We start from the raw sequence: 144179 nt of genomic DNA, 5'->3' as shown, positions 1-144179 counted from the left end.
TCCCTGAGGTGGGGTAAACCGTCCTCTGAATGGCCTTTTGGTAAGTCTGGAAGACCATATCCAAGGGGAGCCCCAAAGTCAGTTTCATCCTCACAACCATGTTTCCAATTCCTGGAATTGGCTGCATGTGACTCACAAGAGCTGAGGAGGTTTGTGGAAATTGGGAGTGTCATAGCTTGAACCCTTTGTAGTTAAAGTTTTGCTGTTGTGAGAGTTTTAACAGGAGCAATGTGAAAGACTCCAGGTCCCCAGGTAGATAGAAATAATCCTGTTCTACCTGTGTGTATGTGACAAGTCTCTAATAGTTCAGAGAGCAAGTATCTGGTCTTAGAAAGACTGATCCAAGCTTGGATGTTTCTGGTGACAAGGCAAGGTCCTGAGTTTCAAGTTCACCTTTTATGGTTGAGGAGACAATAAGGTGGTCAGAAGGGAAATCATGGAGGAGACCTTGGCTTCATCCATTGTGCAGGCTTGTATATGTGGTTCTATGTAGATTGTGTTTCAAAGGTGGAGCTTGTTTACAACTATGAACATTCTCCGATGTGCTTTTTGGACCTTCATTCCCAGAGCGAGAGCAGTGCCGAGGCTCTAGAAATGCCATGGATATTCTGAGCTGTCAGTGGCATTTCCCAGGTACTGTTGCCTTGTGCCGCTCCTTGAAATGTCCAAAGGGATTATCATCTGTCTTGTGGCGGGTCCTAGCATTGTGAAAGGAAGCTGCTGCACCTGGCTCAGAGGATTTCGGATGTGGTGGGAGGAGTAGTAGTACTACGACTATAAATTGTATCACAGCATATCTATTCCATCTTGAGAGTGGGGTTGGGGGGTTATGAAGGGGGGCTTTTATTGTACTTTTATACATTGTACCCTTGAAACTAATTCAATTTTTTAAAATTAATTAATTTATTTTGGGCTGCATTGGGTCTTTGTTGTTGCTAGCGGGCATTCTCTAGTTGCAGTGAGCCGGGGCTCCTCTTGGCTGTGGTGCACGGGCTTCTCATTGCAGTGGCTTGTCTTGTTGCGGAGCATGGGCTCTAGGCACGCAGGCTTCCGTAGTCGTGGCACGTGGGCTCGGTTGATGTGGCACACGGGCTCTAGAGCGCAGGCTCAGTAGTTGTGGCGCGCGGGCTTAGTTACTCCGTGGCACGTGGGATCTTCCCAGACCAGGGCTCGAACCCATGTCCCCTGCATTCGCAGGCATATTCTTAACTACTGCTCCACCAGGGAAGCCCAATAATTCAGTTTTTTATAAAGAGAAGATTCCTAATATTATTCCAAAATTTTAAAAATATATAGTTGGATAACACTATGAAAAATTAACTGATATATTCTTTTATTATTTCTCTTTGCTCCCTGGATCTTTTTCCCCATCTAGTCAGCTAGGCACTCTGAGTTCACTGCATTAGGAAGGTAAAGACTCAGCAGAAATGAGGGAGAAAAAAAGAAAATTCTCAGCTTTGGAATGTTCACAACGGAGGCCACAGTAAAACAGGTGAGAATTCTGTGAACAAAAAATAAATGTCGTCTCAAATGCAAAAAAGTATTCTCTGCACTGGGAGGCAGGAGAGGGAGGGAGGGAAGGACTGAAGGAGAGAGATCAGTGTGGCCAGGGACATGGAGACTGTGCTTGAGGACGATATGCCCAGGAAGAGAATCAGAATCTGGAGAAGATTCAGCCTGCACGTGATCATTGCCTCCAGCCAGCACCCTCATCTCAGACGTTGGGAAATTCAGAGAGAGAGTGGGAGTACGTCAGGAGGGCCACGCGCAGAGTCTGTGTGGCAGGGGTTGTGGCCGTTCCCTATTTGTGAGGAGTCCCCAGCAATTTGCAGGCCTCTTCTGGAAAATGCTGGCGGACGTCTCTAGTGCTTATGTGAAAGCTTGTTCACAAACCTTGAAAGATACAGATGTAGCTGACAGATAGATGCATAGATAGAAAAATGTCATTAAATCAAAGCTCCAGGAAAGGTTTGGAAAATGCCCTTTATTGCATAGGACGCTTCTATTGTCATATGATGTTAGACTGAGTGCCGGTCCCTTCATCCTCCTTCAGACCACGGCATTCTGTCTGCTACTCTCCCGAGGGTCCTTTCTTCTCCCTGGAAGGGATAAAGCAAATGAGGTAGAACAGGAAGAGACAAGAAGCACTCCAAGCTCTGCTGGTCAGGGTTACCCTCCAGCATTGCCTTAATGCTCAGAGCCACACACACCACAGTGAGCTTGGCTCCAGATCAACTACCACGCCACGAAGGTTCTGGAACATTTCCATATCTCGGGGGACCTCATTTCCACGTGACTCTCTTTCCTATTCCCCTTTGTCACAGAAGGCTAGGTCCAGTGGTCAGGGTGAGATCTCGGCTCAGGCCCAAGGCTCTCAGACCTCAAAGTTCTGGTCCTGCAAGGGCCCCTGTCCTCTCTTGAGACCACTCCTGGCTCTCTCTGCTGAGAAGGAGCTGCTGGCAGTACGTCCTCTAAGAGTTGAGGTCCATCGTGCAGACCCTGAGAAAACTCCTAGGAAAAGGCTCCACCTTCTTGTTTACGTCAACAGAGGTCAATGCCTTTGTTAGTGCTGGGTGTGTCCCATTTGATGCAACTGCAGAGCCATTAGGTCAACCAGCACATGTGTGCGGCCCCTTCCCTTAGACTCCTCTGGGCCCTCGTGACATAGGCTCAGAAGACTGCCAGCCTCAAGCCTTACCTCTTCCAAGGGACGGCCACACCGTCTTCCAGGATCTTCTGTCCCATGAATCTCAGTTGCTGTTTGGAACTCAAAGGAGAGAAAAGACCCTGCCTGCGGGGTCTCTTTGGGCTGGGGCCTTCCCCCGTGGGCTGCTCTCCCTCATTCTCCTTTTCTTCTTGCTTCTCTTCATCCTCCTCCTCCTCCTCCTCCTCGTCCTCCTCCTCAGGGGTGTTCTCGGATTCCACATTGCCCATCCACTGGGCCATGTTGAGATGAAAGACACGGCAGCTGAAGCCTTCCAGGACGCCGAACTTCACGTGCTGCTGGAGGATGTCCAAGGTGGGGAGGACCCGGCAGCAGGCCATGCACCTGAAGCCGGTCTCCATGGTCAGCATCCAGTCCGCTGTCTTGGCGCTGGGTCTCTCCTCGACGGCAGGTGGCCCTGATGGGCTGCCTGGCTCTGCTCTTTCCTCATACTCTTTCTCCTCCCCAGTGGGCTCACTGTCAGACAGGAGGCTTTCGGTGGACACATCAGAAGAGGGGTCAGTGGCTACTGCACACACATCCTCAGGAAGGGTCACTTCTTCTATCCTCAGCTGCTTTTCAGGCAACCCCAAGGGTTTCTTTGTCTTCCAGGAGACAGCGACACCCTTGTTCATTTGTACCTGCATGTAGTATATTTTCATGCCCCTTTCCTCTTTGTCTGGGTGCAGATAGTTCTTACAGGGTGAAGAGGGTGAGGAGGAGACACAGTGTGATGGGGAAGCGGTCTCTCCTTCTTCCTGATCCTGGGCTAGGGGTGGTCTAGGCTGGGCAGTGTCTCGATGAAATCTCCGGATTCCTGAAAAAGGAAATGAAAATCATAATAACATGCATGGGCCATGCCGGAAGCTGAGGGAGCAGGTGTGGTAGACGAGAGAGGGACATTGGCACGACATAGCTATGTCGTGAGCTTGGTGTCTGTTGGCCGTAGGACGGAGTGGTGTATCTGGTGTCATCTGTGGGCTTTTCATGTGCGTGGGGGGGATACTGGAGCGGTGTCTGTATACAGGGGTGTGGAGTATGGTGGTGAGGGCTGTAGTATGTGAGGGATGCGGCTGGATGCGTGTACGACGAGGAGTGTGAGTTTGGGAATATCGGTGGTGCATTCCTTGTGGAATGGGGCTGTGGTGCAGGAGAGTACTGTGGAGCACGTGCTTGGGGTTGATGTGCACTGAGAAGGGCTGTGCCTGGAGGGCGCGTGTATGTGTGAGCTGTGTGCACCTGAGCTGGATGGTCCTGCTCTCAGGCTGGAGGTGTATGATGCAGAACTCTGTCCTTCTCTGGAAGCAAAGGCAAAGACAAAGCCTACATTTTCCTCTGAAGATGCTTAATCTGGTCCCTCTTCCCTCCACCTCAAGCCCAGACCTTTCCGGCCCCTGCTCCTTGACTTCCCCACCATGGTAGTAGCAGTATTCACACACACACCCCCAGACTCAGCTGGCATCCACGCCCTCGGAACAGCTCAGCCATCCTGCCCAGGCTCCTCCACAGAGCCCTCATCACCTCTGATGACCCTGGATTTCCTCTCAGCCTCCCTGGGATCTGTGTGCCTCCTGCCTCACAGCCAAGCACCCCCTCACCTGAGGAGCCCCGCGCCCTTACCAGCGTAGCTGAGCTTGCGCAGAGTAGAAGTACAGAAGAAGTATTTAGAGGCAGAGGAGACCTCCCCTGCCCCTGGGCTGCAGCCTTGGGCCACCACAGTGGATCCAAGCCGAGGGGGATCCTCTTGTGACTTCGAGAGTCCTGAGGGAGGAATGAAAGGCTCAGGGTGGGTTCATCAGTCCTCTGTCCACAAATATTTACTGAGTGTGTGACACGTGTCAGGTGCAGTGAATACACACAGTTGAGAGTGTGGTTCCCAGTGGATCCTCCAGGATTTAATTCCAATCATTACTTATTCTCTCACTGTCTAGTTGGTAATGTAGGCCTCGGTGGTGACTGTGAGTGTGTGGGAAGAGTGAGTGATGTGTATCAGTTAAGTCTGTGGTAAGTGTGGGGTTGGCATGGGGAGCACAGTGCAGACGTGTCTATCTGTGTCTGTGGCCTTTGTGTGCATGGTTTCTGTTCACAAGTCAGGAATTCTGGGACATGTAACTTTTCCTCATTACATGGTGTGGCTTGTATTTATGGTGCGTGTTCATTCATTCATTCACCAAGATTCAGTAAGCAGCTACTCCTGTGTATCCGGCACTCTTCCATTGTTGTAGTCTTTGGTAACGCTGCACATTCTAGTAGGGGAAGACACACACTAAACAAAACTACAATAAATATATAATACATCAGCTGGTGGTAAGTATATAAGGGTTGCCAGACTTAGCGAACAAGAATACAAGGCACCCAGTTAAATTTCAGTTTCAGATAAACCCAGAATAATTTTTTAGTGTAAGTATTCCCATGCAGTATTTGGCCTGACTTAGTTTTAGTGTAAGTAGGGCCCATACAATATGTGGGACATACGGATACTGAAAACTTACTTGTTGTTTATCTGGAATTCAAATTGAACTGGATAGCCCATATTTTCTCTGGCAATCCTGACATGGGTTACTGAGACTGTGGTTTCCTGTGGTTTGTACAAAGCGGGTCTGGCATTACTCAAGAATGTGTTATAAGTGTGGTGTGTATGACACGTGACTGGTTCTTACAGAGGTATTTAGAGATGGCTGAAGTTAGCTGTGTTTGTGCAAGAGTTGAGGAGATACATGTATATATAGTGTGTGTGTGTGTGTGTCCTATATATATAGTGTGTGTGTCTATATACATATCTCATCTCCAGCGTTTGGTGTTGGAGGAGAGGATTGTGATACAGGTGGGTTGTATGAGAACGTAGTATAGGAGGGATGCGTGTATATACCTCCATGTGCTGTGTGTGGTTTAGTAAGGAAGTTATATGTGGGGTGTGTGATATTTTTGCTGTATCAGAGTGTACATGGGTGTATGAGTTACTGTCTCATAAAACACCCCTAACAAGAATTCTGTATACACTCTTACGTACACCGAGTGTCAGCCAGGTCCAGGCAGGGTGACAAGAACTTTACCACGCAGACTTTATATCTGGTAAGCACTCTAACCCCATTCATCTCGCTCTTCTCTGCACTACCACACACACACACACACACACACACACACACACACACACACACTCACACACCCACACACACACAGGAACATAGAGCAAAATATTCTGAATGGTCAGGGGCAGTCATTGCCTTCCCCAGCCTGTCCCAGCCACTGCCTGGAAATCTGCCTGCTGTCTAGAGCTCCATTCCCAGGGCCCATCCTACAGTCTCCAGGGCCCTGGGCCTGGTAGGAGCTACTGGGCTCTAATCTGGGGCAGAGGCCTCTAGCTGGAGCTCTGGGGTGATCACCCCTCTCCCAGGGCAGACTACTCGCCTACATTTAATGCACGCAGGCACCACGTGGCCCGTGGCTCTCAGAGCTCCCGGCAGGACCATGAGGACATTTCTCACCCCCGCTCATGCGGTCTCAGTCTCTGGAAAACCCTTCCCTTCCCTTGATCTCCTTTGGGAAATTCTTCCTGTTGAAGGAATAAATCCTCCTTGCTTTCAATATGACACCATCCCTAGACAAACAATCTTCTTTCAAAGTGCATTCCACTTGTCAAGATATTTTTCAGCAGGGCCTTCAACTCATGGGGCTTCTCTTTCCACTTTGGTAAAAGAGGCCAAGCAACTCATGGGTCTCTCTCAGCATCCTTGCATCCTTCACATCCCTCACCTCATGACCCCAGGGAAAGATCCAAGAGAATAAGAGAGAAATCGGGGACTGAGAAAAGCTGCACCTCTAGGTCTGTGCAAGCAGGATGCAGCCTGTTATGAGTCCGACAAAGCTCCAGGCCCGGCTGCCCCAGGAGAGAGTCCTCAGACCAGCGGAGCTGACCTCCCATCTCCCAGGGGGCATCTGGCCATTCTGTGCCATCTCACACCACAGGGACCCTCCAGATAGATACGGCAGCATCAGTGAGACAAGGTCTCTCGCTCCATGCTTCACAAGTGACACGTTCTCAGTCCCCCGCTTCCTAGAGAAGGTTCAGTTTGGCAGAAACCCATGTGCCCCAGACAAGTTGCCCCCCACATACCTCCTCCGTTCTCGGCAGTTTCCTGGGACTCTTCATTTTCCAGATGTTTCCTCTTTTGTCGCCGTTCCATCGTACCAACTAGAAGTCTCCCTTAGAAGATGCCTCAAGAGATGTCCAACTCCTCCTCTTCCCTACAGGTTGGCCCTTCTTGGCTCTTGGGCAATCCGTTGAAATGATTCTATACAAATAAAAATGGTCAAGTCTCCTAAATGGCTGAAAAACTTGTACCACTTAGTGAACCAGCAGTACTGCCTAGTGCTCACCAGGGCTGTTATGTTTGCAAGGTTGCCAGGCACACAGTGGAATTCTGTGACCTCAGTGATGACATCAGAGCATTCGGTGGACCTAGGTTGAGCACAGTGTCTGCAGTAGCACAGGCCCCATTTTCAAGAACAATTCCTTTTTCCCAGCCGAAGCTTTCCCGTGAAAGGGAAAGGTTCATACCATATCTATTATAAATTGTATCATACCATGTCTATTATAAAATTCACATTTTGATTGGAGATCTTTTAAAGTCTTTTCTAGAGAGATTTAATATGAATATTTTAAATGGTCTCCAGTTTCCCTGTGGATTATTGACATTTTAAACTCTGCACTTCAATTTTCCCTCAATACGTGTAATTTTGTCACGGCTCTTTCTGTACTTAAAGATGAGGAACTATATAATTGATTTCTTCATTTTTTCCCCATCTCTTTCCAAGGTACTGCATTTGATTGTGTCTTGCGACTGAGTGAAAAATGCTAGTCCTTGAGTCAGGACTTTGGGCCCTTTAGCAAGTAACTCAACCAATCTGGGCTTCAGCTTCTGTATGTGCGATCAAGAGGCTTGGACTAGCTGACTTTTCAAATGCTGTGTTTCTTTGATTCACTCTCACTTACTGATCTGCTCCTTAAGAAGAGGGTCTGTTCTCATAAAGTAACAACAGTCTTTTCCTAACCTTGGGTTGGGCGGAGTTTATCTGTTCGTACTCAGTTTGTTAGTTATATTGCCTTCTACGTATGCTTAGCTCTAAATAATTTATATGGCTCTTGTGACAATTTTTAGATCTTCTTTTTTTCTTATTTTTCTTTTACAGATTCTAATTTGTTATCGCCAGTGTAGAGGAGCCTGATTGACTTTTAAAATTTATTGATCTTGTATGTGTGTGCCTTGTTGAACCGTCTTATTAGTTCCTGCTAGTTTATCTGTGGGTTCTTTTGGGTCTCCTAGATAAATGAGCATATTAAATGTAAATAATGTGTTCTTTGGATAAAGTTTATTTTCTTGCATCTCTCTATATAGAAGCAATATGTTGAATTGATTTAAATATTTAAATACTTACATACCTGTTATCACAATCTAACATTCTTTATCTTATTTTCTTGCAATCAATATTATGTTTTCAAGATTTATCCACATGAATCCATATAGATCTAGGTCTTTGATTTTTGACTGTTTGATATTATTTGATCACATGCATATAGCATCATTTATTTTCCATTCAAGCATTATTGGACAATTGGATTGTTTCCCTCCCTTCTCTAGAACAAACAACATTTCCTAGAATATCCCTGAAGTTGTCTGATAGTCGAGAAGGGTCAGGCTGCCCGAAGGATTGCTACTTGCTTTTAGCCACCTTCCAACAGGCCGTCTCCAGCCAGCAATTTGAAGCACAGCTGAAATGAGAACTGCCCCAAATGTGAAGATCTTAGGAGCTTCCTAGAAGGTGGGAGGTTAATGATAGGCATCCTGCTGGGATCCCAGGGGAGTCTGAGCTGGCCTGAAGCTCATCTTCCTCCTCCACCTCTCAAGAGAAATGTGGAGGAAAGAAGACTTCAAAAACTGTGAGCAGGCAGAGGGAGAGATATTGGGGGCCGAAGCTGTAACTGAGGTCTTGGAGTGGGCTGTGAGCACGCAGAGCCTCTAGAGAGCCAGGCTCAGCCTTCTGAGAACTTCTCCCCTAAGGCTGCTCATAATTCACGTGATACCAGCCATATAGAGCCGACTTGGCCCACACTGTCACAGAAAGCCTTATCAGAATCTCTTCTTCTTCATACACTCTTGTGTCTGTTACTTGGTTATTGCCTTTGGTACTCCACTGATGTGAACCACAGTCGCCAGGGGATGGAGGACACTAGTGACCCATCTTGCTCTGTGGCCTCCGTCCACAGCTTGAGGGTAAGGGAAGAGGCCAAATGAAGGTCAAGAAGGAAAGATGGAGTTTGAAGAGAAGACCTGAGTTAAGGGTGTCTTCTCAAGTCTTGATGACTGAAATGTAGCTCCAGTACCTGAAGTCCTGCTTGTTCTCAAGGCTGACCACGGGGCTGGGTGCACTCAGTGAAGGAACCGTATACACTTAGTATTTCCTTGCTTGCTCACACTTGCCCTCCTCTGATACACCCTCTGCAAGACTGATCTTCCCCTGAAACAACTTTCTACCTGCCACTGTCATCTCATGAACATTTGCTTCCCCTTCCTAGTGTCCCCCTAGAATGCCATTGCAGCCAATTCATAATTTGATAATCATGCTGCTTAGCATATTCTCAGCAACTTCTGATAAATTTTATTCACTTTATTCCATAGTCTTCACCCATCAATAATCTTCCTTAACTTCCTAGCTGCAGGTTAACCCATTCGGATTCATTTCTTTTTCTTTCTCTTCTTTGGCAAATCCTTTCTATCTTTTAAGGTCTTTTTCTTGTCTCTCTACCATCCTGCCTTCCTGAACTTCTTTTTTTTCCATTTAAGTAACCTTTCAATCTCCTTCCCCAGTTTCCTCATAAACATTGAGAGTTTATTCCTCACACGTTAGACAGTGGTTTATGAATGGCCAGGCATAACGGACTCAGAATGAGTTGGCACCCCCGAGGTACCTGTCTTGCTGGGGAGCCACAGGTGAAGGGCTGTCTGCTGGACACATGTTTGCATGGAGTCAGGCTGAGTGGCCTCAGGGTGTTTGCCCTGCACTTGTGTGTGTTTCTCCCTAGTTGGTTTCCTTGTCCAGCCTCCTGTGACCTCCCTCCATCCAGCCCAGGGAATCCTTCTCATCACAGGGGTAGGATGTTTGTCTCATTTTCCATCACATCCTTTCCCCAAAGGTTGGTTGTGAGTTGTTCCCATTCCAAAGACCTTTCCTCTTTGAAGAGAAAAGAGAACATCTTTTCTCTCCTTTCCTCTCACTTCACTTCTGCTCTATTATCTCCTCCGTCCAGAATGGCCCACTGACTCACATGGGTGAAGATCCGAAGATGGCAAGAACTGCCAGCAATTCTGAGATAATAATACGGATGGATCAGGAAAACTTGAAAACATTTATCCCGCCACATTAAAAAAAATTGCACTTCCAGTGTATTCAGAGTCTCAGTGTAGAAACACAAATGATAGAGAAATTGAATGACACTCAAGTTTTTCTTTCCTCCTTTCCTGATTTATTCTAATCCTCCATGCTAACATGATGAACTATTTGTTAGGTAAAGTTTCAGACATTTTCTACCCATGCACCCTTTTCTTCTTTTCACATAAGAGTGTGAACTAGGTCACTTTCAACATGCTGTGATTCTGTGATTCACTGTCTCCCACCGAGTCATCCACTGATAAAGTCATCTGTTTCACGGAGAACTATTTCCAATAGCTAATAGCCAATGTCTGTGGAGTGCTTACTCTGTGTCGGTTTCTTGTAACTACTTTACAGATCATTTGTACAACGTACCCATGGACCAGGTACAATTATGACCCCCAAGTGACAGATAAGTGCAGATAAGTACAAATACATACAGAGGCCAAGTGACTTGCCCAAGACACTGGAGCAAATCAAAATCCATGCCTCTGTAATCATTTTGCTCTATTGCCTCTCTCTGGGAGGCTTGATGATTTGGCAACTAAAACCTTAAATAGCATGTTCCATTTTTATACCTGTGACACAAGCGTGGGGCTGTGATATGGGGTAACTAACCTGACTACTTTTGAAAACCCTTATGCACCTGGATGAAAGTAAGCCAGGGACTGCAAGCTATAGATTTAAGGTTTCCTACCAACTTTTAAAAATAGCTTCTTGAATGCAATTTACGTAGTGTCAAGTCTAGGATGTAGTCCAAATAGTAACAGAAAAATGGAGATATGTAGAAAAATACTTAAAGTTGACAAGTATTGGGAGTGTAGTATTTTGGGGGCCAGTGTGTAGACCACAGGAAAACTTGCTGTTTCCATCCCAAAGGGAAGAGCCCTACGTTGCAACTGCCAAGGTCCCTGGGGCAGCAAGTGTGCTCACTGCTTAGTAAAGAAGCATCCTCAGTTTGATAGAATCATATGGGAGCCTTACATTTGGTTAGCAGTTCTACATTCTTGATGTAATAATATTTTCAGGGTGTGGGAGGGTATCAAGCTCTGAAAATACCCTTGGAGAGATTTGCTTATTAAGTTTGGCTTTTTCAATCTCCCTACTACTTCTTGACTAAACACCAGGCGGTTTCCTTCACTTTTCAGAACCATGTTGTTTTTTCCCTTGTCTAATGAACTTTGAAATACTTTTGGATGAGCTATTAAGTTTGGGAGAAAATAAACATCTCTTTAAAATAAGGAAGATAATAACAATGACAAGTAGACAAAGCTCTAAAACAGAGAATATCCTCCATTCTAGCCAATGACTGGGAGTGGAAGGTGCGTGCTCGCTGTCCAGGACGTAGAAATAAAAGCTGAGGAGGCGCTGAGGCGTCTCCTGGATCTCTATGAGCCTCCATCATTTCTGAAGGGTAGGGTTGACAGATAAAATAGAGGCTGTTTAGTTAAATATGAATGTCAGAAAAACAACAAGTATATTTTTAAGATAAGTATGCCCCAAATAGTTCATAGGATCTACTTATACTAAAAATAATGACTTATTATTCATGTGAAGTTCAAGTTTAACTGGGTATCCTGTACTTTTATTTACTAAATCTGACAGCCCTACTGATGATCCACAATGGAGGCAGTTGAGGAGCGGTACATGCTGGCTCTCGGACAGTCAGAAATGGCTTCAGCAGATCCAGGTAGAGTATGAAATTCTTTTTGGATGTAGCTCAGAAGCCATGGCCAGCCCTTGACTGCAAGTACTGCCTCGGGTTTCCCTGAGGTGGGGTAAACCGTCCTCTGAATGGCCTTTTGGTAAGTCTGGAAGACCATATCCAAGGGGAGCCCCAAAGTCAGTTTCATCCTCACAACCATGTTTCCAATTCCTGGAATTGGCTGCATGTGACTCACAAGAGCTGAGGAGGTTTGTGGAAATTGGGAGTGTCATAGCTTGAACCCTTTGTAGGTAAAGTTTTGCTGTTGTGAGAGTTTTAACAGGAGCAATGTGAAAGACTCCAGGTCCCCAGGTAGATAGAAATAATCCTGTTCTACCTGTGTGTATGTGACAAGTCTCTAATAGTTCAGAGAGCAAGTATCTGGTCTTAGAAAGACTGATCCAAGCTTGGATGTTTCTGGTGACAAGGCAAGGTCCTGAGTTTCAAGTTCACCTTTTATGGTTGAGGAGACAATAAGGTGGTCAGAAGGGAAATCATGGAGGAGACCTTGGCTTCATCCATTGTGCAGGCTTGTATATGTGGTTCTATGTAGATTGTGTTGCAAAGGTGGAGCTTGTTTACAACTATGAACATTCTCCGATGTGCTTTTTGGACCTTCATTCCCAGAGCGAGAGCAGTGCCGAGGCTCTAGAAATGCCATGGATATTCTGAGCTGTCAGTGGCATTTCCCAGGTACTGTTGCCTTGTGCCGCTCCTTGAAATGTCCAAAGGGATTATCATCTGTCTTGTGGCGGGTCCTAGCATTGTGAAAGGAAGCTGCTGCACCTGGCTCAGAGGATTTCGGATGTGGTGGGAGGAGTAGTAGTACTACGACTATAAATTGTATCACAGCATATCTATTCCATCTTGAGAGTGGGGTTGGGGGGTTATGAAGGGGGGCTTTTATTGTACTTTTATACATTGTACCCTTGAAACTAATTCAATTTTTTAAAATTAATTAATTTATTTTGGGCTGCATTGGGTCTTTGTTGTTGCTAGCGGGCATTCTCTAGTTGCAGTGAGCCGGGGCTCCTCTTGGCTGTGGTGCACGGGCTTCTCATTGCAGTGGCTTGTCTTGTTGCGGAGCATGGGCTCTAGGCACGCAGGCTTCCGTAGTCGTGGCACGTGGGCTCGGTTGATGTGGCACACGGGCTCTAGAGCGCAGGCTCAGTAGTTGTGGCGCGCGGGCTTAGTTACTCCGTGGCACGTGGGATCTTCCCAGACCAGGGCTCGAACCCATGTCCCCTGCATTCGCAGGCATATTCTTAACTACTGCTCCACCAGGGAAGCCCAATAATTCAGTTTTTTATAAAGAGAAGATTCCTAATATTATTCCAAAATTTTAAAAATATATAGTTGGATAACACTATGAAAAATTAACTGATATATTCTTTTATTATTTCTCTTTGCTCCCTGGATCTTTTTCCCCATCTAGTCAGCTAGGCACTCTGAGTTCACTGCATTAGGAAGGTAAAGACTCAGCAGAAATGAGGGAGAAAAAAAGAAAATTCTCAGCTTTGGAATGTTCACAACGGAGGCCACAGTAAAACAGGTGAGAATTCTGTGAACAAAAAATAAATGTCGTCTCAAATGCAAAAAAGTATTCTCTGCACTGGGAGGCAGGAGAGGGAGGGAGGGAAGGACTGAAGGAGAGAGATCAGTGTGGCCAGGGACATGGAGACTGTGCTTGAGGACGATATGCCCAGGAAGAGAATCAGAATCTGGAGAAGATTCAGCCTGCACGTGATCATTGCCTCCAGCCAGCACCCTCATCTCAGACGTTGGGAAATTCAGAGAGAGAGTGGGAGTACGTCAGGAGGGCCACGCGCAGAGTCTGTGTGGCAGGGGTTGTGGCCGTTCCCTATTTGTGAGGAGTCCCCAGCAATTTGCAGGCCTCTTCTGGAAAATGCTGGCGGACGTCTCTAGTGCTTATGTGAAAGCTTGTTCACAAACCTTGAAAGATACAGATGTAGCTGACAGATAGATGCATAGATAGAAAAATGTCATTAAATCAAAGCTACAGGAAAGGTTTGGAAAATGCCCTTTATTGCATAGGACGCTTCTATTGTCATATGATGTTAGACTGAGTGCCGGTCCCTTCATCCTCCTTCAGACCACGGCATTCTGTCTGCTACTCTCCCGAGGGTCCTTTCTTCTCCCTGGAAGGGATAAAGCAAATGAGGTAGAACAGGAAGAGACAAGAAGCACTCCAAGCTCTGCTGGTCAGGGTTACCCTCCAGCATTGCCTTAATGCTCAGAGCCACACACACCACAGTGAGCTTGGCTCCAGATCAACTACCACGCCACGAAGGTTCTGGAACATTTCCATATCTCGGGGGACCTCATTTCCACGTGACTCTCTTTCCTATTCCCCTTTGTCACAGAAGGCTAGGTCCAGTGGTCAGGGTGAGATCTCGGCTCAGGCCCAAGGCTCTCAGACCTCAAAGTTCTGGTCCTGCAAGGGCCCCTGTCCTCTCTTGAGACCACTCCTGGCTCTCTCTGCTGAGAAGGAGCTGCTGGCAGTACGTCCTCTAAGAGTTGAGGTCCATCGTGCAGACCCTGAGAAAACTCCTAGGAAAAGGCTCCACCTTCTTGTTTACGTCAACAGAGGTCAATGCCTTTGTTAGTGCTGGGTGTGTCCCATTTGATGCAACTGCAGAGCCATTAGGTCAACCAGCACATGTGTGCGGCCCCTTCCCTTAGACTCCTCTGGGCCCTCGTGACATAGGCTCAGAAGACTGCCAGCCTCAAGCCTTACCTCTTCCAAGGGACGGCCACACCGTCTTCCAGGATCTTCTGTCCCATGAATCTCAGTTGCTGTTTGGAACTCAAAGGAGAGAAAAGACCCTGCCTGCGGGGTCTCTTTGGGCTGGGGCCTTCCCCCGTGGGCTGCTCTCCCTCATTCTCCTTTTCTTCTTGCTTCTCTTCATCCTCCTCCTCCTCCTCCTCCTCGTCCTCCTCCTCAGGGGTGTTCTCGGATTCCACATTGCCCATCCACTGGGCCATGTTGAGATGAAAGACACGGCAGCTGAAGCCTTCCAGGACGCCGAACTTCACGTGCTGCTGGAGGATGTCCAAGGTGGGGAGGACCCGGCAGCAGGCCATGCACCTGAAGCCGGTCTCCATGGTCAGCATCCAGTCCGCTGTCTTGGCGCTGGGTCTCTCCTCGACGGCAGGTGGCCCTGATGGGCTGCCTGGCTCTGCTCTTTCCTCATACTCTTTCTCCTCCCCAGTGGGCTCACTGTCAGACAGGAGGCTTTCGGTGGACACATCAGAAGAGGGGTCAGTGGCTACTGCACACACATCCTCAGGAAGGGTCACTTCTTCTATCCTCAGCTGCTTTTCAGGCAACCCCAAGGGTTTCTTTGTCTTCCAGGAGACAGCGACACCCTTGTTCATTTGTACCTGCATGTAGTATATTTTCATGCCCCTTTCCTCTTTGTCTGGGTGCAGATAGTTCTTACAGGGTGAAGAGGGTGAGGAGGAGACACAGTGTGATGGGGAAGCGGTCTCTCCTTCTTCCTGATCCTGGGCTAGGGGTGGTCTAGGCTGGGCAGTGTCTCGATGAAATCTCCGGATTCCTGAAAAAGGAAATGAAAATCATAATAACATGCATGGGCCATGCCGGAAGCTGAGGGAGCAGGTGTGGTAGACGAGAGAGGGACATTGGCACGACATAGCTATGTCGTGAGCTTGGTGTCTGTTGGCCGTAGGACGGAGTGGTGTATCTGGTGTCATCTGTGGGCTTTTCATGTGCGTGGGGGGGATACTGGAGCGGTGTCTGTATACAGGGGTGTGGAGTATGGTGGTGAGGGCTGTAGTATGTGAGGGATGCGGCTGGATGCGTGTACGACGAGGAGTGTGAGTTTGGGAATATCGGTGGTGCATTCCTTGTGGAATGGGGCTGTGGTGCAGGAGAGTACTGTGGAGCACGTGCTTGGGGTTGATGTGCACTGAGAAGGGCTGTGCCTGGAGGGCGCGTGTATGTGTGAGCTGTGTGCACCTGAGCTGGATGGTCCTGCTCTCAGGCTGGAGGTGTATGATGCAGAACTCTGTCCTTCTCTGGAAGCAAAGGCAAAGACAAAGCCTACATTTTCCTCTGAAGATGCTTAATCTGGTCCCTCTTCCCTCCACCTCAAGCCCAGACCTTTCCGGCCCCTGCTCCTTGACTTCCCCACCATGGTAGTAGCAGTATTCACACACACACCCCCAGACTCAGCTGGCATCCACGCCCTCGGAACAGCTCAGCCATCCTGCCCAGGCTCCTCCACAGAGCCCTCATCACCTCTGATGACCCTGGATTTCCTCTCAGCCTCCCTGGGATCTGTGTGCCTCCTGCCTCACAGCCAAGCACCCCCTCACCTGAGGAGCCCCGCGCCCTTACCAGCGTAGCTGAGCTTGCGCAGAGTAGAAGTACAGAAGAAGTATTTAGAGGCAGAGGAGACCTCCCCTGCCCCTGGGCTGCAGCCTTGGGCCACCACAGTGGATCCAAGCCGAGGGGGATCCTCTTGTGACTTCGAGAGTCCTGAGGGAGGAATGAAAGGCTCAGGGTGGGTTCATCAGTCCTCTGTCCACAAATATTTACTGAGTGTGTGACACGTGTCAGGTGCAGTGAATACACACAGTTGAGAGTGTGGTTCCCAGTGGATCCTCCAGGATTTAATTCCAATCATTACTTATTCTCTCACTGTCTAGTTGGTAATGTAGGCCTCGGTGGTGACTGTGAGTGTGTGGGAAGAGTGAGTGATGTGTATCAGTTAAGTCTGTGGTAAGTGTGGGGTTGGCATGGGGAGCACAGTGCAGACGTGTCTATCTGTGTCTGTGGCCTTTGTGTGCATGGTTTCTGTTCACAAGTCAGGAATTCTGGGACATGTAACTTTTCCTCATTACATGGTGTGGCTTGTATTTATGGTGCGTGTTCATTCATTCATTCACCAAGATTCAGTAAGCAGCTACTCCTGTGTATCCGGCACTCTTCCATTGTTGTAGTCTTTGGTAACGCTGCACATTCTAGTAGGGGAAGACACACACTAAACAAAACTACAATAAATATATAATACATCAGCTGGTGGTAAGTATATAAGGGTTGCCAGACTTAGCGAACAAGAATACAAGGCACCCAGTTAAATTTCAGTTTCAGATAAACCCAGAATAATTTTTTAGTGTAAGTATTCCCATGCAGTATTTGGCCTGACTTAGTTTTAGTGTAAGTAGGGCCCATACAATATGTGGGACATACGGATACTGAAAACTTACTTGTTGTTTATCTGGAATTCAAATTGAACTGGATAGCCCATATTTTCTCTGGCAATCCTGACATGGGTTACTGAGACTGTGGTTTCCTGTGGTTTGTACAAAGCGGGTCTGGCATTACTCAAGAATGTGTTATAAGTGTGGTGTGTATGACACGTGACTGGTTCTTACAGAGGTATTTAGAGATGGCTGAAGTTAGCTGTGTTTGTGCAAGAGTTGAGGAGATACATGTATATATAGTGTGTGTGTGTGTGTGTCCTATATATATAGTGTGTGTGTCTATATACATATCTCATCTCCAGCGTTTGGTGTTGGAGGAGAGGATTGTGATACAGGTGGGTTGTATGAGAACGTAGTATAGGAGGGATGCGTGTATATACCTCCATGTGCTGTGTGTGGTTTAGTAAGGAAGTTATATGTGGGGTGTGTGATATTTTTGCTGTATCAGAGTGTACATGGGTGTATGAGTTACTGTCTCATAAAACACCCCTAACAAGAATTCTGTATACACTCTTACGTACACCGAGTGTCAGCCAGGTCCAGGCAGGGTGACAAGAACTTTACCACGCAGACTTTATATCTGGTAAGCACTCTAACCCCATTCATCTCGCTCTTCTCTGCACTACCACACACACACACACACACACACACACACACACACACACACTCACACACCCACACACACACAGGAACATAGAGCAAAATATTCTGAATGGTCAGGGGCAGTCATTGCCTTCCCCAGCCTGTCCCAGCCACTGCCTGGAAATCTGCCTGCTGTCTAGAGCTCCATTCCCAGGGCCCATCCTACAGTCTCCAGGGCCCTGGGCCTGGTAGGAGCTACTGGGCTCTAATCTGGGGCAGAGGCCTCTAGCTGGAGCTCTGGGGTGATCACCCCTCTCCCAGGGCAGACTACTCGCCTACATTTAATGAACGCAGGCACCACGTGGCCCGTGGCTCTCAGAGCTACCCGCAGGACCATGAGGACATTTCTCACCCCCGCTCATGCGGTCTCAGTCTCTGGAAAACCCTTCCCTTCCCTTGATCTCCTTTGGGAAATTCTTCCTGTTGAAGGAATAAATCCTCCTTGCTTTCAATATGACACCATCCCTAGACAAACAATCTTCTTTCAAAGTGCATTCCACTTGTCAAGATATTTTTCAGCAGGGCCTTCAACTCATGGGGCTTCTCTTTCCACTTTGGTAAAAGAGGCCAAGCAACTCATGGGTCTCTCTCAGCATCCTTGCATCCTTCACATCCCTCACCTCATGACCCCAGGGAAAGATCCAAGAGAATAAGAGAGAAATCGGGGACTGAGAAAAGCTGCACCTCTAGGTCTGTGCAAGCAGGATGCAGCCTGTTATGAGTCCGACAAAGCTCCAGGCCCGGCTGCCCCAGGAGAGAGTCCTCAGACCAGCGGAGCTGACCTCCCATCTCCCAGGGGGCATCTGGCCATTCTGTGCCATCTCACACCACAGGGACCCTCCAGATAGATACGGCAGCATCAGTGAGACAAGGTCTCTCGCTCCATGCTTCACAAGTGACACGTTCTCAGTCCCCCGCTTCCTAGAGAAGGTTCAGTTTGGCAGAAACCCATGTGCCCCAGACAAGTTGCCCCCCACATACCTCCTCCGTTCTCGGCAGTTTCCTGGGACTCTTCATTTTCCAGATGTTTCCTCTTTTGTCGCCGTTCCATCGTACCAACTAGAAGTCTCCCTTAGAAGATGCCTCAAGAGATGTCCAACTCCTCCTCTTCCCTACAGGTTGGCCCTTCTTGGCTCTTGGGCAATCCGTTGAAATGATTCTATACAAATAAAAATGGTCAAGTCTCCTAAATGGCTGAAAAACTTGTACCACTTAGTGAACCAGCAGTACTGCCTAGTGCTCACCAGGGCTGTTATGTTTGCAAGGTTGCCAGGCACACAGTGGAATTCTGTGACCTCAGTGATGACATCAGAGCATTCGGTGGACCTAGGTTGAGCACAGTGTCTGCAGTAGCACAGGCCCCATTTTCAAGAACAATTCCTTTTTCCCAGCCGAAGCTTTCCCGTGAAAGGGAAAGGTTCATACCATATCTATTATAAATTGTATCATACCATGTCTATTATAAAATTCACATTTTGATTGGAGATCTTTTAAAGTCTTTTCTAGAGAGATTTAATATGAATATTTTAAATGGTCTCCAGTTTCCCTGTGGATTATTGACATTTTAAACTCTGCACTTCAATTTTCCCTCAATACGTGTAATTTTGTCACGGCTCTTTCTGTACTTAAAGATGAGGAACTATATAATTGATTTCTTCATTTTTTCCCCATCTCTTTCCAAGGTACTGCATTTGATTGTGTCTTGCGACTGAGTGAAAAATGCTAGTCCTTGAGTCAGGACTTTGGGCCCTTTAGCAAGTAACTCAACCTATCTGGGCTTCAGCTTCTGTATGTGCGATCAAGAGGCTTGGACTAGCTGACTTTTCAAATGCTGTGTTTCTTTGATTCACTCTCACTTACTGATCTGCTCCTTAAGAAGAGGGTCTGTTCTCATAAAGTAACAACAGTCTTTTCCTAACCTTGGGTTGGGCGGAGTTTATCTGTTCGTACTCAGTTTGTTAGTTATATTGCCTTCTACGTATGCTTAGCTCTAAATAATTTATATGGCTCTTGTGACAATTTTTAGATCTTCTTTTTTTCTTATTTTTCTTTTACAGATTCTAATTTGTTATCGCCAGTGTAGAGGAGCCTGATTGACTTTTAAAATTTATTGATCTTGTATGTGTGTGCCTTGTTGAACCGTCTTATTAGTTCCTGCTAGTTTATCTGTGGGTTCTTTTGGGTCTCCTAGATAAATGAGCATATTAAATGTAAATAATGTGTTCTTTGGATAAAGTTTATTTTCTTGCATCTCTCTATATAGAAGCAATATGTTGAATTGATTTAAATATTTAAATACTTACATACCTGTTATCACAATCTAACATTCTTTATCTTATTTTCTTTCAATCAATATTATGTTTTCAAGATTTATCCACGTGAATCCATATAGATCTAGGTCTTTGATTTTTGACTGTTTGATATTATTTGATCACATGCATATAGCATCATTTATTTTCCATTCAAGCATTATTGGACAATTGGATTGTTTCCCTCCCTTCTCTAGAACAAACAACATTTCCTAGAATATCCCTGAAGATGTCTGATAGTCGAGAAGGGTCAGGCTGCCCGAAGGATTGCTACTTGCTTTTAGCCACCTTCCAACAGGCCGTCTCCAGCCAGCAATTTGAAGCACAGCTGAAATGAGAACTGCCCCAAATGTGAAGATCTTAGGAGCTTCCTAGAAGGTGGGAGGTTAATGATAGGCATCCTGCTGGGATCCCAGGGGAGTCTGAGCTGGCCTGAAGCTCATCTTCCTCCTCCACCTCTCAAGAGAAATGTGGAGGAAAGAAGACTTCAAAAACTGTGAGCAGGCAGAGGGAGAGATATTGGGGGCCGAAGCTGTAACTGAGGTCTTGGAGTGGGCTGTGAGCACGCAGAGCCTCTAGAGAGCCAGGCTCAGCCTTCTGAGAACTTCTCCCCTAAGGCTGCTCATAATTCACGTGATACCAGCCATATAGAGCCGACTTGGCCCACACTGTCACAGAAAGCCTTATCAGAATCTCTTCTTCTTCATACACTCTTGTGTCTGTTACTTGGTTATTGCCTTTGGTACTCCACTGATGTGAACCACAGTCGCCAGGGGATGGAGGACACTAGTGACCCATCTTGCTCTGTGGCCTCCGTCCACAGCTTGAGGGTAAGGGAAGAGGCCAAATGAAGGTCAAGAAGGAAAGATGGAGTTTGAAGAGAAGACCTGAGTTAAGGGTGTCTTCTCAAGTCTTGATGACTGAAATGTAGCTCCAGTACCTGAAGTCCTGCTTGTTCTCAAGGCTGACCACGGGGCTGGGTGCACTCAGTGAAGGAACCATATACACTTAGTATTTCCTTGCTTGCTCACACTTGCCCTACTCTGATACACCCTCTGCAAGACTGATCTTCCCCTGAAACAACTTTCCACCTGCTACTGTCATCTCAGGAACATTTGCTTCCCCTTCCTAGTGCTCCCCTAGAATGCCATTGCAGCCAATTCATAATTTGATAATCATGCTTCTTACCATATTCTCAGCAATTTTGGATAAATTTTTTTCGCTTTATTCCATAGTCTTCACCCATCAATAATCTTCCTTAACTTCCTAGCTGCAGGTTAACCCATTCGGAATCATTTCTTTTTCTTTCTCTTCTTTGGCAAATCCTTTCTATCTTTTAAGGTCTTTTTCTTGTCTCTCTACCATCCTGCCTTCCTGAACTTCTTTTCTTTCGTTTAAGTAACTTTTCAATCTCCTTCCCCAATTTCCTCATACACATTGAGAGTTTATTCCTCACACGTTAGACAGCGGTTTATGAATGGCCAGGCATAATGGACTCAGAATGAGTTGGCACCCCCGAGGTACCTGTCTTGCTGGGGAGCCACAGGTGAAGGGCTGTCTGCTGGACATATGTTTGCATGGAGTCAGGCTGAGTGGCCTCAGGGTGTTTACTCTGCCCTTGTGTGTGTTTCTCGCTAGTTGGTTTCCTCGCCAGCCACCTGTGACCTCCCTCCATCCAGCCCAGGGAATCCTTCTCATCACAGGGGTAGGATGTTTGTCTCATTTTCCATCACATCCTTTCCCCAAAGTTTGGTTGTGAGTTGTTCCCATTCCAAAGACCTTTCCTCTTTGAAGAGAAAAGAGAAAATCTTTTCTCTCCTTTCCTCTCACTTCACTTCTGCTCTATTATCTCCTCCGTCCAGAATGGCCCACTGACTCACATGGGTGTAGATCCGAAGATGGCAAGAACTGCCAGCAATTCTGAGATAATAATACGGATGGATCAGGAAAACTTGAAAACCTTTATCCCGCCACATTAAAAAAATTTGCACTTCCAGTGTATTCAGAGTCTCAGTGTAGAAACACAAATGATAGAGAAATTGAATGACACTCAAGTTTTTCTTTCCTCCTTTCCTGATTTATTCTAATCCTCCATGCTAACATGATGAACTATTTGTTAGGTAAAGTTTCAGACATTTTCTACCCATGCACCCTTTTCTTCTTTTCACATAAGAGTGTGAACTAGGTCACTTTCAACATGCTGTGATTCTGTGATTCACTGTCTCCCACCGTGTCATCCACTGATAAAGTCATCTGTTTCACGGAGAACTATTTCCAATAGCTAATAGCCAATGTCTGTGGAGTGCTTACTCTGTGTCGGTTTCTTGTAACTACTTTACAGATCATTTGTACAACGTACCCATGGACCAGGTACAATTATGACCCCCAAGTGACAGATAAGTGCAGATAAGTACAAATACATACAGAGGCCAAGTGACTTGCCCAAGACACTGGAGCAAATCAAAATCCATGCCTCTGTAATCATTTTGCTCTATTGCCTCTGTCTGGGAGGCTTGATGATTTGGCAACTAAAACCTTAAATAGCATGTTCCATTTTTATACCTGTGACACAAGCGTGGGGCTGTGATATGGGGTAACTAACCTGACTACTTTTGAAAACCCTTATGCACCTGGATGAAAGTAAGCCAGGGACTGCAAGCTATAGATTTAAGGTTTCCTACCAACTTTTAAAAATAGCTTCTTGAATGCAATTTACGTAGTGTCAAGTCTAGGATGTAGTCCAAATAGTAACAGAAAAATGGAGATATGTAGAAAAATACTTAAAGTTGACAAGTATTGGGAGTGTAGTATTTTGGGGGCCAGTGTGTAGACCACAGGAAAACTTGCTGTTTCCATCCCAAAGGGAAGAGCCCTACGTTGCAACTGCCAAGGTCCCTGGGGCAGCAAGTGTGCTCACTGCTTAGTAAAGAAGCATCCTCAGTTTGATAGAATCATATGGGAGCCTTACATTTGGTTAGCAGTTCTACATTCTTGATGTAATAATATTTTCAGGGTGTGGGAGGGTATCAAGCTCTGAAAATACCCTTGGAGAGATTTGCTTATTAAGTTTGGCTTTTTCAATCTCCCTACTACTTCTTGACTAAACACCAGGCGGTTTCCTTCACTTTTCAGAACCATGTTGTTTTTTCCCTTGTCTAATGAACTTTGAAATACTTTTGGATGAGCTATTAAGTTTGGGAGAAAATAAACATCTCTTTAAAATAAGGAAGATAATAACAATGACAAGTAGAAAAAGCTCTAAAACAGAGAATATCCTCCATTCTAGCCAATGACTGGGAGTGGAAGGTGCGTGCTCGCTGTCCAGGACGTAGAAATAAAAGCTGAGGAGGCGCTGAGGCATCTCCTGGATCTCTATGAGCCTCCATCATTTCTGAAGGGTAGGGTTGACAGATAAAATAGAGGCTGTTTAGTTAAATATGAATGTCAGAAAAACAACAAGTATATTTTTAAGATAAGTATGCCCCAAATAGTTCATAGGATCTACTTATACTAAAAATAATGACTTATTATTCATGTGAAGTTCAAGTTTAACTGGGTATCCTGTACTTTTATTTACTAAATCTGACAGCCCTACTGATGATCCACAATGGAGGCAGTTGAGGAGCGGTACATGCTGGCTCTCGGACAGTCAGAAATGGCTTCAGCAGATCCAGGTACAGTATGAAATTCTTTTTGGATGTAGCTCAGAAGCCATGGCCAGCCCTTGACTGCAAGTACTGCCTCGGGTTTCCCTGAGGTGGGGTAAACCTTCCTCTTAATGGCCTTTTGGTAAGTCTGGAAGACCATATCCAAGGGGAGCCCCAAAGTCAGTTTCATCCTCACAACCATGTTTCCAATTCCTGGAATTGGCTGCATGTGACTCACAAGAGCTGAGGAGGTTTGTGGAAATTGGGAGTGTCATAGCTTGAACCCTTTGTAGGTAAAGTTTTGCTGTTGTGAGAGTTTTAACAGGAGCAATGTGAAAGACTCCAGGTCCCCAGGTAGATAGAAATAATCCTGTTCTACCTGTGTGTATGTGACAAGTCTCTAATAGTTCAGAGAGCAAGTATCTGGTCTTAGAAAGACTGATCCAAGCTTGGATGTTTCTGGTGACAAGGCAAGGTCCTGAGTTTCAAGTTCACCTTTTATGGTTGAGGAGACAATAAGGTGGTCAGAAGGGAAATCATGGAGGAGACCTTGGCTTCATCCATTGTGCAGGCTTGTATATGTGGTTCTATGTAGATTGTGTTTCAAAGGTGGAGCTTGTTTACAACTATGAACATTCTCCGATGTGCTTTTTGGACCTTCATTCCCAGAGCGAGAGCAGTGCCGAGGCTCTAGAAATGCCATGGATATTCTGAGCTGTCAGTGGCATTTCCCAGGTACTGTTGCCTTGTGCCGCTCCTTGAAATGTCCAAAGGGATTATCATCTGTCTTGTGGCGGGTCCTAGCATTGTGAAAGGAAGCTGCTGCACCTGGCTCAGAGGATTTCGGATGTGGTGGGAGGAGTAGTAGTACTACGACTATAAATTGTATCACAGCATATCTATTCCATCTTGAGAGTGGGGTTGGGGGGTTATGAAGGGGGGCTTTTATTGTACTTTTATACATTGTACCCTTGAAACTAATTCAATTTTTTAAAATTAATTCACTTATTTTGGGCTGCATTGGGTCTTTGTTGTTGCTAGCGGGCATTCTCTAGTTGCAGTGAGCCGGGGCTCCTCTTGGCTGTGGTGCACGGGCTTCTCATTGCAGTGGCTTGTCTTGTTGCGGAGCATGGGCTCTAGGCACGCAGGCTTCCGTAGTCGTGGCACGTGGGCTCGGTTGATGTGGCACACGGGCTCTAGAGCGCAGGCTCAGTAGTTGTGGCGCGCGGGCTTAGTTACTCCGTGGCACGTGGGATCTTCCCAGACCAGGGCTCGAACCCATGTCCCCTGCATTCGCAGGCATATTCTTAACTACTGCTCCACCAGGGAAGCCCAATAATTCAGTTTTTTATAAAGAGAAGATTCCTAATATTATTCCAAAATTTTAAAAATATATAGTTGGATAACACTATGAAAAATTAACTGATATATTCTTTTATTATTTCTCTTTGCTCCCTGGATCTTTTTCCCCATCTAGTCAGCTAGGCACTCTGAGTTCACTGCATTAGGAAGGTAAAGACTCAGCAGAAATGAGGGAGAAAAAAAGAAAATTCTCAGCTTTGGAATGTTCACAACGGAGGCCACAGTAAAACAGGTGAGAATTCTGTGAACAAAAAATAAATGTCGTCTCAAATGCAAAAAAGTATTCTCTGCACTGGGAGGCAGGAGAGGGAGGGAGGGAAGGACTGAAGGAGAGAGATCAGTGTGGCCAGGGACATGGAAACTGTGCTTGAGGACGATATGCCCAGGAAGAGAATCAGAATCTGGAGAAGATTCAGCCTGCACGTGATCATTGCCTCCAGCCAGCACCCTCATCTCAGACGTTGGGAAATTCAGAGAGAGAGTGGGAGTACGTCAGGAGGGCCACGCGCAGAGTCTGTGTGGCAGGGGTTGTGGCCGTTCCCTATTTGTGAGGAGTCCCCAGCAATTTGCAGGCCTCTTCTGGAAAATGCTGGCGGACGTCTCTAGTGCTTATGTGAAAGCTTGTTCACAAACCTTGAAAGATACAGATGTAGCTGACAGATAGATGCATAGATAGAAAAATGTCATTAAATCAAAGCTACAGGAAAGGTTTGGAAAATGCCCTTTATTGCATAGGACGCTTCTATTGTCATATGATGTTAGACTGAGTGCCGGTCCCTTCATCCTCCTTCAGACCACGGCATTCTGTCTGCTACTCTCCCGAGGGTCCTTTCTTCTCCCTGGAAGGGATAAAGCAAATGAGGTAGAACAGGAAGAGACAAGAAGCACTCCAAGCTCTGCTGGTCAGGGTTACCCTCCAGCATTGCCTTAATGCTCAGAGCCACACACACCACAGTGAGCTTGGCTCCAGATCAACTACCACGCAACGAAGGTTCTGGAACATTTCCATATCTCGGGGGACCTCATTTCCACGTGACTCTCTTTCCTATTCCCCTTTGTCACAGAAGGCTAGGTCCAGTGGTCAGGGTGAGATCTCGGCTCAGGCCCAAGGCTCTCAGACCTCAAAGTTCTGGTCCTGCAAGGGCCCCTGTCCTCTCTTGAGACCACTCCTGGCTCTCTCTGCCGAGAAGGAGCTGCTGGCAGTACGTCCTCTAAGAGTTGAGGTCCATCGTGCAGACCCTGAGAAAACTCCTAGGAAAAGGCTCCACCTTCTTGTTTACGTCAACAGAGGTCAATGCCTTTGTTAGTGCTGGGTGTGTCCCATTTGATGCAACTGCAGAGCCATTAGGTCAACCAGCACATGTGTGCGGCCCCTTCCCTTAGACTCCTCTGGGCCCTCGTGACATAGGCTCAGAAGACTGCCAGCCTCAAGCCTTACCTCTTCCAAGGGACGGCCACACCGTCTTCCAGGATCTTCTGTACCATGAATCTCAGTTGCTGTTTGGAACTCAAAGGAGAGAAAAGACCCTGCCTGCGGGGTCTCTTTGGGCTGGGGCCTTCCCCCGTGGGCTGCTCTCCCTCATTCTCCTTTTCTTCTTGCTTCTCTTCATCCTCCTCCTCCTCCTCCTCCTCGTCCTCCTCCTCAGGGGTGTTCTCGGATTCCACATTGCCCATCCACTGGGCCATGTTGAGATGAAAGACACGGCAGCTGAAGCCCTCCAGGACGCCGAACTTCACGTGCTGCTGGAGGATGTCCAAGGTGGGGAGGACCCGGCAGCAGGCCATGCACCTGAAGCCGGTCTCCATGGTCAGCATCCAGTCCGCTGTCTTGGCGCTGGGTCTCTCCTCGACGGCAGGTGGCCCTGATGGGCTGCCTGGCTCTGCTCTTTCCTCATACTCTTTCTCCTCCCCAGTGGGCTCACTGTCAGACAGGAGGCTTTCGGTGGACACATCAGAAGAGGGGTCAGTGGCTACTGCACACACATCCTCAGGAAGGGTCACTTCTTCTATCGTCAGCTAATTTTCAGGCAACTCCAAGGGTTTCTTTGTCTTCCAGGAGACAGCGACACCCTTGTTCATTTGTACCTGCATGTAGTATATTTTCATGCCACTTTCCTCTTTGTCTGGGTGCAGATAGTTCTTACAGGGTGAAGAGGGTGAGGAGGAGACACAGTGTGATGGGGAAGCGGTCTCTCCTTCTTCCTGATCCTGGGCTAGGGGTGGTCTAGGCTGGGCAGTGTCTCGATGAAATCTCCGGATTCCTGAAAAAGGAAATGAAAATCATAATAACATGCATGGGCCATGCCGGAAGCTGAGGGAGCAGGTGTGGTAGACGAGAGAGGGACATTGGCACGACATAGCTATGTCGTGAGCTTGGTGTCTGTTGGCCGTAGGACGGAGTGGTGTATCTGGTGTCATCTGTGGGCTTTTCATGTGCGTGGGGGGGATACTGGAGCGGTGTCTGTATACAGGGGTGTGGAGTATGGTGGTGAGGGCTGTAGTATGTGAGGGATGCGGCTGGATGCGTGTACGACGAGGAGTGTGAGTTTGGGAATATCGGTGGTGCATTCCTTGTGGAATGGGGCTGTGGTGCAGGAGAGTACTGTGGAGCACGTGCTTGGGGTTGATGTGCACTGAGAAGGGCTGTGCCTGGAGGGCGCGTGTATGTGTGAGCTGTGTGCACCTGAGCTGGATGGTCCTGCTCTCAGGCTGGAGGTGTATGATGCAGAACTCTGTCCTTCTCTGGAAGCAAAGGCAAAGACAAAGCCTACATTTTCCTCTGAAGATGCTTAATCTGGTCCCTCTTCCCTCCACCTCAAGCCCAGACCTTTCCGGCCCCTGCTCCTTGACTTCCCCACCATGGTAGTAGCAGTATTCACACACACACACCCAGACTCAGCTGGCATCCACGCCCTCGGAACAGCTCAGCCATCCTGCCCAGGCTCCTCCACAGAGCCCTCATCACCTCTGATGACCCTGGGTTTCCTCTCAGCCTCCCTGGGATCTTTGTGCCTCCTGCCTCACAGCCAAGCACCCCCTCACCTGAGGAGCCCCGCGCCCTTACCAGCGTAGCTGAGCTTGCGCAGAGTAGAAGTACAGAAGAAGTATTTAGAGGCAGAGGAGACCTCCCCTGCCCCTGGGCTGCAGCCTTGGGCCACCACAGTGGATCCAAGCCGAGGGGGATCCTCTTGTGACTTCGAGAGTCCTGAGGGAGGAATGAAAGGCTCAGGGTGGGTTCATCAGTCCTCTGTCCACAAATATTTACTGAGTGTGTGACACGTGTCAGGTGCAGTGAATACACACAGTTGAGAGTGTGGTTCCCAGTGGATCCTCCAGGATTTAATTCCAATCATTACTTATTCTCTCACTGTCTAGTTGGTAATGTAGGCCTCGGTGGTGACTGTGAGTGTGTGGGAAGAGTGAGTGATGTGTATCAGTTAAGTCTGTGGTAAGTGTGGGGTTGGCATGGGGAGCACAGTGCAGACGTGTCTATCTGTGTCTGTGGCCTTTGTGTGCATGGTTTCTGTTCACAAGTCAGGAATTCTGGGACATGTAACTTTTCCTCATTACATGGTGTGGCTTGTATTTATGGTGCGTGTTCATTCATTCATTCACCAAGATTCAGTAAGCAGCTACTCCTGTGTATCCGGCACTCTTCCATTGTTGTAGTCTTTGGTAACGCTGCACATTCTACTAGGGGAAGACACACACTAAACAAAACTACAATAAATATATAATACATCAGCTGGTGGTAAGTATATAAGGGTTGCCAGACTTAGCGAACAAGAATACAAGGCACCCAGTTAAATTTCAGTTTCAGATAAACCCAGAATAATTTTTTAGTGTAAGTATTCCCATGCAGTATTTGGCCTGACTTAGTTTTAGTGTAAGTAGGGCCCATACAATATGTGGGACATACGGATACTGAAAACTTACTTGTTGTTTATCTGGAATTCAAATTGAACTGGATAGCCCATATTTTCTCTGGCAATCCTGACATGGGTTACTGAGACTGTGGTTTACTGTGGTTTGTACAAAGCGGGTCTGGCATTACTCAAGAATGTGTTATAAGTGTGGTGTGTATGACACGTGGCTGGTTCTTATAGAGGTATTTAGAGATGGCTGAAGTTAGCTGTGTTTGTGCAAGAGTTGAGGAGATACATGTATATATAGTGTGTGTGTGTGTGTGTCCTATATATATAGTGTGTGTGTGTATATACATATCTCATCTCCAGCGTTTGGTGTTGGAGGAGAGGATTGTGATACAGGTGGGTTGTATGAGAACGTAGTATAGGAGGGATGCGTGTATATACCTCTCTGTGCTGTGTGTGGTTTAGTAAGGAAGTTATATGTGGGGTGTGTGATATTTTTGCTGTATCAGAGTGTACATGGGTGTATGAGTTACTGTCTCATAAAACACCCCTAACAAGAATTCTGTATACACTCTTACGTACACCGAGTGTCAGCCAGGTCCAGGCAGGGTGACAAGAACTTTACCACGCAGACTTTATATCTGGTAAGCACTCTAACCCCATTCATCTCGCTCTTCTCTGCACTACCACACACACACACACACACACACACACACACACTCACACACCCACACACACACAGGAACATAGAGCAAAATATTCTGAATGGTCAGGGGCAGTCATTGCCTTCCCCAGCCTGTCCCAGCCACTGCCTGGAAATCTGCCTGCTGTCTAGAGCTCCATTCCCAGGGCCCATCCTACAGTCTCCAGGGCCCTGGGCCTGGTAGGAGCTACTGGGCTCTAATCTGGGGCAGAGGCCTCTAGCTGGAGCTCTGGGGTGATCACCCCTCTCCCAGGGCAGACTACTCGCCTACATTTAATGCACGCAGGCACCACGTGGCCCGTGGCTCTCAGAGCTCCCCGCAGGACCCTGAGGACATTTCTCACCCCCGCTCACGCGGTCTCAGTCTCTGGAAAACCCTTCCCTTCCCTTGATGTCCTTTGGGAAATTCTTCCTGTTGAAGGAATAAATCCTCCTTGCTTTCAATATGACACCATCCCTAGACAAACAATCTTCTTTCAAAGTGCATTCCACTTGTCAAGATATTTTTCAGCAGGGCCTTCAACTCATGGGGCTTCTCTTTCCACTTTGGTAAAAGAGGCCAAGCAACTCATGGGTCTCTCTCAGCATCCTTGCATCCTTCACATCCCCCACCTCATGACCCCAGGGAAAGATCCAAGAGAATAAGAGAGAAATCGGGGACTGAGAAAAGCTGCACCTCTAGGTCTGTGCAAGCAGGATGCAGCCTGCTATGAGTCCGACAAAGCTCCAGGCCCGGCTGCCCCAGGAGAGAGTCCTCAGACCAGCGGAGCTGACCTCCCATCTCCCAGGGGGCATCTGGCCATTCTGTGCCATCTCACACCACAGGGACCCTCCAGATAGATACGGCAGCATCAGTGAGACAAGGTCTCTCGCTCCATGCTTCACAAGTGACACGTTCTCAGTCCCCCGCTTCCTAGAGAAGGTTCAGTTTGGCAGAAACCCATGTGCCCCAGACAAGTTGCCCCCCACATACCTCCTCCGTTCTCGGCAGTTTCCTGGGACTCTTCATTTTCCAGATGTTTCCTCTTTTGTCGCCATTCCATCGTACCAACTAGAAGTCTCCCTTAGAAGATGCCTCAAGAGATGTCCAACTCCTCCTCTTCCCTACAGGTTGGCCCTTCTTGGCTCTTGGGCAATCCGTTGAAATGATTCTATACAAATAAAAATGGTCAAGTCTCCTAAATGGCTGAAAAACTTGTACCACTTAGTGAACCAGCAGTACTGCCTAGTGCTCACCAGGGCTGTTATGTTTGCAAGGTTGCCAGGCACACAGTGGAATTCTGTGACCTCAGTGATGACATCAGAGCATTCGGTGGACCTAGGTTGAGCACAGTGTCTGCAGTAGCACAGGCCCCATTTTCAAGAACAATTCCTTTTTCCCAGCCGAAGCTTTCCCGTGAAAGGGAAAGGTTCATACCATATCTATTATAAATTGTATCATACCATGTCTATTATAAAATTCACATTTTGATTGGAGATCTTTTAAAGTCTTTTCTAGAGAGATTTAATATGAATATTTTAAATGGTCTCCAGTTTCCCTGTGGATTATTGACATTTTAAACTCTGCACTTCAATTTTCCCTCAATACGTGTAATTTTGTCACGGCTCTTTCTGTACTTAAAGATGAGGAACTATATAATTGATTTCTTCATTTTTTCCCCATCTCTTTCCAAGGTACTGCATTTGATTGTGTCTTGCGACTGAGTGAAAAATGCTAGTCCTTGAGTCAGGACTTTGGGCCCTTTAGCAAGTAACTCAACCTATCTGGGCTTCAGCTTCTGTATGTGCGATCAAGAGGCTTGGACTAGCTGACTTTTCAAATGCTGTGTTTCTTTGATTCACTCTCACTTACTGATCTGCTCCTTAAGAAGAGGGTCTGTTCTCATAAAGTAACAACAGTCTTTTCCTAACCTTGGGTTGGGCGGAGTTTATCTGTTCGTACTCAGTTTGTTAGTTATATTGCCTTCTACGTATGCTTAGCTCTAAATAATTTATATGGCTCTTGTGACAATTTTTAGATCTTCTTTTTTTCTTATTTTTCTTTTACAGATTCTAATTTGTTATCGCCAGTGTAGAGGAGCCTGATTGACTTTTAAAATTTATTGATCTTGTATGTGTGTGCCTTGTTGAACCGTCTTATTAGTTCCTGCTAGTTTATCTGTGGGTTATTTTGGGTCTCCTAGATAAATGAGCATATTAAATGTAAATAATGTGTTCTTTGGATAAAGTTTATTTTCTTGCATCTCTCTATATAGAAGCAATATGTTGAATTGATTTAAATATTTAAATACTTACATACCTGTTATCACAATCTAACATTCTTTATCTTATTTTCTTGCAATCAATATTATGTTTTCAAGATTTATCCACGTGAATCCATATAGATCTAGGTCTTTGATTTTTGACTGTTTGATATTATTTGATCACATGCATATAGCATCATTTATTTTCCATTCAAGCATTATTGGACAATTGGATTGTTTCCCTCCCTTCTCTAGAACAAACAACATTTCCTAGAATATCCCTGAAGATGTCTGATAGTCGAGAAGGGTCAGGCTGCCCGAAGGATTGCTACTTGCTTTTAGCCACCTTCCAACAGGCCGTCTCCAGCCAGCAATTTGAAGCACAGCTGAAATGAGAACTGCCCCAAATGTGAAGATCTTAGGAGCTTCCTAGAAGGTGGGAGGTTAATGATAGGCATCCTGCTGGGATCCCAGGGGAGTCTGAGCTGGCCTGAAGCTCATCTTCCTCCTCCACCTCTCAAGAGAAATGTGGAGGAAAGAAGACTTCAAAAACTGTGAGCAGGCAGAGGGAGAGATATTGGGGGCCGAAGCTGTAACTGAGGTCTTGGAGTGGGCTGTGAGCACGCAGAGCCTCTAGAGAGCCAGGCTCAGCCTTCTGAGAACTTCTCCCCTAAGGCTGCTCATAATTCACGTGATACCAGCCATATAGAGCCGACTTGGCCCACACTGTCACAGAAAGCCTTATCAGAATCTCTTCTTCTTCATACACTCTTGTGTCTGTTACTTGGTTATTGCCTTTGGTACTCCACTGATGTGAACCACAGTCGCCAGGGGATGGAGGACACTAGTGACCCATCTTGCTCTGTGGCCTCCGTCCACAGCTTGAGGGTAAGGGAAGAGGCCAAATGAAGGTCAAGAAGGAAAGATGGAGTTTGAAGAGAAGACCTGAGTTAAGGGTGTCTTCTCAAGTCTTGATGACTGAAATGTAGCTCCAGTACCTGAAGTCCTGCTTGTTCTCAAGGCTGACCACGGGGCTGGGTGCACTCAGTGAAGGAACCGTATACACTTAGTATTTCCTTGCTTGCTCACACTTGCCCTCCTCTGATACACCCTCTACAAGACTGATCTTCCCCTGAAACAACTTTCTACCTGCCACTGTCATCTCATGAACATTTGCTTCCCCTTCCTAGTGTCCCCCTAGAATGCCATTGCAGCCAATTCATAATTTGATAATCATGCTGCTTAGCATATTCTCAGCAACTTCTGATAAATTTTATTCACTTTATTCCATAGTCTTCACCCATCAATAATCTTCCTTAACTTCCTAGCTGCAGGTTAACCCATTCGGATTCATTTCTTTTTCTTTCTCTTCTTTGGCAATTCCTTTCTATCTTTTAAGGTCTTTTTCTTGTCTCTCTACCATCCTGCCTTCCTGAACTTCTTTTTTTTCCATTTAAGTAACCTTTCAATCTCCTTCCCCAGTTTCCTCATAAACATTGAGAGTTTATTCCTCACACGTTAGACAGTGGTTTATGAATGGCCAGGCATAACGGACTCAGAATGAGTTGGCACCCCCGAGGTACCTGTCTTGCTGGGGAGCCACAGGTGAAGGGCTGTCTGCTGGACACATGTTTGCATGGAGTCAGGCTGAGTGGCCTCAGGGTGTTTGCCCTGCACTTGTGTGTGTTTCTCCCTAGTTGGTTTCCTTGTCCAGCCTCCTGTGACCTCCCTCCATCCAGCCCAGGGAATCCTTCTCATCACAGGGGTAGGATGTTTGTCTCATTTTCCATCACATCCTTTCCCCAAAGGTTGGTTGTGAGTTGTTCCCATTCCAAAGACCTTTCCTCTTTGAAGAGAAAAGAGAACATCTTTTCTCTCCTTTCCTCTCACTTCACTTCTGCTCTATTATCTCCTCCGTCCAGAATGGCCCACTGACTCACATGGGTGAAGATCCGAAGATGGCAAGAACTGCCAGCAATTCTGAGATAATAATACGGATGGATCAGGAAAACTTGAAAACCTTTATCCCGCCACATTAAAAAAAATTGCACTTCCAGTGTATTCAGAGTCTCAGTGTAGAAACACAAATGATAGAGAAATTGAATGACACTCAAGTTTTTCTTTCCTCCTTTCCTGATTTATTCTAATCCTCCATGCTAACATGATGAACTATTTGTTAGGTAAAGTTTCAGACATTTTCTACCCATGCACACTTTTCTTCTTTTCACATAAGAGTGTGAACTAGGTCACTTTCAACATGCTGTGATTCTGTGATTCACTGTCTCCCACCGAGTCATCCACTGATAAAGTCATCTGTTTCACGGAGAACTATTTCCAATAGCTAATAGCCAATGTCTGTGGAGTGCTTACTCTGTGTCGGTTTCTTGTAACTACTTTACAGATCATTTGTACAACGTACCCATGGACCAGGTACAATTATGACCCCCAAGTGACAGATAAGTGCAGATAAGTACAAATACATACAGAGGCCAAGTGACTTGCCCAAGACACTGGAGCAAATCAAAATCCATGCCTCTGTAATCATTTTGCTCTATTGCCTCTGTCTGGGAGGCTTGATGATTTGGCAACTAAAACCTTAAATAGCATGTTCCATTTTTATACCTGTGACACAAGCGTGGGGCTGTGATATGGGGTAACTAACCTGACTACTTTTGAAAACCCTTATGCACCTGGATGAAAGTAAGCCAGGGACTGCAAGCTATAGATTTAAGGTTTCCTACCAACTTTTAAAAATAGCTTCTTGAATGCAATTTACGTAGTGTCAAGTCTAGGATGTAGTCCAAATAGTAACAGAAAAATGGAGATATGTAGAAAAATACTTAAAGTTGACAAGTATTGGGAGTGTAGTATTTTGGGGGCCAGTGTGTAGACCACAGGAAAACTTGCTGTTTCCATCCCAAAGGGAAGAGCCCTACGTTGCAACTGCCAAGGTCCCTGGGGCAGCAAGTGTGCTCACTGCTTAGTAAAGAAGCATCCTCAGTTTGATAGAATCATATGGGAGCCTTACATTTGGTTAGCAGTTCTACATTCTTGATGTAATAATATTTTCAGGGTGTGGGAGGGTATCAAGCTCTGAAAATACCCTTGGAGAGATTTGCTTATTAAGTTTGGCTTTTTCAATCTCCCTACTACTTCTTGACTAAACACCAGGCGGTTTCCTTCACTTTTCAGAACCATGTTGTTTTTTCCCTTGTCTAATGAACTTTGAAATACTTTTGGATGAGCTATTAAGTTTGGGAGAAAATAAACATCTCTTTAAAATAAGGAAGATAATAACAATGACAAGTAGAAAAAGCTCTAAAACAGAGAATATCCTCCATTCTAGCCAATGACTGGGAGTGGAAGGTGCGTGCTCGCTGTCCAGGACGTAGAAATAAAAGCTGAGGAGGCACTGAGGCATCTCCTGGATCTCTATGAGCCTCCATCATTTCTGAAGGGTAGGGTTGACAGATAAAATAGAGGCTGTTTAGTTAAATATGAATGTCAGAAAAACAACAAGTATATTTTTAAGATAAGTATGCCCCAAATAGTTCATAGGATCTACTTATACTAAAAATAATGACTTATTATTCATGTGAAGTTCAAGTTTAACTGGGTATCCTGTACTTTTATTGACTAAATCTGACAGCCCTACTGATGATCCACAATGGAGGCAGTTGAGGAGCGGTACATGCTGGCTCTCGGACAGTCAGAAATGGCTTCAGCAGATCCAGGTACAGTATGAAATTCTTTTTGGATGTAGCTCAGAAGCCATGGCCAGCCCTTGACTGCAAGTACTGCCTCGGGTTTCCCTGAGGTGGGGTAAACCGTCCTCTGAATGGCCTTTTGGTAAGTCTGGAAGACCATATCCAAGGGGAGCCCCAAAGTCAGTTTCATCCTCACAACCATGTTTCCAATTCCTGGAATTGGCTGCATGTGACTCACAATAGCTGAGGAGGTTTGTGGAAATTGGGAGTGTCATAGCTTGAACCCTTTGTAGGTAAAGTTTTGCTGTTGTGAGAGTTTTAACAGGAGCAATGTGAAAGACTCCAGGTCCCCAGGTAGATAGAAATAATCCTGTTCTACCTGTGTGTATGTGACAAGTCTCTAATAGTTCAGAGAGCAAGTATCTGGTCTTAGAAAGACTGATCCAAGCTTGGATGTTTCTGGTGACAAGGCAAGGTCCTGAGTTTCAAGTTCACCTTTTATGGTTGAGGAGACAATAAGGTGGTCAGAAGGGAAATCATGGAGGAGACCTTGGCTTCATCCATTGTGCAGGCTTGTATATGTGGTTCTATGTAGATTGTGTTGCAAAGGTGGAGCTTGTTTACAACTATGAACATTCTCCGATGTGCTTTTTGGACCTTCATTCCCAGAGCGAGAGCAGTGCCGAGGCTCTAGAAATGCCATGGATATTCTGAGCTGTCAGTGGCATTTCCCAGGTACTGTTGCCTTGTGCCGCTCCTTGAAATGTCCAAAGGGATTATCATCTGTCTTGTGGCGGGTCCTAGCATTGTGAAAGGAAGCTGCTGCACCTGGCTCAGAGGATTTCGGATGTGGTGGGAGGAGTAGTAGTACTACGACTATAAATTGTATCACAGCATATCTATTCCATCTTGAGAGTGGGGTTGGGGGGTTATGAAGGGGGGCTTTTATTGTACTTTTATACATTGTACCCTTGAAACTAATTCAATTTTTTAAAATTAATTAATTTATTTTGGGCTGCATTGGGTCTTTGTTGTTGCTAGCGGGCATTCTCTAGTTGCAGTGAGCCGGGGCTCCTCTTGGCTGTGGTGCACGGGCTTCTCATTGCAGTGGCTTGTCTTGTTGCGGAGCATGGGCTCTAGGCACGCAGGCTTCCGTAGTCGTGGCACGTGGGCTCGGTTGATGTGGCACACGGGCTCTAGAGCGCAGGCTCAGTAGTTGTGGCGCGCGGGCTTAGTTACTCCGTGGCACGTGGGATCTTCCCAGACCAGGGCTCGAACCCATGTCCCCTGCATTCGCAGGCATATTCTTAACTACTGCTCCACCAGGGAAGCCCAATAATTCAGTTTTTTATAAAGAGAAGATTCCTAATATTATTCCAAAATTTTAAAAATATATAGTTGGATAACACTATGAAAAATTAACTGATATATTCTTTTATTATTTCTCTTTGCTCCCTGGATCTTTTTCCCCATCTAGTCAGCTAGGCACTCTGAGTTCACTGCATTAGGAAGGTAAAGACTCAGCAGAAATGAGGGAGAAAAAAAGAAAATTCTCAGCTTTGGAATGTTCACAACGGAGGCCACAGTAAAACAGGTGAGAATTCTGTGAACAAAAAATAAATGTCGTCTCAAATGCAAAAAAGTATTCTCTGCACTGGGAGGCAGGAGAGGGAGGGAGGGAAGGACTGAAGGAGAGAGATCAGTGTGGCCAGGGACATGGAGACTGTGCTTGAGGACGATATGCCCAGGAAGAGAATCAGAATCTGGAGAAGATTCAGCCTGCACGTGATCATTGCCTCCAGCCAGCACCCTCATCTCAGACGTTGGGAAATTCAGAGAGAGAGTGGGAGTACGTCAGGAGGGCCACGCGCAGAGTCTGTGTGGCAGGGGTTGTGGCCGTTCCCTATTTGTGAGGAGTCCCCAGCAATTTGCAGGCCTCTTCTGGAAAATGCTGGCGGACGTCTCTAGTGCTTATGTGAAAGCTTGTTCACAAACCTTGAAAGATACAGATGTAGCTGACAGATAGATGCATAGATAGAAAAATGTCATTAAATCAAAGCTCCAGGAAAGGTTTGGAAAATGCCCTTTATTGCATAGGACGCTACTATTGTCATATGATGTTAGACTGAGTGCCGGTCCCTTCATCCTCCTTCAGACCACGGCATTCTGTCTGCTACTCTCCCGAGGGTCCTTTCTTCTCCCTGGAAGGGATAAAGCAAATGAGGTAGAACAGGAAGAGACAAGAAGCACTCCAAGCTCTGCTGGTCAGGGTTACCCTCCAGCATTGCCTTAATGCTCAGAGCCACACACACCACAGTGAGCTTGGCTCCAGATCAACTACCACGCAACGAAGGTTCTGGAACATTTCCATATCTCGGGGGACCTCATTTCCACGTGACTCTCTTTCCTATTCCCCTTTGTCACAGAAGGCTAGGTCCAGTGGTCAGGGTGAGATCTCGGCTCAGGCCCAAGGCTCTCAGACCTCAAAGTTCTGGTCCTGCAAGGGCCCCTGTCCTCTCTTGAGACCACTCCTGGCTCTCTCTGCCGAGAAGGAGCTGCTGGCAGTACGTCCTCTAAGAGTTGAGGTCCATCGTGCAGACCCTGAGAAAACTCCTAGGAAAAGGCTCCACCTTCTTGTTTACGTCAACAGAGGTCAATGCCTTTGTTAGTGCTGGGTGTGTCCCATTTGATGCAACTGCAGAGCCATTAGGTCAACCAGCACATGTGTGCGGCCCCTTCCCTTAGACTCCTCTGGGCCCTCGTGACATAGGCTCAGAAGACTGCCAGCCTCAAGCCTTACCTCTTCCAAGGGACGGCCACACCGTCTTCCAGGATCTTCTGTCCCATGAATCTCAGTTGCTGTTTGGAACTCAAAGGAGAGAAAAGACCCTGCCTGCGGGGTCTCTTTGGGCTGGGGCCTTCCCCCGTGGGCTGCTCTCCCTCATTCTCCTTTTCTTCTTGCTTCTCTTCATCCTCCTCCTCCTCCTCCTCCTCGTCCTCCTCCTCAGGGGTGTTCTCGGATTCCACATTGCCCATCCACTGGGCCATGTTGAGATGAAAGACACGGTAGCTGAAGCCCTGCAGGACGCCGAACTTCACGTGCTGCTGGAGGATGTCCAAGGTGGGGAGGACCCGGCAGCAGGCCATGCACCTGAAGCCGGTCTCCATGGTCAGCATCCAGTCCGCTGTCTTGGCGCTGGGTCTCTCCTCGACGGCAGGTGGCCCTGATGGGCTGCCTGGCTCTGCTCTTTCCTCATACTCTTTCTCCTCCCCAGTGGGCTCACTGTCAGACAGGAGGCTTTCGGTGGACACATCAGAAAAGGGGTCAGTGGCTACTGCACACACATCCTCAGGAAGGGTCACTTCTTCTATCCTCAGCTGATTTTCAGGCAACTCCAAGGGTTTCTTTGTCTTCCAGGATACAGCGACACCCTTGTTCATTTGTACCTGCATGTAGTATATTTTCATGCCCCTTTCCTCTTTGTCTGGGTGCAGATAGTTCTTACAGGGTGAAGAGGGTGAGGAGGAGACACAGTGTGATGGGGAAGCGGTCTCTCCTTCTTCCTGATCCTGGGCTAGGGGTGGTCTAGGCTGGGCAGTGTCTCGATGAAATCTCCGGATTCCTGAAAAAGGAAATGAAAATCATAATAACATGCATGGGCCATGCCGGAAGTTGAGGGAGCAGGTGTGGTAGACGAGAGAGGGACATTGGCACGACATAGCTATGTCGTGAGCTTGGTGTCTGTTGGCCGTAGGACGGAGTGGTGTATCTGGTGTCATCTGTGGGCTTTTCATGTGCGTGGGGGGGATACTGGAGCGGTGTCTGTATACAGGGGTGTGGAGTATGGTGGTGAGGGCTGTAGTATGTGAGGGATGCGGCTGGATGCGTGTACGACGAGGAGTGTGAGTTTGGGAATATCGGTGGTGCATTCCTTGTGGAATGGGGCTGTGGTGCAGGAGAGTACTGTGGAGCACGTGCTTGGGGTTGATGTGCACTGAGAAGGGCTGTGCCTGGAGGGCGCGTGTATGTGTGAGCTGTGTGCACCTGAGCTGGATGGTCCTGCTCTCAGGCTGGAGGTGTATGATGCAGAACTCTGTCCTTCTCTGGAAGCAAAGGCAAAGACAAAGCCTACATTTTCCTCTGAAGATGCTTAATCTGGTCCCTCTTCCCTCCACCTCAAGCCCAGACCTTTCCGGCCCCTGCTCCTTGACTTCCCCACCATGGTAGTAGCAGTATTCACACACACACACCCAGACTCAGCTGGCATCCACGCCCTCGGAACAGCTCAGCCATCCTGCCCAGGCTCCTCCACAGAGCCCTCATCACCTCTGATGACCCTGGGTTTCCTCTCAGCCTCCCTGGGATCTGTGTGCCTCCTGCCTCACAGCCAAGCACCCCCTCACCTGAGGAGCCCCGCGCCCTTACCAGCGTAGCTGAGCTTGCACAGAGTAGAAGTACAGAAGAAGTATTTAGAGGCAGAGGAGACCTCCCCTGCCCCTGGGCTGCAGCCTTGGGCCACCACAGTGGATCCAAGCCGAGGGGGATCCTCTTGTGACTTCGAGAGTCCTGAGGGAGGAATGAAAGGCTCAGGGTGGGTTCATCAGTCCTCTGTCCACAAATATTTACTGAGTGTGTGACACGTGTCAGGTGCAGTGAATACACACAGTTGAGAGTGTGGTTCCCAGTGGATCCTCCAGGATTTAATTCCAATCATTACTTATTCTCTCACTGTCTAGTTGGTAATGTAGGCCTCGGTGGTGACTGTGAGTGTGTGGGAAGAGTGAGTGATGTGTATCAGTTAAGTCTGTGGTAAGTGTGGGGTTGGCATGGGGAGCACAGTGCAGACGTGTCTATCTGTGTCTGTGGCCTTTGTGTGCATGGTTTCTGTTCACAAGTCAGGAATTCTGGGACATGTAACTTTTCCTCATTACATGGTGTGGCTTGTATTTATGGTGCGTGTTCATTCATTCATTCACCAAGATTCAGTAAGCAGCTACTCCTGTGTATCCGGCACTCTTCCATTGTTGTAGTCTTTGGTAACGCTGCACATTCTACTAGGGGAAGACACACACTAAACAAAACTACAATAAATATATAATACATCAGCTGGTGGTAAGTATATAAGGGTTGCCAGACTTAGCGAACAAGAATACAAGGCACCCAGTTAAATTTCAGTTTCAGATAAACCCAGAATAATTTTTTAGTGTAAGTATTCCCATGCAGTATTTGGCCTGACTTAGTTTTAGTGTAAGTAGGGCCCATACAATATGTGGGACATACGGATACTGAAAACTTACTTGTTGTTTATCTGGAATTCAAATTGAACTGGATAGCCCATATTTTCTCTGGCAATCCTGACATGGGTTACTGAGACTGTGGTTTACTGTGGTTTGTACAAAGCGGGTCTGGCATTACTCAAGAATGTGTTATAAGTGTGGTGTGTATGACACGTGACTGGTTCTTATAGAGGTATTTAGAGATGGCTGAAGTTAGCTGTGTTTGTGCAAGAGTTGAGGAGATACATGTATATATAGTGTGTGTGTGTGTGTGTCCTATATATATAGTGTGTGTGTGTATATACATATCTCATCTCCAGCGTTTGGTGTTGGAGGAGAGGATTGTGATACAGGTGGGTTGTATGAGAACGTAGTATAGGAGGGATGCGTGTATATACCTCTATGTGCTGTGTGTGGTTTAGTAAGGAAGTTATATGTGGGGTGTGTGATATTTTTGCTGTATCAGAGTGTACATGGGTGTATGAGTTACTGTCTCATAAAACACCCCTAACAAGAATTCTGTATAGACTCTTACGTACACCGAGTGTCAGCCAGGTCCAGGCAGGGTGACAAGAACTTTACCACGCAGACTTTATATCTGGTAAGCACTCTAACCCCATTCATCTCGCTCTTCTCTGCACTACCACACACACACACACACACACACACTCACACACACACACACACACAGGAACATAGAGCAAAATATTCTGAATGGTCAGGGGCAGTCATTGCCTTCCCCAGCCTGTCCCAGCCACTGCCTGGAAATCTGCCTGCTGTCTAGAGCTCCATTCCCAGGGCCCATCCTACAGTCTCCAGGGCCCTGGGCCTGGTAGGAGCTACTGGGCTCTAATCTGGGGCAGAGGCCTCTAGCTGGAGCTCTGGGGTGATCACCCCTCTCCCAGGGCAGACTACTCGCCTACATTTAATGCACGCAGGCACCACGTGGCCCGTGGCTCTCAGAGCTCCCCGCAGGACCATGAGGACATTTCTCACCCCCGCTCACGCGGTCTCAGTCTCTGGAAAACCCTTCCCTTCCCTTGATCTCCTTTGGGAAATTCTTCCTGTTGAAGGAATAAATCCTCCTTGCTTTCAATATGACACCATCCCTAGACAAACAATCTTCTTTCAAAGTGCATTCCACTTGTCAAGATATTTTTCAGCAGGGCCTTCAACTCATGGGGCTTCTCTTTCCACTTTGGTAAAAGAGGCCAAGCAACTCATGGGTCTCTCTCAGCATCCTTGCATCCTTCACATCCCCCACCTCATGACCCCAGGGAAAGATCCAAGAGAATAAGAGAGAAATCGGGGACTGAGAAAAGCTGCACCTCTAGGTCTGTGCAAGCAGGATGCAGCCTGCTGTGAGTCCGACAAACCTCCAGGCCCGGCTGCCCCAGGAGAGAGTCCTCAGACCAGAGGAGCTGACCTCCCATATCCCAGGGGACATCTGGCCGTCTGTGCCGTCTCACACCACAGGGACCCTCCGGATAGATACGGCAGCATCAGTGAGACAAGGTCTCTCGCTCCCTGCTTCACAGGTGAGACGTTCTCAGTCCCCCGCTTCCTAGAGAATGTTCAGTTTGGCAGTAACCCATGTGCCCCAGCCATGTTGCCCCCCACATACCTCCTCCGTTCTCGGCAGTTTCCTGGGACTCTTCATTTTCCAGATGTTTCCTCTTTTGTCGCCGTTTCATCGTACCAACTAGAAGTCTCCCTTAGAAGATGCCTCAAGAGATGTCCAACTCCTCCTCTTCCCTACAGGTTGGCCCTTCTTGGCTCTTGGGCAATCCGTTGAAATGATTCAATACAAATAAAAATGGTCAAGTCTCCTAAATGGCTGAAAAACTTGTACCACTTAGAGAACCAGCAGTACTGCCTAGTGCTCACCAGGGCTGTTATGTTTGCAAGGTTGCCAGGCGCACAGTGGAATTCTGTGACCTCAGTGATGACATCAGAGCATTCGGTGGACCTAGGTTGAGCACAGTGTCTGCAATAGCACAGGCCCCGTTTTCAAGAACAATTCCTGTTTCCCAGCCGAAGCTTTCCCGTGAAAGGGAAAGGTTCATACCATATCTATTATAAGTTGTATCATACCATATCTATTATAAAATGAACATTTTGATTGGAGATCTTTTAATGTCTTTTATAGAGAGATTTAATATGAATATTTTAAATGGTCTCCACTTTCCCTGTGGATTATTGACATTTTAAACACTGCACTTCAATTTTCCCTCAATACGTGTAATTTTGTCACAGCTGTTTCTGTACTTAAAGATGAGTAAGTATATAATTGATTTCTTCATTTTTTCCCATCTCTTTCCAAGGTACTGAATTTGATTGTGTCTTATGAATGAGTGAAAAATGCTAGTCCTTCAGTCAGGACATTGCGCCCTTTACCAAGTAACTCAACCTGTCTGGGCTTCAGCTTCTGTCTGTGCGATCGAGAGGCTTGGCCTAGTTGACTTTTCAAATGCTGTGTTTCTTTGATTCACTCTCACGTACTGATCTGCTACTTAGGAAGAGGGCGTGTTCTCATAAAGTAAGAACAGTCGTTTTCTAATCCTTGGGTTGGGCGGAGTTTAAGTGGTCGTACTCAGTTTGTCAGTTTTATTTACTTTTATGTATGCTTAGTTCTAAGTAATTTATATGGCTCTTGTGACAATTTTTAGATCTTATTTTTTTCTTACTTTCTTTTACAGTTTCTAATTTGCTATCGCCAGTATAGAGGAGCGTGAGTGACTTTTAAAATTTATTGATCTTGTATGTGTGTGCCTTGTTGAACCGTCTTATTAGTTCCTGCTAGTTTATCTGTGGGTTCTTTTGGGTTTCCTAGATAAATGAACATATTAAATGTAAATAATGTGTTCATTGGATAAAGTTTATTTTCTTGCATCTATATATATAGAAGCAATATGTTGAATTGATTTAAATATTTAAATACTTACATACCTGTTATCATAATCTAAGATTCTTTATCTTATTTTCTTTCAATCAATATTATGTTTTCAAGATTTATTCACATCAGTCCATATAGATCTAGGTCTTTTATTTTTGACTGTTTGGTATTATTTCATCACATTCGTATAGCATCATTTATTTTCCATTCAAGCATTATTGAACAATTGGATTGTTTCCCTCCCTTCTCTAAAACAAGCAATGTTTCCTAGAATATCCCTGAAGATGTCTGACAGTCGAGAAGGGCCAGGCTGCCCAAAGGTTCCTACTTGCTTTTAGCCACCTTTCAACAGGCCATCTCCAGCCAGCAATTTGAAGCACTGATGAAATGAAAACTCCCCCAAGTGTGGAGATCTTAGGAGCTTCCTAGAAGGTGGGAGGTTCATGATAGGCATCCTTCTGGGATCCCAGGGGAGTCTGAGCTGGCCTGAAGCTCATCTTCCTCCTTCACCTCTCAAGAGAAATGTGGAGGAAAGAAGACTTCAAAAACTGTGAGCAGGCAGAGGGAGAGAGATTGGGGGCCGAAGCTTCAACTGAGGTCTTGGAGTGGGCTGTGAGGACGCAGAGCCTGTAGAGAGCCAGGCTCTGCCTTCTGAGCACTTCTCCCCTAAGGCTGCTCATCATTCAGGTGATAGCAGGCATATACAGCCAACTCGGCCCACAGAAAGCCTTATCAGAATCTCTTCTTCTTCATACACTCTTGTGTCTGTTACTTGGTTATTGCCTTTGGTACTCCACTGATGTGAACCAGAGTCGCCATGGGATGGAAGACACTAGTGACCCATCTTGCTCTGTGGCCTCAGTCCACAGCTTGAGGGTAATGGAAGAGGCCAAATGAAGGTCAAGAAGGAAAGATGGAGTTTGAAGAGAAGACCTGAGTTAAGGGTGTCTTCTCAAGTCTTGATGACTGAAATGTAGCTCCAGTACCTGAAGTCCTGCTTGTTCTCAAGGCTGACCACGGGGCTGGGTGCACTCAGTGAAGGAATCGTATACAATTAGTATTTCCTTGCTTGCTCACACTTGCCCTCCTCTGATACACCCTCTGCAAGACTGATCTTCCCCTGAAACAACTTTCCACCTGCCACTGTCATCTCATGAACATTTGTTTTCCCTTCCTAGTGCCCCCCTAGAATGCCATTGCAGCCAATTCATAATTTGATAATCATGCTGCTTACCATAGTCTCAGCAACTTCTGATAAATTTTATTCACTTTATTCCATAGTCTTCACCCATCAATAATCTTCCTTAACTTCCTAGCTGCAGGTTAACCCATTCGGAATCATTTCTTTTTCTTTCTCTTCTTTGGCAAATCCTTTCTATCTTTTAAGGTCTTTTTCTTGTCTCTCTACCATCCTGCCTTCCTGAACTTCTTTTTTTTCCGTTTAAGTAACCTTTCAATCTCCTTCCCCAACTTCCTCATAAACATTTAGAGTTTATTCCTCACAAGTTAGACAGCGGTTTATGAATGGGCAGGCATAATGGACTCAGAATGAGTTGGCACCACCGTGGTACCTGTCTTGCTGGGGAGCCACAGGTGAAGGGCCCGCGTCAAAATAGCAGCTTTCAAACTTTTTTCCCCCCAGTGATTGATTCCTTTTACAAATATAATTTTCTCTAGAACTCCAAAGTATAAACTATATTATGAAAATACTGATTTGACAGGCAGGTAGCTGAAAATGGTAATGGACTGCTGTGTGCTCTCAGGACACTCTGCAGTTATTATTTACCCAGAAACCCATGGGAGGTATAGTAAGAAATCCCATTTCAAAATTGCATCACCAACAATGCCTAACTACTGCCTGTATTTTTTTTTTTTCATTTTTATATTTTGCGGTACTCGGGCCTCTCACTGCTGTGGCCTCTCCCTTTGCGGAGCACAGGCTCCGGACGCGCAGGCTCAGCGGCCATGGCTCACGGGCCTAGCCGCTCTGCGGCATGTGGGATCTTCCCAGACCGGGGCACAAATGCGCATCCCCTGCATCGGCAGGCGGACTCTCAACCACTGCGCCACCAGGGAAGTCCTTGTATTTCTTATCATAAGCATCAAAGTCAGGGAAGAAGCACACAAAACTTCCAATAAGTACTAAAAGATTTATAACTAAGTAATATTAAAACATTATCTGTTAGAAATTAGTTATTGAGTAATTGACTATTATGTGATAAGACTGGGTTCCAGGTAGATGAGTCTGAATTTTACATGGTATAGAAATTGGAGGGGCATGTTATTGTAGAAGTGGGTTACTGATAGGGGAAAACGGAATTCTCTTATTATATAAATCTTAGAGAAGGGACAGTTTACCGTGATAAACTTAGATGATATGTACTTAGCCAATTGTACCAATAGGCCAGTCTGTGCGATGTTCAAGGAACATGGATGTTCCATTCTCTGAGGTCCTATCCAGTTGCATGAAACCCAGAATGGTGTCTCATCTAACCCTTTATGATCCTGAAAACTGTTTGTCACCCTGAAAATCCAGCATGATTCCCCAACATGATTGCAAAATCTGCCATTAATCAAGCAGCCCTTGTAACCTGGCTCTAGCAGTTTCTCACTATACCACTAGCACCATCTTGCCTCATTGCCCAAAGGTTGCATGATAAGACTAGGTACTGCACATGCCCCATATGGACTGGTTTAGCATGTAGGCTTTGACAAAGGCTTTCACAGACATGAGGACTTGATTACACATCTTTAGAAATGAGAGCAAACCAGGTACTGCTGTTTTAAAAAAATGACCAGGGCCAATCTACACACTTACTAATCAATAACATATTTAAAGTAAGGTCATTTATATACACACATTTGGTAGGAGTCTTACACTGAGATTTGCAGACAAGAATGAGTTAACCAGACATGCCTTGCAAGGGGGTTCACCAAAATGTGTTAAAACCTAATATATATCACTTGTGAGTCAGTGACTCCTAGAATATTCCCACAGTGTTAAAATATACATTAAAAATAAAAAATTTGGACTAAATTATTTGTATGTAACACCTGAAACAACTATGCAGAATTTTAGGGCTTCTAGAAACATAGCTTAAAAATAAATCCTAAAATGAGGTCCCTGGCTTGGAGAATTTGGATTATTGCCATTTTACCAATGGAGAAAAAGCAAACAAATCAAAAAATGACTTAGGCATGATTACATAGTAACTCAATGGCAGGCCTGAAGAGTGGAACTCAGGGTTTCTGTGCTGAAATCCAGGAATCCAATGAGCTAAACTTCCAGGAAGTAGAGTATAGCACTGAAGTTCCAGACGACAGCTATATCATTGAGTTTGGTGTAAAATAAAATTCATTTCATTCAAGTGAGAACTGTTAGTTGCTCAAAAATAATATTGGGATATAACTTCCTATTACTTTGACTTTGCTCCTAATCCATGTCTGATGGCTTGGTAATGATAAAAAATCAAAGTGTAAAGTTATGTGCAGGAATACTCATTAGACTTGGAGGACAGAACCAGTAATGGGAAGGAATTGTAGGCTACTGTCTTAGGCTGTGAAGTCATTCATAATAAGCTTCTTATTAGCTTTTGGGCCACCATGTTGTACTGAATATCAAGCGTTAATCAACTCAGCTTGTAGACTGTAAAGTGTCTATAGGAAACAGTGTCATTTGATTTTCCCTAAAGTGATGCTGAAGCACATTGGCAATAGATTAACATTTTAAAGGACCATCATTTAAAGAAATGCTTTTCCTCAAAGAGTGAAATTCAGAACAACCTATTCTAGCCTTAAAGTTCGGATGGCTCTTTGTTTGCATCCAACTTCATTCTGATGGAAAATTTTGGACAGTCCCCTTCCCTCATTGTGGAGAGTCAGGGGGAGCTCAGATAAGGTGTTCGCCTTGAAAATGCATGATGAAGTTTGTGTAGTGAAGGAAGATGTAGGGGTGAGTATTCACTAAAGGCATTTAGTTTTCTCATTCAGAAGATAAGTTCAGATTTTCCCAAAAGGTAGGAAAAGATCTAGAAATGGAAGACAAAGCTGAGAGTAGAAGTAGGACAATGTGAGATCAGGTGGGCATGGAGCATGGAAGGATCTCTTTTTCTCTTTGTTGATTTTCAACTGGTTTATTGGCTTTATTGGTGTATTAGTTTTGGAGAGAAGGTGTGAATGTAGGCTTTGTGTATGTACAATCTTCTCATTCCCTTTTACTGAGAATCTCTGGTACAGGGTGGGATTAGGATCAGTGATAGTGGGTATGAGTCAGCAGAGGAACAGATCTCAAGAAATAGTTCAATTGAAGCATTTTAATAACGAACTAATAATTTCATAAGAAGATAGGGCATGTTTCAGCCCACAAAGGGAATATTTTATTGAAAAATACACTCTCTCCATAGTATGTGCTTGTACCCACTGGGGTAATTCTGGGAGTTAGATAATGCTTTGAAGTTAGTTGGGTGGTTTGAAGGTTTCTACCACTCTGTTCCTGAAAAGGTGTTTTTCATCTTTCTTTTGGATAATAATGCTTACAGGCTTTGTAGAGTAGATACAATGATGCAGAATAAACTCAATAGATAGAACAAATAGGTAGCTAAAATACCTCTCAATGGAAGGGGACCAAATGCATTGTGAATAACCAAGTGTTCATTTTATTCCAAGGAGGGGGTTGGGTAAATGACCCTGGTTCTGTGCCAGATGTTGTTTCAAAACTGGAGCTAGTGGCGATGGAGTCTTGCTGTGTCACTTCAGAAAGGACGTGTTGACTACCATTGTCAGTCTATCTGGTGACAGTCTTTGTCGTCATTCGCCACAGCCGAGAAGGCAGGCGTCTCACACAAAGTTGTTTAGTTGACAGATGTTTCTTGCGTGGAAGCTCCGAGTTAGCTACCTTTGTAGAGTTTCCTATCCAGCTCAAGCTGGGACTATAGGAACCATTCAGCAAATGAACACTGACTCTACCAGCTGTTCCATCTACAGCACACGGAGGCTTTTCAGCTTGTCTGAAGCCTGGTACAATTTGTCTGCACAGGTGCTGCAGGTGGAAAGGTATTTTAGACTCTCATTAATGCTGGCATTTCACTAGAGGCATTCAAGCCTCCCAGAGCTGGAAAGGGTTGCACTCTTAAATGTTAGGATTCAAAGGACATTCAGATCTTAAGGAGAGAAGCAGGGACATGTAGGCAATGGCCCTCTTTGTTTATAATGTCTCCTTGGTTTCTGAACTCATTCAGTGTTTTGTCCTCCCCTGCCGCTCTGGATGCTGCCGTGCCAGATTCATTAACTGATTAACCCCCCTTTTCATTTTCATGTGAAATGATTCTAACGTTTAAGTAATGAACCCTGGTCTCACTGGTGTGCTGCTGACCTTGGGCTTGTTTTGAATTTGCTAGCTGGCTGCAGTTTACTCTTCAAGCCTTGCCTAAAGTTATCATTCTGTGATGAGATATGAAGAAAATCGGTTAGAAATGGTCCAAAAGACTGAACCAATACAGGAATGGATGATTTTTTTTCACCCAAACAGAGACGGAAGAGAGGGAAGTAGGATAACTGCATCTTGGTGGGACATGGCATGTCTGAAGTGAGTGGGAAAGGGAGACGAATATGGAAATTCTTTAGCCCTTGCAGTAGAGACTGGGGGTAGAGGGATAGCTTTAAGTTCCCTTTAGTTTATTTAAGAAATGATTTTATCCTCACATCTGAATGGTCTGAGTACAAATCCAAGTTAATTACAGTGGAACCCGTTGGACTCCTGATGTTATGGTGGGAGTCCTATACCTGCTTTATGAGTTGGCTGCATAAGATGGGTCTTCGATTCTATTCTGTGTTTCTGTTAGAAAGGATGTTAGGATAGTGACGTATCTTAGGGGTATCAGTGCATTGTGCTGTGATACTCCTTCTTTTCTTTCCTTCTCTCCCCACCTTCTTCCTTCTCCTCAGCACATATAGAAGCCAGAAATGTCCTAACCTCTTTTTACCTTCAATTTTTAAAACATTGGCCCTGTCCCTGGCTCTGTGCCAGGTAATGTTGATTCATTACCCCATTTAATATCCTCAGCAAGCAGCAGAAGTAAGCATTATCAGCACCATGTTACAGACAGAAAATTGAGGCTCAGAGAGGTAACGACACTAATGCCAGGTCATGTAACTAATAAGTGATAAGGCTGAGATTCAGATCCATATCTCACTACAAAAGCCACCTTTCCCCCACATGACTGATGTGCATTGACTTTCAATCCGTGTTTTCTTTAAAAAACTTTGGAGAGAGACCAAGTCCTTGACTTGGGTTAGAAAGGAGTTTCATAGACCTGAATCTCAAAATGCTTAAATTACTGAAATAACAAACAGTATGAAGTCCAGACCTTCTCCACATTTGGAATCGTTGTTCTTCCCATAGTCTTGTGTCTGTTTCATCAAATATGAGTTGATTATGTTTCAATAAGAAAGGCCACTGAAACATAAAGCTGGGTGATTTAAAGTCATCTTTCGAGGCTTGACAGTCAGTGAATGTTTTATTCTCCTCTGTTGCTATGTCACAAGGACAAACGTAGATCTGATTATAAAATGCAATTGTGTTCCTCTCCGTATTCTACACAGAAAGTGTTATTAAGCCGTGGTGACCTTTACTCACAAGAAACGTGGTTGGCGAGTCACAGAAAGTGTGAGCAATTGCTCCCCCATGAAGCCCTGCTCCTGTGAATGGAGAGACGTCTTTTGGTAAAATGTAGCCATCTGGGAGGATTTAGGAAGGTTGAATACTGAGAAGTAAAGTGATGTGGGTCTTACGGATGGTTGTTGTGAAGTAGATCATTTGTCTAAATCCCAAACCCTGAAATGGCTATCTCTATGAAATGGAACATAGCTTTTATGATATGAATATTCAGTGACCTGACATCAATAAAAAGAGGAATGAAAAGAAGAAAAGCACATAGGTCAATTACATTTTTCCCACCTGGAGAGGTCTTTGCCGCTGAAGCTTGGCATGTCTCTGGACGCAGAGCATCCTTCTGGTGTGTGCTTCAGGCATTGTGCGCAGGTGTCTGGTTCCCATTGTGCTGCCAGTGGGCTGGGGGGCCACTTGCTGATGGAGCTCATTGGCAGCTCTTTGTGTATCTTCCTGCTCCCACGAAGCATCATGTCTTTGTCTTCTTCCCTCACTGCCTACCTCAGGCACAGCAGGGGGATTGGATCCTCTAGCACCACCATGAACTTGAGAGCTTTGCCTCTGCTCTTAAATCTTGCCAAAAGCTTAATTGACACGTTTTCTTGAAAATTCTTTTTTACGTTATAACTAAATCTTTTGGAGCTTTTTCCAGGTTCCTTTGTTGGAGCTTTCTCTTACTTGCTGTGAATTTGCTCTTAGTTCTCAATTCGTGGAAGTATCAAATTTGGTCTGTCTTTTATTCATGGTTAATTTTACGTTATTCATTATCCGTTGATATTGTAACTCCTTTAAGCATATTTAATGGTGGTACACGTCATGCCAAACACGTCTGAGTTTCTCAGATCCATCTGAAGCAGAGAGGATGAAAAAAAAAATCAGCATCTTCACTTTTCCAGAGGAAGGGGGGCCAGACCTTCTAATATTGTAAAATGTGTGAAATCATTGCTGTCTCCAACCGCAAGATTGTTTCAGCATCCATGAGGCAATTTTATGTGTTTTTGGAATGAGATCCTTTAGTTTCTCTCTGTATTACATTTAGTGTCTGATAAACAGTCCCTACTGTCTACACTTTTGTCCTGTTAGTAGTCTAAAGACTTCATTCTCACAAACTGTACCAGTTGACTTTTATCTCCCCTGTTATAATAAGTAGTTTGATGTCTGTTATAAGTAGCCTTGCCAGTAATGTTCGAGAATCATCAGGTTCACTAAAATCCCTTTGGGCTGAAATGTTTTCAGTATTCCTGCTCACCTCATTGTGTTCAACCAGCCCTTCTAAGCTTTCTTTAATGTTTCCATTGATTTCCTTCCTAAGTCACAGTCCCTATGACCAGTCCTGCCATTGCAGGTGCACTCAGAGTTCACCCTGGTGGATCACAGGTTCTCATGTCTATCAAATGAAGTGGGATGATATTGTAAAGAAGAAATACGTTAAGTCCGTATGGCTGGCATCTCATGAAACTCACTTGGCATGTGGGCTAACATGCTTTCATGATTTTATAGTCTTTGTTTTTAAAAAATGTTTGAAAACATTGTGGTAAAATATACATAACATGTAATTTACCATTTTAACCATTTTATAAAGAGGTATACACTTCAGTGGCATTCACACTGTTGTGCAACCATCACTACTATCCACTTCGAGGACTTTTTTCATCTCGTAAGATGGGAACCCGGTACTCATTAAACAATAACTCCTCTTTCCTCCCTTCCCCCAGCCCCTGGCAACTAGCATTCTACTTTCTGTCTCTATGAATTTGACTATTCTAGGTATCGTGTATAGGTGAGGTAATATACAGTATTTGTCCTTTTGGGACTGGCTTATTTCACTTCACATACTATCTTCAAGGTTCATCCATGTTGTAGCATGTGTCAGAATTTCTTTCCTTTTTAAGGTTGCATAATACTTCACGCTAGGTGTATACCACATTTTCTTTATCCATGCATGCGTTGGTGCACAATTGGGTTGTTTCCTCCTTTTGGCTATTGTGAATACTACTGCTATGAATGTGGGTGGGCAAATATCTTTTCACATCCTTGCTTTCAATTCTTTTGGGTATATATCCAAAAGTGGAATTGTTGGATCAGATAGTAATCCTATTTTTAATTTTTTGAGGAACTGCCATACTACTTTCCACAGTGTTGCACTGTTTTATATTCCCACCAGCAGCGCACAAGAGTTCCGATTTCTCCGCATCTTCACCAATAGTTATTTTCCGTTTTTTTGATAATAACCATTCTGACGAATGGGAAGTGGTGTCTCACTGTGGTTTTGATTTGTATTTCCCTAATATTAGAGATGTAAAGCCATCTCTTCATGCACTTATTAGATATTTGTATATTTTCTTGGAAGAAATTCCTATTCAAGTCCTTTGCCCATTTTTAAATTGAGTTGTTTGTTTGTTTTGTTGTTGAGTTGTAGGAGTTCTGTTTATATTCTTGATATTAACCCTTTGTCAGACATATAATTTGCAAATATTTTGTTTCATTCCAAGAGCTGCCTTTTCACTTTGTTGATAGTACAAAAGTTGGATGCATAAAAGTTTTAAATTTTGATATAGTCCAATTTACCTATTTTTTTCTTTGGCTGCTTCTGCAGCCTTTGTCTTTTTAGATTCAATCTTTTATAGTGTTTTTATCTTGAAAGAATAATCTTGGTTATTTTACTCTTTCCTCAAGATTCATGTTATAGACCTTTACTTAACCTCACTGCTAAGCATGCTTTTCATTCTCACAGACACTAAAATCTAGCCTGGAGTGATGCTCCACGTGGAAGGTGAGTGGGCAGGCTGCAAGGGACCTTACATCCCCATGCTTTTACTTAGGCTTTCTCTAGGTTGAAGTTGTGTTATAAACAATAACGTATGATTTGGTTTGTTGGATAGCCTCAGAATTCCACTTTCTTTTCCATCCATGTATTCACTGTTCATTGGTGCTTGTATTTTCTATTTGTGCAGTTACTTTTCTATTAGTGTTATCTGAAAAATTAATGAGTATTCTAGATACCCTCATCTAGGTCAGGGTTTTTTTAACTTCTTTCTTTAAAGCACTTGAACCCCTTTTCTAACAAAAGCTTAAGTAGAAGCTCAATACAGTGGGTAAGAGCAGTGGTTACTCAGGAGCAGGGAATGAAGATGTTCAGCTCACTGCTTTCCCTCCTCCAGCCCTTGAACCTTTCCCTTTGAACCTGGATGGAGGCTCTGTGGAGCCGAGTTTGCTCAGGACAGAAAAGCCTGTTGATAAGGCAGGAGATGAATTACAGTCATTCACTTCCCACTTCTCCAGTCCTACTTACATCAAAGCAATTCAACTTTTGTATGGTAAATGTATTTAGGAATCCATGTACTATTCAGCTTAAACTACAGGGTTCTCTCAAACTGGAAATCAAATAAACAAACATCCCCCCACCCCCTCAAAACAACCAGGTTTCTCTGCCTGAAATTGTTGTTCAGAAACCTCCAATCGACTTTACTGACCAAAACGATAACCCACACATGCCAAGGACTTGTAACCATGATACATGATACACTTCTTGGGACACCCCATTGTGCATAGTGACCCATTTTATTGATGAGTATTTCACATAGGAAGATTCAAAAGCCAGAGGAGAGTCCCCTGGTAAGGAGGCCACCTACTGAGACACAGGAAACTTAATTTTGATCCACAGACATTTTAAACTAGAAAGGAACTTGGAGATCGGTAGCCCAAGAGGCAGCAAGAGTGGTGTGTTTGGTTTGCACAGAATTTAAAAAATTAGTTGCCAGCATTAAAAAAAAACCATCAGTGTTTATATAAACATTACAAATAAAGATAAAAATCTTGATTTTAGCCTGTCTTGGAAAAATCATAACATGTGACACTAGGCCCATGGTCCTGTATGGCACTGATGAATTACAGGAGGCCTTTAAAAACTCCCAGTGTCGGGCTTCCTTGGTGGCGCAGTGGTTGAGAGTCCGCCTGCCGATGCAGGGGACACGGGTTCGTGCCCCGGTCTGGGAAGATCCCACATGCCATGGAGCGGCTAGGCCCGTGAGCCATGGCCGCTGAGCCTGCGCCTCTGGAGCCTGTGCTCCGCAACGGGAGAGGCCACAACAGCGAGAGGCCCGCGTACCGCAAAAAAAAATTTAATAAAATAAAATAAAATCCCAGTGTCCAGTCTGCATCCCAGACAAATTAAATGATATTCTCTGTGGTTAGCACTCAGACGTCAGTATATATTTAAAAAATTGTACTAAAAACACATGACAGTGATTATCATCTAAGTCATTTTAAGCGTACAGTTTAGTGTTTTAAGTGTATTCACATTGTTGTGCAACAGACTTCTAGAACTTTTTCATCTTGCAGAACTGAAGCTCGATACCCATTAAACACTAATTCCCCCACCCTCCTTCTTCCAGCCCTTCCTTGGCAACCACTTTTCTACTTTCTGTTTCTATGATTTTGAGTACTCTACATACTTCATATGAGAGGAATCATACAGTATTTGTCCTTTTGTGACTGGCTTATTTTGCTTAGCATCATGTCCTCAGGATTCATCCATGTTGTAGCATTTGACAGGATTCCCTTCTTTTTTTTTAAGGCTGTATAATATTTCATTGTTTGTATGTCCATTCATCTGTGAAGGAATATTTTGTTTGCTTCCACCTCCTGACTATTGTGGATAATGTTGCAGAGTGTGCAGATTTATTTCTGAGATCCTGCTTTGAATTATTTTGCATATAAACCCAGAAGTGGGATTGCTGGATCATATGGTAATTTTATTTTTAATTTTTTGAGGAACTTCTGTACTATTTTCTATAGTGGCTGCACCATTTCTCATTCCCAGCAAGAGGGCACAGGGTTCTAACCTCTCCGTGTCCTCTCCAACACTTGTTATTTCTGTTCTTTTGACAGTGGCCATCCCAATGGGTGTGAGATAATGTCTCATTGTGGCCTTGATTTGCATTTCTCTTAAGTTTAGTGATGTTGAGCATCTTTTCATATGCTTGTTGGCCATTTGTATATCTTCACTGGAGACTTGTCTATTCAAGTTCTTTGCACTTAAAAAATCAGTTATTTGTGGGTTTTCTTGTTGAGTTGTGGAAGTTCCTCAGATATTTTGGATATTAATCCCACATTAGATATAAGATTTTCAAATATTTTTTCCCATTCCAATAGGTTGCCTTGTCATTCTGTTGATTGTTTCCTTACCTGCATGGAAGTTTTAAAATTTGATGTAGTCCTATTTGTCTACTTTTGCATTGTTGTATGTGCTTTTAGTATCGTATCCCAGAAGTTATTGCCAAATGTAATGTCCTAAAATTTTTACCCTATGCTTGCTTCTAGGAGTTTTATAGTTTTGGTCCTGTACTTCTTTCTTTCTTTTTTTTTTTGCGGTATGCGGGCCTCTCATTGTTGTGGCCTGTCCTGTTGTGGAGCACAGGCTCCACATGCGCAGGCTCAGCAGCCATGGCTCATGGGCCTAGCCGCTCCACGGCATGTGGGATCGTCCTGGACCAGGGGAACGAACCCATGTCCCCTGCATCAGCAGGTGGACTCTCAACCACTGCGCCACAGGGAACTTCTGTACTTCGTTCTTTAATTTATTCTTTTGCAAGTAGATATCCAGTTTTCCAATATCATTTGTTGAAGAGATTGTGTTTTCCCCATTGTGTATTTTTGGCACCTTTGTCAAAAATCGTTTGGCCATATAAGCAAGGGTTAATTTCTAGGCTCTCTACTCTGTTAAACTGGTCTAAATGTTTTTCTACAAGTACCATACCACTTTGATTGCTGTTGCTTTGTACTGTGTTTTGAAATCAGGAAGTGTGAGGCTTCTAACTTTGTTCTTTTACAAGATTGTTATGGCTACTTGAGGCTCCATAAGAATCATAAGATATTTTTCTGCTACTGGGATTTTGATCGGAATTGCATTCAATTTGTAGATTTCTTTGGGTAGCCTGGCCATTTTAACGATATTCCAATCCTTGAGCATGGGATGTCTTTCCATTTATATACAAATACAATCTTCCTTGATATCTTTAAGCAGTGTGTTGTAGTTTTCAATGTACAAGTTCTTCCCCTTCTTGGCTAATTTTATACCTAAGCATTTTCTCCTTCTTGATGCTGCTGTAAGTGAGATTATTTTCTTAATTCTCTTTCAGATTGATCATTGTTAATGTATAAAAATGCAACTGCATTGTGTTTGTTAATTTTGTATTCTGCAACTTTACTAAAATTATTTCTTGGGTTCAGCAGGTTTGTTTGTGTGTGTGTGTGTGTGTGTAATCTTTAGGAATTTTTGTGCCTAATATGTCATCTGTAAACAGAGGTCATTTTACTTCTTCCTTTCAAATTTGGATGCCTTTTATTTTTTTGTGTGTCTGATTTCTCTGGCTAGGACATTTAGTACTATGTTGAATAGTAGTGATGAGAGTGGGTATCTTTTCCGTCTTCCTGGTCTTAGAGGAAAAGCTTTAAGTCTTTCACTGCCGAGTATGACGTTAGCTGTTGGTTTTTCATATATGGCTTTTATTATGTTGAAGTACTTTCCTTCTATTAATAGTTCACTGTGTTTTTATCAGGAAAGGGTATTAAACTTTTGTCAAATGTTTTTTCTACATCAGTTGATATAATCACGTGGTTTTGTCTTTCCTTCTGTTAATTTGCTGTATTACAATGATTGATTTTCATATGTTTCATCATCACTGCATTTCATTTGGGCATGGTATATAGTACTTTTGTTTTGTTTTTTTTTTTGCAGTATGTGGGCCTCTCACTGTTGTGGCCTCTCCCGTTGCGGAGCACAGGCTCCGGACGCACAGGCCCAGCGGCCATGGCTCACGGGCCCAGCCGCTCCGCGGCACGTGGGATCCTCCCAGACCGGGGCACGAACCCGCCTCCCCTGCATCAGCAGGCGGACGCTCAACCACCGCGCCACCAGGGAAGCCCGTATAGTACTTTTAATGTGCTGTTAAATTCAGTTCTCAAACTTTTTGGGGTTGTGAATCCCATTGAGAATCTATGAAAGACATAGACTCTCTCTCGGGTAAATGAATTTCAGCACATAGAGTATTTTAGAAATAACTTGGAAGGCTTTGTAGAGTGCCCGGAAGTTCTTCTTGGGGTCCTCTAAGGACAACTAACCTTTGTTGTCTGATTACCATGCTAAGAACTATGTGATGCATGTTACCTGAGTCATCTCAATTAATTCCAGCAATGACCTGATGAGACAGGTTCTATGTTATACTCATTCTATAAGATGAGGAAATGGAGGAAGTAAGCAGAGGAGCTGAGATGAAAACGTAGACAGTCTGGTGCCAGAGCTGGAGACCCATGGAGTTCAGTTTGAGACCCCTTGGTTTGGAGAATTTGATTTGATTCTAGGCTGAATTCTAATCTGAAGGAGCATCAAGAGTATTGGACAATTATGGGGGTTCTGAGTCACCAAGGGACTCAACGGTGTGATCCATAGATCAGCAGCTTTTGACATCACCTGAGTGCTTGTTACAAATGCAAGCACTCAGTTAACACCCCAGAACTCTAGAATTTTAACAAGATCCTTCAGGAGATTTGTGTGCACATTAAAGTTTGAGAAGCATTGGCTTAGGCCCTGCAGCATTAACAATTTTGACACCCTCTGAGACCATTTCGAACTTAAAATTAAAGTTTTGGTAGCTTTGGGTGATGTTGCTTATTGGTTCCTGGTGAACTGACTGATAGTGATGGTTGTGGGGAAGGTGATATCGGGAGAGGTGGAGTCAGCCCTAAATGAGCGTGTGTGACAGCAACATACTTGCACCCAGTATGTCCCCCTTCTCCGAGGTCACTGTAAGATCTCTTTCGAATATTCTTTTAAAATGATAGCATTCTAGAATCGAGAAACAAATGGATGAAAGTGCCATTCTCACTTTTTAGCTGCATGCCTTCCAGCAGCACAGGCTGATTCTGGGTAGTACTAGGCTATGGAGAGCCATCAAAGCTTCAAAAGGAAAAGCTTTCATCTCTCGTGAATATTTCCTGCCAGGCACCATTGCTGTGGTGGGTCTTTAAGGACCAGTGGGGGTGTGTCACTCCTGGGGAGCAGGTGTCCTCTGAGCTGATTGCCTGCGGCCCCCTCCTGATACCCTTACTCTATGACCCGATTTCTGACCTCCAATGTTGGCTATTGTCTTAGAGCCCTGCTCAGCTTTGGCGTCAGTGCCTCCCTTGGAATCAATTGCCTCTTGGATTGTTAGCATCTTCAGTTGGATTCTGCAAGTAATCCCTTTCTTGTTTTTGAACTATAATAAGTTGAACTTCCTATGGCTAAGTGATGGCATATCCCTAAGCCAGAGCTTTTACCAAGCAGTAGTTCTTACACTCAGATCTCTCCTCATGTGGGACCTTCTTTGTCATCGAGAGCAGTCATTATGATTAATTCAGAGGATCACAGGAAAGGACTTTTTTTAACCCTTTCAGGTACATTCTGGAATGTAGGAACATCCTGTAGAATAGTGAGGTTAAATGAGTACAGTGTCCTCACAGACAGGCTTTTTTGATGAGACCTCGAGTCCAGCAAAGAGTTTGTAGTTAATTTAATAGGTTCTGGGATAGAGATTGGACCTTTGTGATGATGAGTGAAGAGATTATCATTTGGGTACTAGGAGAGCTGTGTGTGCTTTTCTTTCTCTGAGCGTGGAGCGTGAAATCTATTTAGAGGTGCAACCATGAGCCCCAAATGAGAAGTCTCTTAGAACAAGAAACAAAAAAGGCACCGCTAATCATTGTGATTCCTGTACCGAGAGTGCTCTGTGAAAGTGGTGCTAAGAATTCCCCTTTACAAGCATCATATGTCAGTAGATTTTAAAGTTCAGTACAACTTCCTCAACTGATACAGCTGGAGGACACACTGTTTCAGAATGTTTAAGATGGGGTTCTATATTTGAGGTAACTAGACGGGGAACACAGAGAGAAAATTGAAATTATAGACATCGATATGATTACCACTGAAGTATATTGATATTTGGCATGGAAATATTATCCCCTAAAGTGCAAGGAAATGCACATCCTGGACATGAGACAAACACAGATACCATTGAATATGTGGGTCCTGAGAATTTTGCTTTTCCTTTAATTACTCATTTGAAACAAGTGATGACTGAAAGAGTAGGCAATATGTAGTCAGCTCTTCAGCTGGGGGAATATTTCAGTGTGAGATGTGGATCCATTAAGGTCTTTTGATGTGTAGATTAATTTTTTTTATTAATTAACCATTGTGCAGAAGTCAGAGCAAATGGCTGTTTTCCACAGGAATAGAGGAACCAGTGCAAACCTTGGAAATGTCAATGTGCCAACCACCTTGAAAAGGTTGTTCAATGGAAGGTCTTTTTTAAAAGAAATTTCGGTATAGTTGATGTACAATATTATATAAGTTATGATGTAGTGTTTCACGATTTTTAAAGGTTATCCTCATTGACACTTATCATAAAATATTGGCTATATCAATGGGAGATCCTAAATTGCAAGTTTACTTACAGTGCCTGGGAATGTTTCTTCATTGGGAAACACCTAATATAATTAAACTAAACTAAATTAATTCATACTCGGCTTAGTTCCAAAGAAGAGTCAAGCTGTTACAGATGTTGCTTTCCTAAAACATAGGATAATTCAAGGTTGCCTAAGGAGACAAAGTGCATCAGTTGTGGAATCATCTATGTGTCATCTGCTGATGTTTCACTAGTGATCATTGAATCATTCAGAATTCTATAAACAATATTCTTCCACCAGGGTAAAGAAGTCCGCACTGCAGTTCACTGTTTCTTGGCAGTTGTGAAAAATGCAATCGGAGAAGTTGTCAGGGACCTTAATTAAAGCTCCCTGAGTGAATCTTTTGCATATGCAAATTATCCTCACTGGAGAAGCCTCTGTTTACATACTGAAGGGTCTGACAAATACTGATTGCAACTGTCCGTGTATTTTGGGGTGTTTGTCTCAAGTACCACAAACACGTTTATTCTGGTGATATTCTGAAGGGAATGGTATGAAAATAAACTCTCTAATGTTTCACAAGCTGATGTGTCAGCAGCCTTGAAATTGAGAAAAATGAGCTTTGAAAGGAAGAAATGGGTGTAGTTGGAGCAGGTGATTGGGGACCAGGAACAAGGGAAAGATAAAACATCAGTGAGTCACAGTGGTGGAAGGGCACTGACATTTTAATGGAAGAGAGTCCAAGAAAAAAGGAAATTAGAGAAACAAAGATAAATGAACAGAGAAGAAGTATTTGTCAATTTTTTCATCAGGATTTAAACTTTTTAAAAAGTATTTTTCTTTCCTTTTTGCGTTAATGTTCATAAGCACTTGTTGATGCAACTGGCACTGTGCTAGATGCTTTATTTTAAATTTTATTATTACAGCCCTGTGAGGAGGCTAATAGTGTTTAAATGTGTTTAATAATGATTAAATGTGTGAGCCCTAGAGTTTGATCGTCTGGGGTTGGAATACCTGAGGTGTCACCTATTGGCTCTATGATCTTGGGCATAGTAAGCTTTTTGTACCCCAGTTTCTTCATCTGCAGAATAGTGGCAATAATAATAATATATAATAATTATTATTATTAATAATAGAATACCAACATTATCATAGTATTATGATATACTATATAACTATATATTATTATTAACCTAATCTCTTAATATTATTATATTAGTAATACTATTATTATTATGAATATTATTATTACTATATCTCGCTTTCCGGGCGGCTGGGACGCAGGTGGGCCTGGCGGGTCCGCGCGGCCTCGGGGCCGGAACCCGGGGTCCCCGCCCACCCCAGCGTCCGCCGCGCGCCCGCCGCGCGCCGAGCCCCACGCCCCGCGCTTCCGTCCTGGGTCGCGGTGGCCGGAGGCGCATCCGGGTCCGCGGGACAGGCAGGCGCCGAGGTCGCTTGTGTTGGGGGTAGTGGTGCGGCGAGGATCCGGCGCCTCCGCGGAGCATGGCGGGTCGGGGGCTGGGGGTGCCGCGCCTTGCTCTGCCCTCCGCACTTTCCCGGCTCTGAAGCCTCGAGAATACGGCCAGGCAGCGGTAGTTGAACGGGGAGTTTGCCTGCTGGGAACTAGGGGCCTGCTGGGGTCTCAGTTCTTGGCTGGCCCCGAACACGAGGTTGCCAAGCGTGTGACGGCAGCAGGTAGGAGTGAGCCGCTGGTGCAGTGATGAGCAGGGAAGGAAGGACACTGGCTGTTGGCCTGTGAACCTAGACAAGAATGACCAGCCAACACAATCCAGACCAAGGTCCGTGGGCCCAGCTCGGTCCTGTGCGGCTGGTCAGTGGAATAGACCTGCAGGTGTGGCTCTTGTCACTCTAGGGCTGGCTTCAGGACAGATGAGGCCAGGGAACCGTCCTGGATTCTCCAGGAGGGTGCTCCGGAGTGGAGCCGGGGGGGGGTGTGTGTTTGCCCGGCTCAGCACGGTGGCCACGCACGTCCAGTCTGCCGGCAAGGGCAGTGGGGAGCCGGGGGAAGTCATGGCCTTGGGAGTCTCCTCCTGCTGTAAAAGAACCCGCAGGCTTATAAAATAACTTTTGTGTGGAACGTTGGTGGGTTGAAAAGCAGTTCTGTGTGCTTTTCCCCCTTGGTGTGGATCAGCAGTGCTGAGGCAGCAGGCGTGACACAGAAGTGTGAGCGGAGAGCGTCTGGAATCCCCGAGCTCCAGGGAAACTAGAGGCGACAGCCAGCCTAGTGAAGAGGACAGGAGCTGGGGGCGGGGGCGCTGGCAGCAGCCCAGCAGGCGCCCCTCGTCTCAGGGCCCTAGTCCTGGATCCAGCCGGGTGGTCAGGGGAGCTGCAAGGTCTTCTGGGTGAGCAGAGCCCACAGTCCTGAGCTGTTCTTCGCTGTGTTTGCGTCGTCTCCCCCCATCCAAGGGGAGAAATCTAGATGAGGTTTAAGAATCAGTGCTTTAAGAATGTGGATCTCATAGGTGAAACCTCGGAACACATGTTTTCAGCACAAGGTGTTAAAGTGAATGGAAGGATTCAATGCCTTTTCCAGGAGAGTGTCTCCATGTGGGCAGAATTAGAGAATAAATGGGTCTTGAATTAAATATATATATATATATATATATATATATATATATATATATATATATATATATATATATATATATATATATCTCATAAGGTTACGGTGAGGATTAGAAGGTTAACATATACAAAGAGTGTACACATGGAAGCACTCAATAATGACTGGCCATTGTTATTACCATTTATATTAATATTCCAGTTAAGTGGTTGAGCATCAGAAGAATCAAGTCACATTCTTAAGGTACACCAGTTAGTTTGAGACCCAGTTGAATGTGACTTTAGTGCCTGTGCTTTTAATCACATCCCATAAGGAGACAGCAGAGCTATTTTCTAACTGCAACGTTAACTGACTCTTTTTTAAGTTACTTAAACTCTCTGATTTTGTTTGGGTTCCCCCCTAAAGCAGATTCTATGACAAGGGCTTGATGAATGGTCCCTAGGGAATGTGATTTTTCTTGAAGTGTATATTAACGATTTATTAATTAACGACTGTAGCCAAATCTGATAAAGCAGGATAAGCACAGCAGATTGGGAAGAGTGGAACAGGGAAGAAAGGAAGCCAATCCAAGGATGCAGTTTTAAGAGGGTGGCCGGGTGCAGCTGGGGCTCAATGCTAGCAGGGCCGCACTGGAGTTATACAGAATATGCCTCAGAATCGTCCACCAGGGATGGGGAAAGGTGAGTGTTTATTTCCCAGTTCCTATCCTATGTTAATCAAGCGTTGCTCCAGGGGTGTTAATTTCCTTGTACTTACAGTTTTGCACATGACCCATCACAGCCCAGAATCTCAGTGGACAGAGAAGCTTGGGCCAGAAAGCAAGTGACGGGCAGTGCAGCAGAGGTGTGTCATTTTGTCAAAGGTTATATCTGCGGCACAGCTGGTTGCCACAGCCATTTGAGCAAAGCCGTGCGCCAAGGGGTTATAAAGGTGTTTAGCACCTTCTGCCTACAGGAATACACATATTGATTCCATGAGATATTTGCTTCACGTTTGCATAGGTAAATTTTCTGTCATTCACACTCAGTTATTGAGGTGATTCAATGAGATGTGTGTACAAGTGCTCTGAAAGCTATGTCATGTAGACTATTACACTACCCATGTGATATTGAGATCTCCAAAGCTGAAGGTCAAGCAGTGGTTGAACAATTTTTTTAACCCATTATTCTGTAGGTACTTTTGAACTCAATACCTCTCATTTCATGTAAGTAATAAACCTTTCATACCTTCTTGTTGTGTGTCATCAGTCTTGACTTTCCAACCAGATTTTGGGTGGGGGGTTTATTCTGTTTCTTCAGAGTGGTTACAACACAGAGAAATCTGGATTTCAGCCGAAAAAAAATCACCTCAAGACCGCAACAGGGCATACTTCACTGAATTCCAAACTGATTGCTGATGTGATCCTTTGGATTGGAAAAGTCCAAACAGTTCATCTGCCCCATCCCTGGTCATTTGGCTACTGGCTGTCTTGGATGCTGGACCCTAATATTCTAAGGTAAAAATAGAAGAGCAGAGAATAAAAGTTTATGCTGACTAGGTTAAAATCTGAGCCAGTCTGGTACTTTCTGTCTTGAGTGGAAATCAATCTGTGTTCTAGTTTCAGAGCTAAAATACAGTTATGAAATGTTGAATTTTCTTTTTTAAAAAAATATCTGTCTGTCTATTTATTTGGCTGTGCCAGGTCTTAGTTGTGACCTGCAGAGTCTTTGTTGCAGCATGTGGGATCTTTTAATTGCGGCATGCGGGATCTAGTTCCCTGACCAGGGATTGAACCTGGGGCCCCCGCACTGGGAGCAAAGAATCTCAACCGCTGGACCACCAGGGAAGTCCCGAAATGTTGAATTTTCAATGTTATTTTTCTGCTTTGTGTTTGAATTCTCACTTCTTCACTTACCTGCTGTGGGATGTTGGTCACATTACTTCACCTCTTTGGGCTTCAATTTCCTCATTGCAAACTTGAGATAATAGTAAATCCAAAGAACTGTTACGAGGATGACTGTAATGTGTTTGGAACATAAAGACATTCAATTCATGTTAGCTGCTAATATTATTGTTATTATCATTATATGTTTTGACAAAGATCTGTAGGTTTATTTTTTGAGTGTTTAAATGTAATGGTTATTTCTATTAATTGAATTTAGTGATGAGCTGCTCTAATCTGACATTTTTATGAAATACAGAGGCTCTTAGAATTATCTTGATGTCTTGACTGAGAGAGAAGTTTAAATGCTTTTGACCCTCTGGGGAGCCCTCTGACATCATGAAATCACATATCCTTTCTAAAGTTGATTTTCTAAACAGAAAATTGATAGCCCGGTCCATAACTGATTTAGAAACAATTGGAAAATGTCAGGTAACTTGCAAAGGAATAATGATTTTGCTGCTGCTACTGTGTATTAATAGAGGTTGTTTCCCACTTAAAGAGCTGGAAGTGCCTTGTGTTCTTATTCCAGGTACTTGACATGTACCCTGTGAAGGTGATTTGGGCACACATGGTACCTATGTAACAGATCTCTATCTCATAGACTTATGTAAAAGAATGTAAGTGTAGCCCAGTGTAATAGTCTGACCGCATTTGTAAAGCATTTTAATTAATTTATTTTGATTTTTTAAAATTAAAAATACTTTTAAAAATTTAAATTTTTTTCTATTTTTAACGATTTTTAAATTAAACAAATTTTAAAAATATTTTAGATTTTATTTACTTTAAATTTTATCTGACCCCATTTATTTGATGTTTGCTGACATCTTAAACCTCATCCTTCCCTCCTCCCCTTGTGCCCCACTTCCGGGAAATCTGATAAGAAAGTCTGAGTGAGGGCTTCCCTGGTGGCGCCAGTGGTTGAGAGTCTGCCTGCCTATGCAGGGGATGCGGGTTCATGCCCTGGTCCGGGAAGATGCCACATGCCGTGGAGCGGCTGGGCCCGTGAGCCATGGCCGCTGAGCCTGCGTGTCCGGAGCCTGTGCTCCGCGACGGGAGAGGCCACAACAGTGAGAGGCCTGCATACCACACACACACACAAAAAAAAAAAAAAACAGAAAAAAAAAGAAAGTCTGAGTGCTTCCACCTTTGGTGTTGATGGGAAGTTCAAGCCACACAAGCCCCTGCCTGTGCACAGAGGCCCTCATACCAGCCTCACCCTCTAACCACCATAAAAGCCCCCGCAGGTCTTCTTCCAGCTCTCACAAACCATTTTCAGTCCAGCTTATGAAGACTACCCTGCTCTCCCCAGAAAGCCTCATTAAGTAAGTAATAAACCTTTCATACCCTCTTCCTGTGTGTCATCAGTCTTGACATTCCAACCAAATTTGGGGTGGGAGATCCATTCTGTTTCATCAGAGTGGTTACAACGCACAGATATTGGCGTGTACTGAAAGGAACCAGGGTTTCTTGGAGAACTAAGTCCAGGTTTGGGGCAAGGACAATACAAGGTAAGTCTGGGATATCTTGTCATACTGTAAAGCAGGGAAGTGCTCCAAGACTAATGGGATCATGTCAAAAGAATAACAGAAGCCAGGATGAAGGGGCTTCCACTTGTCAAAATGGGACAATTTGAGCATTGAAAAGAATAATGATGGTACGAGATTATATCACATTGAACATAAATCTAGAGTGATAGAAAGAAGAGGGGAAAGAGAGGGAGAGAGAAGAAATAAGTAGGAAAGCTCTTCTTTACAGAAGATTATAGTAAATGTAGAAAAAGGAGAGAATTTTTTTAAAAATCACCATTTTGCACCTGAATGCAATTCAAGCAAAGATCATCAAAGAATACTAAAACTTTTGAGTAAAATGTTGTTGGAGGTGGCAAGAGGTATTATCCCATGGATTATGTGTTTCCATTGCCAAGGAAAATTAACCTTTAGAATAGATACCTGACACAATGGGAGGCATACAGTGTCCCCTGTGTGCTATGTAGTACTTATGCCAAAATATTTAACCTGATTCTTGTGGTGAAGAACAATTAAATATAGAATGTGGGGCATAATATAGGACAACTGTCCTGAATTTTTCAATGTTGTGAAGATAGAAACAGAAACAAAAAGAATGCTCTTCAGGAAAAGATGTAAGATACTAAAAGACAGGGCTTCCCTGGTGGCGCAGTGGTTGGGAGTCCGCCTGCCCATGCAGGGGACACGGGTTCGTGCCCTGGTCTGGGAAGATCCCACATGCCGTGGAGTGGCTAGGCCTGTGAGCAATGGCCACTGAGCCTGCGCGTCTGGAGCCTGTGCTCCGCAACAGGAGAGGCCACAACAGTGAGAGGCCCGTGTACAGCAAAAAAAAAAAAAAAGATAAGATACTAAAAGACATAATCAAAGGCAATGTGTGAACCTTGATTTGACCCTAGATTGAAAAAGTAAAACAATTAAAAAAAACAATTTTGGTCAACTGGGGAAATTTGAATGTGGATATATGAAAGTGATACTCTGAATATATAGGAGAACACTCATTCTTAGCAGATGTGTGATATTTAGGGATGAACTGTCATGGTGTCTGGAACTTATTTTCAAATGGTAGAGCAAGAAAGTATATATATATATATATACATATATATATATATATATATATATATATATATATATATATATATATATATGTATATATATATATATATATTTTTTTTTTTTTTTTTTTTTTTTTTTGCGGTACACGGGCCTCTCACTGTTGTGGCCTCTCCCATTGCGGAGCACAGTCTCCACACGTGCAGGCTCAGCGGCCACGGCCCACGGGCCCAGCCCCTCTGCGGCATGTGGGATCTTCCCGGACCAGGGCATGAACCCGCGTCCCCTGCATCGGCAGGCGGACTCTCAACCACTGCGCCACCAGGGAAGCCCTGAGTATATAATTTTGAAAAGCTCCTCCCATCCAAGGAGTTTCTTCAGACCCCGAGGAAAAGTCTCTAGTTGGGAGGGGAGATGTTTTCCCGTACATGTATTGAGCACCTCATATGTAACAGGTGCAAGTCACCATTCAAAGCGTCCTTTATGTGTGTCATTTAATCCTTATTGATGATAACACACACTTGTATAGAACTTCCTCTGTGCCAGACTCTGTTCTAATTAGTTTACATACATTCACCCATTTAAATCCTCATCACGAAGTGTATGAAGTTGGTAATATAATGATCTTCCTTTTGCAGGTGACCACTGAACCTTAAAGGAGAAACAAACATAGTGCCCTATGGCCCAGGGCTGATCTCAATATTCATAAACCAGCACAGGACAATCACCTTCTCTTGACAGATGAGGAAGATGGGGCTCTAACAGGCTAAGGAAAACTGCCCACAGTCACAGAACAAGTAAATAGCACACTTGGAAATCAAACTCACGTCTGATTTGTTCCAGAGCCCCCATTCTTTCCATTTTGCTGCTTTGCCTCCCAGAGACGTTTTTGCTTTGTCATAAACCGCAGAGCAGAGTGTGGCACTTTCAACGAAGGAAGAGTTTGCCAAATGAAAAGCAGATTAATGAGATATTTGGGATGCTTTGCAGTAAATAAATCTCTTTCAGAATTCTCATGTTCTCCCACTCACATCGTTAAAGCCATAACAGTAACAATTACCTCAGCCTGGTTGAGGCCGTGTGGGAGTGTCTGTCGCCCTGGGAAGACACTGGGGACCCACAAAACTTTCCTTGAGCTGACTGAGCCATAGGTCAGAAATTGGATATATCAGAGGTTGGCTTTCCCCGTCAGAGCCTCGTCTTGCCCCTCCTGTTTCTGGCTGTGTCTTGAAACGCGGTTACCTGAGGAGAGGAATAGAGCTTAAAGTTGGGTCAACATTAAGAATATTAGAAATGTCAATGTCAACCTGTTCTCCGAGACTTAGAGCACCATTTGAACACGATTGCCCGAGACTTGAGTAGAGTCTATCTTTTTTCTTTTTAATAATAGGTAATCTTAGCTATTCCCTGGGAATTAAAAAATACCCCTTTGAAACTGAGAGGCCAGAGCAGAAATGTAATTATTTCTAGATGATACACAACTGAATTTAAAGCCAAATGCTCGCATTTATATTCAAGAGGAATGTGTGTCTACTTAACGCTGGTGTTGAGGGTCTGGGGGATGTGAAGACAAGCAAGTCCCGGGCCCTTTGTCTAAGAGCTGGGAATCTACTAAGGGAAATGGGGTGTAAGCTGTAATAATCTGTGCTGCGAGGGGAAACGTAGCATTTACTGCCCATCCGCCACAGGCCAGGCATTGTGTCAAGTACTTTATACAAGGCCATGGCAAGATGGATGTATTAGCCCCATTTCTAGGGGAGGAAAGCAAGACTCAGAGTAAGTTGTCCTGGGCCAACAGCACTTTATGAATATGGCTGAGATTCAGACTCAGGTGACTCTAATGACAGACCTGCACTCTTTCCCCTAGGATTTGCTGTTAATTAGGCAGGATCCACTTAATGGTCTAACGTATTAGGTATCCTTCATGGGATTTAAAGATTCACGAAATTAGCTCACCGAGTTGCATAACGTTTTGAGATGACAATTTTTGATGTGGGGTATTTTTTTTTCTTTCTTTTTTTTTTTTTGTGGTACGCGGGCCTCTCACTGTTGTGGCCTCTCCCGTTGCGGAGCACAGGCTCCGGACGTGCAAGCTCAGCGGCCATGGCTCACGGGCCCAGCCGCTCCATGGCATGTGGGATCTTCCCGGACCGGGGCATGAACCCGTGTCCCCTGCGTCGGCAGGCGTACTCTCAACCACTGCGCCACCGGGGAAGCCCCTGACCTGGGGTATTTTGAGGAGTCTTGGGCGAATCAAATAATTTTCAGCTTTTTCCAAGGAAAGTACAAAACAGAAAACTTTACCCATTTCTTGTGCTTTTATGTTGGTGGGGTGAGGCTTATGGATGGTCTTTGGGTGAGGGATAGAAGAGGTCTGGATAACCCAGATAGCTCCATTACTTGGTGAGAAATAATGGTTTTGAAGTATGACTTGGCTACTTTAAAGTGGCTGTATCAGCTCAGTAGGAGTTAGCAGTTTGATGTGGCTACCAAAAAGCCAGTCTTAAGAGAAGTATCTCTGGTGGGGGAGGTAAGAACCCCACTCTACTTTGCCTTGGTCAGACCTTAGTTGGAATACTGTGTTAAGTTCTGGGGACTGTAGACTAAGATAAATCTAAAGCAACTAGGACCCACATTCAGGAGAAAGTTTGGATCACAATGAGGAAATGAAATCTGGACGTTTAGGGAAATAGGGCTGTGCAGCTGAAGAAAAGACTTGAAGGGCTGAGATAACAGTCTTCAAATATTAGAAGGATTGTCTTGTGGAAGAGGAATGTTGATTTTTTTTTCTCTGTGGCCCTAAAAGATGCAACCAGAAGCCACAGGCTCTGGGGAAGTGGATTTGTCCTTACAAGGAAGAATTTTTTGTTCTATCTGCCTAAATATGTTTTATCTGCCTAAATATGTTGAGTTTTGCTGTTGTTTTAGAAAGTGGTGGATTCCCAGTCCCTGAAGGTCCTAGGACATGTGCCAAGTAATTACTTGGTGGAGCCATGGCAGAGGAAATTCAAAGGTACCGTGGATTGGATTTCACAAGCATCAAAGTCCTTCCCAACCCTGAGCATCTCAGTACCTGTGGACTGTCCTTCCAGGCTTTGCCTCCACCTTTGTCACTAGGGTTGGGGTATGTTTTGGGGGGATGGATAGATGGATGGGTGACGGGGAATAGGAAGAATGTACAATGACAAAGCAGTTACTTGGTCCATTCAAGTTTGGTCTGCCATTTTTAAATTTTGCCTTTCCTATATACTCATTTGCTTGCCCTAAACTCTGGGCACCTGGAGGCCTTTGCTGTAACTGCTTGTGATCCTCAACATCGTACCCCATCTCATGCAATTGGGTTCTTATAAATGTTATTTGACAGTGATTTTTATCAGGTATCAAGTATTGTCAGGCTCCAATAGTAAGCGAATCTAACTTCGCTGTATGTACAAACGCTAGGTCTGTAAAGCTTGTGGCTGCCTCCCCTCTCTGGGGAAAGACAGAACCTGAATTCTTTTCCAAATTTCAGTGAGATGGAAATTTTGGGACACCCATGAGACAGAGAACCAGTCAAAGGGCTTCACACTTAAAAGTAGCCTTAAAAATTACCCATATGCCCGTTGCACTACTCCCAGCCCCCCCCCGTCAGGTAGCAATCTTCAACTGTTTTGAAAGATCTCTAGCTCTTTTTATCCAATTAAGGACTGAAAGTGATTGACAGAAGGTTTTTGCTCATAGTCTACAGCTGAACTCTTGTGTCAACAGTAAATATTCCAGCAGAAGGAGTGGGGGTTTGATCATTTTACTGCTTTCTGCAGGGCAGACTCTGTGGGCTCATGGCAACATCTAATCTTCAGTGACCCCAGTTGTCACACCCAGGAGTAGGTTTCTCTCTAATCCTTTTCAGAGCTATGAACAGCAGGGAAACATGATTTATAGACCAAGAGGCATTTTCATCATGGGATTTGTGAGCATTTCATATCCCTTTCCTCATTATGGATACACTGCCCATCCTTTGGAAGAGACACTAAGGTGTTGGTCAGATCCTGTTAACCTCATTTACTTCCATGAATTCATGTCAAGTGTATTATGTTCATGGAGGAGATTTTCAAAACCCTACCAAATGGGGTTAGAGGAAGATGGGGCTAACTTCAGATGACTTCTTTAGGCCAGAGGTTTTCCTAGGCACCAGTAATCATCTGATTCTGCTTTCTAAGGCTGCTTCCCTTACTTACAATTCATACATAGAAGCTAAGTCCTTGATGCAAAGATGTTCTTTACAGCTGTGGGTTTTACCTCAATCTCTGGGCTCCTTTAAAAATAAACTTCGAATATTCTTCTCAACCCTAGTTATTTGAACTCTCTGAGTCTCAGCTCAGTTTATTAACATGATTAATTTGCAGTGGATCTCTGTGGCTTATGTCCTTAATACATTGCTTCACACAGGGGCACCAGCTCAGGAAGATTTTGTCTGTTGCAAATTTATGAGGAAGTTGAATATTTATTTTTAGTACTTTTTCACCACCTCCCCAACATCTACCTCCTGATCAGATACCATTTCTTCTTCTTCCTGTCTCTACATTTCCAATGCCATTAAAAAATGGCCCAATTCTCAGCCTGTTTTCCCCTAGTCCTTGCTAAAACAGTGGCTGATGATGGTGTAAGTTAAGGCACCACTTCTCATGAGGTTACTTGTATTTTAATAAAAATCTTTGAAGGGTAAACATTCAAAGTCCTGATTCTCTATGGTTAAATTTTAGGGAGTGTAAAAAATAGTTTTAGATGGAGACGAAGGGAGTTGGGTGGATTACACAGGACATGGGATGAACAGGGCTGTCACTTTTTTTGTTTTTTGCGGTACGCGGGCCTCTCACTGTTGTGGCCTCTCCCGTTGCGGAGCACAGTCTCCGGACGTGCAGGCCCAGCGGCCATGGCTCACGGGCCCAGCGGCTCCGCGGCATGCGGGATGCTCCCGGACCGGGGCACGAACCCGTGTCCCCTGCATCGGCAGGCGGACTCCCAACCACTGCGCCACCAGGGAAGCCCGAGGGCTGTCACTTTTGTTCAGTTACATGAACATGGTGACAGGCAAGCATAAATGCAGAGATGGCATTCCTGTGCTGGTATGGGGAAAAGGAAGAGAGGCCACTGGTCAGGACATTGTTTTGCCTAGGGAGGAAGAAGATCCAGTACTTTGGTAATTTATTTAAGCTTTTGTTTTTTTTTTTTGCGGGATAGAGGAGCAAGTAGGGGAGCTCATACTTGAAGCCGAATCCGGCCTCCATACCCTGACACTGAATTAAATCTCAAGACAGAGTTGTGGGTGAAGTAGAAAAGAATAGCTTTATTGCTTTGCCAGGCAAAGGGGGCTAGAGCAGGCGATTGCCCTCAAAACTCTGTGTCCCTGACCTGGAGAGGGTAGTGAGGAGTTTTATAGTAATCGTTCAAAGAGGAGAGCATGATCAGCTCATGGACATTTCTCTGATTGGTTGGTGGTGTGGTAAGTGGGTGTCAGCATCATCAACCTTACGGTTCCAACTGGTTCTGGGGTCTGCGTGTTTGTGGGTAGCACACCATTAACTTCTCCCACCTAGTGGGGGTTTCAGTATCTGCAAAACAGCTCAAAGATATTGTTATGTGTATCCCTTAAGGGGGAACCAAGACCCTGCCCGAAGGCTGCACTAGTGTTTCTTTTGACTATTCCTCCCTTGTCTCGCATCCCCTCCCTTCTCTAATTAGCAACTGTTTGAACCTGCTCCTTGGAACTCAGGGAAGGTCATGGAGGCTGAATGAAGCCTATTTCCTGTAATCAAGAAATGGGGGACACCGATACAGGCTTTGTGCCCAGGAGCCCACAGGGTCCTGCTAGGGATCATCCTCAGTGCAAGGAGATGTGGAAAATCCAGAGATAAGGAATCATGGCCTCTTACTTTCCAAGGGCTCCTACTCTATGTTGTGGGGGAAATCAGACGCATTCATTAAGAGTCTGCCCGATTGAAGGATGTGAAAAGAGTTATCACAGAGGTACAACTAACATGCTGGGAAAATGTGTGGTCCATTCTCACTGGGATATCTGGAAGGGCTTCCTGTAGAAAGTGGGATTTTAATTGAACTTAAAAACAATTTGTACTTTGAAAAATTATGCTCTTGAAAGAAATGAGTTGAGCAAGCGCCTGTCCTCTGATGGAGGGAGAGAAGTCTGGCCTAGTTGAGTGGAGGCGGGAAGGTGAGTGTTACGCTTAGTCTGGAAAACTCGGCAGGGTCTTCAACCCTACGGGGCTTTGAACGTTCGGTTGACTCTTTTCGGTTTTCTTCTTCTCGCACTGGGAAGCCATTTAAGATTTAAGCAGGGGAATAATATTCTTAAAGAAAATAACTATGACCAGGATGAATTGAAGGGAGGGAGAAACGACATACTCATTTACCTACAATTTGGGGAAGAGAGGAAGATTATCTCTAATTCATTAGATGTGCATTGTATCAGCAGGAGGGAAATAAGCAGCATATCTTGATACATAAATCCTCCTCCCATATATGCATTCTTTTTCACCAGGGAGCAAGTATTTGGCAGCCAAGTTATCTTTAAAGTAATAATAAGAAAGCTATTTGGAATAAATGTTTCAGAACCATTTGTTACTTTACACAGACCTATGAGCAAGTAGGATTGAGCTAAAGCATTTACAGTGGTATGTGGTTCTGCAGGGGCCGCCACCCTATTATATATACTTATATCTTGGCTAAACTCCAGCTGTTGCCACTGCTATTAGTCAAAGAACTGAAGTGTCAACGAGCTAATCAAAATAGCAAAGTGGGAGTCAAGAGTTTTTCCGCCTGTTTCCTAAAGTCTTAGGAAGATTGTTTCCTTTTTATTCCTTATATTCAGAACATAAAAGCCTCCCAGACATCTAATCTTTACTAGGTCAAACATTTCAAAAGGCAGTGGGATTATTTTCCAGTTGCTTTTCAGTTTAAGGCAAGTGTTTTAGGGGCTTCCAAAGCCTCCCTCCTGAATCCATTTATGAAAAAAAAAAACAAAAACAAAAAATGAAAGGCATTATTAACCCAACTACATTGTCTTGGTGTAAAAATCCTAACATATAGCATAGTGGGCAAAGGTTCTGAATCATGACCTAAGAGATGTGAGTTCTAGACCCAGTTTTGTGAATGCATAGCTTGGTGGTTTTGTCAAGTCTCCTATTTAACAGGGAGGGATTAGAATTTTTCTGTATGGTTTCTGTACTATTCAGTAGTATTGTTCACAATTACTTTTGCCTAAGGAGTTTAGAAAATGGAGAGACACATGATACTGTTGCAGGAAGAGGGACCTCTTCCAGGGCCCAAGAGTGGGCTCTTGTCTACCACTCAGAAAAGAATTTTCTGAGGAGACACACGTGCTGACAAAGCAACAGACTTTATTTGGAAGGGGTGTCCGGGTGCAGAGCAGGAGGGGAAGGGAACCCAGGAGAACTGCTCTGCCATGTGGCTCGCAGTCTCAGGTTTTATGGTGATGGGGTTAGTTTCTGGGTTGTCTCCGGCCAGTCATTCTGACTCAGGATCCTTTCTGGTGGTGCACACATTGCTCAGCTAAGATAGGTTCCAGAGAGAAGGATTCTGGGAGGTTGGTAGGACATATGGACAGGAGTCTCCTCTCTCCTTTTGACCTTTCCCTAATTCTTCCGGTTGGTGGTAGTTGGTTAGTTCCGCGTTCCTTACCAGGACCTCCTGTTTTAAGATAACTCGTGAAAGTGGTTACTGTCGGGCCTGGTCAGGGCAGGCAGTTTTGGGCAGTGGTTTCCCTAAAAATAAGATTGTGGTCAACAATTTTGGGTGGAAGTGATGTGTGTTACTTTTGGGCGAGAACTCACACTGCCAGTGTGAGGCTCCAGAATTCTTTCTCTCTACAAAGATGACTGAGAGAGGTGGCTTTGTCAAGCTGGGGGCAGGAATAAGGAAAACGAAGAGCAGAACTCCTAGGCAGCCCATGATGGGCATGTACAACGAGCGGGAAATGAAACTTTGTTGTTTTAAACCACTGAGATTTGGAGGAATTATTCAAGCTTATTCCTTTTTGTTTGTTTGTTTGTTTGTTTGTTTTGCAATATGCGGGCCTCTCACTGCTGTGAGAGGAAGATAATAACAATGACAAGTAGCAAAACCTCTAAAATGGAGACTATACTCCATTATAGCAAATTAATGGGAGTGGGAAGCTCGGGCTCACAGTCCAGGACATAGAAATAAAAGCTGAGGATGCTCTGAGGCATCTCTTGGATCTCTATAAGCCTCCAGCATTTCTGCTGAGTAGGGTTGACAGATAAAATATAGGCTCTTCAGTTAAATATGAATGTCAGAAAAACAACGAGTACAGTTTTAAGGTAAGTATGCCCCAAATAGTACATAGGATCTACTTATACTAAAAGTGATGACTTATTATCCATGTGAAGTTCAAGTTTAACTGGGTATCCTGTATTTTTATTTAGTAAAGGTGACAGCCCTACTGATGATCCACAATGAAGGCAGTTCAGGAACGGTACATGCTGGCTCTTGGACAGTCAAAAATGGCATCAGCAGATCCAGGTACAGTATGAAATTCTTTTTGGATGTAGCTCAGAAGCCATGGCCAGCCCTTGACTGCAAGTACTGCCTCGGGTTTCCCTGAGGTGGGGTAAACCTTCCTCTTAATGGACTTTTGGTAAGTCTGGAAGACCATATCCAAGGGGAGCCCCAAAGTCAGTTTCATCCTCACAACCATGTGTCCAATTCCTGGAATTGGCTGCATGTGACTCACAAGAGCTGAGGAGGTTTGTGAAAATTGGGAGTGTCATAGCTTGAACCCTTTGTAGGTAAAGTTTTGGTGCTCTGAGAGTCTTAACAGGAGCAATGTGAAAGACTCCAGGTCCCCAGGTAGATAGAAACAATCCTGTTTTACTTCTGTGTATGTGACAAGTCTCTAATAGTTCACAGAGCAAATATCTGCTCTTAGAAAGACTGATCCAAGCTTGGATGTTTCTGGTGGCAAGGCAAGGCCGTGAGTCTGAAGTTGAACTTTTATGGTTGAGGAGACAATAAGGTGGTTAGAAGGTCAATCATGGAGGAGACGTTGGCTTCATCCATTGTGCAGGCTTGTATATGTGGTTCTATGTAGATTGTGTTTCAAAGGTGGAGCTTGTTTACAACTATGAACATTCTCTGATGTGCTTTTGGACCTTCATTCCCAGAGCGTGAGCAGTGCCGAGGCTCTAGAAATGCCATGGATATTCTGAGCTGTCAGTGGCATTTCCCTGGTACTGTTCCCCTGGTGCCGCTCCTTGAAATGTCCAAAGGGATTATCATCTGTCTTGTGGCGGGTCCTAGCATTGTGAAAGGAAGCTGCTGCACCTGGCTCAGAGGATTTCGGATGTGGTGGGAGGAGTAGTATTACTACGACTATAAATTGTATCACAGCATATCTATTCCATCTTGAGAGTGGGGTTGGGGGGTTATGAAGGGGGGCTTTTATTGTACTTTTATACATTGTACCCTTGAAACTAATTCAATTTTTTTAAATTAATTAATTTATTTTGGGCTGCATTGGGTCTTGTTGATGCTAGCGGGCATTCTCTAGTTGCAGAGAGCGGGGGCTACTCTTGGCTGTGGTGCACGGGCTTCTCATTGCAGTGGCTTCTCTTGTTGCGGAGCATGGGCTCTAGGCATGCAGGCTTCTGTAGTTGTGGCACGTGGGCTCGGTAGATGTGGCACACGGGCTCTAGAGCGCAGGCTCAGTAGTTGTGGCGCGTGGGGTTTGTTACTCCATGGCACGTTGGATCTTCCCACACCAGGGCTCGAACCCATGTCCCCTGTATTCCCAGGCATATTCTTAACCCCTGCTCCCCCAGGGAGGCCCAATAATTCAGATTTTTATAAAGAGAAGATTCCTAATATTATTCCAAAATTTTAAAAATATGTAGTTGGATAACACTATGAAAAATTAACTGATATATTCTTTTTTTATTTCTCTTTGCTCCCTGGATTTTTTTCCTCATCCAGTCAGCTAGGCACTGTGAGTTCACTGCATTAGGAAGGTAAAGACTCATCAGAAATGAGGGAGAAAAAAAGAAAATTCTCAGGTTTGGAATGTTCAAAACAGAGGCCACAGTAGAACAGGTGAGAATTCTGTGAACAAAAAATAAATGTCGTCTCAAATGCAAAAAAGTATTCTCTGCACTGGGAGGCAGGAGAGGGAGGGAGGGAAGGACTGAAGGAGAGAGATCAGTGTGGCCAGGGACATGGAAACTGTGCTTGAGGACGATAGGCCCAGGAAGAGGATCAGAATCTGGAGAAGGTTCAGCCTGCACGTGATCATTGCCTCCAGCCAGCACCCTCATCTCAGACGTTGGGAAATTCAGAGAGAGAGTGGGAGTACGTCAGGAGGGCCACGCACAGAGTCTGTGTGGCAGGGGTTGTGGCCGTTCCCTGTTTGTGAGGAGTCCCCAGCAATATGCAGGCCTCTTCTGGAAAATGCTGGTGGACGTCTCTAGTGCTTATGTGAAAGATTGTTCACAAACCTTGAAAGACACAGATGTAGATGACAGATAGATGCATAGATAGAAAAATGTCATTAAATAAAAGCTCCAGGAAAGGTTTGGAAAATGCCCTTTATTGCATAGGACGTTCCTATTGTCATATGTTGTTAGACTGAGTGCCGGTCCCTGCATCCTCCTTCAGACCATGGCATTCTGTATGCTACGCTCCCGAGGGTCCTTTCTTCTCCCTGGAAGGGATAAAGCAAATGAGGTAGAACAGGAAGAGACAAGAAGCACTCCAAGCTCTGCTGGTCAGGGTTGCCCTCCAGCATTGCCTTAATGCTCAGAGCCACACACAACACAGTGAGCTTGGCTCCAGATCAACTACCACGCAACGAAGGTTCTGGAACACTTCCATATCTCGGGGGACCTCATTTCCACCTGACTCTCTTTCCTATTCCCCTTTGTCACAGAAGGCTAGGTACAGTGGTCAGGGTGAGATCTCGGCTCAGGCCCAAGGCTCTCAGACCTCAAAGTTCTGGTCCTGCAAGGGCCCCTGTCCTCTCTTGAGACCACTCCTGGCTCTCTCTGCCGAGAAGGAGCTGCTGGCAGTACGTCCTCTAAGAGTTGAGGTCCATCGTGCAGACCCTGAGAAAACTCCTAGGAAAAGGCTCCACCTTCTTGTTTATGTCAAGAGAGGTCAATGTCTTTGGAAGTGCTGGGTGTGTCCCATTTGATGCAACTGCAGAGCCATTAGGTAAACCAGCACATGTGTGTGGCCCCTTCCCTTAGACTCCTCTGGGCCCTCGTGACATAGGCTCAGAAGACTGCCAGCCTCAAGCCTTACCTCTTCCAAGGGATGGCCACACCGTCTTCCAGGATCTTCGGTCCCATGAATCTCAGTTGCTGTTTGGAACTCAAAGGAGAGAAAAGACCCTGCCTGCGGGGTCTCTTTGGGCTGGGGCCTTCCCCCGTGTGCTGCTCTCCCTCATTCTCCTTTTCTTCTTGCTTCTCTTCCTCCTCCTCCTCCTCCTCCTCCTCCTCCTCCTCGTTCTCCTCCTCCTCCTCCTCGTCCTCCTCCTCAGGGGTGCTCTCGGATTCCACATTGCCCATCCACTGGGCCATGTTGAGATGAAAGACACGGCAGCTGAAGCCCTGCAGGACGCCGAAATTCACGTGCTGCTGGAGGATCTCCAAGGTGGGGAAGACCCGGCAGCAGGCCATGCACCTGAAGCCGGTCTCCATGGTCAGCATCCAGTCCGCTGTCTTGGCGCTGGGTCTCTCCTCGACGGCAGGTGGCCCTGATGGGCTGCCTGGCTCTGCCCTTTCCTCATACTCTTTCTCCTCCCCAGTGGGCTCACTGTCAGACAGGAGGCTTTCGGTGGACACATCAGAAGAGGGGTCTGTGGCTCCTCTGCACACATCCTCAGGAAGGGTCACTTCTTCTATCCTCAGCTGTTTTTCAGGCAACTCCAAGGGTTTCTTTGTCTTCCAGGAGACAGCGACACCCTTGTTCACTTGTACCTGCATGTAGTATATTTTCATGCCCCTTTCCTCTTTGTCTGGGTGCAGATAGTTCTTACAGGGTGAAGAGGGTGAGGAGGAGACACAGTGTGATGGGGAAGCGGTCTCTCCTTCTTCCTGATCCTGGGCTAGGGGTGGTCTAGGCTGGGCAGTGTCTCGATGAAATCTCCGGATTCCTGAAAAAGGAAATTAAAATCATAATAACATGCATGGGCCATGCTGGAAGCTGAGGGAGCAGGTGTGGTAGACGAGAGAGGGACATTGGCACGACATAGCTATGTCGTGAGCTTGGTGTCTGTTGGCCGTAGGAAGGAGTGGTGTATCGGGTGTCATCTGTGGGCTTTTCATGTGCATGGAGGTGGGATACTGGAGCGGTGTCTGTATACAGGGGTGTGGAGTATGGTGGTGAGGGCTGCAGTATGTGAGGGATGCGGCTAGATGAGTGTACGACGAGGAGTGTGAGTTTGGGAATATCGGTGGTGCATTCCTTGTGGAATGGGGCTGTGGTGCAGGAGAGTACTGTGGAGCACGTGCTTGGGGTTGATGTGCACTGAGAAGGGCTGTGCCTGGAGGGCGCGTGTATGTGTGAGCTGTGTACACCTGAGCTGGATGGTCCTGCTCTCAGGCTGGAGGTGTATGATGCAGAACTCTGTCCTTCTCTGGAAGCAAAGGCAAAGACAAAGCCTACATTTTCCTCTGAAGATGCTTAATCTGGTCCCTCTTCCCTCCACCTCAAGCCCAGACCTTTCCGGCCCCTGCTCCTTGACTTCCCCACCATGGTAGTAGCAGTATTCACGCACAGACACCCAGATTCAGCTGGCATCCATGCCCTCGGTATAGCTCAGCCATCCTTCCCAGGCTCCTCCACAGAGCCCTCATCACCTCTGATGACCCTGGATTTCCTCTCAGCCTCCCTGGGGTCTGTGTGCCTCCTGCCTCACAGCCAAGCACCCCCCCACCTGAGGAGCCCCGCGCCCTTACCAGCGTAGCTGAGCTTGCGCAGAGTAGAAGTACAGAAGAAGTATTTAGAGGCAGAGGAGACCTCCCCTGCCCCTGGGCTGCAGCCTTGGGCCACCACAGTGGATCCAAGCCGAGGGGGATCCTCTTGTGACTTCGAGAGTCCTGAGGGAGGAATGAAAGGCTCAGGGTGGGTTCATCAGTCCTCTGTCCACAAATATTTACTGAGTGTGTGACACGTGTCAAGTGCAGTGAATACACACAGTTGAGTGTGGTTCCCCGTGGATCCTCCAGGATTTAATTCCAATCAATACTTATTCTCTCACTGTCTAGTTGGTAATGTAGGCCTCGGTGGTGACTGTGAGTGTGTGGGAAGAGTGAGTGATGTGTATCAGTTAAGTCTGTGGTAAGTGTGGGGTTGGCATGGGGAGCACAGTGCAGACGTGTCTATCTGTGTCTGTGGCCTTTGTGTGCATGGTTTCTGTTCACAAGTCAGGAATTCTGGGACATGTAACTTTTCCTCATTACATGGTGTGGCTTGTATTTATGGTGCGTGTTCATTCATTCATTCACCAAGATTCAGTAAGCAGCTACTCCTGTGTATCCGGCACTCTTCCATTGTTGTAGTCTTTGGTAACGCTGCACATTCTAGTAGGGGAAGACACACACTAAACAAAACTACAATAAATATATAATACATCACCTGGTGGTAAGTATATAAGGGTTGCCAGACTTAGCGAACAAGAATACAAGGCACCCAGTTAAATTTCAGTTTCAGATAAACCCAGAATAATTTTTTAGTGTAAGTATTCCCATGCAGTATTTGGTCTGACTTAGTATTAGTGTAAGTAGGGCCCATACAATATGTGGGACATACGGATACTGAAAAATTACTTGTTGTTTATCTGGAATTCAAATTGAACTGGATAGCCCATATTTTCTCTGGCAACCCTGACATGGGTTACTGAGACTGTGGTTTCCTGTGGTTTGTACAAAGCGGGTCTGGCATTACTCAAGAATGTGTTATAAGTGTGGTGTGTATGACACGTGACTGGTTCTTACAGAGGTATTTAGAGATGGCTGAAGTTAGCTGTGTTTGTGCAAGAGTTGAGGAGATACATGTATATATAGTGTGTGTGTGTGTGTGTCCTATATATATAGTGTGTGTGTCTATATACATATCTCATCTCCAGCGTTTGGTGTTGGAGGAGAGGATTGTGATACAGGTGGTTTGTATGAGAACGTAGTATAGGAGGGATGCGTGTATATACCTGCATGTGCTGTGTGTGGTTTACTAAGGAAGTTATATGTGGGGTGTGTGATATTTTTGCTGTATTAGAGTGTACATGGGTGTATGAGATACTGTCTCATAAAACACCCCTAACAAGAATTCTGTATACACTCTTACGTACACCGAGTGTCAGCCAGGTCCAGGCAGGGTGAGAAGAACTTTACCACGCAGACTTTATATCTGGTAAGCACTCTACCCCCATTCATCTCGCTCTTCTCTGCACTACCACACACACACACGCACACACACACACACACACACACTCACTCTCTCACACACACTCACACAGGAACATAGAGCAAAATATTCTGAATGGTCAGGGGCAGTCATTGCCTTCCCCAGCCTGTCCCAGCCACTGCCTGGAAATCTGCCTGCTGTCTAGAGCTCCATTCCCAGGGCCCATCCTACAGTCTCCAGAGCCCTGGGCCTGGTAGGAGCTACTGAGCTCTAATCTGGGGCAGAGGCCTCTAGCTGGAGCTCTGGGGTGACCACCCCTCTCCCAGGGCAAGCTACTCGCCTACATTTAATGCATGCAGGCACCACGTGGCCCGTGGCTCTCAGAGCCCCCCGCAGGACACTGAGGCCCTTTCTCACCCCCGCTCACGCGGTCTCAGTCTCTGGAAAACCCTTCCCTTCCCTTGATCTCCTTTGGGAAATTCTTCCTGTTGAAGGAATAAATCCTCCTTGCTTTCAATATGACACCATCCCTAGACAAACAATCTTCTTTCAAAGTGCATTCCACTTGTCAAGATATTTTTCAACAGGGCCTTCAACTCATGGGGCTTCTCTTTCCACTTTGGTAAAAGAGGCCAAGCAACTCATGGGTCTCTCTCAGCATCCTTGCATCCTTCACATCCCCCACCTCATGACCCCAGTGAAAGATCCAAGAGAATAAGAGAGAAATCGGGGACTGAGAAAAGCTGCAACTCTAGGTCTGTGCAAGCAGGATGCAGCCTGCTTTGAGTCCGACAATCCTCCAGGCCCGGCTGCCCCAGGAGAGAGTCCTCAGACCAGCGGAGCTGACCTCCCATCTCCCAGGGGGCATCTGGCCGTTCTGTGCCGTCTCACAACACAGGGGCCCTCCAGATAGATATGGCAGCATCAGTGAGATAAGGTCTCTCGCTCCCTGCTTCACAGGTGACACGTTCTCAGTCCCCCGCTTCCTAGAGAAGGTTCAGTTTGGCAGAAAGCCATGTGCCCCAGACAAGTTGCCCCCCACATACCTCCTCCGTTCTCAGCAGTTTCCTGGGACTCTTCATTTTCCAGATGTTTCCTCTTTTGTCGCCGTTCCATCGTACCAACTAGAAGTCTCCCTTAGAAGATGCCTCAAGAGATGTCCAACTCCTCCTCTTCCCTACAGGTTGGCCCTTCTTGGCTCTTGGGCAATCCGTTGAAATGATTCAATACAAATAAAAATGGTCAAGTCTCCTAAATGGCTGAAAAACCTGTACCACTTAGTGAACCAGCAGTACTGCCTAGTGATCACCAGGGCTTTTATGTTTGCAAGGTTGCCAGGCGCACAGTGGAATTCTGTGACCTCAGTGATGACATCAGAGCATTCGGTGGACCTAGGTTGAGCACAGTGTCTGCAGTAGCACAGGCCCCATTTTCAAGAACAATTCCTTTTTCCCAGCCGAAGCTTTCCCTTTGAAATAGAAAGGTTCATACCATATCTATTATAAATTGTATCATACCATGTCTATTATAAAATTCACATTTTGATTGGAGATCTTTTAATGTCTTTTCTAGAGAGATTTAATATGAATATTTTAAATGGTCTCCAGTTTCCCTGTGGATTATTGACATTTTAAACTCTGCACTTCAATTTTCCCTCAATACGTGTAATTTTGTCATGGCTATTTCTGTACTTAAAGATGAGGAACTATATAATTGATTTCTTCATTTTTTCCCCATCTCTTTCCAAGGTACTGCATTTGATTGTGTCTTGCGACTGAGTGAAAAATGCTAGTCCTTGAGTCAGGACATTGGGCACTTTAGCAAGTAACTCAACCTATCTGGGCTTCAGCTTCTGTATGTGCGATCAAGAGGCTTGGACTAGCTGACTTTTCAAATGCTGTGTTTCTTTGATTCACTCTCACTTACTGATCTGCTCCTTAAGAAGAGGGTCTGTTCTCACAAAGTAACAACAGTCTTTTCCTAACCTTGGGTTGGGCGGAGTTTATCTGTTCGTACTCAGTTTGTTAGTTTTATTGCCTTCTACATATGCTTAGCTCTAAATAATTTATATGGCTCTTGTGACTATTTTTAGATCTTCTTTTTTTCTTATTTTTCTTTTACAGTTTCTAATTTGTAATCGCCAGTGTAGAGGAGCCTGATTGACTTTTAAAATTTATTGATCTTGTATGTGTGTGCCTTGTTGAACCGTCTTATTAGTTCCTGCTAGTTTATCTGTGGGTACTTTTGGGTCTCCTAGATAAATGAGCATATTAAATGTAAATAATGTGTTCTTTGGATAAAGTTTATTTTCTTGCATCTCTATATATAGAAGCAATATGTTGAATTGATTTAAATATTTAAATACTTACATACCTGTTATCACAATCTAACATTCTTTATCTTATTTTCTTTCAATCAATATTATGTTTTCAAGATTTATCCACGTGAATCCATATAGATCTAGGTCTTTGATTTTTGACTGTTTGATATTATTTGATCACATGCATATAGCATCATTTATTTTCCATTCAAGCATTATTGGACAATTGGATTGTTTCCCTCCCTTCTCTAGAACAAACAACATTTCCTAGAATATCCCTGAAGATGTCTGACAGTCGAGAAGGGCCAGGCTGCCCGAAGGATTGCTACTTGCTTTTAGCCACCTTCCAACAGGCCGTCTCCAGCCAGCAATTTGAAGCACCGCTGAAATGAGAACTGCCCCAAATGTGAAGATCTTAGGAGCTTCCTAGAAGGTGGGAGGTTAATGATAGGCATCCTGCTGGGATCCCAGGGGAGTCTGAGCTGGCCTGAAGCTCATCTTCCTCCTCCACCTCTCAAGAGAAATGTGGAGGAAAGAAGATTTCAAAAACTGTGAGCAGGCAGAGGGAGAGATATTGGGGGCCGAAGCTGTAACTGAGGTCTTGGAGTGGGCTGTGAGCACGCAGAGCCTCTAGAGAGCCAGGCTCTGCCTTCTGAGAACTTCTCCCCTAAGGCTGCTCATAATTCACGTGATACCAGCCATATAGAGCCGACTTGGCCCACACTGTCACACAAAGCCTTATCACAATCTCTTCTTCTTCATACACTCTTGTGTCTGTTACTTGGTTATTGCCTTTGGTACTCCACTGATGTGAACCACAGTCGCCAGGGTATGGAGGACACTAGTGACCCATCTTGCTCTGTGGCCTCCGTCCACAGCTTGAGGGTAAGGGAAGAGGCCAAATGAAGGTCAAGAATGAAAGATGGAGTTTGAAGAGAAGACCTGATTTAAGGGTGTCTTCTCAAATCCTGATGACTGAAATGTAGCTCCAATACCTGAAGTCCTGCTTGTTCTCAAGGCTGACCGCGGGGCTGGGTGCACTCAGTGAAGGAACCGTATACACTTAGTATTTCCTTGCTTGCTCACACTTGCCCTCCTCTGATACACCCTCTGCAAGACTGATCTTCCCCTGAAACAACTTTCCACCTGCCACTGTCATCTCATGAACATTTGCTTCCCCTTCCTAGTGTCCCCCTAGAATGCCATTGCAGCCAATTCATAATTTGATAATCATGCTGCTTACCATAGTCTCAGCAACTTCTGATAAATTTTATTCACTTTATTCCATAGTCTTCACCCATCAATAATCTTCCTTAACTTCCTAGCTGCAGGTTAACCCATTCGGAATCATTTCTTTTTCTTTCTCTTCTTTGGCAAATCCTTTCTATCTTTTAAGGTCATTTTCTTGTCTCTCTGCCATCTTCCCTTCCTGAACTCTTTTTTTTTTTGTTTATGTAACCTTTCAATCTCCTTCCCCAATTTCCTCATAAACATTGAGAGTTCATTCCTCACCCGTTAGACAGCGGTTTATGAATGGCCAGTCATAATGGACTCAGAATGAGTTGGCACCCCCGAGGTACCTGTCTTGCTGGGGAGCCACAGGTGAAGGGCTGTCTGCTGGACACATGTTTGCATGGAGTCAGGCTGAGTGGCCTCAGGGTGTTTGCCCTGCACTTGTGTGTGTTTCTCCCTAGTTGGTTTCCTTGTCCAGCCACCTGTGACCTCCCTCCATCCAGCCCAGGGAATCCTTCTCATCACAGGGGTAGGATGTTTGTCTCATTTTCCATCACATCCTTTCCCCAAAGTTTGGTTGTGAGTTGTTCCCATTCCAAAGACCTTTCCTCTTTGAAGAGAAAAGAGAAAATCTTTTCTCTCCTTTCCTCTCACTTCACTTCTGCTCTATTATCTCCTCCATCCAGAATGGCCCACTGACTCACATGGGTGTACATCCGAAGATGGCAAGAACTGCCAGCAATTCTGAGATAATAATACGGATGGATCAGGAAAACTTGAAAACCTTTATCCCGCCACATTAAAAAAAATTGCACTTCCAGTGTATTCAGAGTCTCAGTGTATTAACACAAATGATAGAGAAATTGAATGACACTCAAGTATTTCTTTGCTCCTTTCCTGATTTATTCTAATCCTCCATGCTAACATGATGAACTATTTGTTAGGTAAAGTTTCAGACATTTTCTACCCATGCACACTTTTCTTCTTTTCACATAAGAGTGTGAACTAGGTCACTTTCAACATGCTGTGATTCTGTGATGCACTGTCTCCCACCGAGTCATCCACTGATAAAGTCATCTGTTTCAAGGAGAACTATTTCCAATAGCTAATAGCCAATGTCTGTGGAGTGCTTACTCTGTGTCGGTTTCTTGTAACTACTTTACAGATCATTTGTACAACGTACCCATGGAGCAGGTACAATTATGACCCCCAAGTGACAGATAAGTGCAGATAAGTACACATAAATACAGAGGCCAAGCGACTTGCCCAAGACACTGGAGCAAATCAAAATCCATGCCTCTGTAAGCATTTTGCTCTATTGCCTCTGTCTGGGAGGCTTGATGATTTGGCAACTAAAACCTTAAATATCATGTTCCATTTTTATATCTGTGACACAAGCGTGGGGCTGTGATATGGGGTAACTAACCTGACTACTTTTGAAAACCCTTATGCACCTGGATGAAAGTAAGCCAGGGACTGCAAGCTATAGATTTAAGGTTTCCTACCAACTTTTAAAAATAGCTTCTTGAATGCAATTTACGTAGTGTCAAGTCTAGGATGTAGTCCAAATAGTAACAGAAAAATGGAGATATGTAGAAAAATACTTAAAGTTGACAAGTATTGGGAGTGTAGTGTTTTGGGGGCCAGTGTGTAGACCACAGGAAAACTTGCTGTTTCCATCCCAAAGGGAAGAGCCGTACGTTGCAACTGCCAAGGTCCCTGGGGCAGCAAGTGTGCTCACTGCTCAATAAAGAAGCATCCTCTGTTTGATAGAATCATATGGGAGCCTTACATTTGGTTAGCAGTTCTACCTTCTTGATGTAATAATATTTTCAGGGTGTGGGAGGGTATCAAGCTCTGAAAATACCCTTGGAGAGATTTGCTTATTAAGTTTGGCTTTTTCAATCTCCCTACTACTTCTTGACTAAACACCAGGCGGTTTCCTTCACTTTTCAGAACCATGTTGTTTTTTCCTTGTCTAATGAACTTTGAAATACTTTTGGATGAGCTATTAAGTTTGGAAGAAAATAAACATCTCTTTCAAATAAGGAAGATAATAACAATGACAAGTAGAAAAATCTCTAAAACAGAGAATATCCTCCATTCTAGCCAATGACTGGGAGTGGAAGGTGCGTGCTCGCTGTCCAGGACGTAGAAATAAAAGCTGAGGAGGCGCTGAGGCGTCTCCTGGATCTCTATGAGCCTCCATCATTTCTGAAGGGTAGGGTTGACAGATAAAATAGAGGCTGTTTAGATAAATATGAATGTCAGAAAAACAACAAGTATATTTTTAAGATAAGTATGCCCCAAATAGTTCATAGGATCTACTTATACTAAAAATAATGACTTATTATTCATGTGAAGTTCAAGTTTAACTGGGTATCCTGTACTTTTATTTACTAAATCTGACAGCCCTACTGATGATCCACAATGGAGGCAGTTGAGGAGCGGTACATGCTGGCTCTCGGACAGTCAGAAATGGCTTCAGCAGATCCAGGTACAGTATGAAATTCTTTTTGGATGTAGCTCAGAAGCCATGGCCAGCCCTTGACTGCAAGTACTGCCTCGGGTTTCCCTGAGGTGGGGTAAACCTTCCTCTTAATGGCCTTTTGGTAAGTCTGGAAGACCATATCCAAGGGGAGCCCCAAAGTCAGTTTCATCCTCACAACCATGTTTCCAATTCCTGGAATTGGCTGCATGTGACTCACAAGAGCTGAGGAGGTTTGTGGAAATTGGGAGTGTCATAGCTTGAACCCTTTGTAGGTAAAGTTTTGCTGTTGTGAGAGTTTTAACAGGAGCAATGTGAAAGACTCCAGGTCCCCAGGTAGATAGAAATAATCCTGTTCTACCTGTGTGTATGTGACAAGTCTCTAATAGTTCAGAGAGCAAGTATCTGGTCTTAGAAAGACTGATCCAAGCTTGGATGTTTCTGGCGACAAGGCAAGGTCCTGAGTTTCAAGTTCACCTTTTATGGTTGAGGAGACAATAAGGTGGTCAGAAGGGAAATCATGGAGGAGACCTTGGCTTCATCCATTGTGCAGGCTTGTATATGTGGTTCTATGTAGATTGTGTTTCAAAGGTGGAGCTTGTTTACAACTATGAACATTCTCCGATGTGCTTTTTGGACCTTCATTCCCAGAGCGAGAGAAGTGCCGAGGCTCTAGAAATGCCATGGATATTCTGAGCTGTCAGTGGCATTTCCCAGGTACTGTTCCCCTGGTGCCGCTCCTTGAAATGTCCAAAGGGATTATCATCTGTCTTGTGGCGGGTCCTAGCATTGTGAAATGAAGCTGCTGCACCTGGCTCAGAGGATTTCGGATGTGGTGGGAGGAGTAGTAGTACTACGACTATAAATTGTATCACAGCATATCTATTCCATCTGGAGAGTGGGGTTGGGGGGTTATGAAGGGGGGCTTTTATTGTACTTTTATACATTGTACCCTTGAAACTAATTCAATTTTTTTAAATTAATGAATTTATTTTGGGCTGCATTGGGTCTTTGTTGCTGCTAGCGGGCGTTCTCTAGTTGCAGTGAGCCGGGGCTCTTCTTGGCTGTGGTGCACGGGCTTCTCATTGCAGTGGCTTCTCTTGTTGCGGAGCATGGGCTCTAGGCACGCAGGCTTCCGTAGTCGTGGCACGTGGGCTCGGTTGATGTGGCACACGGGCTCTAGAGCGCAGGGTCAATAGTTGTGGCGCGCGGGCTTAGTTTCTCCGTGGCACGTGGGATCTTCCCAGACCAGGGCTCGAACCCATGTCCCCTGCATTCGCAGGCATATTCTTAACTAATGCTCCACCTGGGAAGCCCAATAATTCAGTTTTTTATAATGAGAAGGTTCCTAATATTATTCCAAAATTTTAAAAATATGTAGTTGGATAACACTATGAAAAATGAACTGATATATTCTTTTATTATGTCTCTTTGCTCCCTGGATTGTTTTTGCTCATCCAGTCAGCTAGGCACTGTGAGCTCACTGCATTAGGAAGGTAAAGACTCAGAAGAAATGAGGGAGAAAAAAGAAAATTCTCAGCTTTGGAATGTTCACAATGGAGGCCACATTAAAACAGGTGAGAATTCTGTGAACAAAAAATAAATGTCGTCTCAAATGCAAAAAAGTATTCTCTGCACTGGGAGGCAGGAGAGGGAGGGAGGGAAGGACTGAAGGAGAGAGATCAGTGTGGCCAGGGACATGGAAACTGTGCTTGAGGACGATAGGCCCAGGAAGAGGATCAGAATCTGGAGAAGGTTCAGCCTGCACGTGATCATTGCCTCCAGCCAGCACCCTCATCTCAGACGTTGGGAAATTCAGAGAGAGAGTGGGAGTACGTCAGGAGGGCCACGCACAGAGTCTGTGTGGCAGGGGTTGTGGCCGTTCCCTGTTTGTGAGGAGTCCCCAGCAATTTGCAGGCCTCTTCTGGAAAATGCTGGTGGACGTCTCTAGTGCTTATGTGAAAGATTGTTCACATACCTTGAAAGATACAGATGTAGCTGACAGATAGATGCATAGATAGAAATATGTCATTAAATAAAAGCTCCAGGAAAGGTTTGGAAAATGCCCTTTATTGCATAGGACGCTTCTATTGTCATATGATGTTAGACTGAGTGCCGGTCCCTTCATCCTCCTTCAGACCACGGCATTCTGTCTGCTACTCTCCCGAGGGTCCTTTCTTCTCCCTGGAAGGGATAGAACAACTGAGGTAGAACAGGAAGAGACAAGAAGCTCTCCAAGCTCTGCTGGTCAGGGTTACCCTCCAGCATTGCCTTAATGTTCAGAGCCACACACACCACAGTGAGCTTGGCTCCAGATCAACTACCACGCAACGAAGGTTCTGGAACATTTCCATATCTCGGGGGACCTCATTTCCACGTGACTCTCTTTCCTATTCCCCTTTGTCACAGAAGGCTAGGTCCAGTGGTCAGGGTGAGATCTCGGCTCAGGCCCAAGGCTCTCAGACCTCAAAGTTCTGGTCCTGCAAGGGCCCCTGTCCTCTCTTGAGACCACTCCTGGCTCTCTCTGCCGAGAAGGAGCTGCTGGCAGTACGTCCTCTAAGAGTTGAGATCCATCGTGCAGACCCTGAGTAAACTCCTAGGAAAAGGCTCCACCTTCTTGTTTACGTCAACAGAGGTCAATGCCTTTGTTAGTGCTGGGTGTGTCCCATTTGATGCAACTGCAGAGCCATTAGGTCAACCAGCACATGTGTGCGGCCCCTTCCCTTAGACTCCTCTGGGCCCTCGTGACATAGGCTCAGAAGACTGCCAGCCTCAAGCCTTACCTCTTCCAAGGGACGGCCACACCGTCTTCCAGGATCTTCTGTCCCATGAATCTCAGTTGCTGTTTGGAACTCAAAGGAGAGAAAAGACCCTGCCTGAGGGGTCTCTTTGGGCTGGGGCCTTCCCCCGTGGGCTGCTCTCCCTCATTCTCCTTTTCTTCTTGCTTCTCTTCATCCTCCTCCTCCTCCTCAGGGGTGATCTCAGATTCCAGATTGCCCATCCACTGGGCCATGTTGAGATGAAAGACACGGCAGCTGAAGCCCTGCAGGACACCGAACTTCATGTGCTCCTGGAGGATCTCCAAGGTGGGGAAGACCCGGCAGCAGGCCATGCACCTGAAGCCGGTCTCCATGGTCAGCATCCAGTCCACTGTCTTGGCGCTGGGTCCCTCCTCGACGGCAGGTGACCCTGATGGTCTGCCTGGCTCTGCCCTTTCCTCATACTCTTTCTCCTCCCCAGTGGGCTCACTGTCAGACAGGAGGCTTTCGGTGAACACATCAGAGGGGCAAGTGCCTACTGGGCACGCATCCTCAGGAAGGGTCACTTCTTCTATCGTCAGCTGCTTTTCAGGCAACTCCAAGGGTTTCTTTGTCTTCCAGGAGACAGCGACACCCTTGTTCACTTGTACCTGCATGTAGTATATTTTCATGCCCCTTTCCTCTTTGTCTGGGTGCAGATAGTCCTTACAGGGTGAAGAGAGTAAGGAGGAGACACAGTGTGATGGGGGAGCGGTCTCCCCTTCTTCCTGAACGTGGGCTAGGGGTGCTGTAGGCCAGGCAGTGTCTCGAAATCTCCGCATTCCTGAAAAAGGAAATTAAAACCATAATAACATGCATGGGCCATGCCGGAAGTGAGGGAGCAAGTGTGGTAGACGAGAGAGGGACATTTGCATGATGTAGCTATGTCGTGAGCTTGGTGTCTGTAGGCTGTAGGATGGAGCGGTGTATCTGGTGTCATCTGTGGGCATTTCATGTGTGTGGGGGGCATACTGGAGCGGTGTCTGTATACAGGGGTGTGGAGTATGGTGGTGAGGGCTGTGGTATGTGAGGGATGCGGCTGGATGCGTGTACGACGAGGAGTGTGATTTTGGTAATATCGGTGGTGCATTACTTGTGGAATGGGGCTGTGGTGCTTGGGGTTTATGTGTGCTCTGAGAAGGGCTGTGCCTGGAGGGCAGATGTATGTGTGAGCTGTGTGGACCTGAGCTGGATGGTCCTGCTCTAAGGCTGGATGTGTATGATGCAGAACTCTGTCCTTCTCTGGAAGCAAAGACAAAGACAAAGCCTACATTTTCCTCTGATGATGCTTAATCTGGTCCCTCTTCCCTCCACCTCAAGCCCAGACCTTTCCGGCCCCTGCTCCTTGACTTCCCCTCCATGGTAGTAGCAGTATTCACACCGCCCCCACAGACTCAGCTGTCATCCACACCCTCGGAACAGCTCAGCCATCCTGCCCAGGCTCCTCCACAGAGCCCTCATCACCTCTGATGACCCTGGATTTCCTCTCAGCCTCCCTGGGATCCTTGTGCCACCTGCCTCACAGCCAAGCACCCCCTCACCTGAGGAGCCCCACACCCTTACCAGCGTAGCTGAGGTTGCGTGGAGTAGAAGTACAGAAGAAGTATTTAGAGGCAGAGGCGACCTCCCCTGCCCCTGGGCTGCAGCCTTGGGCCACCACAGTGGATCCAAGCCGAGGGGGATCCTCTTGTGACTTCGAGATTCCTGAGGGAGAAATGAAAGGCTCAGGGTGGGTTCATCAGTCCTCTGTCCACAGATATTTACTGAGTGTGTGACACGTGTCAGGTGCAGTGGATACACACAGTTGAGAGTGTGGTTCCCAGTGGATCCTCCAGGATTTAATTCCAATCAATACTTATTCTCTCACTGTCTAGTTGGTAATGTAGGCCTCGGTGGTGACTGTGAGTGTGTGGGAAGAGTGAGTGATGTGTATCAGTTAAGTTTGTGGTAAGTGTGGGGTTGGCATGGGGAGCACAGTGCAGACGTGTCTATCTGTGTCTGTGGCCTTTGTGTGCATGGTTTCTGTTCACAAGTCAGGAATTCTGGGACATGTAACTTTTCCTCATTACATGGTGTGGCTTGTATTTATGGTGCGTGTTCATTCATTCATTCACCAAGATTCAGTAAGCAGCTACTCCTGTGTATCCGGCACTCTTCCATTGTTGTAGTCTTTGGTAACGCTGCACATTCTAGTAGGGGAAGACACACACTAAACAAAACTACAATAAATATATAATACATCAGCTGATGGTAAATATATAAGGGTTGCCAGACTTAGCGAACAAGAATACAAGGCACTCAGTTAAATTTCAGTTTCAGATAAAACCAGAATAATTTTTTAGTGTAAGTATTCCCATGCAGTATTTGTTCTTACTTAGTTTTACTGTAACTAGGGCCCATACAATATTTGGGACTTACTGATACTGAAAAATTTCTTGTTCTTTATCTGGAATTCAAATTGAACTGGATAGCCCATATTTTCTCTGGCAATCCTGACATGGGTTACTGAGACTGTGGTTTACTGTGGTTTGTACAAAGCGGGTGTGGCATTAATCAAGAATGTGTTACAAGTGTGGTGTGTATGACACGTGACTGGTTCTTACAGAGGTATTTGGTGATGGCTGAAGTTAGCTGAGTTTGTGCGAGAGTTGTGGAGATACATATATATATATATAGTGTGTGTGTGTTTGTCCTATATATATAGTGTGTGTGTCTATATACATATCTCATCTCCAGCGTTTGGTGTTGGAGTAGAGGATTGTGATATAGGTGGGTTGTATGAGAACGTAGTATAGGAGGGATGCGTGTATATACCTCCATGTGTCGTGTTTGGTTTACTAAGGGAGTTATATGAGGTGTGTGTGATATTTTTGCTGTATCAGAGTGTACATGGGTGTATGAGTTACTGTCTCATAAAACACCCCTAACAAGAATTCTGTATACACTCTTACGTACACCGAGTGTCAGCCAGGTCAGGCAGGGTGACAAGAAATTTACCACGCAGACTTTATATCTGGTAAGCACTCTACCCCCATTCATCTTGCTCTTCTCTGCACTACCACACACACACACACACACACACACACACACACACTCACACACACACACACACAGGAACATAGAGCAAAATATTCTGAATGGTCAGGGGCAGTCATTGCCTTCCCCAGCCTGTCCCAGCCACTGCCTGAAAGTCTGCCTGCTGTCTAGAGCTCCATTCCCAGGGCCCATCCTACAGACTCCAGGGCCCTGGGCCTGGTAGGAGCTACTGGGCTCTAATCTGGGGCAGAGGCCTCTAGCTGGAGCTCTGGGGTGACCACCCCTCTCCCAGGGCAAGCTACTCGCCTCCATTTAATGCACGCAGAAACCACGTGGGCCGTGGCTCTCAGAGCTCCCCGCAGGACCCTGAGGACATTTCTCACCCCTGCCCATGCGGTCTCAGTCTCTGGAAAACCCTTCCCTTCCCTTGATCTCCTTTGGGAAATTCTTCCTGTTGAAGGAATAAATCCTCCTTGCTTTCAATATGACACCATCCCTAGACAAACAATCTTCTTTCAAAGTGCATTCCACTTGTCAAGATATTTTTCAACAGGGCCTTCAACTCATGGGGCTTCTCTTTCCACTTTGGTAAAAGAGGCCAAGCAACTCATGGGTCTCTCTCAGCATCCTTGCATCCTTCACATCCCCCACCTCATGACCCCAGGGAAAGATCCAAGAGAATAAGAGAGAAATCGGGGACTGAGAAAAGCTGCACCTCTAGGTCTGTGCAAGCAGGATGCAGCCTGCTGTGAGTTCGACAAAGCTCCAGGCCCGGCTGCCCCAGGAGAGAGTCCTCAGACCAGAGGAGCTGACCTCCCATCTCCCAGGGGACATCTGGCCGTCTGTGCCGTCTCACACCACAGGGACCCTCCGGATAGATACGGCAGCATCAGTGAGACAAGGTCTCTCGCTCCCTGCTTCACAGGTGACACGTTCTCAGTCCCCCGCTTCCTAGAGAAGCTTCAGTTTGGCAGAAACCCATGTGCCCCAGCCAATTTGCCCCCCACATACCTCCTCCGTTCTCGGCAGTTTCCTGGGACTCTTCATTTTCCAGATGTTTCCTCTTTTGTCGCCGTTCCATCGTACCAACTAGAAGTCTCCCTGAGAAGATGCCTCAAGAGATGTCCAACTCCTCCTCTTCCCTACAGGTTGGCCCTTCTTGGCTCTTGGGCAATCCGTTGAAATGATTCAATACAAATAAAAATGGTCAAGTCTCCTAAATGGCTGAAAAACTTGTACCACTTAGTGAACCAGCAGTACTGCCTAGTGCTCACCAGGGCTGTTATGTTTGCAAGGTTGCCAGGCGCACAGTGGAATTCTGTGACCTCAGTGATGACATCAGAGCATTCGGTGGACCTAGGTTGAGCACAGTGTCTGCAATAGCACAGGCCCCATTTTCAAGAACAATTCCTTTTTCCCAGCCGAACCTTTCCCGTGAAAGGGAAAGGTTCATACCATATCTATTATAAATTGTATCATACCATGTCTATTATAAAGTTCACATTTTGTTTGTAGATCTTATAATGTCTTTTCTAGAGAGATTTAATATGAATATTTTAAATGGTCTCCAGTTTCCCTGTGGATTATTGACATTTTAAACTCTGCACTTCAATTTTCCCTCAATACGTGTAATTTTGTCACGGCTCTTTCTGTACTTAAAGATGAGGAACTATATAATTGATTTCTTCATTTTTTCCCCATCTCTTTCCAAGGTACTGCATTTGATTGTGTCTTGCGACTGAGTCAAAAATGCTAGTCCTTGAGTCAGGACATTGGGCCCTTTACCAAGTAACTCAACCTATCTGGGCTTCAGCTTCTGTATGTGCGATCAAGAGGCTTGGACTAGCTGACTTTTCAAATGCTGTGTTTCGTTGATTCAGTCTCACTTACTGATCTGCTCCTTAAGAAGAGGGTCTGTTCTCATAAAGTAACAACAGTCTATTCCTAACCTTGGGTTGGGCGGACTTTAAATGTTCGTACTCAGTTTGTTAGTTATATTGCCTTCTATGTATGCTTAGCTCTAAATAATTTATATGGCTCTTGTGACAATTTTTAGATCTTCTTTTTTTCTTATTTTCTTTTACAGTTTCTAATTTGTTATCGCCAGTGTAGAGGAGCCTGATTGACTTTTAAAATTTATTGATCTTGTATGTGTGTGCCTTGTTGAACCGTCTTATTAGTTCCTGCTAGTTTATCTGTGGGTTCTTTTGGGTCTCCTAGATAAATGCGCATATTAAATGTAAATAATGTGTTCTTTGGATAAATTTTATTTTCTTGCATCTCTATATATAGAAGCAATATTTTGAATTGAATTAAATAGTTAAATACTTTCATACCTGTTATGACAATCTAACATTCTTTATCTTATCTTATTTTCTTTCAATCAATGTTATGTTTTAAAGATTTATAAACGTGAATCCGTATAGATCTAGGTCTTTGATTTTTGACTGTTTGATATTATTTGATCACATGCATATAGCATCATTTATTTTCCATTCAAGCATTATTGGACAATTGGATTGTTTCCTTCCCTTCTCTAGAACAAACAACATTTCCTAGAATATCCCTGAAGATGTCTGACAGTCGAGAAGGGCCAGGCTGCCCGAAGGATTGCTACTTGCCTTTAGCCACCTTCCAACAGGCCATCTCCAGCCAGCAATTTGAAGCACAGCTGAAATGAAAACTCCCCCAAATGTGGAGATGTTAGGGGCTTCCGAGAAGGTGGGAGGTTAATGATAGGCATCCTGCTGGGATCCCAGGGGAGTCTGAGCTGGCCTGAAGCTCATCTTCCTCCTCCACCTCTCAAGAGAAATGTGGAGGAAAGAAGACTTCAAAAACTCTGAGTAGGCAGATGGAGAGAGATTTGGGGCCGAAGCTGTAACTGAGGTCTTGGAGTGGGCTGTGAGGACACAGAGCCTCTAGAGAGCCAGGCTCTGCCTTCTGAGGACTTCTCCCCTAAGGCTGCTCATAATTCAGGTGATACCAGCCATATAGAGCCGACTTGGCCCACACTGTCACAGAAAGCCTTATCAGAATCTCTTCTTCTTCATACACTCTTGTGTCTGTTACTTGGTTATTGCCTTTGGTACTGCACTGATGTGAACCACAGTCGCCAGGTGATGGAGGACAGTAGTGATCCATCCTGCTCTGTGGCCTCCGTCCACAGCTTGAGGGTAAGGGAAGAGGCCAAATGAAGGTCAAGAAGGAAAGATGGAGTTTGAAGAGAAGACCTGAGTTAACGGTGTCTTCTCAAGTCTTGATGTATGAAATGTAGCTCCAGTACCTGAAGTCCTGCTTGTTCTCAAGGCTGACCACGGGGCTGGGTGCACTCAGTGAAGGAACCGTATACACTTAGTATTTCCTTGCTTGCTCACACTTGCCCTCCTCTGATACACCCTCTGCAAGACTGATCTTCCCCTGAAACCACTTTCCACCTGCTACTGTCATCTCAGGATCATTTGCTTCCCCTTCCTAGCGCCCCCCTAGTATGCCATTGCAGCCAATTCATAATTTGATAATGATGCTTCTTACCATATTCTCAGCAATTTCGGATAAATTTTATTCGCTTTATTCCATAGTCTTCACCCATCAATAATCTTCCTTAACTTCCTAGCTGCAGGTTAACCCATTCGGAATCATTGCTATTTCTTTCTCTTCTTTGGCAAATCCTTTCTATCTTTTAATGTTTTTTTCTTGTCTCTCTACCATCCTGCCTTCCTGAACTTCTTTTTTTTCCATTTAAGTAACCTTTCAATCTCCTTCCCCAATTTCCTCATAAACATTGAGAGTTTATTCCTCACACGTTAGACCGCGGTTTATGAATGGCCTGGCATAATGGACTCAGAATGAGTTGGCACCCCCGAGGTACCTGTCTTGCTGGGGAGCCACAGGTGAAGGGCTGTCTGCTGGACATATGTTTGCATGGAGTCAGGCTGAGTGGCCTCAGGGTGTTTACTCTGCACTTCTGTGCGTTTCTCGCTAGTTGGTTTCCTTGTCCAGCCACCTGTGACCTCCCTCCATCCAGCCCAGGGAATCCTTCTCATCACAGGGGTAGGATGTTTGTCTCCTTTTCCATCACATCCTTTCCCCAAAGTTGGGTTGTGAGTTGTTCCCATTCCAAAGACCTTTCCTCTTTGAAGAGAAAAGAGAAAATCTTTTCTCTCCTTTCCTCTCACTTCACTTCTGCTCTATTATCTCCTCCCTCCAGAATGGCCCACTGACTCACATGGGTGTAGACCCGAAGATGGCAAGAAATGCCAGCAATTCTGAAATAATAATACGGATGTATCAGGAGAACTTGAAAACCTTTATCCCGCCACATTAAAAAAAATTGCACTTCCAGTGTATTCAGAGTCTCAGTGTAGAAACACAAATGATAGAGAAATTGAATGACACTCAAGTTTTTCTTTCCTCCTTTCCTGATTTATTCTAATCCTCAAAGTTAACATGATGAACTATTTGTTATGTAAACTTTCAGACATTTTCTACCCATGCACACTTTTCTTTTTTTCACATAAGGGTGTGAACTAGGTCACTTTCAACTTGCTGTGATTCTGTGATTCACTGTCTCCCACCGAGTCATCCACTGATAAAGTCATCTGTTTCATGGAGAAAGATTTCCAATAGCTAATAGCCAATGTCTGTGGAGTGCTTACTCTGTGTCAGTTTCTTGTAACTACTTTACAGATCTTTTGTACAACATACCCATGAAACAGGTACAATTATAACCCCCAAGTGACAGATAAGTGTAGATAAGTACAAATAAATACAGAGGCCTAGTGACTTGCCCAAGACACTGGGAAGGGCTTCATGTGGAGCCTGAACCTCGACATGCATCGGAAGGTCCCCACAGGAGAGAAACCATATACGTGTGGGGAGCGTGGTAAGCACTTCAGTCAGGCCTCAAGTCTTCAGCTTCATCAGAGCATCCACACTGGAGAGAAGCCATACAGATGTGATGTGTGTGGTAAAGTCTTTAGTCGGTGTTCACAGCTTCAGTATCACAGGCGAGTTCATACAGGGGAGAAACCTTACCAGTGTGAGACGTGTGGTAAAAGCTTCAGTTGGCGCTCCAATCTTATAAGTCATCACAAAATGCGTACTGGGGATACATTTTATGAAAGCAGCGAGAGTGGTAAGAACATCAAGGAACTGTCAGAGGATAGAAGTTCTACAAAATGTTGTTTTCAAAAAACTCACGTGCAACGTGAATTCTTGCAAGCGTCAGGTCTCATAGGAGAGAAAGTATTTTAAATTAGTTGGTGTTGAAGCAGTAGCTAAACAGATCCTAGTGTTCAGCAGAGCACACAGCAGAGATCCCTTCTGAGTGGTGCAGTAAGGGCTGCATTCAGAACTTTGACATTTATCAGATGTCACTTAGGAGATAGCACTTAGAAAGGAAAAGAGTTTGGTCTGGGCTTTAACAAAAGTGTAAGGATGAGCTAGTCAAAATTGATGTCCATGAGAATGTGCGCTCCATGAGGGCAGGGACTTGGCTGCTGAATCTACACAACCTTATCATTGACTAGTGCTTTTAGGTGTGCTCAGTACTTGTGTTTTAAATAAACCAAAAGGGGGAAATGTATAATATATGAAAGTTGTATCCAGATGGGGAAACCTGCAAAATAAAATTAATTCAGGACATGAACTTTTGTTGAAATACTGAAAACCACTGCAGAAAACCAATCTGCAATATATATTTTTTTAATTTATTTTTGGCTGCCTTGGGTCTTTATTGCTGCACGCAGGCTTTCTCTAGTTGCAGTGAGTGGGGGCTACTTTTCATTGCAGTGTGTGGGCTTCTCATTGCAGTGGCTTCTCTTTGTGGAGCACGGGCTCTAGGTGTGCAGGCTTCAGTAGTTGTGGCACGCGGCTGAGCTGCTGTGCAGCATGTGGGATCTTCCTGGACCAGGGCTCAAACCCGTGTCCCCTGCATTGGCAGGCAGATTCTTAACCACTACGCCACCAGGGAAGGGAAGCCCCCCAGTCTTCAATATTAATATGCTATTAGCCTATCGCAACTGGCTCCTTGCCTCCCGCAGCCTCTGTTCTCAAGTTGGGTGGTTATTTGAGACCCCATCTAGTTTTCCAAGGACTGTGTTCAGTAGAAATTGAACTACTTTGTGATTTTTTTTTCTGATGGTACAGAGTGAAAAAACATGATTAACTTTGCAACAACAGTAACTGCATGGTATACAATTGATTTTTTGTCTGTCAATATTAAGGCAGGGTTTACTGTAACACTTTGAAAGTGTCACAAAAATTGTTTGTCCCTAGAAAAAAAATTTTTAGTTGACCTTGAACTTACTGATTTCTAATTCTCTGCATTTTCATCCAGACTTTGAAATGTTTGCCTTCTAATTATTGTAGCATTTCTTCTAAACTTCTCAGGTAGGGGCTATGCCATATTCTTCCCCCACATCCATGAGGCAAATACCCAGAAAACTTGTAGGAATTTGATAAAATTATCCAGTGTATTATTGAGACAAGACTGACATTTATGTGCTTTTCCCTATTGGTTGCAGTAAAGCATGGTTTCAGGAAAGGAGTATATATATCAGAATATATTAGATCTCTTTGATTTAGAAATCATAGAATTGGAAGTTATTGATTATGAGATTAAAATACCAAAAAGATGAACACCACATCAATGATGTCACTAAATTTTTTAATGGAAATTAGTGTACAGCTGTAAGAATTTGAGTTTTGATAGATTCCTATATTAATCTGAAGCCGGTAAAATGATGACAGGGACTTCCCTGGTGGTACAGTGGCTAAGAATTCGCCTGCCAATGCAGGGGACACGGGTTCGAGCCCTGGTCCAGGAAGATCCCACATGCTGTGGAGCAACTAAGCCCGTGTGCCACAACTACTGAGGCTGTGTGCCACAACAACTGAAGCCTACGTGCTTAGAGCCTGTGCTCCGCAACAAGAGAAGCCACTGCAATGAGAAGCCCGCGCACCGCAACGAAGAGTAGCCCACACTCACTGCAACTAGAGAAAGCCCGCACGCAGCAACGAAGACCCAATGCAGCCAAAAATAAATAAATTAAATAAAAATTTATTTTAAAAATTTATGACATATCATAATCGCAGGAGATACACAATATGGGCTTTGAGAGGTCACAGATTGTAGCCTTCATAGTATAATCAACCATAAATCTTTGTTAGTGTTTGTGTATGTGTGCATGTGCACACATGTATGTGTACATGCATAAGATCATGTGTAAAGGGATACTCTTCCAGAGTGGTTTTCCTAGGCAAGGAGCATTTTGTGATATTTTTCCATTTTATAACTTCATGTTATATTTTTTTCATTGAATAGTGGGTATTGCCAAAGCAGGAAATTATTTTAATAGAATTTGAAAAAGTATTAAATAATTATCCCTTGCAGTTAAGACCTCATATGATTGTTCTATATTGTCATAAGGCATATAAGATCAAAATTATGGTATGAACTCTGGAAGCCAATTTCAAAAACAAAACAGTTCTCAGATTATTTTGCATACACAGAAAAATTCATGAGTTTCAACAGTTGAAGCTTTATTATTTATGCTGTGCTTTAACTACAGATCCATAATAGGGAGAGGGAAAATCCTGGAGCTAGAAACAAAAGTGGATATACCTACATTGTGGAGGTTTAAAAAAAAAAGTCTCTCTTGTTGAAAAGATGCACATGAGGAGAGAACTGAGCATAATAGCAGAGGACCCTCTGGATGTGGAACCAGTAAGGACAAAGCAGGTTTGGATGGCATTCCATACGCAGACCAATGGTGGTATTTTTAATATAGTTGGTTAAAGGGCTTTATTTAGCAAGTTACAGTTGACCCTTGAACAATATGGGTTTGAACTGGGCAGGTCCACTTATATGCAGGGTTTTTTTTAATAGTAATTACTACAGTACTACATGATCTGTGGTTGGTTGAACCCATGGTTGCAGAATTGCAGATACAGAGGAACCACGGATATGGAAGTCTGACCATAAGTTATTTATACAGATCTGTCTACCCATCCATCCATCCGTCCACCCATCTGTAGAGAGAGAGAGGGAGTGAGTGCACGTGCTAGGTATTTACAGAAGTAGATATGGAAGTGCGAGGATATACAAACACACACATGTGCATGTGATGTATATAAGCATGTATATCCACGTTTCTATTTCAGGGCTGGAGCAAGGAAAGTGTAGAATGATCCTGGAGAAAATTTACTGTGCCAGAAAGTAGGAAAGAGTGGTGGGACGTGTAAAAAGATCCAGCTTGAAGAGACTCACACTGGGTAAATCTGAGCAATTTGACCCTAAAATAAATAATTATCATACAGAATATGAATAAAAAAAGAGGAAGGGAGGGAAGGAAGGGCTCTCATAATAGAATGCCAAACCATAAATATATAGAAGGAATGACGTAATGTAAAAATCATTATTTACAACCATCATAGTAATGATAGGTTCTGGCAAGAGTAATCAATGAATTATAAAACTACTGGTTGAAAGTTTACAAGGAGCAGGATGCTACAAAACCCAAAATATCTCTCCACAAAGTATTGATCACAACAAGAAATAGAGTAGGTATAAATTTGGTGAACACTACCTTAGCCAAGAGGTGAACATTATCAATAACAGAACAAACGAACGTTTTAGATCTCTGGGGTATGATATACTGAGAAGGACGCAACGTTGCTTCAGTATTATTTCTGACAGAAATAAACAACCCGATCTTATCACAAGGAAGCATCCACGTTGTCTCCTGTTTCACAGTTATGACCACAGGGAGCATAACTGGCCAAAGGTCCCAGCTGCTGCTCTTAAATCCATCACCACGTTTGCCTGGAGGCCGGCCTTGCCCCTGATTGCTCCTAGTCAGCACAGCAGGGATCCTAAGGCAGGCCATTTCTTGGAGACCAGGATTCCTCTGTCCAGTGACCTGTTTTCAAGGACTCTGACAGCCTTGAAGGATTTTACGTAGATGACAAGGCAGTCTCGGATGATTTACCAAATCTTTCTTCCAAATCTTCACTCAGGGTCAGACTTGCACTATGCGCTGATAGTTCTGCCAGCCTTCCAGAGCTCCCTGCCATTTTCTCTCCGATGTTTCCCCTAATGAAATATTTGTTCATTAAAGTCTTTCTCAGCACTTTGCCGTCTAGTTCTTGGAGGACCAGGACAAACCCCAAACCCTAGAAGCATCCCTTTTTGGCTCTTTCTAGTAACCTTCCTTTCCATATGGTAGCCACTAGTTTGTAATGGTGTAGATTCACTTAGCCTATTTTGTACTTGATATAAATGGAGTCATGTAATAGGTGCTATTTTGTGTTGGCTTCATTTGCTCCACAGTATATCCATGACATTTATCCATATTGATGGGAGTGGATACCGTTGATTCATTTTCATTGGTGGATATTATTGCAGTGTGTAAACATATCAAAATCGATTTATTAATCCCATTATTGGTGGGTATTGGGTACTTCCCCATTCTTGGCTATCACAGTTAGTGGTGATGTGAGCAATCTAGAATGTGCCTTGTGCACTTGTTTGAGGGATATTTCTATGGGTGGAACCAAAGGGTTATAGGGTATATGTTCAACTTTGGTAGATACAGTTGACCCTTGAAGAATGCATGGGCATGAGGGATGCATCTGAGTCTTTTATTCCATAGATGTTTGTAAAATCTCTCTCACTTTTGGCCCAAGAGTGCTGCGTTTGGGTTTACGGTGTTTCTTAACTTTGAAATAGTCTAATTTTTCAATTTTTTCTTTCACAGTTGGTGATTTTTTTGGTCTTAAGAAATTCTTCCTACTCCAAGGCAAAAAGGCTGTTATCTTACGTTTCTTTCCTAAAGCATCATTGTTTACTTTTCAAATTTAAGTCTGCAGATCTTCTGGAATTTATATTTTTATATCCTTTGCAGTAATGATTAATATTTTTCCCATATGGATATCCAGCTGACTGAGAACCAATAGTTGACCCTTGGACAACATGGGTTTAAACTACACAAGTGCACTTATACGAGGATTATTTTTTTTTTTAAAGAAGATGTTGTGGGTAGGAGTTTATTAATTAATTTATTTATTTTTGCTGTGTGCTCTTCGTTTCTGTGCGAGGGCTTTCTCCAGTTGTGGCAAGTGGGGGCCACTCTTCATCACGGTGCGCGGGCCTCTCATTATGGCGGCCTCTCTTGTTGCAGAGCACAGGCTCCAGACGCGCAGGCTCAGTAGTTGTGGCTCACGGGCCTAGTTGCTCCATGGCATGTGGGATCCTCCCAGACCAGGGCTCGAACCCGTGTCCCCTGCATTAGCAGGCAGATTCTCAACCACTGCGCCACCAGGGAAGCCCGAGGATTTTTTTTTAATAGTAAATACTGCACTACTACACGATCCAACGTTGGTTCAATCCTCAGATGCAGAATTGCCGATTATGGAGGAACCATGTACGTACAGAGGACTGGCTATAAGTTATACTTGGATTTTCAACTTAGCAGAGGGTTGGCACCCCTAACCCCCTTGAACCCTAGTTCAAGGATCAACTGTATTAACAAGAGTTCTTTCCCCTCTCTGCTGCAGTGTTTTCTTTTCTTTCTTTTTTCTTTTGGCCGTGCTGCGTGGCTTGCAGGATCTCAGTTCCCTGACCAGGGATTGAACCAGGGTCACCACAGTGAAAGCGCCAAATCCTTACCACTAGACCACCAGGGAGTTCCCTGCAGTGTTTTCTTTTTACACTTTGTTATAATGTCTGTTTCAACATGGATTTTGATGTGTATTATCTTGTCTATCCTTGAGCAAACACCAGACTATCTTATATTGTAGATTTATAGTAAGATTTAATGTGACTCATATCTTTCTTTTCATTCTTCTTTCAGATTGTCCCAGCTCTTCTTTTATTTTTTATTTTTATGTTTTTTTAGATGTTGGGGGTAGGAGTTTATTTACTTATTTTTGCTGTGTTGTGTCTTCGTTTCTGTGCGAAGGCTTTCTTTAGTTGTGGCAAGCGGGGGCCACTCTTCATCGTGGTGCGTGGGCCTCACTATCATGGCCTCTTGTTGTGGAGCACAGGCTCCAGACACGCAGGCTCAGTACGTGGCTCACGGGCCTAGTTGCTCCGTGGCATGTGGGATCTTCCCAGACCAGGGCTCAAACCCGTGTCCCCTGCATTAGCAGGCAGATTCTCAACCACTGCGCCACCAGGGAAGCCCCCAGCTCTTCTTGTAGCTCTTTGCTTTCCCACATAATATTTGTAAACATCTCATCAATTTCCAAGGGAAAAAATGCTGATGTTTTTATTGGGGTTTGATTGAGCCTATAGATCATTTTGAGGATTACTGATATCTTTGTAATATTGAACCTTCAAGCCATGAATATCACTATTTTTAAGAATTTCTCTTGGAGAAAAGTAAAAGTGGATCCCATGTAATAAAATGTACATAAATAGACTCCAAAATATTTAAAGGACCTACATGTGAAAGATAAGTCTAGAAAGTTAATTTTTAAAAGGTAGAAATATATTTTTTCACCTGAGGAGTTTCAGAAGCACAGATATGAAGAAATTATTGGTTGATTATCTTATAATTAAAGATTTCTATTCCATGAAGAACACAATAAAAAAATTTTAGAAACACGTGCCCAATTAGGAAAGGATACTTGTAATTGGTAAAACTGAAAAGGTATTAATAATCAGAATATGTAATAGAAATGAGGAAGAAAAAGATAGCATCCACATTAGAAAATGGGGCAAAAGTTGTAAGTAGACACTTATAGATGAAGCTACCAAGCATTTGAAAAAAAGATCAAACTTATTAGAAATCAGAGAAATTTAACTAAAACAAGATACTACTATACATTTAATACACTAGCAAAATGGTGATGAGTCGTCCAAATGAAGGTAAGTAGTTGCACAAAAACCTGACGTGCAACTCTTTGATAATCTGGACTGGTGTAGCCGTTCAGGAAGTCAATCTGGCTATATTATTAAGGTATACATATTTGCTATGAAATAATTTCCCTCGGGTATGTACTCCAAAGAAATTCTCAGATACGTCTATAAACAAATGTAAGAAGATGTTTATTTTATTATCATTGGCATGGCAGTTGGAAGAGTACAGGTAAAATGTGGGTGCAGAAAATGGAACTCTATGAAACAAATTAGATAGATGGGTGAATGTTTTTTTGTTTGTTTGTTTTTCTGCGGTACGTGGGCCTCTCGCTGTTGTGGCCTCTCCCGCTGCGGAGCACAGGCTCCGGACGTGCAGGCTCAGCAGCCATGGCTCACGGGCCCAGCCGCTCCACGGCATGTGGGATTTTCCCAGACTGGGGCGTGAACCCGCGTCCCCTGCATCGGCAGGCAGACTCTCAACCACTGTGCCACCAGGGAAGCCTGGATGGGTGAATCTTAAAAATATACTCCTGAATGAAGGAAATAAACACCAGAATGAATTTTATGACACAATATTATTTATATGAATTGAAACTATACACAAGTGCACATTTTGCACAAGAACACACCCAAAAGAAAACACATCAAACAAATTAGAATGGTAGCTTACGGGGTAGAGAAGGGAGTGGAGGGTGCCATAGGGAACAGGAGGTGAATAAATAAAACTTAATCATGTTACCGTATTTCATCATGCTATATCCAAGATTTCACTTTACTTGTAGTGGAAAGAAATCCTGTGTGCTATGTTGGCTTAAGTCAGGAATAGTTCTTGGAGGATATTCTCCTGAAAGAATTTGGAACACATTTTTGAAAAAATCTTTGTTTATACTATGGATGATCTTTTTTTGTTTGTTTTGTTTGTTTCTTTAATTTCTGTTTTGTGGGTGTGTGTGGGATCTACTTTATTTTGTATTTCATTCATCTGATCTTATATTTTTCCATCTGCCTTCTTCAGTTTTATTATTCATTTATTAATTTCCTGAAATGGATGTTTTCTGAATCAATTTTCAACTTCCTTTCTACTTTGTTTTGTTTTGTTTTGTTTTTGTTTTCCTTGCTGTACGCGGGCCTCTCACTGTTGTGGCCTCTCCCGTTGCGGAGCACAGGCTCCGGACGCCCAGGCTCAGCGGCCATGGCTCACGGGCCCAGCCGCTCCGTGGTATGTGGGATCTTCCCGGACCAGGGCACGAGCCTGTGTCCCCTGCATCGGCAGGCGGACTCTCAACCACTGCGCCACCAGGGAAGCCCCCCTTTCTACTTTAATATATGCTTTTAAGGCTCAACATTTCCCTCTATGTATGTGTTCAAATCTCCAGATCCAATTATGAATTTGAATGTTTCTCTTCATGGTTCTGTCAATGTTTGCTTTATAAAGTATCAGCTGAAGTTATTAGTTTCTGAGAATTTGAAACTTTTATGACTGTGAAGTGTCCCTCCGTATGTCAAGTAATGCTTTTTCCTTCCCCTTAAAGTTCACTTGGTCAAATAGCAATGTCACAGATTTTATAATTACAGAAATAACTTGAGACCTAGGATGTTGATGTCTGTCTCTAGAAAGGATTTTCCCTTGCTTCTGCACGGGTTGTAAGATGCTAACAAAACACGTTCACCTTTACACAATTTCAGGGAATGAGGTGTTTTGGCGTTTGGCTTCAGTCCCTGCCAAAGAAAGCCCAGTTTCCTTCTCCCCTTATTCCAATGGTGAAACTCTTTGGGGTTTACCAGGAAGCCTTCGTGGCTGGTAATGCTTTTATGTCGCTTAGCCTCTGGAAGACGTCCAAAATTCTACTGAGTTTGTACGCCTTTCAATGAACAGAATCTACACTCTTCTGAGGCCTACACAGTAGAACGGCAAGACGGCCTGAGACCTTCTCAGGGATTCCGGAAAGTGAAAACCAGAGTGAAAACATGTAGTCCAGAGCTCGTGCCGGTAGACACCCCCGCAACCACCCTTGCATTCTGGGACATGTAGTCCAGAGCTCGTAAACTCGTGTAGTCCCATATACTGCAGCTACAGTAACGCCTCGCTGTAAAGGTTTACCCGCGGAATTCTGGGAAATATGGTCCAGGAGTTCCGGGTTAGTCGCAGGCACTTCCGCCCCAGGAGGACACGCAGCAGCCATGTTTTGCCTGATGACGGTGTTTCAGGTCCGCTCTTCACGACCCATTCAAGCTTCCCCTTTGCAGACCTTTCGTTTGGGGAGAAAGAGGAGGAGCGGCTAAAAGCGGAGGTTTGAGGGCCTGGAGTGGTGATGTACGTCCCGCGGGCGGAGCTTCTTTGCGTTTGGTAACGTACCCGGGATGGGGTGGGCTCAGGTCGTGCCTCCTGGGGTTTGAGGGTCTCCCCGGTTTTCTTCACCCCTAACCTGACCCCGTCCCCCACCTATGAGCTAGCCCTACCGCTTCATACGGCGTCACACTGGGTGAGTTGCTTAACTCCTCTGTGCCTCCGTTGCTGTTCGGTAAAAGGGGGGAAAAAGGAACGCCTTGTTAATATAGTGTTGTGAGAAGAAACGAGATAGCACAAGTAAAAGGTCTACAACTGCCTGATACATGGTTGGTATTAATACTACGCTAATTCGGGAGGCACCCATTTCGCAGCGGGATTCTGTGAGCCCAGGAAGCTGAATTGTCCTGGACTCCTGGCCTGTTTTGGGAGGAGAGGACTTGTAGCTGGTACGGGGGCGGAAGGGGGTGCGGTATGAATTAGTGGGGATGGAAACACAGCCCTGGTATTTCACAGTCTCCTTTCCTTCCCCAGCCCTGGCTTCTCACAAAGCACTGCACGGAGGAAGAGGCAACAGAGCCCCACGTGAGTAGGACTTGGCATTCTTCTACTTAAGGTATTCCTATAAATTGTAGAACGTATGAGACATGGGTAACGATGATAACTGAGCCTTGGTCACTAATTTCCATTCTAAAAGCTTTATGCAAATGAACACTTTTCCATCAGGCGGTGGCTCTGTGAATTGGTACTGCTGTTTTCTCTACTTTAAGGCTGAGGAGCTGGGGGCAGGGAACACAACCCTGTTGGCCCATCCTCACCCAGATGGTAGGAGGCAGAGCTGGGGTTGGGACCCAGGCAGTTTGAGTCCAGCAGCTGAGTTTGCTAATCCCTTTGGTATATTCTCTTTGAGCATAGGGAACTGGCTAGAATCATATCATGAAAGGAGGTCGGGACTTAATTGTGGGGACCTTGAGAGCAAGGTGTAGGCTATTTTATGAGTTTTTAAGATAGTTTTCTCAACTGGGTCATTTATTTTATTTCAAATAATATGTATATCATAGAAGTAGCATAATCATTATGGAAAAATGCAGATATATACATAAAGAAAAATTTTAATTATCTGTAACTTTAGGATGTAAAGATACCAGTTGTTAATGTTTTCGTGCCTTTTTGTCTGGTTACTCTTTGTGTATGTTTCTGTGTAGTGGAGGCTGTTTTTTGTGGGACTGATGTTACACTGCAGGGCTACTCAAATTGTGGTCCACAGACCAGCGGCCTTGGCATCACTTGGATAGAAGTGCCCAGGCTTGAGCCCCATTCGAGACCTTCTGATTTATAATTTCTGCGTAGGGGGTCCAGGAGGCTGCGTTCCAACAAGATCCCGCAGTAATTCACATGCACGTGAAAATTCGAGAAGCTCAAGAGAGGGTCTTTTCTGGAAACTGAGGCCGAGGAAATTGACCCTGCTGGATGTCACAGATAAAACTGAGCTGGACTCACCAAAGGCCTACTTAGTCCAATGATTTTATTCCCCCACTAATTATTGTCAACTGTCAGGGCCCCTTTCAGAATCCTGAATTGAGCAGAAGACAGCTAGCAAGTGTAGAGTCAAAATGGAGGTCGTTAGAAGTTGTGAAGATATCTCTCTCCCAAGCTTTGGGGAGTGGAATCATTGCCATCTTTTGTACTAGATCGAACCCGGGCCCCCTGCATTGGGAATGTGGAGTCTTATCCACTGCACCACCAGGGAAGTCTCCCATTTATTTCTTAAACTTTCCTATATTTATAATGATATAATTACAATTCAGATTCCTGTCTTTTTTTCATTTGAATTAGGTATGGACTGTCAAACTATTTTTTACTGTTGTTGCAGAATCCTGGCTTTTATTAGTTCTCTTTACCTCTGTGCATAATTGTCAAAAGGGTACTTCCTGTTTAAAAGGAAACTTAACGTCTTTTTATACCTTTTGTAAAAAGTTGTCCATGTCAATTTAAATATTATTGTTGCAGTCACAAAATCTTTAGGAAGACAAGCAGAGATTTTCAGAAGTCTATAAAGACTCTCACATAACAGGGCAACAACGTAGGACCTCCACATGTCTGACAGTCTTCTGTTGGTAGAAATCACATCTCTAAGGATAATTTCTAACTAAAATATCATCTGCTTTACCGCAGTTGCTAAGAAATAAGAAACCCTGACAGTGGTGTTCTCAGAGCTTCCTACCTTATGACGATCTCACGAGTTGGATGCCCGTGTTCTCCCCTACTGGCAGAGGACAGAACTGAGGCGAAGAGATGTGAATAACTTGCCCAGGGTGACACTGCTCGTGAATGGCGTAGCCTGATCAGAGCCCACGCATATTGACTCCAAAACCTACTCTGACTTACATGGTCTCTGTTTACACCATACCCAGAATAAGAATGACCCCTGTGGAAGCTGCAGGCACCCTGTGAGGGGGCCACTGTGTATGGATGGGCAGGTCATTCCTCACACAGCCACTGAGGGGGTTCACGGGGGCATCTGGTATCTGCGTGGGGCTCTGCTCATCAAGCATAATCAGCTGTAGCCACCCCGAGGACTGGGAGCCTTGGTAATTCACAATGAGCACCACGTGGGTTAGTGACTTCTTTTTCTTTAAACCAGTTTCCAGTTTGACTTCTTCTTTCCCTGTCTGTCTTGCTAGGACTCTGCACTGCCCCAGAAGGAGAGAGAAAATGAGCACATTCCAGGTGAGTAGAGCTTGCCTTTCTTGCTGTTAAAAACGCCATTTTTGTACTCAGGTTGGACACAGGTTTTCCTCTTTTTTTTTCTTTTTCTTTTTTTTTTTTTTGATTGGAGTATAGTTGATTTACAATGTATTAATTTCAGGTGTACAGCAAAGTGATTCAGTTATACATATATGTACATGTATTTTCAGATTCTTTTCCCTTATAGGTTATTACGAAATATTGGGTATAGTTCCATATGGGTTTTCTCTTTCAAGGAGAGTCTAAGCATATGAGGACCTGAGTGTGCCATGTGTGCTTTTTTTAAAAATTCCTGTTAAATTTAATTGGTTTCGGTTTTAATTTTTGTTTTATTTCATCTTTTTTTATTTTACAAGTAAAAGAAAAATTAAGGGAAATGAAGGACATCTTCCAGTCTACTGCTTACCTGCTTACAAATTAGCTGCTTTTATATTTCTGTAATCTCTCCATCATATGTATTCATGGATGTGTATTTGTATTTATAACAGAGATACAGTTTTAAATTGTTTTTTTCATTTAATACTAGCTAACGTTCACTTTTAATTGCTTTATCATGTTCCTGCAAACTTATGCACCTTTTTTTTTTTTTTCTGGTATGCTGGCCTCTCACTGTTGTGGCCTCTCCCGTTGCGGGGCACAGGCTCCGGACGCGCAGGCTCAGCGGCCGTGGCTCACGGGCCCAGCTGCTCCGCGGCATGTGGGATCTTCCCGGACCGGGGCACGAACCCGTGTCCCCTGCATCGGCAGGCGGACTCTCAACCACTGCACCACCAGGGGAGCCCTGCACCTATTTTTTAAACTATTCTTTATTCACAGACATTTAGTTTAAAGACTTCTCCTGTTTCAGGAGCACTACAGTGACGGTTTTCCTGATTTAACCTGTTTCTCAAAATATCTGTTCTGAAGAATATTGCCCATTTTGCCCTTAACATAGTAGGTTTAGGTATTCAGAATTTAAGAGGTATGTTTTACATGTGGTGCCTTGGATGTTTTTTGGTAGAATACGGCAGAGCACAGCAGGATCAAACTGCTGCTTCACGCAGAAAAAGTCATGTATTGTTAGAAGTTTTCTCACGACCAGAGTTAGATTCAGTCTTCCCCATGCTTGAGTCAGACCCTTTGTGTATTTTATTTACTGGTTTGTTTCTTTTTCCATCTTATATTTTTTTCTAATCAGAGTAATACATGACCTTAGTTGAAAAAGTCCAGTGGTACTTAAAGCACTTGTCACTGCATAGACAGCTCAGAACAATTGTATAAAGAGGTGCTTGGTTTCATCTTTGTTTTAAATATAAAGAATCGGGGTTGTGAAAAAAGGAGGAACCAACTCAGACTCACCCAGAAAACCAAGGGTCTGGAGTCAGAGTATTGCATTCAAGCGAAAGACAGGAACGGGGAAAGAGAGAGTTTTCATTCAGAGACCTGGCACGGCCTTTTGGTTAGTTTCCACATATAACACTCCTTCTCAGCTGGTTCCCACCTCAGTGAGAAAGCAGGTGCCATCAAATACTGCCAGTACTAAATTGGTAACTGTTTCTGGGGCACTTGGCAATAATAATTAAAGAGTGAAAGCTTTTTAGTTCAGGATCCAGTGGTTAGAATTCTAGGGAGTTTACTTATGAGTTGTCTGAGAGCCCCAGGTAAATACACAAAGCTTTCTCTTTCATAGCTGCACGTCCGGTGAGGCTGAGGAAAGTCAGTGTGTGGCATTGGCAGGATGGAAGGAGGGGGTGCTGGGAAGTCTGCACACCTCACAGGAGCCGGAGCAACTTCCCATCCTCCTCGTCTCCTCGGGGCTGCCCCTCTTCCACTGGCCACTGGGTATAAGATTGAGGTGGTGTTGTTTGTCGTAGGAGGCGGTGACCTTCAAGGACGTGGCCGTGGCCTTCACAGAGGAGGAGCTGGGGCTGCTGGACTCGGCCCAGAGGAAGCTGTACCAGGATGTGATGGTGGAAAACTTCCGGAACCTGGTCTCAGTGGGTGAGGACAGCCTTTCTCTGCGAGTGTCTTTGTGACCTTGGTGTTTCAAGGCTTTGGGCCTCTTGAGGTGGTTCCCTGAGTTTGGGGACCAGACTTTTGCAATTCCTGTGGGACACGAGAGGATGTCTCTGGTCTTTCCAAACAGTGTGTTTCAGGTCCTTTTCAATTATTTTGTAAAAGAACTGTAAATCGACAGTATCTTGCTGTACCTTGTGTATTCTTCTTCAGATTTCCCTCCCCGCCATTAGTGGATCATAAAGCCAATTTATTGAGCCCTACGTGTGATTTTTTAATGAAATAAAATAGTATAGAAAATATCAGAGTTTCTTAGGAAGAGTACAACACATTGCAGCAGAAACTCTGGGCGATGGCATGAGTGGTGTGAGAGCCAGTGGGAACAGATTTCATGAAAGGAGACATTGGTTAGATATAGGTCATTCAAGCTTCGTTTTAGTAATGTATACTTTTCTACCTGTGTATCTAGGTTGTGAAATAAATGCTGTTTCTTCAGGGGGTCGTGATACAAAGTTTGAAAAACACAGCTTTCAATACCTTGAATATGCAGTTGGAACTCAAATTTCTAGTAAACTTTCGCTCTAGCCCGTTCATGTGAACTTGTGACTTTGCATGTTCTCATTCTTCAAACGAGATACAAAACATATAGAAAGAGAAGAGAGGCTTTGGTTGATGAATTCAGCAACCCAGATAGAAATTTAGGTGAGAACCAAGCAGCCGTGAGTTCCTGTGGTTAGCTCTCTATCTGTTTTGCTTCTCACCAGCCCTGTGCTGTCCATCACCTGGTCCCAGTTGGAAATCTCTTTCCAGGATTATTGCATAGTCTTTGTACTGGTCACCTGTTGCCACCCTTCTCCTCCCACAGTTTGTTCTTTAGGTGGCAAAGTGATCTTTTGTAACTTTAAGTCAGGTTATGTTCTTGTTTCAAAATTCTCTTGTGGCTTCTTTTACTTAGAATAAAAACCACTTAAAGTGGCTTCTAGAGCCTTCTGTGGGCTGCTGTTCGTTCTCCACCACCTCCCTGAATACACCACCTCTCCTCCCTCTTACCCTATCTTTTCCAGACCTGCAGAGGATGCTTCTGCCACAGAGCCTTTTCCTGGTCCTTCTCTCTGCCTGGAATACTCTTTCACCTGTAATCTTTTAGGCCTCTACTTCTTTCAGTCAGTCACCTTAAAGATGAGGAGGTGGCTGTCCTCTGACCACCCTATGGAAAATACAGTCCTCTCTTTCTTACTCTCTCTGCCCTGCCTTGTTTTGTCTCTAAGCGTTTCACTCATGTACATTTTGTTCACCTGTTTCTCACCTCTCTGTCTTCCACTGGAGGGTAATCCAGGAGTGCAGGAGGAATTCGGGCTGTTATATGTTTATTGCTCACTAGCCTCAGTGCTTAGCATAGTCTTGGTACATGACAGGAACTCTTAAATATTTCTTGAATAAACGAGTGAGTTAATGGATAGAGAAATTAGCCTTCCATGAAAATAGCTAGTAGGCGGTGAACAAATCCGAGTGAATAAGGGATATTGCTAAATGTTTTTTTGTCTTCAAATGAATTCCTAGCCTAATTCTAACTTCTCAGGTGCCCATGATGTGTGTATGTGTGTGTTTGCCTTTCTGTACAAGTTGGCCCTCATCAACTTGCACAAAAAATATGTATAGAACCTGTAATTATAACCAAACTGAGTAAAATGCTTTCCCTGTGACTTTCCTTGAGCTCTCAGTAGCAGAGCAAATTCATTTGGGGAGGAAATAGTGTTTGGAATGAGGATTCTTATGTCTACTTCTTAGGTAACCCTCCCATAGAAGGAAAGAAATTTCTATTTCCTTATCCCTTATACCAGGGGAGAACAGGTCTCAGAAAACAGCCAGCTGGTGAGTTAGCCTTTCCCTTAAAAGATTTGCCCCGCTGCGTCCCATTTGCCTCCTCCAAAGCCCACCTCACTAATAAGAAATCGATCTTTGTTAGCTCTACAAACATTTTGTGTGTGTGTGTGTGTGCATTTGTATGTACCTTGTAGAAGGCATTTTAGATAATGTCACCTTGAGTGCTTTGATCATTCTTCAATAGTTTCTAGTCTGTTTCTTCTCAATACTTATCACAGGCTATGGAATTTATTCCCAGCTCACTCATAAAGCCCATTCTTCACTTTGGAACTCATTCTTGTTAAAGACCAATGTATCTGTGTCCAAAAATTTCCCATGCTGTTTTTAAAGAGACAGCATTCTTCCCTAGCCTCTAAATTTTGACTCCTGCTTGGCAGGGGGAGTGGAGGAACATATTAGGCAGCACAAATGCCTGAGAAGGATCCAGTGCATAGGTCTTCATGCTCTTTTTTAACCCCACTGATTCTTAGACCCTTTTTTAAAATTAATTAATTGTTGGTTGCATTGGGTCTTCGTTGCTGCATATGGGCTTTTCTCTAGTTGTGGTGAGTGGGAGCAGCTCTTGGTTGTGGTGCGCAGGCTTCTCATTGCAGTGGCTTCTCTTGTTTCAGAGCACGGTCTCTAGGAACGTGGGCTTCAGTAGTTGTGGCACGTGGGCTCAGTAGTTGTGGCTCACGGGCTTAGTTGCTCTGCGGCATGTGGGATCTTCCCAGACCAGGGCTCGAACCTGTGTCCCCTGCACTGGCAGGCAGATTATTAACCACTGTGCCACCGGGGCAGTCCCGGTTTTTAGCCCCTTTCATATCCTCCTCAGCACTAACCCCCTTGGTGTGCTGCCGCCTCGGGTGCAGCCTTTCAACTTAAGCAAAACTGTACTTTCCAGTCCTTTTCCTGTATCTGATACCTGACTTGTAAAAGCTGTTTCGCTTCTCTGACTTGGTTCAAACTTAACCTGGGATTCAGAATTGTAGAGAATCCTAGAAATCAAACTGAGTTCACCTGTGCATGCATTTCTTGAGCCCTGACTAACTGCTAGGCACTGTTAAAGCTGTGAGCACAGCAAAATGCTTGTCTTTATTGATACTGTGTTATGGTAGGAATGACATGTAATTTTTGAAAGATGATTTAAATAGTATGTCAGAGTAGTCATTTGGTTTTAAATGGGTTTCATTAATGCTAAGTATTTGGGAGTTTAACAGACCATCTCTTGGTTTCTGTTAGTATATAAACCAGAGAACTTCATTTGTCGTGCGAAAGATAAGCTGAACCATCCTGAGGCTCATTAAAGTCTCACACTGTGTCTTAAGTGTAAAATCTTGAATCTTTGAACAAAGCTTTCACGTGTCCACATCTCTGAATTCTCTGTCCTTCTAGAAGAAAACAATCAAAGTGAGTTGAGGGCCGTTCAAGACAGAGGATCACGTGAAGAGCTTTCCTGCTGGCAAATCTGGCAACAAATTGCAAATGACTTAACCAGATGCCAAGACTCCATGATAAATAGTTGTCAGCTCCACAAACAAGGTGATTCCCCCTGCCAGATTGGGGCAGGACTCTATTCAAATTTCTGAAGGTGAGAACCGTATATGAAATGATAAAGCAGGTGATCCCAGTAGTACTGGAAATGCAAGGCTTGCAACTTTGAGAGCCCAGGATTCTTGGAGGAAAACTTCATTGGCTGAGTCACAGAATGATCAGAATAGACACCAGCAAATTTCCATGAAAAATAAACGGTGTCAGTGTAAAGAGGATGTTGACACCATCAGTTGGATTTCACACCACCTTGATGCTCATGGAGTACACAAGGGTCAAAAATCTTACGGCTACAGTGATTATAGAAAAGATAGCACGAGGGTTTCAACACTGGATCAGAATACCATGATTCACACAGGACAAAAACCTTACCAGTGTAATGAACGTAAAGAAACCTTCACCGACCTCTCCACCTTTGATCTTCACCAGCAATTGCACTCAAAAGAGAAGTCTCATACGTGCAGTGAGTGTGGAAAAGGCTTCCGTTACAGCTCGGTTCTTCATATTCATCAGAGAGTTCACGCGGGAGGAAAACATAGTGAGTGTGATGAGTGTGGCAAGGAGTTCAGTCAGAGCTCACAGCTGCAGACTCCTCAGAAAGTCCACACTGTAGAGAAACCATTCAAATGTGGGGAATGTGGGAAAGGCTTCAGCCGTAGGTCAGCACTTAACTATTCATTGTAAAGTCCACACGGGAGAGAAACCTTGTAATTGTGAGGAGTGTGGGAGGGCCTTCAGTCAGGCCTCTCACCTTCAGGACCATCAGAGAGTCCACACTGGGGAGAAACCATTCAAATGTGACACATGTGATAAGAGCTTCAGTCGGAATTCACAACTTCAGTCCCATCAGAGAGTCCATACGGGAGAGAAACCGTACAAATGTGAGGAGTGTGGGAAGGGCTTCATTTGTAGCTCAAATCTATACATTCATCAGAGGGTCCACACAGGAGAAAAACCCTACAAATGTGAGGAATGTGGGAAAGGCTTTAGTCGGCCTTCAAGTCTTCAGGCCCATCAGGGAGTCCACACTGGAGAGAAATCATACATACGCAATGTGTGTGGTAAAGGCTTTACTCTGAGTTCAAACCTTCAGGCACATCAAAGAGTCCATACAGGAGAGAAACCATACACATGTAATGAGTGTGGGAAGAGCTTCAGGAGGAACTCCCATTATCAAGTTCATCTGGTTGTCCACACAGGGGAGAAGCCCTATAAATGTGAGGTATGTGGGAAGGGCTTCCGTCAGAGTTCATATCTTCAAATCCATCAGAAGGCCCACAGTGTAGAGAAACCTTACAAGTGTGAGGAGTGTGGGCAGGGCTTCAATCAGAGTTCACGACTTCAGATCCACCAGCTGATCCATACCGGTGAGAAACCATACAAATGTGAAGAGTGTGGGAAGGGATTCAGTCGTAGAGCAGATCTTAAAATTCATTGCAGAATCCACACCGGAGAGAAACCGTATAATTGTGAGGAGTGTGGGAAAGTCTTCAGGCAGGCCTCAAATCTTCTGGCCCATGAGAGAGTCCACAGCAGAGAAAAACCATTCAAATGTGAAGAGTGTGGGAAGAGCTTTGGTCGGAGTTCACACCTTCAAGCCCATCAAAAAGTCCACACTGGAGAAAAGCCATACAAATGTGAGGAGTGTGGGAAGGGCTTCAAGTGGAGCCTGAACCTCGACATGCATCAGAGGGTCCACACAGGAGAGAAACCATATAAGTGTGGGGAGTGTGGGAAGCACTTCATTCAGGCCTCAAGTCTTCAGCTTCATCAAAGCGTCCACACTGGAGAGAAGCCGTACAGATGTGACAGATGCAGTAAGGTCTTCAGTCGGCCTTCACAGCTACAGTCTCATCAAAGAGTGCACACAGGGGAGAAGCCTTACAAGTGTGAGACCTGTGGTAAGAGCTTCAGTTGGCGCTCCAGTCTAACAGTTCATCACAGAATCCATGCTGCTGATAAATCCTATAAAAGTGAGAGGAGTGGTAAGACCATCAGAGAGCCCACACACGAGAAAAGTTCCATAAAATGAGTAAAACAAAAACAAAAACAACTCAGGTGTCATGTGAATTCTTCCAGTCATCAAGTTCAAAAGAAAAAAAAAATCATTTGTTTCATTAAAGTCGGTGTTTCAGCCATAGCTCAACATGTCCCAGTAGTCAGGAGGCCACACGGCAGAGAACTCTGGTAAATGGTGTAGTAAGTTGGAACTTTGACCTCTATTAAATATTAGGGGAGAAGCCTTAGTGTGAGTTTTAGCAGGCCTTGTACAAAAGTATGATGAACATGCCAAAATGTATGCCCATTACAACGTAAATTCCACGAATGCAGCGACGTTTGTTCTGAATCTACAGTCTGAACATTGTCAGCTACTTTGTAGGTGCTCGATATTTGTTCAGTTAATGAATGAGGAAAAACTTTTTGAAAATTATGTTGCAATCCCCTCCAAAATTTCATAAAAATTTGTATTCAGAGCAGTTAACCTAAATCTGGCCTTAAAAGTAATTCAGGGAGACAAAAATTTGAAGTGTTAGAAAACCACTCAGTATTGCAATTTGTAATATTAATGTGGCATCGTCCTGTTATGATGAGCTCCATTTGTCTCCCCCCAGCCTCGCTTCAAGTTGGATCTTATCTTGGACTTTGTCTATCTAATATTCTGTGAATCTTATACAGTACAAATTTAGTTATCTTTTGTGACAGTATAGACTTACTGAAAATGGATTGTTCATCTTGCAATACAGAAAGCATACTGTTGACCCTTTTTTCAAGAATGTCAAGGCAGAGGTTTAAGTGTCAGAAAGAGTTACTAATGACAGTGACAGAGGACAAACATTTCTTAGTAAATGAACTGATCGTTGGTTTCTTATTCACCACATTTCCGTCTAGGTTTTGATGTGATTGTCTCCCAAGGGTTTTAGCATTACTTTCATCAAGACTTCTTAAGTAGAGAAAAGAGGCTGTTTGAAGTAGATTACTTTTGTCAAGTTCTCTATCTCCTTACTCCTCTCTGGCCTGAGATAAAAAGAAAAAAATTATTTGTTGAAATCTGGTAATTTCATCAAACATATTTATTCAACGACTGACTTGCACACTTTTTCCTAGCGGTGGATTGAAAAATTGATTTTCAAAGTGAAGTTGCTGAGTACATATCAAAACATAGAACGTGTGTCCCTTTGATATAGAAATCACAGAATAGGACCTTATAATTAGGAAATTCAAATAGAAAAGGTGAGTAGCATGTCAATGTTACTAAATTTTGTAAAAGTGAAATATTCAATAGGAATGTCTTTATATTTTAAGATAGTTATGTAATAACAGGTCTGTTAAAATGATGGCTTAAACTTAATGACAGAAGCATGTAACAGTTTAATGTATTTTAGGTAGGTACATCACATACCTTAATCAAACATGTATGTGTGTGTGTTAATGCATCCTATCATCTGTAAAGGGATATTCACCCTTAGGTAAACAGTGGCAAGGTTTTCAGGGATTTTTTCCACATGTAACTTCCATATTTTAAATTTTTCATTGAGCATCAATTTTCCAGTAAAATACTGTTACTTTTATAGTAACATAGGTAGTAAAATAATGTAAAATATAATATTAAAAATTACTAAGAACATATTAATCCCTCACAGTAAGAAATCCTATCATCATGAGGTATACATATATATGGCCAAAATTAAGGAATAGACCTCTAGAAATCAGTTATAAAAAGAAAAAATGTATATGGTTATTCAAAGATACAGAATAGTAGTCAGTGTAACGGTCTATTTATAATTAATGCATTTGAAGTTTAGGATAAATCCATGCAGCCCAGAATATTCTGTTTTAATTCCAACAGTAGAAATTTACACATCCTAGTTATCCTCATCAGGCTTCCTTACTGGGTGAATGGATGGATAGCTCGGGGTACCGGCTTGTCCTTTCAAGTGCTTGGTCTGACTGGAGAAGTAGCTGGGTCGCTCCAGACACTATGACACAGAGAACCATTAGCTGTGGGGAAAAAGGAACTTACCCCCCAAAAAAACTTTTTAAAATTGTTTACAAAGTAACAGTGATTGGGCAAATCCTGAAGATAGAGAGTGGAAATAGGTAAGTTTTAGAGGTAAAATTTATCAACGATTCCCTAAGGAAAAATGTGCATAGGGAAGAAACCTAGAATGATGGGAACAAGTTGCTAAGGAGGAGGTTTGCATACCATTTCCTACTTCTTAGTCATTTCACTGATGTTTAACACTTACTTGGTTAAAGGGCTTTACTCAGCAAAAGATGTATTTAATGTGAGAGGCAGGTTTCCAAGATTGGTTTCCTAGACCACACCTTCACATGTGTATGTAAAGTCCATGCTACCTCAAATTGCATTGCATTAGATGTCAGAAATCCTAGGGCTTTCTTGTTTGGTTTGGTTTGGTAGCTATCAAACCACCAACTCTCAAGGTAATTTGTAGTTTAGTGAGTTAAGTCAAGGGCTGGAAAACTACCTCCTGTGAGCCCAACCTGGCTCATTGCCTTTAAAGCTTTATTGGAACATAAAAGCTCTTTATTGGCCCATCCATTTATTTACCATCTTTGAGTGTTTCCCATTGTGCTGACAGTGTTCAGTGGTTGTGACGAGCACTGATGGCCCACAAAACCTAAAATATTTACTTTCTGGCCCTTGAGAGAAAAAGTCTGTTGATCCCCTGTGGTAAGCCCAAAAGGTTTGTCTCTGTAAGTGAAAGACCACAAGTAGAGCAGAACTTAGACTTGGTTCAGTGAGGATTCCAGAGAGGTTTCCTTTCTGATTCTCATATCTGCCCTTCTGGTTGACCTTGTTCTTTAGTTTGGTTCAAAGACAGTGGTAGCAACTAGGGACTACCTGTTTCTTTCTTCACATTCAATGAAAGAGCTGCTCTTCCATTCTTAGTGTTGAGTAGTTCACAACTCACTCCCAGTGCATGGCTTCCTCTAACCTTGACTCCCACCTATGCTAAAGACTAAATCTTTAGCTTTGTATCCAGTTCCATTGGCCTTTGTAGGGCCTTCAGTTTCAACTCCCAGTTGATAGCTTGAGCTCGAAATCTGTTTTTACCGTTGGGGATTTTCTGTCTTAGCTTTGAGCTTGGCTACATAGCAACACTTTGGGGGACTTGTTATAATCAGCATTTCTATCTTTCTTTCCTTCCTTTTTATTTATTTATTTTTTTAAGGGGATCCAAAGTCAAATTCAGTTAGTGGCTGAATGACAACACATTGATTCACAACCTTGTAGATTCTCTTATGTCCTAGGGCATCAGTGGGAAGGAGTAGAATCCTGGAAATTTGAGGTGGAAATACATGGGCAGATTCCAACAAAGCTGAGGCCTGTGACCTCTGACCTGTGACCTCTTAGTTGAGCCTGCTGTGCTATTAGAAGGAAGTCTGCCTCTACTCTGAGATAGTTTCCTTGCAGGGGTCTGTGGATCCTCAAGACTTGCCTCCACTACCTCTCGTTTTTCCAGACCTAGTAATCAGACTAGAGTCCTTGAAATGGGGACGGGAGCAGGGAAGGGGTGGGTACCCACCGGGTATAAAGGATGACCATGAGGAGACACTCTCTGCTAAAATAAGGAATTGTATACTTTATATCAATAGAAACCTGAGAAATAATGTGTGTGGATTTTGTAGGTATTGAAGCAGGTGGGAGTAATGTAATATTGGATTAGGCTGGATTTGTTGATACGAGTGCATTCAACACCCATTCCAGACTCAGCGTGTTAGCTTGGCTACCTGGGAATGCCTTCAACAGTTTGCTCAAATGACTGACACCTGTACCCAAAGTTAGCGTATGCTAAAGTCAAAATGCCAGGACTTTCTAAGTATGTTGTAGCAAAATTTCTTGACGTTGGCATGACTGACATTTTGAACTGGATAGCTCTTTGTTGTTGGGAGCTGTCCTGTGCAATGTAAGATGGGCCAGTGGCACATACTCTTCCCTGCCACCCTAGTTGTAACAATAAAAAGTGCCTTGAGGGCTTCCCTGGTGGCGCAGTGATGGAGAGTCCGCCTGCCGATGCAGGGGACACGGGTTTGTGCCCCGGTCCGGGAAGATCCCACATGCCGCGGGGCAGCTGGGCCCGTGAGCCATGGCCGCTGAGCCTGTGCGTCCGGAGCCTGTGCTTCGCAACGGGAGAGACCACAACAGTGAGAGGCCCACATACCAAAAAAAAAAAAAAGTGCCTTGATACATCCGTGTGCACCAGCCACGTGGGGCTCATTCATAACACAGCTCCTTAAAGAAAAATGTCTCAAGGGGCATCCCCGGTGGCGCAGTGGTTGAGAGTCCGCCTGCCGATGCAGGGGACATGGGTCCGTGCCAGGGCCCGGGAAGATCCCACATGCCGTGGAGCAGCTAGGCCCGTGAGCCACGGCCACTGAGCCTGTGCGTCCGGAGCTTGTGCTCCACAACAGGAGAGGCCACAACAGTGAGAGGCCTGCATACCACAAAAAAAAAAAAAAAAGTCTCAAGACAGTGACACATATTTCCTGGGAGGGGGGACCAAAAGTGTCCCCAGCTGAGAACCACCATTGTAGAAGGTTTACAAAGGCATAGGAATGCCAGACCACTGGAGTGGGTTTATCACATAAGATCTGCTCACCCAAACCCCCTATGTGCCCTGGGAGGGCTCAGAGGACACTTCCTTTGCCAGAGGTTTAAGAAACGTATTGGTGAGAGGAGCGTTAGCAGTCTTGGAATGCTCTGTAGCTGCTCTTCTCTGCAGGCCAGGAATGAGAGGGAAATTATGTCATCATAATGGGCTCCCTAAATTCAGTGAGGCTAATGGGATCGTGGGGCATCATGGGTCAAGTGGAAACACTTCATTGGCAGAGATAAAGTGAGCGTGTTTTTCACAATGAACAGCAAAATGAAAGGGCTCATTAGAATGCTTTGATACACAGAGATTTTTTATATTTGCTCATGTGCTATCTCTAGGGCTGAAATAAATGGGAAGTCTACTAATACCCTACTTGATTTGAATCAGGAGAAAAGCTCTAGGTCTGATGAACATGTCTGACCGGAATCAACATGGGAGTTGTGCTCCCTCAGCCAATTCGATAACATGAGTCAGTTCCCATTTCCAGAGCATCTTGAATGAAGGGCAGGCCGTGTCCCCTTGAGGGAGGATATACCCTGGTTTACTACCAACTATCCCGAGGGTGCTTTCTTCTCCCTGGAAGGGATAAAACAACTGAGGTAGAACAGGAAGAGACAAGAAGCTCTCCAAGATCTGCTGGTCAGGGTTACCCTCCAGCGTTGCCTTAATGCTCAGAGCCACACACACCACAGTGAGCTTGGCTCCAGATCAACTACCACGCCACGAAGGTTCTGGAACATTTCCATATCTCGGGGGACCTCATTTCCACGTGACTCTCTTTCCTATTCCCCTTTGTCACAGAAGGCTAGGTCCAGTGGTCCGGGTGAGATCTCAGCTCAGGCCCAAGGCTCTCAGACCTCAAAGTTCTGGTCCTGCAAGGGCCCCTGTCCTCTCTTGAGACCACTCCTGGCTCTCTCTGCCGAGAAGGAGCTGCTGGCAGTACGTCCTCTAAGAGTTGAGGTCCATCGTGCAGACCCTGAGAAAACTCCTAGGAAAAGGCTCCACCTTCTTGTTTAAGTCAACAGAGCTCAATTCCTTTGGAAGTGCTGGGTGTGTCCCATTTGATGCAACTTCAGAGCCATTAGGTAAACCAGCACATGTGTGTGGCCCCTTCCCTTAGACTCCTCTGGGCCCTCGTGACATAGGCTCAGAAGACTGCCAGCCTCAAGCCTTACCTCTTCCAAGACCACACCGTCTCCAGGATCTTCTGTCCCATGAATCTCAGTTGCTGTGTGGAAATCAAAAGAGAGGAAAGAGCCTGCCTATGGGGTCTCTTTGGGCTGGGGCCTTCTTGCTTCTCTTCCTCCTCCTCCTCGTCCTCCTCGTCCTCCTTGTCCTCCTCCTCGGGGTGATTTCGGATTCCACAGTGCCCATCCAGTGGGCCATGTTGAGATGAAAGATACGGCAGCTGAAGCCCTCCAGGACGCCGCCCTTCACGTGCTGCTGGAGGACCTCCAAGGTGGGGAAGACCCGGCAGCAGGCCATGCACCTGAAGCCGGTCTCCATGGTCACCATCCAGTCCGGTGTCTTGGCCCTGGGTGTCTCCTCGACGGCAGGTGACCCTGATGGGCTGCCTGGCTCTGCCCTTTCCTCATACTCTTTCTCCTCCCCAGTGGGCTCACTGTCAGACATAGGTTTTCGGTGGACACATCAGAGGGGTAAGTGCCTACTGTGCACGCATCCTCAGGAAGGGTCACTTCTTCTATCGTCAGCTGCTTTTCAGGCAACTCCAAGGGTTTGTTTGTCTTCCAGGAGACAGCTACACCCTTGTTCACTTGTACCTGCATGTAGTATATTTTCATGCCCCTTTCCTCTTTGTCTGTGTGCAGATCGTTCTTACAGGGTGAAGAGGGTGAGGAGGAGACACAGTGTGATGGGGGAGCGGTCTCCCCTTTTTCCTGAACCTGGGCTAGGGGTGTGGTAGGCTGGGCAGTGTCTCGATGTGATCTCCGGATTCCTGAAAAAGGAAATTAAAAACATAATAACATGCATGGGCCATGCCAGAAGCTGAGGGAGCAGGTGTGGTAGACGAGAGAGGGACACTTGCATGACGTAGCTATGTCGTGAGCTTGGTGTCTGTTGGCCGTAGGAGGCAGTGGTGTATCTGGTGTCATCTGTGGGCTTTTTTCTGCGTGTTGGGGGATACTGGAGCGGTGTCTGTATACACGGGTGTGGAGTACAGTGGTGAGGACTGTGGTATGTGAGGGATGTGGATGGATGCGTGTATGATGAGGAGTGTGAGTTTGGGAATATCGGTGGTGCATTCCTTGTGGAATGGGGCGGTGGTGCAGGAGGAGAGTACTGTGGATCACGTGCTTGGGGTTCATGTGTGCACTGAGAAGGGCTGTGCCTGGAGGGCGCATGTGTGTGTGAGCTGTGTGGACCTGAGCTGGATGGTGCTGCTCTCAGCCTGGAGGTCTATGATGCAGAACTCTGTCCTTCTCTGGAAGCAAAGGCAAAGAGAAACCCTACATTTTCCTCTGAAGATGCTTAATCTGGTCCCTCTTCCCTCCACCTCAAGTCCAGACCTTTCCGGCCCCTGCTCCTTGACTTCCCACCATGGTAGTACCAGGATTGACACCCGCCCCCCACCCCTGACTCAGCTGGGATCCACGCCCTCGTAACAGCTCAGCCATCCTGCCCAGGCTCCTCCACAGAGCCCTCATCACCTCTGATGACCCTGGGTTTCCTCTCAGCCTCCCTGGGATCTGTGTGCCTCCTGCCTCACAGCCAAGCACCCCCTCACCTGAGGAGCCCCGCGCCCTTACCGGCGTAGATGAGCTTGTGCGGAGAAGAAGCACAGGAGAAGTGTTTAGGGGCAGAGGAGACCTCCCCTGCCCCTGGGCTGCAGCCTTGGGCCACCACAGTGGATCCAAGCCGAGGGGGATCCTCTTGTGACTTCGAGATTCCTGAGGGAGGAATGAAAGGCTCAGGGTGGGTTCATCAGTCCTCTGTCCACAAATATTTACTGAGTGTGTGACACGTGTCAGGTGCAGTGAATACACACAGTTGAGAGTGTGGTTCCCAGTGTATACTCCAGGATTTAATTCCAATCAGTACTTACTCTGTCACTGTCTTGTTGGTAATGTAGGCCTCGGTGGTGACTGTGAGTATGTGGGAAGAGTGAGTGATGTGTATCAGTTAAGTCTGTGGTAAGTGTGGGGTTAGCATGGGGAGCACGGTGCAGATGTGTCTTATCTGTGTCTGTGGCCTTTGTGTGCATGGGTTCTGTTCACAAGTCTGCAATTCTGGGACATGTAACTTTTCCTCATTACATGGTGGGGCTTGTATTTATGGTGTGTGTTCATTCATTCATTCACCAAGATTCAGTAAGCAGCTACTCCTGTGTATCTGGCACTCTTCCATTGTTCTAGTCTCTGGTAATGCTGCACATTCTAGTAGTGGAAGACACAGACTAAACAAAAATACAATAAATATATAATACCTGAGCTGCTGGTAAGTATATAAGGGTTGCCAAACTAAGCAAAGAAAAATACAGGGCACCCAGTTAAATTTCAGTTTCAGATAAACCCAGAATAATTTTTTAGTGTAAGTATTCCCATGCAGTATTTGGTCTTACTTACTTTTAGTGTAAGTATGGCCCGTACAATATTTGGGACATACAGATACTGAAAAATTACTTGTTGTTTATCTGGAATTCAAATTGAACTGGATAGCCCATATTTTATCTGGCAACCCTGACATGGGTTACTGAGACTGTGGTTTACTGTGGTTTGTACAAAGCGGGTCTGGCATTACTCAAGAATGTGTTATAAGTGTGGTGTGTATGACACGTGACTGGTTCTTATAGAGGTATTTAGAGATGGCTGAAGTTAGCTGTGTTTGTGCGAGAGTTGAGGAGATACATGTATATATAGTGTGTGTGTGTGTGTGTGTGTGTCCTATATATATAGTGTGTGTGTCTATATACATATCTCATCTCCAGCGTTTGGTGTTGGAGGACAGGATTGTGGTACAGATGGGTTGTATGAGAACGTAGTATAGGAGGGATGCGTGTATATACCTCCATGTGCTGTGTGTGGTTTACTAAGGAAGTTATATGTGGGGTGAGTGATATTTTTGCTGTATCAGAGTGTACATGGGTGTATGAGTTACTGTCTCATAAAACACCCCTAACAAGAATTCTGTATTCACTCTTACGTACACCGAGTGTCACCCACGTCCAGGCAGGGTGACAAGAACTTTACCACGCAGACTTTATATCTGATAAGCACTCTACCCCCATTCATCCTGCTCATCTCTGCACTATGACACACACACACGCACAGACACAGTCACACACACACACACAGAAACATAGAGAAAAATATTCAGAATGGTTAGGGGCAGTCATTGCCTTCCCCAGCCTGTCCCAGCCACTGCCTGAAAATCTGCCTGCTGTCTAGACCTCCATTGCCAGGGCCCACCCTACAGTCTCCAGTGTCCTGGGCCTGGTAGGAGCTACTGGGCTCTAATCTGGGGCAGAGGCCTCTAGCTGGAACTCTGAGGTGAGCACTCCCGCCCAGGGCATGCTACTCACCTACATTTAATGCACGCAGGCACCCCGTGGCCCGTGGCTCTCAGAGCTCCCCGCAGGACCATGAGGACCTTTCTCACCCCCGCCCACATGGTCTCAGTCTCTGGAAAACCCTTCCCTTCCCTTGATCTCCTTTGGGCAATTCTTCCTGTTGAAGGAATAAAACCTCCTTGCTTTCAATATGACATCATCCCTAGACAAACACTCTTCTTTCGAACTGCAATCCACTTGTCAAGATACTTTTCAACATGGCCTTCAACTCATGGGGCTTCTCTTTCCACTTTAGTAAAAGAGGCCAAGCAACTCATGGGTCTCTCTCAGCATCCTTGCATCCTTCACATCCCCCACTTCATGACCCCAGGGAAAGATCCAAGAGCATAAGGGAGAAATCGGGGACTGAGAAAAGCTGCACCTCTAGGTCTCTGCAAGCAGGATGCAGCCTGCTGTGAGATCGACAAAGCTACAGGCCCGCCAGCCCCAGGAGAGAGTCGCCAGACCAGCGGAGCTGACCTCCCATCTCCCAGGGGCATCTGGCCGTTCTGTGCCGTCTCACACCACAGGGACGCTCCGGATGGATACGGCAGCATCAGTGAGACGAGGTCTCTCGCTACCTGCTTCACAGGTGACACGTTCTCAGTCCCCCCCATCCTAGAGAAGGTTTAGTTTGGCAGATACCCATGTGCCCCAGACAAGTTGCCCCCCACATACCTCCTCCGTTCTCGGCAGTTTCCTGGGACTCTTCATTTTCCAGATGTTTCCTCTTTTGTCGCCGTTTCATGGTACCAACTAGAAGTCTCCCTTAGAAGATGCCTCAAGAGATGTCCAACTCCTCCTCTTCCCTACAGGTTGGCCCTTCTTGGCTCTTGGGCAATCCGTTGAAATGATTCAATACAAACAGCCTAAATGGCTGAAAAACTTGTACCACTTAGTGAACCAGCAGTACTGCCTAGTGCTCACCAGGGCTGTTATGTTTGCAAGGTTGCCAGGCGCACAGTGGAATTCTGTGACCTCAGTGATGACATCAGAGCATTCGGTGGACCTAGGTTGAGCACAGTGTCTGCAGTAGCACAGGCCCCATTTTCAAGAACAATTCCTTTTTCCCAGCCGAAGCTTTCCCGTGAAAGGGAAAGGTTCATACCATATCTATTATAAATTGTATCATACCATGTCTATTATAAAATTCACATTTTGATTGGAGATCTTTTAATGTCTTTTCTAGAGAGATTTAATATGAATATTTTAAATGGTCTCCAGTTTCCCTGTGGATTATTGACATTTTAAACTCTGCACTTCAATTTTCCCTCAATACGTGTAATTTTGTCACGGCTATTTCTGTACTTAAAGATGAGGAACTATATAATTGATTTCTTCATTTTTTCCCCATCTCTTTCCAAGGTACTGCATTTGATTGTGTCTTGCGACTGAGTGAAAAATGCTAGTCCTTGAGTCAGGACATTGGGCCCTTTACCAAGTAACTCAACTTATCTGGGCTTCAGCTTCTGTATGTGCGATCAAGAGGCTTGGACTAGCTGACTTTTCAAATGCTGTGTTTCTTTGATTCACTCTCACTTACTGATCTGCTCCTTAAGAAGAGGGTCTGTTCTCATAAAGTAACAACAGTCTTTTCCTAACCTTGGGTTGGGCGGACTTTAACTGTTCGTACTCAGTTTGTTAGTTATATTGCCTTCTACATATGCTTAGCTCTAAATAATTTATATGGTTCTTGTGACAATTTTTAGATCTTTTTTTCTTATTTTCTTTTACAGTTTCTAATTTGTTATCGCCAGTGTAGAGGAGCCTGATTGACTTTTAAAATTTATTGATCTTGTATGTGTGTGCCTTGATGGACCCTTATTAGTTCCTGCTACTTTATCTGTGGGTTCTTTTGGGTCTCCTAGATAAATGAGCATATTAAATGTAAATAATGTGTTCTTTGGATAAAGTTTATTTTCTTGCAACTATATATATACAAGCAATATGTTGAATTGATTTAAATATTTAAATACTTACATACCTGTTATCACAATCTAACATTCTTTATCTTATTTTCTTTCAATCAATATTATGTTTTCAAGATTTATCCATGTGAATCCATATAGATCTAGGTCTTTGATTTTTGACTGTTTGATATTATTTGATCACATGCATATAGCATCATTTATTTTCCATTCAAGCATTATTGGACAATTGGATTGTTTCCCTCCCTTCTCTAGAACAAACAACATTTCCTAGAATATCCCTGAAGATGTCTGACAGTCGAGAAGGGCCAGGCTGCCCGAAGGATTGCTACTTGCTTTTAGCCACCTTCCAACAGGCCGTCTCCAGCCAGCAATTTGAAGCACCGCTGAAATGAGAACTGCCCCAAATGTGAAGATCTTAGGAGCTTCCTAGAAGGTGGGAGGTTAATGATAGGCATCCTGCTGGGATCCCAGGGGAGTCTGAGCTGGCCTGAAGCTCATCTTCCTCCTCCACCTCTCAAGAGAAATGTGGAGGAAAGAAGACTTCAAAAACTGTGAGCAGGCAGAGGGAGAGAGATTGGGGGCCGAAGCTGTAACTGAGGTCTTGGAGTGGGCTGTGAGCACGCAGAGCCTCTAGAGAGCCAGGCTCTGCCTTCTGAGGACTTCTCCCCTAAGGCTGCTCATAATTCACGTGATACCAGCCATATAGAGCCGACTTGGCCCACACTGTCACAGAAAGCCTTATCAGAATCTCTTCTTCTTCATACACTCTTGTGTCTGTTACTTGGTTATTGCCTTTGGTACTCCACTGATGTGAACCACAGTCGCCAGGGGATGGAGGACACTAGTGACCCATCTTGCTCTGTGGCCTCAGTCCACAGCTTGAGGGTAAGGGAAGAGGCCAAATGAAGGTCTAGAAGGAAAGATGGAGTTTGAAGAGAAGACCTGAGTTAAGGGTGTCTTCTCAAGTCCTGATGACTGAAATGTAGCTCCAGTACCTGAAGTCCTGCTTGTTCTCAAGGCTGACCGCGGGGCTGGGTGCACTCAGTGAAGGAACCGTATACACTTAGTATTTCCTTGCTTGCTCACACTTGCCCTCCTCTGATACACCCTCTGCAAGACTGATCTTCCCCTGAAACAACTTTCCACCTGCCACTGTCATCTCATGAACATTTGCTTCCCCTTCCTAGTGTCCCCCTAGAATGCCATTGCAGCCAATTCATAATTTGATAATCATGCTGCTTACCATATTCTCAGCAACTTCTGATACATTTTATTCACTTTATTCCATAGTCTTCACCCATCAATAATCTTCCTTAACTTCCTAGCTGCAGGTTAACCCATTTGGAATCACTTCTTTTTCTTTCTCTTCTTTGGCAAATCCTTTCTATCTTTTAAGGTCTTTTTCTTGTCTCTCTACCATCCTGACTTCCTGAACTTCTTTTTTTCCGTTTATGTAACCTTTCAATCTCCTTCCCCAATTTCCTCATAAACATTGAGAGTTTATTCCTCACACGTTAGACAGTGGTTTATGAATGGCCAGGCATAAGGGACTCAGAATGAATTGGCAACCCCGAGGTACCTGTCTTGCTGGGGAGCCACAGGTGAAGGGCTGTCTGCTGGACATATGTTTGCATGGAGTCAGGCTGAGTGGCCTCAGGGTGTTTGCTCTGCACTTGTGTGTGTTTCTCTCTAGTTGATTTCCTTGTCCAGCCACCTGTGACCTCCCTCCATCCAGCCCAGGGAATCCTTCTCATCACAGGGGTAGGATGTTTGTCTCATTTTCCATCACATCCTTTCCCCAAAGTTTGGTTGTGAGTTGTTCCCATTCCAAAGACCTTTCCTCTTTGAAGAGAAAAGAGAAAATCTTGTCTCTCCATTTCTCTCACTTCACTTCTGCTCTATTATCTTCTCCGTCCAGAATGGCCCACTGACTCACATGGGTGTACATCCAAAGATGGCAAGAACTGCCAGCAATTCTGAGATAATAATACGGATGGATCAGGAAAACTTGAAAACCTTTATCCCGCCACATTAAAAAAAATTGCACTTCCAGTGTATTCAGAGTCTCAGTGTAGAAACACAAATGATAGAGAAATTGAATGACACTCAAGTTTTTCTTTCCTCCTTTCCTGATTTATTCTAGTCCTCCAAGTTATCATGATGAACTCTTTGTTGTGTAAAGTTTCAGACATTTTCTACCCATGCACACTTTTCTTCTTTTCACATAAGAGTGTGAACTAGGTCACTTACAACATGCTGTGATTCTGTGATTCCCTGTCTCCCACCGAGTCATCCAAGGATAAAGTCATCTGTTTCATGGAGAAATATTTCCATAGCTAATAGCCAATGTCTGTGGAGTGCTTACTCTGTGTCGGTTTCTTGTAACTACTTTACAGATCATTTGTACAAAGTACCCGTGGACCAGGTACAGTTATGACCCCCAAGTGACAGATAAGTGCAGATAAGTACAAATAAATACAGAGGCTAAGCGACTTGCCCAAGACACTGGAGCAAATCAAAATCCATGCCTCTGTAATCATTTTGCTCTATGGCCTCTGTCTGGGAGGCTTGATGATTTGGCAACTAAAACCTTAAATATCATGTTCCATTTTTATATCTGTGACACAAGCGTGGGGCTGTGATACGGGGTAAGTAACCTGACTACATTTGAAAACCCTTATGCACCTGGATGAAAGTAAGCCAGGGACTGCAAGCTATAGATTTAAGGTTTCCTACCAACTTTTAAAAATAGCTTCTTGAGTGCAATTTATGTAATGTCAAGTCTAGGATGTAGTCCAAATAGTAACAGAAAAACGGAGATATGTAGAAAAATACTTAAAGTTGACAAGTATTGGGAGTGTAGTATTTTTGTGGCCAGCGTGTAGACCACAGGAAAACTTGCTGTTTCCATCCCAAAGGGAAGAGCCCTACGTTGCAACTGCCAAGGTCCCTGGGGCAGCAAGTGTGCTCACTGCTTAGTAAAGAAGCATCCTCAGTTTGATAGAATCATGTGGGAGCCTTACATTTGGTTAGCAGTTCTACATTCTTGATGTAATAATATTTTCAGGGTGTGGGAGGGTATCAAGCTCTGAAAATACCCTTGGAGAGATCTGCTTATTAAGTTTGGCTTTTTCAATCTCCCTACTACTTCTTGACTAAACACCAGGCGGTTTCCTTCACTTTTCAGAACCATGTTGTTTTTCCCTTGTCTAATGAGCTTTGAAATACTTTTGGATGAGCTATTAAGTTTGGGAGAAAAGAAACATCTCTTTAAAATAAGGAAGATAATAACAATGACAAGTAGAAAAAGCTCTAAAACAGAGAATATCCTCCATTCTAGCCAATGACTGGGAGTGGAAGGTGCGTGCTCGCTGTCCAGGACGTAGAAATAAAAGCTGAGGAGGCGCTGAGGCGTCTCCTGGATCTCTATGAGCCTCCATCATTTCTGAAGGGTAGGGTTGACAGATAAAATATAGGCTGTTTAGATAAATATGAATGTCAGAAAAACAACAAGTATATTTTTAAGATAAGTATGCCCCAAATAGTTCATAGGATCTACTTATACTAAAAATAATGACTTATTATTCATGTGAAGTTCAAGTTTAACTGGGTATCCTGTACTTTTATTTACTAAATCTGACATCCCTACTGATGATCCACAATGGAGGCAGTTGAGGAGCGGCACATGCTGGCTCTCGGACAGTCAGAAATGGCTTCAGCAGATCCAGGTACAGTATGAAATTCTTTTTGGATGTAGCTCAGAAGCCATGGCCAGCCCTTGAGTGCAAGTACTGCCTCGGGTTTCCCTGAGGTGGGGTAAACCTTCCTCTTAATGGCCTTTTGGTAAGTCTGGAAGACCATATCCAAGGGGAGCCCCAAAGTCAGTTTCATCCTCACAACCATGTTTCCAATTCCTGGAATTGGCTGCATGTGACTCACAAGAGCTGAGGAGGTTTGTGGAAATTGGGAGTGTCATAGCTTGAACCCTTTGTAGGTAAAGTTTTGCTGTTGTGAGAGTTTTAACAGGAGCAATGTGAAAGACTCCAGGTCCCCAGGTAGATAGAAATAATCCTGTTCTACCTGTGTGTATGTGACAAGTCTCTAATAGTTCAGAGAGCAAGTATCTGGTCTTAGAAAGACTGATCCAAGCTTGGATGTTTCTGGCGACAAGGCAAGGTCCTGAGTTTCAAGTTCACCTTTTATGGTTGAGGAGACAATAAGGTGGTCAGAAGGGAAATCATGGAGGAGACCTTGGCTTCATCCATTGTGCAGGCTTGTATATGTGGTTCTATGTAGATTGTGTTTCAAAGGTGGAGCTTGTTTACAACTATGAACATTCTCCGATGTGCTTTTTGGACCTTCATTCCCAGAGCGTGAGCAGTGCCGAGGCTCTAGAAATGCCATGGATATTCTGAGCTGTCAGTGGCATTTCCCACGTACTGTTCCCCTGGTGCCGCTCCTTGAAATGTCCAAAGGGATTATCATCTGTCGTGTGGCGGGTCCTAGCATTGTGAAATGAAGCTGCTGCACCTGGCTCAGAGGATTTCGGATGTGGTGGGAGGAGGAGTAGTACTACGACTATAAATTGTATCACAGCATATCTATTCCATCTTGAGAGTGGGGTTGGGGGGTTATGCAGGGGGGCTTTTATTGTACTTTTATACATTGTACCCTTGAAACTAATTCAATTTTTTAAAATTAATTAATTTATTTTGGGCTGCATTGGGTCTTTGTTGCTGCTAGCGGGCGTTCTCTAGTTGCAGTGCGCCGGGGCTCCTCTTGGCTGTGGTGCACGGGCTTCTCATTGCAGTGGCTTCTCTTGTTGTGGAGCATGGGCTCTAGGCACGCAGGATTCCGTAGTCGTGGCACGTGGGCTCGGTTGATGTGGCACACAGGCTCTAGAGCGCAGGCTCAGTAGTTGTGGCGCATGGGCTTAGTTACTCGGTGGCACGTGGGATCTTCCCAGGCCAGGGCTCGAACCCATGTCCCCTGCATTCGCAGGCATATTCTTAACTACTGCTCCACCAGGGAAGCCCAATAATTCAGTTTTTTATAAAGAGAAGTTTCCTAATATTATTCCAAAATTTTAAAAATATGTAGTTGGATAACACTATGAAAAATTAACTGATATATTCTTTTATTATTTCTCTTTGCTCCCTGGATTTTTTTTCCTCATCCAGTCAGCTAGGCACTGTGAGCTCACTGCATTAGGAAGGTAAAGACTCAGCAGAAATGAGGGAGAAAAAAAGAAAAGTCTCAGCTTTGGAATGTTCACAATGGAGGCCACAGTAGAAGAGGTGAGAATTGTGTGAACAAAAAATAAATGTCGTCTCAAATGCAAAAAAGTATTCTCTGCACTGGGAGGCAGGAGAGGGAGGGAGGGAAGGACTGAAGGAGAGAGATCAGTGTGGCCAGGGACATGGAAACTGTGCTTGAGGACGATAGGCCCAGGAAGAGAATCAGAATCTGGAGAAGGTTCAGCCTGCACGTGATCATTGCATCCACACAGCACCCTCATCTCAGACGTTGTGAAATTCAGAGAGAGAGTGGGAGTACATCAGGAGGGCCACGCGCAGAGTCTGTGTGGCAGGGGTTGTGGCCGTTCCCTATTTGTGAGGAGTCCCCAGCAATTTGCAGGCCTCTTCTGGAAAATGCTGGCGGACGTCTCTAGTGCTTATGTGAAAGCTTGTTCACAAACCTTGAAAGATACAGATGTAGCTGACAGATAGATGCATAGATAGAAAAATGTCATTAAATAAAAGCTCCAGGAAAGGTTTGGAAAATGCCCTTTATTGCATAGGATGCTTCTATTGTCATATGATGTTAGACTGAGTGCCGGTCCCTTCATCCTCCTTCAGACCACGGCATTCTGTCTGCTACTCTCCCGAGGGTCCTTTCTTCTCCCTGGAAGGGATAAAGCAAATGAGGTAGAACAGGAAGAGACAAGAAGCACTCCAAGCTCTGCTGGTCAGGGTTACCCTCCAGCATTGCCTTAATGCTCAGAGCCACACACACCACAGTGAGCTTGGCTCCAGATCAACTACCACGCCACGAAGGTTCTGGAACATTTCCATATCTCGGGGGACCTCATTTCCACGTGACTCTCTTTCCTATTCCCCTTTGTCACAGAAGGCTAGGTCCAGTGGTCAGGGTGAGATCTCGGCTCAGGCCCAAGGCTCTCAGACCTCAAAGTTCTGGTCCTGCAAGGGCCCCTGTCCTCTCTTGAGACCACTCCTGGCTCTCTCTGCCGAGAAGGAGCTGCTGGCAGTACGTCCTCTAAGAGTTGAGGTCCATCGTGCAGACCCTGAGAAAACTCCTAGGAAAAGGCTCCACCTTCTTGTTTACGTCAACAGAGGTCAATGCCTTTGTTAGTGCTGGGTGTGTCCCATTTGATGCAACTGCAGAGCCATTAGGTCAACCAGCACATGTGTGCGGCCACTTCCCTTAGACTCCTCTGGGCCCTCGTGACATAGGCTCAGAAGACTGCCAGCCTCAAGCCTTACCTCTTCCAAGGGACGGCCACACCGTCTTCCAGGATCTTCTGTCCCATGAATCTCAGTTGCTGTTTGGAACTCAAAGGAGAGAAAAGACCCTGCCTGCGGGGTCTCTTTGGGCTGGGGCCTTCCCCCGTGGGCTGCTCTCCCTCATTCTCCTTTTCTTCTTGCTTCTCTTCATCCTCCTCCTCCTCCTCCTCCTCCTCCTCCTCCTCCTCCTCCTCCTCAGGGGTGCTCTCGGATTCCACATTGCGTATCCACTGGGCCATGTTGAAATGAAAGACACGGCAGCTGAAGCCCTGCAGGACGCCGAAATTCACGTGCTGCTGGAGGATCTCCAAGGTGGGGAAGACCCGGCAGCAAGCCATGCACCTGAAGCTAGTCTCCATGGTCAGCATCCAGTCTGCTGTCTTGGCGCTGGGTCTCTCCTCAACAGCAGGTGGCCCTGATGGGCTGCCTGGCTCTGCTCTTTCCTCATACTCTTTCTCCTCCCCAGTGGGCTCACTGTCAGACAGGAGGCTTTTGGTGGACACATCAGAAGAGGGGTCAGTGGCTACTGCGCACACATCCTCAGGAAGGGTCACTTCTTCTATCGTCAGCTGCTTTTCAGGCAACTCCAAGGGTTTCTTTGTCTTCCAGGAGACAGCGACACCCTTGTTCACTTGTACCTGCATGTAGTATATTTTCATGCCCCTTTCCTCTTTGTCTGGGTGCAGATAGTTCTTACAGGGTGAAGAGGGTGAGGAGGAGACACAGTGTGATGGGGAAGCGGTCTCTCCTTCTTCCTGATCTTGGGCTAGGGGTGGTCTAGGCTGGGCAGTGTCTCGATGAAATCTCCGGATTCCTGAAAAAGGAAATGAAAATCATAATAACATGCATGGGCCATGCCGGAAGCTGAGGGAGCAGGTGTGGTAGACGAGAGAGGGACATTGGCACGACATAGCTATGTCGTGAGCTTGGTGTCTGTTGGCCGTAGGACGGAGTGGTGTATCGGGTGTCATCTGTGGGCTTTTAATGTGCGTGGGGGGGGATACTGGAGCGGTGTCTATATACAGGGGTGTGGAGTATGGTGGTGAGGGCTGTAGTATGTGAGGGATGCGGCTGGATGCGTGTACGAAGAGGAGTGTGAGTTTGGGAATATCGGTGGTGCATTCCTTGTGGAATGGGGCTGTGGTGCAGGAGAGTACTGTGGAGCACGTGCTTGGGGTTGATGTGCACTGAGAAGAGCTGTGCCTGGAGGGCACGTGTATGTGTGAGCTGTGTACACCTGAGCTGGATGGTCCTGCTCTCAGGCTGGAGGTGTATAATGCAGAACTCTGTCCTTCTCTGGAAGCAAAGGCAAAGACAAAGCCAACATTTTCCTCTGAAGATGCTTAATCTGGTCCCTCTTCCCTCCACCTCAAGCCCAGACCTTTCCGGCCCCTGCTCCTTGACTTCCCCACCATGGTAGTAGTAGTATTCACACACACACTCCCAGACTCAGCTGGCATCCATGCCCTCGGAACAGCTCAGGCATCCTGCCGAGGCTCCTCCACAGAGCCCTCATCACCTCTGATGACCCTGGATTTCCTCTCAGCCTCCCTGGGATCTGTGTGCCTCCTGCCTCACAGCCAAGCACCCCCTCACCTGAGGAGCCCCGCGCCCTTACCAGCGTAGCTGAGCTTGCACAGAGTAGAAGTACAGAAGAAGTATTTAGAGGCAGAGGAGACCTCCCCTGCCCCTGGGCTGCAGCCTTGGGCCACCACAGTGGATCCAAGCCGAGGGGGATCCTCTTGTGACTTCGAGATTCCTGAGGGAGGAATGAAAGGCTCAGGGTGGGTTCATCAGTCCTCTGTCCACAGATATTTACTGAGTGTGTGACACGTGTCAGGTGCAGTGGATACACACAGTTGAGAGTGTGGTTCCCAGTGGATCCTCCAGGATTTAATTCCAATCAATACTTATTCTCTCACTGTCTAGTTGGTAATGTAGGCCTTGGTGGTGACTGTGAGTGTGTGGGAAGAGTGAGTGATGTGTATCAGTTAAGTCTGTGGTAAGTGTGGGGTTGGCATGGGGAGCACAGTGCAGACGTGTCTATCTGTGTCTGTGGCCTTTGTGTGCATGGTTTCTGTTCACAAGTCAGGAATTCTGGGACATGTAACTTTTCCTCATTACATGGTGTGGCTTGTATTTATGGTGCATGTTCATTCATTCATTCACCAAGATTCAGTAAGCAGCTACTCCTGTGTATCCGGCAATCTTCCATTGTTGTAGTCTTTGGTAACGCTGCACATTCTAGTAGGGGAAGACACACACTGAACAAAACTACAATAAATAGATAATACATCAGCTGATGGTAAATATATAAGGGTTGCCAGACTTAGCGAACAAGAATACAAGGCACCCAGTTAAATTTCAGTTTCAGATAAACCCAGAATAATTTTTTAGTGTAAGTATTCCCATGCAGTATTTTGCCTGACTTAGTTTTAGTGTAAGTAGGGCCCATACAATATGTGGGACATACGGATACTGAAAAATTACTTGTTGTTTATCTGGAATTCAAATTGAACTGGATAGCCCATATTTTCTCTGACAATCCTGACATGGGTTACTGAGACTGTGGTTTCCTGTGGTTTGTACAAAGCGGGTCTGGCATTACTCAAGAATGTGTTATAAGGGTGGTGTGTATGACACGTGACTAGTTCTTACAGAGGTATTTAGAGATGGCTGAAGTTAGCTGTGTTTGTGCAAGAGTTGAGGAAATACATGTATATATAGTGTGTGTGTGTGTGTGTGTCCTATATATATAGTGTGTGTGTCTATATACATATCTCATCTCCAGCGTTTGGGGTTGGAGGAGAGGATTGTGATACAGGTGGGTTGTATGAGAACGTAGTATAGGAGGGATGCGTGTATATACCTCCATGTGCTGTGTGTGGTTTAATAAGTAAGTTATTAGTGGGGTGTGTGATATTTTTGCTGTATCAGAGTGTACATGGGTGTATGAGTTACTGTCTCATAAAACACCCCTAACAAGAATTCTGTATACACTCCTAGGTACGCCGAGTGTCAGCCAGCTCCAGGCAGGGTGACAAGAAATTTACCAAACAGATGTTATATCTGGTAAGCACTCTACCCCCATTCATCTCGCTCTTCTCTGCACTACCACACACACAGACGCACACACACACACACACACACACTCACTCTCTCACACACACACACACAGGAACATAGAGCAAAATATTCTGAATGGTCAGGGGCAGTCATTGCCTTCCCCAGCCTGTCCCAGCCACTGCCTGGAAATCTGCCTGCTGTCTAGAGCTCCATTCCCAGGGCCCATCCTGCAGTCTCCAGGGCCCTGGGCCTGGTAGGAGCTACTGGGCTCTAATCTGGGGCAGAGGCCTCTAGCTGGAACTCTGGGGTGACCACCCCTCTCCCAGGGCAATCTACTCGCCTACATTTAATGCACGCAGGCACCACGTGGCCCGTGGCTCTCAGAGCTCCCCGCAGGACACTGAGGACATTTCTCACCCCCGCTCACGCGGTCTCAGTCTCTGGAAAACCCTTCCCTTCCCTTGATCTCCTTTGGGAAATTCTTCCTGTTGAAGGAATAAATCCTCCTTGCTTTCAATATGACACCATCCCTAGACAAACAATCTTCTTTCAAAGTGCATTCCACTTGTCAAGATATTTTTCAACAGGGCCTTCAACTCATGGGGCTTCTCTTTCCACTTTGGTAAAAGAGGCCAAGCAACTCATGGGTCTCTCTCAGCATCCTTGCATCCTTCACATCCCCCACCTCATGTCCCCAGGGAAAGATCCAAGAGAATAAGAGAGAAATCGGGGACTGAGAAAAGCTGCATCTCTAGGTCTGTGCAAGGAGGATGCAGCCTGCTGTGAGTCCGACAAAGCTCCAGGCCCGGCTGCCCCAGGAGAGAGTCCTCAGACCAGCGGAGCTGACCTCCCATCTCCCAGGGGGCATCTGGCCATTCTGTGCCATCTCACACCACAGGGACCCTCCGGATAGATACGGCAGCATCAGTGAGACAAGGTCTCTCGCTCCCTGCTTCACAGGTGACACGTTCTCAGTCCCCCGCTTCCTAGAGAAGCTTCAGTTTGGCAGAAACCCATGTGCCCCAGACAAGTTGCCCCCCACATACCTCCTCCTTTCTCAGCAGTTTCCTGGGACTCTTCATTTTCCAGATGTTTCCTCTTTTGTCGCCGTTCCATCGTACCAACTACAAGTCTCCCTTAGAAGATGCCTCAAGAGATGTCCAACTCCTCCTCTTCCCTACAGGTTGGCCCTTCTTGGCTCTTGGGCAATCCGTTGAAATGATTCAATACAAATAAAAATAGTCAAGTCTCCTAAATGGCTGAAAAACTTGTACCACTTAGTGAACCAGCAGTACTGCCTAGTCCTCACCAGGGCTGTTATGTTTGCAAGGTTGCCAGGCGCACAGTGGAATTCTGTGACCTCAGTGATGACATCAGAGCATTCGGTGGACCTAGGTTGAGCACAGTGTCTGCAGTAGCACACGCCCCATTTTCAAGAACAATTCCTTTTTCCCAGCCGAAGCTTTCCCTTTGAAATAGAAAGGTTCATACCATATCTATTATAAATTGTATCATACCATGTCTATTATAAAATTCACATTTTGATTGGAGATCTTTTAATGTCTTTTCTAGAGAGATTTAATATGAATATTTTAAATGGTCTCCAGTTTCCCTGTGGATTATTGACATTTTAAACTCTGCACTTCAATTTTCCCTCAATACGTGTAATTTTGTCACGGCTATTTCTGTACTTAAAGATGAGGAACTATATAATTGATTTCTTCATTTTTTCCCCATCTCTTTCCAAGGTACTGCATTTGATTGTGTCTTGCGACTGAGTGAAAAATGCTAGTCCTTGAGTCAGGACATTGGGCCCTTTAGCAAATAACTCAACCTATCTGGGCTTCAGCTTCTGTATGTGCGATCAAGAGGCTTGGACTAGCTGACTTTTCAAATGCTGTGTTTCTTTGATTCACTCTCACTTACTGATCTGCTCCGTAAGAAGAGGGTCTGTTCTCATAAAGTAACAACAGTCTTTTCCTAACCTTGGGTTGGGCGGAGTTTATCTGTTCGTACTCAGTTTGTTAGTTATATTGCCTTCTACTTATGCTTAGCTCTAAATAATTTATATGGCTCTTGTGACAATTTTTAGATCTTCTTTTTTTCTTATTTTCTTTTACAGTTTCTAATTTGTTATCGCCGGTGTAGAAGAGCCTGATTGACTTTTAAAATTTATTGATCTTGTATGTGTGTGCCTTGTTGAACCGTCTTATTAGTTCCTGCTAGTTTATCTGTGGGTTCGTTTGGGTCTCCTAGATAAATGAGCATATTAAATGTAAATAATGTGTTCTTTGGATAAAGTTTATTTTCTTGCATCTCTATGTATAGAAGCAATATGTTGAATTGATTTAAATATTTAAATATTACATACCTGTTATCACAATCTAACATTCTTTATCTTATTTTCTTTCAATCAATATTATGTTTTCAAGATTTATCCACGTGAATCCATATAGATCTAGGTCTTTGATTTTTGACTGTTTGATATTATTTGATCACATGCATATAGCATCATTTATTTTCCATTCAAGCATTTTTGGACAATTGGATTGTTTCCCTCCCTTCTCTAGAACAAACAACATTTCCTAGAATATCCCTGAAGATGTCTGACAGTCGAGAAGGGCCAGGCTGCCCGAAGGACTGCTACTTGCTTTTTGCCACGTTCCAACAGGCCGTCTCCAGCCAGCAATTTGAAGCACAGCTGAAATGAGAACTGCCCCAAATGTGAAGATCTTAGGAGCTTCCTAGAAGGTGGGAGGTTAATGATAGGCATCCTGCTGGGATCCCAGGGGAGTCTGAGCTGGCCTGAAGCTCATCTTGCTCCTCCACCTCTCAAGAGAAATGTGGAGGAAAGGAGACTTCAAAAACTGTGAGCAGGCAGAGGGAGAGATATTGGGGGCCGAAGCTGTAACTGAGGTCTTGGAGTGGGCTGTGAGCACGCAGAGCCTCTAGAGAGCCAGGCTCTGCCTTCTGAGGACTTCTCCCCTAAGGCTGCTCATAATTCACGTGATACCAGCCATATAGAGCCGACTTGGCCCACACTGTCACAGAAAGCCTTATCAGAATCTCTTCTTCTTCATACACTCTTGTGTCTGTTACTTGGTTATTGCCTTTGGTGCTCCACTGTTGTGAACCAGAGTCGCTGGGGGATGGAGGACACTAGTGACCCATCTTGCTCTGTGGCCTCAGTCCACAGCTTGAGGGTAAGGGAAGAGGCCAAATGAAGGTCAGGAAGGAAAGATTGAGTTTGAAGAGAAGACCTGAGTTAAGGGTGTCTTCTCAAGTCCTGATGACTGAAATGTAGCTCCAGTACCTGAAGTCCTGCTTGTTCTCAAGGCTGACCGCGGGGCTGGGTGCACCAGTGAAGGAACCGTATACACTTAGTATTTCCTTGCTTGCTCACACTTGCCCTCCTCTGATACACACTCTGCAAGACTGATCTTCCCCTGAAACATCTTTCCACCTGCTACTGTCATCTCATGAACATTTCCTTCCCCTTCCTAGTGTCCCCCTAGAATGCCATTGCAGCCAATTCATAATTTGATAATCATGCTTCTTACCATAGTCTCAGCACCTTCTGATAAATTTTATTCACTTTATTCCATAGTCTTCACCCATCAATAATCTTCCTTAACTTCCTAGCTGCAGGTTAACCCATTTGGAATCATTTCTTTTTCTTTCTCTTCTTTGACAAATCCTTTCTATCTTTTAAGGTCTTTTTCTTGTCCCTGTACCATCCTGCCTTCCTGAACTTCTTTTTTTTTTTCCGTTTAAGTAACCTTTCAATCTCCTTCCCCAGTTTCCTCATAAACATTGAGAGTTTATTCCTCACACGTTAGTGGTTTATGAATGGCCAGGCATAACGGACTCAGAATGAGTTGGCAACAACGAGGTACCTGTCTTGCTGGGGAGCCACAGGTGAAGGGCTGTCTGCTGGACACATGTTTGCATGGAGTCAGGCTGAGTGGCCTCAGGGTGTTTGCCCTGCACTTGTGTGTGTTTCTCCCTAGTTGGTTTCCTTGTCCAGCCACCTGTGACCTCCCTCCATCCAGCCCAGGGAATCCTTCTCATCACAGGGGTAGGATGTTTGTCTCATTTTCCATCACATCCTTTCCCCAAAGTTTGGTTGTGAGTTGTTCCCATTCCAAAGACCTTTCCTCTTTGAAGAGAAAAGAGAAAATCTTTTCTCTCCTTTCCTCTCACTTCACTTCTGCTCTATTATCTCCTCCGTCCAGAATGGCCCACTGACTCACATGGGTGTAGATCCGAAGATGGCAAGATCTGCCAGCAATTCTGAGATAATAATACGGATGGATCAGGAAAACTTGAAAACCTTTATCCCGCCACATTAAAAAAAATTGCACTTTCAGTGTATTCAGTGTCTCAGTGTAGAAACACAAATGATAGAGAAATTGAATGACACTCAAGTTTTTCTTTCCTCCTTTCCTGATTTATTCTAATCCTCCATGCTAACATGATGAACTATTTGTTAGGTAAAGTTTCAGACATTTTCTACCCATGCACACTTTTCTTCTTTTCACATAAGAGTGTGAACTAGGTCACTTTCAACATGCTGTGATTCTGTGATGCACTGTCTCCCACCGAGTCATCCACTGATAAAGTCATCTGTTTCACGGAGAACTATTTCCAATAGCTAATAGCCAATGTCTGTGGAGTGCTTACTCTGTGTCGGTTTCTTGTAACTACTTTACAGATCATTTGTACAACGTACCCATGGACCAGGTACAATTATGACCCCCAAGAGACAGATAAGTGCAGATAAGTACAAATAAATACAGAGGCCAAGTGACTTGCCCAAGACACTGGAGCAAATCAAAATCCATGCCTCTGTAATCATTTTGCTCTATTGCCTCTGTCTGGGAGGCTTGATGATTTGGCAACTAAAACCTTAAATATCATGTTCCATTTTTATATCTGTGACACAAGCGTGGGGCTGTGATATGGGGTAACTAACCTGACTACTTTTGAAAACCCTTATGCACCTGGATGAAAGTAAGCCAGGGACTGCAAGCTATAGATTTAAGGTTTCCTACCAACTTTTAAAAATAGCTTCTTGAATGCAATTTACGTAGTGTGAAGTCTAGGATGTAGTCCAAATAGTAACAGAAAAATGGAGATATGTAGAAAAATACTTAAAGTTGACAAGTATTGGGAGTGTAGTATTTTGGGGGCCAGTGTGTAGACCACAGGAAAACTTGCTGTTTCCATCCCAAAGGGAAGAGCCCTACGTTGCAACTGCCAAGGTCCCTGGGGCAGCAAGTGTGCTCACTGCTTAGTAAAGAAGCATCCTCAGTTTGATAGAATCATATGGGAGCCTTACATTTGGTTAGCAGTTCTACATTCTTGATGTAATAATATTTTCAGGGTGTGGGAGGGTATCAAGCTCTGAAAATACCCTTGGAGAGATTTGCTTATTAAGTTTGGCTTTTTCAATCTCCCTACTACTTCTTGACTAAACACCAGGCGGTTTCCTTCACTTTTCAGAACCATGTTGTTTTTTCCCTTGTCTAATGAACTTTGAAATACTTTTGGATGAGCTATTAAGTTTGGGAAAAAACAAACATCTCTTTAAACTAAGGAAGATAATAACAATGACAAGTAGAAAAAGCTCTAAAACAGAGAATATCCTCCATTCTAGCCAATGACTGGGAGTGGAAGGTGCGTGCTCGCTGTCCAGGACATAGAAATAAAAGCTGAGGAGGCGCTGAGGCATCTCCTGGATCTCTATGAGCCTCCATCATTTCTGAAGGGTAGGGTTGACAGATAAAATATAGGCTGTTTAGTTAAATATGAATGTCAGAAAAACAACAAGTATATTTTTAAGATAAGTATGCCCCAAATAGTTCATAGGATCTACTTATACTAAAAATAATGACTTATTATTCATGTGAAGTT

General features: G+C 44.8%; 1 pseudogene across 1 annotated transcript; it reads right to left on the bottom strand.

The window, feature by feature from the left end:
* Positions 1 to 26661: 26661 nt before the first annotated feature.
* On the bottom strand, positions 26662 to 134169 carry LOC309811227 (protein FAM170A-like; annotated as a pseudogene). The gene is made up of 4 exons: positions 134162 to 134169; positions 130253 to 130260; positions 123616 to 124132; positions 26662 to 26790 (listed from the first exon to the last, which is right to left on the bottom strand). The product of its transcript is annotated as a protein FAM170A-like (transcript).
* Between the last annotated feature and the right edge of the window lie 10010 nt (positions 134170 to 144179).

The sequence above is a fragment of the Mesoplodon mirus genome (assembly GCF_964341445.2).
Source record: "Mesoplodon mirus genome assembly, chromosome: 10".
NCBI lineage: Eukaryota > Metazoa > Chordata > Mammalia > Artiodactyla > Ziphiidae > Mesoplodon > Mesoplodon mirus.
The sequence above is the reverse complement of the archived record's forward strand: the minus strand, read 5'-3'. Positions and strand labels throughout refer to the sequence as shown.